Below are 139,194 nucleotides of genomic sequence, written 5' to 3' on the forward strand. Positions count from 1 at the left end.
ACATCAAGATCGTGTGCGAGTTCCACGACGCGCTACCTGCCGATACTCTGTGCAGCGTCATCCTGATTGCAGAGAAGTCTTTCGCGTACGACGTGAAGAACGAGAGGGTGACGGAACAGTTTTAAAAAATAATTCCTAAAAAAATAATTGCCACATACTAAAAAAAATCAACAAGGTTATATAAAATACAATGTAAGTTAGTTCGGTGCGCAAATTAAAAAAAAAATAATAACTCATGAAACTCTATACAAAAGGCGGGCATTGGCTTTGATAGCCATGACCATTTTAGAAGTGGTTTGTTGGGCACCACGCACCCCCACTCTCTGGCAGGATATATTTTATTCTCTTTTTTTTTTTGATGGGGCCTTAACAAAAATAATTTTGATTATCACACACACACACACACACACACACACACACACCGCAGAAGATCACACATGAGTTTTTTTAAAAAAAAAAAAAAAAAAAAAACATCGTAGCAGATTACGCTGAGAGCACACAAGGTCGTAGTAGATTACACTGAGGGACCTTACAGTAGGAGGAGACAGCAGACTTATAGGAAAAAATGTCGTAAGTCATTTCAAAAGTGTGTAGGTCAAAGGACGAGTTAGCATAATAGAGCAGGAGGTAAAAAATAGCTTAAAAAGTGATGCCAGAGCTTTTTTTTTTTCTGTCCACTTTTCTTTAGGGGGTTGCTAACACTGAACCTCACTTAAGGGCGCAGAACTCTCTAAAGTCCACTACACACATCGTTCCCGAGAGAGGTTTACAAAGGTCACGATATATAAACACGCTGTGAAACAAACATCATCAGCGCAATAAATGAGAGAAAGTGAGTTTTTTTTTTTTGAGATTTTGGTGATCCCCAAATGAGTAAAGTGAGTTTTTGATGTTTTGGTGCTGTTTTCTTCGCTGCGAAACATCGTCAGCGCAATAAATGAGGCGCGGAACGTGGAGAGAAAGTGAGTTTTTAAGGTTTTTGTGAGAGCCACTTGGTGACGTTGAACCCGGCCATATACACTACTAGTAGAGGCTCTCGTGTAGTTGAGCACGTAATAAAAAAGGATAGGTTAAGTTATATCACGTAAGATCGTGGCATTCGTACCAAGTGCGAGGTGGGAAAAAATTAGATGCGGTGAAAATTGCACTGAAAAGTCGTCAAACGCTATAAAATCAACAAAAAAATCGTCAAAATATGCTACCACTGAGGTTAAATCCATAAAAAAAAAGGGCTCGTACCAAGTGCTACTTTGAAACAATACATTTACACTACTAAGGATGCTCGAGAGAAGAGAAAATTTGACTTTTATCTCCAACATTCCTGTCTCGACGATGATGGACTGCTTTACCGTTTCGTTGACGAAAACACTGGACTTTATCCACCGTTTAGCTCCAGATTGAAGCTGTGGGTACCAGAGAAATTGAAGAATGAAGTACTTAAATCTTCGCATGATGATTTATTATCTGCGCACTTAGAACATGGAAATACATTGTTTAAGGTCCTAGAGAATTATACTTGGGACGGAGTAGTCAAAGATGTCAGTAACTATTGCAAAAGTTGTATCACTTGTCTTCAGTATAATCCTGAGAACAGCAGAAAGATGGGATTTATGAACTCGAGGAAATCTACTGCGCCTGGATACAAAGTGTTTTTGGACATTTTTGGACCACTGCCTACAAGTACGAAGGGTAGATACAAGTACTGTTTAGTCATTCAAGATGAGTTCTCAAGGCACATTAGTTTGACACCACTTAGAACTACAACGGCGAGGACGATCTCGCAAGCATTTTTGAAGTACTGTTTTCAATCAGGTTTCCCGAAATACGTTGTCAGCGACAACCAGAGTGTATTTCGAAGCAAACTGTATTCACAAACGTTGCGTTCTGTGAATTGCAAGCCGGTCTCTATTAAGATAATCAAGCAAGCACTTGGGAAGTTTTGCAAGGAACACTCGTCGTGGGCTGAAAATTTGGACGCGATAAGTTTTGCCATTAATAATGCAACGAATTCGATGACTGGATTGAAGCCGTCATTCTTGTTCTTTGGACATGATTTGTACACACCGCATGACACTCGGAAAATGGAGCTTCAAAGGGAAGATGGAACCGGGGAGCACGTCACGGCGGAGAGACAGATGGATTACGTCATACAGTTAAAGGAAAGAATGGGCGCGGCTTTTGAATTCGCAAAAGAGAAAGAGGAAAAGACGAGGCAAAAAGCGTCAAAGTCCTACAATAAGGGCATAAGAAGGGTTAATGCAGGCACGTATCCAGAGGGGGGGCTTAGGGGGCTCGAGCCCCCCTGAAAGTTTTAGGTTTACACTAGATAAAATGAGGTTTTTGGTTTCTTGTGGTGTGAAATAAAATAATGTGACAATAATTTAAGGAAATAAATAATTATCGAGGCAAGACGGAAAATGTTCCGTAACCCTGTTATTGATAATAGCACGTATCCAAGATGGGGCACAGGGGCTCGACCCTCTCCCCAGGAAATTATTCAGTTTACGTTAGATAAAATTAGGTTTTTCTTGAATAATGTGAAAATAATGTAGCCTAAGGAGAGAAATAATTATCGAGGCAAGACGGAGCATGTTTATACCCCTGTTATTGTTAATAGCATGTATCCAAGGTGGGGATGAAGTGGCTCGAGCCCCCTCTCAGGAAATTTTTCAATTTACACTAGATAAAATTAGATTTTTGGCGTCTTCAAAAATGTAAAGTTAATAAATTTATAAATCTGAGAGAAATAATTATCGAGACAAGACGGAGAGCATTCTATAACCTTATTATTGTCAATAGCACGTATCCAAGGTGGAAATCGGGAGGCTCGAGACCCGTTCAGGAATTTTTTCTGTTTACACTAGATAAAATTAGGATTTTGGCTTCTTGAATAATGTGATGACAATTTGGGAGAAATAATTATCGAGACAAGGCGAAGAATGTTCTATAACACTGTTATTGTTAATAGCACGTATCCAAGGTGGGGTTGAGGTTGCTCGAGCCCCCCCCCCCCCCAGGAAATGTTCTATTTTACACTAGATAAAATTAGGTTTTTGGCTTTTTGAATAATGTGACTATGATTTAAGGAGATAGAAAATTATCGAGCGGAGAATGTTCTATAACCCTGTTGTTGATAATATTGCACGTAAACTTTTCTTACGCTTTCGGTGTTGTCGCAGCGCACTTGAGCACTATGTAGAGACTTGTCAGCATTTGGAAGCTGCACAACAAAGGTAGCGCCACACGTAGGGCGATTCGTTGTAATTTCTAATCTCTGGAAGGCGGGAGAGGGAACGTTCTTGAATGAGAGAAGGAGTCAACTACTGGCAATATTAACGAATCGTTTTATCTGCGGAACGTTCTAGAATATAATGAGGATATAAATATGCGGATTCAATTTTGCGGTTGATCTGTACAAAGAATCGGTTAATGATATTTCAGAGGTAAGACAATTCATACAGTCGATTGGTGATCAGATCAGTCAGCGTCCTCTGGTTGCTTTATAAGATATAGTGATTCGAAAATGAAGACATTGACGACAGCAGAACTTCCGGGGCCTCAGAGTAGTGCTAGCTCGGTTCGAGGGCCGAAGAGATCAAAGCCCCCCTCTCTCTCTAAAGTAAATATTTCAGCAGTACCGGATACTGGAGTGGTTTATTAAAACAGAAATAAGCTGCATAGATCAACTGAAAATCAAAGTTTTGAGTGATGATTTAGTTTTGCCAGAACTGGGTTCGAAACACATTCAAACACTTAACTACCATAAAGAGACAGCCGAAAATTTTATGAATGTCGAGAAGAGAAAGGAAGATGTTGCATATGTAGACATTTTAGGCGGAAATTGCAGGCTCTACCAGAACGGGCTCTACCAACTGAGCCACCTAGCCATCCTAGACTTCAACCGATTTTTCGTTAAAATGTCTACATAGTACATATCCTGTGTATATCAAATCGTAAGGTGTTGCCTGTATAGTGAACAAGCACAGAAAATATAGGAGAGAGAGAAGAAAACTGAGAAGCATTCCCACCGGTTGAGGTGATTTTTTTTCTGTGGTCAACAAGAGCTACTACTTCGAGGTGACAATGACAGTGGCCTAATAAGGGAGATTTCACACCGTGTCGCCTGAGGATTTCACAAGTCGAAATTAGGTTTGTGCGGCCTTTTGTGTCGCTACAGTGTGAAACTTTGCTGTTGATTGGCCCATTCCAATTGACATGTATTGCGTGTCCCTTCAGTCTGAAACCTTCCTAAGTCTTGAAAATCCAAGTCACAAGATAGAAAATTAGGGCCTTGTTAAGGTTAGCCGTGAAGGCAGGCAGACGACAGCACCCTAAAGGATCATATCCAAAACTGCAGGAAGAACGCATGTTACTTCAATCTCCAATACGGAATGATAAAACCTATACTATTTTTGGTGGTCAGTGCTGATTTTGCCATCTTTTTCCTGTCTTTGACGTTCCTCTTTTTTTTTTTTTTTAAAAAAAAGGAATACTGGGTCAAATGGGGTTATGACCTCACCAACCCTCCCTTGGACACGTCACTGGAGATAAATGAGTAAGCATTTTATCATACTGGGAAACGAAACATTAGATGTGTTGGGAACGGAAGGGTTTTCACTGCATTAATTGTTTCGTGATCAACCTGTATTCGAGTAGACTTCCTTTTTTCGTGCCGATATATATGCTGTGACAGGCATTTTTGAACACTTGTGAGTGCTAAGGCCAGAATCTGAACAATTTGGTGGGTTTCGGCTTTTATAAGAGCTGCAAACATGGGAGGACAAGACACATTAGTGGTGTTCAGGCTCGAATCAGAGAGAAATATCCGAGAGCTGTTTGCGTCCAGTTCGCAGCCCACAATTTGAATCTCGCGTTGTCGAGTGAATTGTCCATCCCGTGCATGTGTAACAGCTTCGTAAAACACTCAAAGACACCATAGATGTTTTTTGCCTGATGAGAAGAAATGGACAAACACACATTCCGAGATGGTTCCGGCACACAATGTTAATGCATGGAAACAGAGGAGTCGAGTGGTAAAAAATGTTTCGATTTCACGTTCTGATTAAAATGACAGCCTTACAGTGGCGACGATTTAAGGGATAGTTGCTCCCCATTTTTTATTTTCTTGCCTCAATATTATGGCCTCTTAACGTTAAGCCTTGTCTGCTAAGAGAAAGTAAACTTTCCTTGCACCGCCCTCTGCTCCCCCCCCTTTTTGGAACCCAATTGCCACCACTGGTCTTGAACATACAATTGTGAGGTTCTTACTATACCCCTTAAAAAAATGGTGTTGAGCCCCCCCCGAAAGGAATTCCTGAATACGTGCCTGGGTTAATGTTCGTGTCGGAGATCGAGTACTGGTTCAAGAGCATAGGATTTCATCTGCTTTTAATAAGCAAACTGCATGCTTTTTCCCGAAATTCAAAGGGATCTACAGAATTCTGAATTTCACTACTCCAAATAATGTTGTTTTGGAAAAGGAAGGTGAGGGGAAGAGAGTTCTGGCTAACGTTGACCAGCTGAAGGTCGTTCCGAGAAGAAATTTGAGAAGTGTGAGGGAAAGCACTCGTCCCTAAATTCTACCCTGAGAATCCATCTCAAGGGGAGGGGGTAGAAGGTCTGTGAAAAATGATGGAAAGGAAGCTGAGTGACCGACTTCTAGTTTGTACAGTAGTAATTAAGTTCCTGATTTATTGTCGCTACACATTAGAGTCCTGGTAAATTTATTTCATGTGAATATAAGATTTAAATTACGGACTGTTGGATTTTATGTTATGTCAACCTTTTGCCGATAAAGGGTGGTGACAATTGTGAACATGAAGACATGAGATTTTCATCGCTAAGAGAATGCTGAGGATGGCAGTTCGATGCCCGAAGAAGGAAGGGAAAGTTTCCTTAAAGTTGAAAATGGGAGAGCCATTTTAAAGTCGGGTCGTGTGATCGAACGATAGAACCTTGGAAAGCATTTGAAGCTGAAATTCGGCAGGAGTCGAATCGACTGCAGAAGTCCGTCCCAGACGCAAGGACTAGGGGACTAAGGAGCCGGGAGTTCTTCGGATGGACCGAGGAGAGACTGAGTCGACCCTAGAGCGGGAGCTGGACATGTTCGTTGGAAGGTGGAGGAGCTGAATCTGTCTGCACCTGGGAGCAGTCCTGATGACCAGATGACCGAGATGTCCAGGAGATTCCAGGATTCCCGGAGGAAGAATCCGTGTGGAAATAGGATATTTAGTGCAGTGAAATCGAGACTCTTCTTTTCAGAGAGACGGTTGTGGTGTGAAGTGATAATAACTTTTTCAGTGAACTTTTCTTTTTCAGATAAAGTGCTTAACTTTTCTCAGTAACTTTAAGACAATTCACACATACTGAAATTAAATTTCAGATTGAATTGTAACGCTGGGGAGGGGGAATCTGTTACCCTGCCCCCGTGTCAGGGCAACAGTGTTTTCTTTTCTTATTGAAATATTTATTAATATGTTAATTAATTGGGTAATCAAGTGTATAAACATATATATGTGTGATTAGTGTAAATCAATTTATTATGCATTTTTAGGTTCATATTATTCCATGTATAAATACCATGTAGCTCTCTGTTCTTGCTTCGTGTTTCGAACGTTCAGAAGAAAGGCGGGCAGTTTAGCTCTTAAAGATTAAAAATTTTGAAAGAAGGGCGGTTGGCAACAGACGCCAACCAAACGTATATAAACTCCCAGATGAGAGTAGGGGAGGTCGGCTGTTGGAACTGAGACTTGGAAGGGAGAGGCTGTTTTTGCTTCGGTTAGCTAGGACCGGAGGACAGGTCTCCCGAAACGGATGCTGTAAGAGATTGGATTGCCGGGCAAGCTAGTGCCTTGGTGTCCAGTTTACAGGTAAAAAAGGTAGTTTGTACTGGATGTTATTTTGAAGTAATTACGGTGCGCCGGGCAGCCTAGTGCCTTGTCACCGTGGAGGTTGAGAAATGTACACGTCGGGCGGCCTAGCGCCTGTTAAGACGTTTCTTGGAGTAACGCGAGTCTACCTTGTGACAAGCGTACTTCAGATGTAATTCATGAAATGTAAAGCATCCAGGTACAAACAATAGAGATTCCAACATCAAAATTAGAGTTTTGGCCCGATAAATAATTAGAGAAATGAACGTTCGGAAACGACATGTATATACTTTAAATTTTACGTTAATTAAACTATAGAAATTATCCAAAATTTCCGTTTTTAATTTCACAGATGCTGGACAAGGTAATTTATCCCCCTGATCATAAAGGTTTCGCAAAGGTTATCCGTTGTCTCTTGTAGTTAATTATATAATTATGTTGACTTGTAGCAACCCACGTGCATTGTCGTACAAAGAAAGATACCCCTAGACAAATCAGAGCCGAGTACGAAGTGCACCGAACCTCGAGTGCGGAGGTAAAGTGTTGGGGGCAGGATAGTAACAGAATTTATGTTGATGTATATGATTGTATGATCCACTCAGTGCCGGATCTACAACTCGCAAAACCCAGCAGTGCGGGGGGAGGGGGAGACAAGTAAGCTTTCATGGGGGGCCCTCAGCCATTGACATAGTAGAGGGTTCGTATATGCACATATAAAAAATAAACGTAGTTACTCAGAATACAATACAGGTAAAGGTACAGTTAAAGTTCCCTGTGCATGTAGCACCGTGCCATGAAGGCACATTTAGGATATGTGGGGACAGGGCCCCACATATTTTCGATGCCGGACATCTTGGAGGTGATGTGATCAGCACTACGCTCCGGCCGCATTTACACCCCCCTCCTGCCAAAGGGTACCATTTCATTTGATGCTTGGTGGACCATGGATCAGCTCTTTGCGGGGACAAAGCCGAAAAAATTCCGGCCTTAGATCAAATTAGACTACAATTTCACGAGAAATGCAGTGGTGAAGGTTTCTTCAACCTATCCTTAATCAGGAAAGAGTTTTGACTACATGACTGTAACAAATGTATCATTCTACAGGTGTGAGAAAATAGTGTCATCATATATAACACATCACCAACGGTGCCGAAACCGGGAGGGAGGGGCAGAGGGGCCCGGGCCCATCCAATTCTCGTTTGACCCTCCCTACAAGGGGCCCAATGCATATCTTCCAAGATATTACATAACTTTTGCACACAGAAACTTCGCACACAACAGGTGAGAATTTACGCAGGATTCTGCTCTGAAATGGGCAGAATCAATTATGTGGGACTATCACTCAGTTTGAGTGTGTTTCTTGTGCTTGTGCATTTACTATTTCCGTTTTTCCTTTTTCAAACTGACAATGAATTAAGGAAAACGCATGGCATATTATGAATGAATATGTGCGAGAATAGAGGAAGAAGCATGGGAATACTGTAGTCTTCGTACTCTTTTTTAATTTAATTTGAATTTAAAATTAAAATACCATAATTACAGTTTGTTGTTACTAAAATATTAAAATATTCTGACTTTTGTTAAAACCTGAGGCTGTAAAGCGGCACTCAGCACACATAATGACAAAAAAAGGACAACACAAACAAAATTATACTGGCCATAGTGCCAGTCGCCAGAGCCTCGCTTGTCTGCCAAATGTAGTCCAGGGTGTACTACGTGGAAGTGAGGTTGACTTTTGGGCGCCTACGGGGAAGGTACCCCTTACACCCCTCTTCATGCTCTTGAATGAGCCAGTCAATTGTAAAATAGGCTCCTTTGTTTCCCTTCGGAAATGTCAAAAATTGCTCTCCCAGATGAAAATTTTATCTTGGGTCTTCCTATGTAAATATGTGTGAAGATATTAAACTCCTATAAAGCATGTAAGGAAAATTCTCAATCAAAAGTTACATGTAAAGTGCTATGTTGTATAATTACATAATCACAGTAGTGCAGTTAATTTTTTGTCCAGCTAATAAAGTTCGATGTACCCTGATATATGTTTTGTTGTCAAAGACAGTTATTGCAATTACTATTTTTCAAAGGTTAATTCAAGCGTATTAGGTTCCTCCTTAAGGAAAAAAAATGCGCCTCTTCCCGCAAACATAAAGAAATCAGTATTTATGCTTTACTTAGCTTTACCCCCCCCCATATCTTAAGAAATCGGCGCCTATGCACATCACCCCCCTTCCCATTTTAAAAAAAATTGAGTTGAATTCAATATGGCGGCCACTAATATGGTGGACGTCCGCTTCGAACACACGAATGAGGTTCCCCCTAAGCCTAACCTGTTTCTATCATGACCAATTGTACCAAGCCTAACTTGTTTACCTTTTATAGGAAGGGGGGTGTTAACGGACTTTTGAATCACCCTGTAGGCCCTCGTATGTGAGTTTGTCAACATGAGATCAAGAATTACACACACAGACATTATATATGTGTAATACACACACACACACACATACACACACACATATATATGTATATATATATATGTAGTGTGTGTGTGTGTGTGTGAAGGTAGGTAGAGGGGGGGACCTTTGGTAATATTTTGCGGAGGGGGGGGGGGGCAAGATTTGTAGATCCGGCACTGGATGCACTGTATAACTAGGTATTCAATTCTGTAATTTTGTATGACCAATCTAGACATAGTGATGTACCTGATTTCAAATTGTGCTCATCACGTAAAATAAATATATTATTATTATTATATCTTTGGGCAGAGATTTTTAATCGTTCCACCTGATGACTGCTATCCAGTTCAAATGCTTATATATTTTCTTATATATCATGCAGTTTTGTTATTAAGTTTTATATACTTTGTTCAACAAAATCATTTAAAGTTATATTCTATCCCCGGTATCTGTGAAGCAAAGTTGCGTATAGTGGCAGAGAAGGGGAGGAAATCGAGTGGGCAGAGCGAAGCAGTACACGCTGCTGCGGAGGCTGGTAACTGCAGTCGTTCCCCCTCCACGCAATCCCGTTCCTTTCATGTGTTCATTGGTGGTGCCGTTCCACGTCACTACTTGCGCAGATACCCGGGACAGAGTATAGAGGGAAATTTTACACACAAAGCTTACGTAGTGTGACCTCTCACGTAAAAATTTTCAACTCGTAAACCATATTTCTATTAGGTGATGGAACATAAACACATGATGCTTTCACCTGGTTCCTGCATTCTGCTCAGATGCGATTTTTGCTTTTGTTTTCTGTTGGAATAATCTTGCTTTTTTTTTATCTTGAAATGAAGGATGGTTATTTCCAAGGGTGGGGTGGGGTGGAAGGACCGGTTCCTTTCGGACGCCTATGTGCACGTGGAAACTGTTCGTAACCTAACCTACTGTACCAGTTCTCGAAAGCAATGTGACAGTTCATCAAACACAGGAACACGATAAAAAGTATGCTGCACGAAGGCGGAAACAAGGTTTCTTCTCCTACCGCGCACTTCACAATATGCCTCCCAGCGAGTAAACGGGAATCCTGAAGGGTGACGTCACCCGCCGCAAGTTCACCTGTGGAACGCGAAAGTTTTGCGGGGAAGTAATATTAGCGAGCTTGCTGGTTAACCTGTGCCTGGCTCGCAACAATAATATTTACTGAAATTTACATCAACAATAAGATACTGCGACAGTTTCTGCAACAGTACCTGCGTACAAAAGATAATTCGCAGTCGATATCAATGTCTTATTCGTATTTGGAACAAGTGGTGTTTTCTCTTCAACAGGTGGATCTCACCTTTGCAGCCAGTTCCGTGGAAGAAGCACGCAAGGCAGACGTTACATTGTAGCACTTGAGCACTTTTTGTACCACGTTCCGATACGATACGTGGGCGCATTCGACTGTAGCGGTGTTTCAAGTCTGTGGTTTTCAGTTATTGCAGTGTGCGAAGGTGTGTAGTATGCTGAAGCGGGTGTTGAAGCTAATCGGATTTCTTAGCCAGCAAAGCTAGGCATGTTACATGTGAAATGATCGGACGAATGTGACATTGTTGTGATATGCACCGGTGAGCGGTGAATCATGATTGCGAGGCTGCTGTACCTGATCTTTCCGTTGTGCTTCCTTCCAGATTTTGTCGCGTCTGGACTGACTGTGAACGCGTACAAAACGTGCGGCGAGAATAGGTGTGCTGTGGACGAGTATTGTAGGAACTCGAGTCAAACCTGCCAGAAGTGTAGTGACATTTGCAATTCTAGCAACCACAATTATCAATACAGCACGTGTGAATATCAGTGTCAAGGTAAGGATCATTATTCCTTGTTTAATTACTTCCTGATTTGATAGTACGCTTCGTGACCTATGTGTAGCGAGGAAGAAATTGCCGTTGTTATGGGCGTCGTGGATGGGGGGGATCATACAAATCAGTCGTCCTCTTCTGGAAATTTACACCGTTAACTTGAAAACTTATTAAAAGCAAAAACTTATATTCGTAGTCAGCAGCGTAACTTGGAGGGGCCATTGCTCCACTGTACCCCCTCGAGAATTATGTTGAATGTTGTTTTAATCGGCAGATTTGTTTTACATAATATAAAATTGGTTCCAGCGTGCGGAAAACACAAATAACGGATATTTGACCCCAAAGTAGGTCCGCGTAAGTAAATATCTGCCATCTCTGAATACTTCGCCGCTTTTTATCAGTAAAAACCAGTTGTAAGCACACTCAAATAGCGAAAGAACACGTCGAAAATTGCTATCAGCCCCAAACCTAAACACTCCTAGAACTAGGCTTACCATGTTTTTTGGGGTCCAACCCAGGATATATTTGCGATCAACTCGTTACTGCTGAATTTCAGTTTTCTTTACAAAAATAAATTTAAATTACTTAAAAGCTTTAACATTTTATTGGACCATTAAACTATAAATTGTACATGAAAAAATATTAACATTATTTTCTAAAATCAATCAATTAATTTTCAAATGTTTAATTGAATAATACATTGTCTTATGTCTAGGAAGCCTCTCTGTTCTGTTAGTTGACTCAGTTGAACTTTTCACTAGACATGACTTTTTGCAGAAATGGCTTGTTTGTTTTAATAACATCATAAAATTCACAACATGAAAGTTCTGAATTAATTTTAACATTCAGCAGATGTTTAACAGTGGATACTAGAAGCCTACCGCTTTCTGCAGACCAAATATTCCCCATAATTGAAAATACTCTCTCAACTGGAGCAGATGTTCCAGGCAAAGACATAGCAAACTCAAGCATTTTAGAAATATTGATACATGAAATATCAGTCTTTTCAAACACCTTAACAATTCGTCGTGAATATTCAATACCGGTAGCTATTTTCATGTTCAGATTCTCAAATCCCCGGACATTTTGCAATCCCGGACAGCACTAAAAAAACAGGACTGTCCAGGCTAATCCCGGACGTATGGTAAGTATACCTAAAACCCAACAACGTGAAATTATATTTGCTCTTGTGGAATATTGTGTTGGGTACTACTGTATATTAATTTGCGCGAAGCCTTGGGACTGTTCTGCTTCACACTAAGGTAACAGACGTACTTTAACACATCTCTAGCTAAACACAACGGAAAACGTTCATAATCAATATAATTATAAATTATCATAAACTATGCAAAATATTTAACTTTCTCGACTTGGGATCTAACTTTGGGAGGAAGGTTGGGCGGAACATGTATTTCAGGTCCCTGGAGGTTATACAAAAATAATATTAATTGATTTGGTGATTTTAGTCCACAGTAAAGCGAATGAAGCTCCCCACAAGTTCATAGTCGATAACGGACAAACTTCATGCAATTTTTTTTTTTGCAAGTTTAAAAGATTTTTCTTTAACGATGTGCGTAAACAAAATAGAATAGCCTCTCATTTCAATATACTGATGGTATGATATGCCAAAAACATTTGGAAAAACTGTTGTCCCATGTGATATACTGCCTGATCGTCCCTAGAAAGATTCTGGTAACATCCAATGGCTTACTCTTTCCTGGAAAACAACAACTAGTTTTGTTTCACAAAATGATTATAGGAATTAAAGTGTAATTTTATGATTGAATAACGACAAATTTCTTCCGATTACGTCTACCATAGTTTCTTCATATTACTCTTCCCCTATCTTGCAGTTGTTATCATGGACGTCCGCAGGATTTTTTTCTAGGGAGGGGCAAGGAAGGTATTTTTTTCCAGGGGGGGGGCAAACAAGGCACATTTTCCTCAATAATAGTATTGTTCCCTCAAAAAACATTACTTAAATTTGAATTTATCATATTCATACAATAATTAATAAATATTGTTGTGGCTGAAATGAAATTATATGTCAAAAATATATAAATTTTGGTTGACTTTCATTTTCCAGGGGGGGCCACGGCCCCCCTTTCCGCACGCCCATGGTTGTTATTGTCCCTGTCCTATCAGTTAATTACGGCTAAATAAACTTCACATTACACAACAGCAAATCACAAGCATTTTGCTTAGTTAATTTTGGTTCTTGTCAACTCTTCGTGGAAGGAGGGTCGGGCTCCCTTCACCCTGGCGTTCATGCTGTCAAGCTGCACATTTTCTTTGAAGCAAGACGTTTAATTTGTGTTTATATATACATAGAACTAAGTACAAATATGTGCAATGGGATAGTTGAAGCGTTAAAAGAATCTGCCACAACACAATTAAAACGAGAACAAGCAATATTGTCTTCTAGGCTTCTAGTGTATCTTGAATTCTACAAGCCGATTTCCCAGATCAAAATGCGGAACGAGCATTCCTTCATTTCCTTGGAAACCGGTGCAAATGCCTTTTTAAGGAGCCTTTTCGCAGTAAACCGTACGCCGACGACCTTGGTTGCATGTACTTTTATTCCTCTTCTGGGAAATCCTCTTCCCCTCTTTTCCTCCCCTACAACTGGATCTGGTAGAAGGCGCATGGAAACACTTCGTAATGTGCGAGAAGCATTTTGTTTGATTTTTGTTATATAGCGTCTCTTTTCTTCCACTTTTGGCTAATCGTGACGATGAGGATAACTGGTGATATGATGTAATTGACGAAGGGACACTCACAAAGGACACTCAGACCTATCGGACCTGGGACTCCTGGCGGCGTAGCGCACTGTGATAACCACTCCGCCATGGGCATCCGGAAGGGGGCAAAAGGAGCCACGGCCCCTGGAAAATTTGTTACCATAAACTTATTTATTATACATATACAGGGTGTACCAAAAGTCCCATTATCCCCCCACTTTGAATTGTAGACAAAACTGCAAAATGTTATTTTAACAGCATGCGTATGATGAGAGGATGGTATACCATTAGATCAGACCAATGGCCACCATTTACTCCAGAGTATCTGTGTGCAAACCGCCATTTTCATGGCACAGTATTATTCGCCTCCAGGTGCGATGTGAAATCTTCCGTAACACGGCTGGCGTGAGGGAAGCAAACGCACTGCGAACAGCTTCTTGAAGTTCCCCAGTTGTCTGATAACGATTATGGGCGACTTTCTGTTTGATGTGTCCCCATAGCGCATTATCACAAGACGTCAGATTTGGACTTTGGGTTGGCTGGTAAACTTGACGATCCTCGTCCAATCCATTTGTTTCTGAACAAATCATTGAGGTATTCTCTTAAAATGGCCACCTGAAATGAAGATCTGACATCTTATGTTACGGAGGATTTCACATCGCACCTGGAGTCGAATAATACTGTGCCATGAAAATGGCGGTGTGCACACAGATCCTCTGGAGTAAATGGTAGTCATTGGCCTGATTTAATGGTATACAATCCTCTCATCATACGCATGCTGTTAAAATAACATTTTGCACGTTTGTCTACAATTCAAAAGGGGGGGGGGTAATGGGACTTTTGGTACACCCTGTATATATATATATATATATATATATATATATATATATATATATATATATATCATTTCAGTGTCAGTATTTTAATTATTGCAAGGGTCTTGCAGGAACACCATAACTTGAATCTGTAGCAGTGTTTTATTGAGGGGACAACACTATTATGCTTGGATATGTGCTTCGTTCCCCCTGGAATAAAACACCTTCCTTGCCTCTCCCTGGAAAGAGTCCTGCGGACGTCCATGCACTCTGTCATTAATTCTTGTCAATAATGAATCCAACTCAATTCGAAACACAGTGCAGGCATGGTTCGGATCTCACTATAAACTGTAGGTCCAGTCCCGATTAACCTATCTGTGCATAAAGTGGACTTCACACAACAAAGGAACAGGCATATCCAGGTAGGGTTTCGAACCTGGAATCTTCGGTGTGAAGACTGTGGGTCGACCGAGCTCGATCACAAGGGCGGCTATAAGGCAAAAAGTAGTGACTGGCTGGCTTCCTATCCAGGTGCGGGAGGATACATTTTTTTCTAGTTGCCACCTGCTATGCACATTGATGATGACGTCAAAGAGGAGATCGCTTTTTATTCTCATGTTCATTGAATATTTACTGTAAAGTCTAGTTGTCAAAAGAAGGGGAAGCCCCGGCCTAAATCCACGATTTATTTCCGATTCAGGACATGCTAACTCGGGAACTCTGAAAATTCCAATGAAAACAGTTCGATTTCAGGAACTGGTCTATACCAGTTGGATATTTCAGTGAAATGTCTTCCCCAACTGAGGACGTTTTACTAGTTGCCCTGGAGGAGGATGAATTGGCGTTTGAAAGAGTTGACATCAGGGTGCGAAATCACTGCAGATTGGATATATATAATGTCAATAAATATATGTCAATTATTAAAACATTACATTATATCATAAAATATATAATATATGGACTGTCCTTCATTCAAAATTCGATTGCAAATTGAAGATTTTAATATACCACCAATGCTATGAACAGTGATTTGCGTGACTAGGGAGAGGGGCTAAGATAAAGAGACATGAAGAAGATAATGCTTCCCACATAAAATTCACATCTAAATGCTATTACGTGTTTTATTAATATATTTATACTTTGCGGTAGCTGACGAAAGGCAGTGAGAAATGGAGAAGTAAGTCGGACTAATTTCTGTGTTCTGAGGATTGCTGGGTTCAGTCCAGTGTCCTTACAGATGAGGCTCTTTGTTGTTCGTTCTTTGTGTGTGTTTACTAATATATTATTCCCGTAAAGTATATTCTACTTCAAAAATATTTATCTTTGTTGTTAGAACAAAAACTCTCCCCCCGGAATAGCTTGGTGGGGGAAATTTTAGGATAAAATCATTGGGGGGAGAATTCTCCCTGCCCCCCCGGGATTTCGCACCCTGGTTGACATTACGCACACCTGTGTAACTGCTAACCTAACCTACAAGCAAAAGATCTACAATATACTTAAACTGTATTTTAGGAAAGAAGGAACTCCCCGTAAAGCATAGTACTATTTCTGCAAATGGATATACTATATGTAGTATTTCAGGATAACGTGCAGTAACGATAAGAACCTCTAAAAAACCGGTCCTTACCTCTCCCCCTTCCCTCCCGACGCCACGGTTCCTGAATTAGGAACATTCCACTTGAAAATATCGGTTCCTGAATTGGGAACATTCCACTTGAAAATATCGGTTCCTGAATTGGGAACATTCCACTTGAAAATATCGGTTCCTGAATTGGGAACATTCCACTTGAAAATATCGGTTCCTGAATTGGGAACATTCCACTTGAAAATATCGGTTCCTGAATTGGGAACTTTCGACACAGTTCCTGAGTTGGGACATCACCGAACCCACCTGTGCTGAAACCCATACAAAAAGGCACAAAACACACTTTTCACTTTTGAAACATGGTCTCTCTTTTGAAACACTTATACGCACTAATGACCAAATTATATGGAACGTACATGTAATGACTGTATCAACCTGAAACGTACTTCTGTAGTGGAAGCATACGAATCTGATGACCAGGGGTGCCCATCCCCCCAAAATCATGTCATGCGTCCCCCCCAAATCATATCATTGGCGCCCTCAAATCATATCGTAATCCCCACAAAGTATTTAATTACGACAGCGTGTCTACCGAAAGTACCTTTTTCCTCAGCTTTACTGAACACTATACTTGATCTGCCCATCCTCCATAAACAGGGGTGCCCATCACTCAAGACCGTCCCTAAAATCGTTCATCATAATCCCCAAAATAGTTTGGATGAATACGTAATAATTGATGTGTAATGAAATACCATGTTAAACTGTCCATATTTTTTAATTGTTCGATCTTAGAAAAATACTTAAAGCTAGCACATTGATTGGTTAAATGTAGTAAATTAAATTATGTAAATATGCATATAAATAGTGTTTGTGAGTGGGTTTATAAAACTCACAATTTGAGTGTTTAATACAAATTGTTACACAACTTAAGATAAAGATAGAAACTTCAACCTTGGCAAACCAAATAGCATGTATTGTATTCAAGTATTGTTTCGGGAGACATTGCAGAACCCTAACTAGACATTCTTAAGCTCAGGGCAATAACATAATACGGTTTCTCTCTCAAAGAACTCACCACCCACATTTTCTTGGGGTAAAAATATTTTATTAATTCATAACAATAATTACGTGCAAATGTAACTTGTTACAATTTTCCTGTGACAAGAAGTTAGAAATGCGGATTTGATATATATTTTTCTTCCAAATGATGCATCTACTCTAAATAAAGCAGCACACTAACACTAAGCATTATATGTTAAGCAGTGATGTTATTAATGAATATCGAGAACATCGCTTATGTCTTATAATGCAGCTGTAGTATAAAACTTCACATTCAATTCAGTAATGCGCCAAACACGCATCCACGCAGTAGATCATTGCGAGCGAAGCCAGCAAGAAAATTTTTACATCCATTTCTTTGCAGGCTTTCAAGAATATTAATTTTATAGGATGTCAATACTTTTCCAGCTTCTCCTTTGGCACGTTCGGGGTCGAAAACCATATCGCTAAATACAGTGTCCAAAATTTAATGTTCGTATTCTCTCTCCAATATAGAAATCCCTTGGCAATCTAAGATTTAACACTTTATCAAGAGCTTCCTATCTCCCACCTTTCAATTTAATACTCAATTCTCCCACCAAAATTTACATGCCAATTTTAGACTTACTGTTGATATTGAAGAGTGCATATTGCCTCCTCCAAAAAAATAATTCTGTACCCACCAGAATTTTCGCAACAGTATAAGAACAATAGTAATACACAAGAATTGGATAACACCCTCAATTTAATGCTCAATCCCCCTCTAACTAAAATGTCCGCCATAATCTAAGACCTAGAGTTGGATACTGTCCCCCCCTAACGTTTAATTCAGAATCCTCCCCCCCCAGAACCCACGTGTCAGTAAAGGCCTGATATGTAAGAGTTGGATATTTCTCTCCCCCCCCGATAATACCCTTAAACACTTTCTTTATAATGGATTAAATATGGTGCATATAAGGTGTAAAAGTTTTACATATATTTTGGAAAAATATATAAATGATGAATTTTATATTATTTGAAGGGGAAAACCCCCTAAAAATCTCGATGACGCAACCTGCGCCTTAACCCCCCCCCCCCTGTGGCCACCCCTGCTGAACAAAGTAGGCATTTACGCCAATATCCGGACTCAACTGATAACCAGCAAGGAATCCTGTCAACACACACACGCACCTTATCTCATAAGAGGGTTTTGTAACACAAAATAATGACTGGTATCATTTGCAGTAATTTATCCACAACCTTTCACACACGCCCATAAAAATTGTTCACAAAGGCATTTTGGATGCAGCCTGGAATTGAATCCTGTTGGATAATCTTCTCGAAGTGGGGGAAGGTTACAAGGGTATACATATTCCTAAGAATACATTATTTAATCTCCCTTGTAAATATGATAAATTGGAGTTGCATTCCTCTGGTTCTCACACGACGAAACATCGGAATAGTTAATTAAATTTAGAATTAATTTAACGATGCGTATTAGCAGCGAAAAATAATAACATGTGCTAAAAATATGGGACATTTCGCAGAACGTCTGGTAGCTTTACCGCGCCCCCATCTAAACAATTGTTAATGTTTACAAGTAGTGTTCAACAGGATCTAGACACAAAGATAAGAGTAATTGTTCTTCAGACAGCGTTTACCTTGGGTTCTTGAATGAACATTGTGCATTGTTTGCTGGCAGTCCGCCAGACGCCACGCGACGCGAGGCTTGCAACAGTTCCTTCGGGCAGGCGATCAACATTCCATTCCTTGACCTCCAGCTTCTGCTCCTGTTGCAAGCTGCCACCACGAACGTGACTCCATTCCTGGTTCACATTTCCAAACCTCACATTGTTGTGCTTATCTTTTGGATCATCAGCAATGTCATGTGGAGACATCTTTCAGCACTATCCGAAAGTGAAACATTCTAGCCTCGTCTAAGTTAGCTACAGTTTTTGACTGCACTCTCGAAAGTGCAACACCGAGCCGCCTATACTTCGTCGACTTGGTGTCACGTAGTGTACCGCACCGTTTGAAATGAAATGAAATTGTGTGAAATATATAATTTTTAGGTGGACATTTATTTTCCAGGGGAGGGGCGTGGCCCACCCTTCCGGACGTCCATGCACGTGGTGCGTGCTAACTAATCAAATGAACGTTTAATAGGCATTTGTTTGAATCTTCTGAACTTGAGCACCGCTTATCAGCTACCTGGTTGAACGTCAATTCCTTGCACCAGCCTGACACCGGAATACACCTGTACTACAGCTAGTGTCAAGAAGTGCAGTGAACTACACGATGCTACTAACTAGAGACCCCGGTCTTTTTTTCATTTGTTGCAGGACCTCGATAAAGATATAGGATCCAAATCCAAATTCTAAATAATCCAATACATAGTTTATGACGGCATAATTCCGACATTTGGAAAATTTCCCCATGTTTTTGCTGACCACTTATTTTATTTCATGGAAAACCTTGAAAATGTCAACCAAATTTGAAATAATTCAGAGTACACTGGTTTTTAGAGTTTTGACGCTGTAAATTTTGATATTTAACGGTGAAGAAAAGCTCTTTCTTCTCTGGGGCAATTAGAACGACTTTCTAAATCTGGAAGACATTTCACTGAAATATCCAACTGGTATAATACAGTTCCTGAAATTTCACAGTTTTCATTGGAACTTTCATAGTTCCTGAAATGGGAAACCCTAAATGTAATTTCTCTACATTTTTTTTTCAAAAGAATTCCACTTTTAGTTAATGCTTTGTTAGTTTCGAATTGTGTCAAGATGATCATGCAATACAGCGAGGTACGTGTTTAAATGCTGCTGCTGCATATCTTGACACGAACCTCTGGCGTACGCTAGCAGCATCATGACGAAACATCACTCCACTCGCTAATTGCAGGAGCTGGGGTGATAATCTGACGCTTCATCGTCATGAAATCACTTCTCACACGTATATGATCGTTGGGAAAGCTATGACACATGAGTTAACGTGAGCTTTGATGGCGTAGGTTAACGAAACTGCCATTTCTCAGGAGGATGAAAATACGACAGCGGATGTGGTCCATTTTCACATGTTCCCTAATTACTTTCTCAATTATTTTCTTCAAGAAAGACATGCTGCTGTCCTCGATATACAGGGTGTTTCCGGGCTGATGATACAATCTTTCAGGGATGATAGAGAAGGGCACATGTATCAATTTGAGATAAGGAACCCTGGTCTGGAAACGACTTAGTCGAAAGTTATAAGCGAAAATCGGTGTATGAAGATGTAATACTTTTATTACCTGCACAAGTTTCAGAAGCTGCTACATCCACAACAGTTGTTCAAAGTGGCGTCCCCACTTGATTTCTTCTTGTGGGGTCATGTGAAAAGTCTTGTGTACGAGACACCTGTCGAGACTGAAGGGGATCTCCTGGCAAGATTTCTCGCTGCCTGTGACATTGTTCGAACGACCCCAGAGTTGTTCCAACGGGTACGCCAGAACTTTGTGCGACGATGTCATGCTGCAGCGAAGCTGGGGGACGCCACTTTGAAGAACTGTTGTGAATGTAGCAGCATGTGAAACTTGGGCAGGTAATAAAAGTATTAAATCTTCACACACCGATTTTCACTGATAACTTTCGATTAAGTCGTTTCCGGACCAGAGTTCCTTATCTCAAATTGATACATGTGCACTTCTCCATCAGCCCGGAAACACCCTGTATAGTTAAAATGAAGTTTGTCTTCTGCTGCTCAGGAAAATAACTATTTGGTCCGAAGAACCAAAGAAATGGCGCCAGCAACTAGGATACGAAAATTCATTTGTTACTTAATAAATAACGCGTTGATACAACGATTTAGTCAATGTTGACTGTTATTTTAAACTTTTTAAAACCAACTGTCTTCTGTAGTATACATCACGTATGTATGAGTGTGATTGTATTATGACCATCACTAAACGGCGTATCTAATATTTTTTTCTTCCTAATTCTTTCCAGATTACATCCACGATCTGAGGTATCAGAAGAAGGAAATGGCCGATTTACAAAGTAAGTATCTAACCTCACAGGCAAACGAGAGCGATATGTTCTTAAAGCATAGCGCTGAAAGCCACTCTAGGGCTCGGAAGTTCTTCTCTTCTTCTTCTTTATTTTATGGCTCACACCGCGTTTGCAGTTTCTAGCCAAAGTTGCCGAGTTCAGGTTCTATTGTTAATATGTTAATATCTATGTTCCAAACTGTTTTTCAATATCATTCACTTGCTTCGAAACACTAATGTTTGTTAATCGGCTCGGAAGTTAAGGAGTTGAAAATTCTTAAAAAATGACCTATTTTCAAATGACCGACAAATTAAAGAAAATCCTATGAAGTCACTTTTCGATATTGTTGAATTCTTGAATTTTTCATAAATGACAAAAAAAAGTCAAGGTACTTGTGAAAATTCTTGATTAATTGGATACAAATACATCTGGATGTGTGGTGCTTTAAATTAGAAAAGCCCTGCAGTATTAGTGTTTTTTTAATTTTATTTATTTAGACTTGAAGGTTACATGCAATACATCTTAAGGTTTTATGTCCCACCTCTCTTCGAAAGTTGAAGAAAAAGGATTTCCACTGAACAATTTTCAGTGAAGTAAATTCAACTAAAATGCACCAAACGCAAAATTGCAAATCACTGAAAAAATACCAATAAGCGAACAAAGAACACACTAATAATTTTCTATCATTAACATATAATAACAGTACTACTGTATTTCTACTATTTAATCAATGTTATGTGAATAACCTGATCCCTCTGCAAATACTTCTGGTCTAAAAAAGAACATCAAGTAATGAATTTGCTTTTACATCGCTTTTCTGCCACTTTTAGCTAATTGCGAATTTGAGAATGAAGGGTGAAAGATGCAACAAGGAACGGGCAATCATAACATACATGAACAAAATAGGAACACAAATTTCATGGAGTATTTTACAGGCTGTGAGTCCAGTCGCCAGAGAGTCGTTTGCGTGCTGGAATGCAGTTTCCAGATTATAATTATATAATTTCATTATAAAGAAAAGTTGACGGTAACAGTTCGATCTCGGCCGAACGCATTTCCTCATTTTTACAGAAGAAACTACTTACGGAAATGAGTTTCTGTGGCATTTTGAAAGTTCGTGGAGGTATTTTCTTTCATCGTGGAATCTATTTCACGTGGAAAATATATCTCCGATGCACAATTGCCGTTGTTTTTATTTGCTGCCTCTACGTGAACCGGATGTAACTGTTAACCTAACCTAACCTATGTTAACGTAACCTAACCAAACCTAACCTAACGGAAAAAAATACAAAATCAGTAACACGAAAGGTTTTTTTCGGTTAAGAAGGTTGGAAACACTGCATACCCACTGATGATCCACAACGCTACCCAAGCCGTGCCCGCCATATTGTGTGTTACGCAAACGAAAAAAAGGAAGAACAATAATTACTCTTATTGTGAAAAATTGAGATTATTTTCGTGACAAAAGCAAAATCCCACCTTAAACAATCTTTCGCAATGCAGAATAGATAAGTACGAATGTTAAAAATGACGAAATAAACGAGGAGAGGTGTTCGGCCGAGATCGAACAAGTACTAATAAATGACTTTTGGCACATTTTCAAAAGTCTTTCTTTTTAGATGTTAAAGTATTCATAAAATAACGGAACGAATGAAGCTAGTTTGTTTCTGAGCTTACGTGAACGGTAAACAAATGGAAAATGAAAAATTGCCAAACCAACGAGAAAGTGCTCTCAACTTAATTGATTAAATATTAAAACCACGTTTGCCTTTTTAAAATGGCAGTGTGCTATATTCTATATAAATTATCATTGTGCCCTTCAATACAAAACGTCCTCACACCGCTGATTCTGCAGACATTTTTGAAGGCTAGCTTTGATCACTTCATCCAGGTGGTGTTCCGAGCACGCAAGCCACAGATAAAAAAGGAACATCGTGCAATTTGTAAATGAGGCACAACTAGCGCGCTCTAGTATCGAGGATGAAAGATAAACATACCGTTCGTGAGTCACAGTCGTAAACCAGGTCACCGAGTTAGTCCTTGGTGCTTGCATGATAATTATATTTTACGTTTCCCTTGTCGTGTGCGGAAACTAGACATGTTTCACGACAGATTACTTATGTAAGAGCGACTATAATCATATCTTGAAAGAGTAGGATGTAGACATTAGAGTTGTGACGGAACCAGATTGTGATAATTAATGTAGTTCCAATAATGCTGTTTTGTACGGCAGCAACTTAGAACTGTGTTGGACGTTACATTATCCACAGGAAGTTTGTTCATGCTCAAAGATCAGAAATGTTCAACGAGCATTAGAAAAGTGACTTGTTAGCAGTGATCGAATTGGGCCTGTATGGCATACCGGTAGTAAATTAAGATGCCGAAAAGCATACCGACAGTAAATTTTTTAACGTTGCACTTATTTATTGGAGCTGATCTCACAAGTAGCTATGCAATGGCCAACACTATTCGCTCATTCATCTCTCTCTTTCTTGCACGTTTAAGTTGTATCGTACAGCACTCTGCACTTTTCCCCCACCATGACGTCCCTATCCAAGCGCTCCTTCTCGATCATATGTCATGAGAAACGCAACAGTAGCGCCGAGAATGTGCTAAAATGCATATGCATACATGAGATTCACAGGATTCACTCACAATTTTTTAAAAAATCAAACATTTAATTTAATACACTTGTAATAGGCCTAATAAGGAGTTTTTTAAATTTTTGGCTAATCATATTTGTCAAGTACACATCTCATCGCTTTGCATAAATACCTAAATATTAATGAACTGAACACGAATGCACTTTTTTTTAAATGGAGAAACTAACAAAAACAGCCAACACTCGGAAACCACAGACAAAAAACTCCCCTTTTCAAACTCACAGATTATCTTCACATGGCCAAACTTTGCTCTGATTGACTGTTCCACAGAATCCAGTCGAGGAAAGCCAATTAGAACATGTCCTATTCCTCCAAACCAGTCAAGCAGCAGCCAGGCAGCCATCACATCCGGGCAGGTAGCCAGTTCAGCGCCAACTAACTGGTATTCAGTCCCGTCTGATTCAGCCTTTAGTGAGTGGTTATTATTTATTAGTTATTACAATTCATGCGTGGCACAAATAAAAAGAAGCGCAATTTGTGGAGATAAGAAGAGAGAGAATGAGAATCGATGAATTATTTAAGAATTTACGAACCGCCACGCCACGAAATTTCACGCCCTGCTCTTTTGAAGAGCTACAATTCGTTTTGGCATATTAAAAATTGTCATTGTGCAAAAGTGATGTTAAAGAAAATTATAACTCGTCGTGGTTATTTTCCTTTACTGTCACGACGCGATGTGAGATAATTCCAACCTGCCATAGGATTATTTAGGCTAGGCCTTAAAATAATTAGGTCGGGTGAGGGTAGGTTGGGTTTGGTGACACTAGGTGTAGTGCAGGTGCATTCTAGTGTCAGACCAGTGCAAGGAAACTTGTGTAGAACCCCCCGCGTAAATTCTGCCTTCTACTTACGTTACCTTTATGATTTTATGAAGAAAAGTTCATAAACATTGTCCCGAAGTACAGAAACTAGGGAGTGAACAATGTAGTTTATTTTGTTTTTTATAAAAATGTTCACAGTTGAAAAATCGAAATATATCGGGAAGCTAGCGTTAACGCGACAAATTTGTTATTTTTTAAATTGTATAATTGTTGATCACATCTTAAGATTTATATGAACTAAGAAATTAAAACAATTTAGTCCACCCTTGGTAGCTCATTGCAAAGATGAGAGATGCTCCATGACTCGGGGTATATGGCGATCTCATGGCTTGATTGATTTGGTGATTTTAAGTCCACTTCATGCACACATAGGCTAATCGGGACTGGACCTAACAGTTTAAAGTGGGATCCGAACCAATATGTGCCTCCACCGAGAATCGAACCCGGGACCCCTCGATTACAAGGCGACGACGCTACCACTGCGGCATCATGGGAGTGCGCGATCTCAAGACATCAGACAATGGTTTAATCTCTGCGAGAGATGGACGATTTAACAAAGAACAAAGATCATAAGACAAAGCTAATAGCATTGAAATTGTAGAATTCACCTGTAATCTTATTCGTGAATCTACTCAAACATCTTTGTCACATTCTCTACCTGTCCTGACAATTTTTGTTCTATTAGGTTTGATTGATTTGATTGTTATTTCGCATTTCTGCCACTCTTGGCTAATCGCGAAGATGAGGATGAGTGATGATACGATTATCATTGTTTCTTTCCGGTTTAGAATGCCTTATGTTGTATTAGGTTTGAATTGATTGATTGATTGAATTGTTGTTTTAAGTCCACTTTATGCACAGAAAGGCTAATCGGGACTGGACCTGCAGTTTAAAGTCTAATCCGAACCACTATGTGCCTCCACCGGGTATCGAACCCGGTACCCCTTAATTACAAGGTGACGACGCTACCGCTGCGCCATCGGGGAGGCCCTTTGTTCTATTAGGAATGTAATACGAAGCAACTAGTTCTGCTACCCGTGTCTCAGAAATACTCCAGAGTTACCATTGGAGTCTCGAATTTCAACAACGTCAAGGCAAGATAATAATAAGCATTACGTTTCAACATGATACCCTGAATTCCACACACGTTCTGACGTATATGTTTACTTTTCGCTTGTGCGACATGTTCAACGCAATTCCCCGCCAGCCTTTGACGCAATAAAAAAAAAGAAACAAACTTACGTCAGCTGAGTCAGTGTGTGCCATGTCCTTCAGAATGGCCTATCAGCAATTTCAGAACCAGTTCTTCAAAACATTGTATTCTTCATCGCCAGAATCGTATACTACGACCCCGCCCCCTCACTTCTCTCTTAAGGACCTTGGAGTGTTTAAGAAACACGGAACATGATTATTTATCTTTGCACGTACAACGTAAAGTCACTTAACGTGCATTGTTGCATCCTTTATTATAACATAATACACCATACTGAGATCGACTTCTTGATTAGTTGACTTTTCTATGGTATGGAGCAGAGGCATGTTACCACAGGTAACACCAAAATATCAAGAATTAAAAAGTTGTTTCAATAAAATGACAACATTGTTAAATACGTTAATGAACACCGTTGCCGTCGAGTAGATATTGCCTAGGACATTTTTTCTGCAGCCGACAGAAGCGAAGAGGGAGGCCGTTCCGCTACCCTGAAGAGGCAACAAGGGAGAAGAGGGCGCCAATGCAAGGAAAGAGCGGGGAAGCACTTTGGGGCATAGTGTGCTATGGGGTTATTCATATGCCTGTTAAGGGGCCCTGTTGCCGTTCGTACCTACCGGTTTAGCCAGTGTTGTCACAGCGGATTGGCAGAAAAGAGCTAAATCCCGCCTAAAATAAGAATACCATTTCTGTGAAGCAACTAGAGGTAGACTGCAGAGCCAAGGCTGGATTGAACTACAACTCACAACAGTTAGGTAATAGACGAAAATATAGTTCCTTGGCGTGATTCGTGATTTGGACAAACCTTGCTCCAAATACTAAGTTGGCAACAGTAGTACGTACAGCTGGGCTTCCCTTCCACAAAGGAGCGGAGTTCTGTCGTCTGCTCAGCGCTCACCACACAAACGTCAAACTGACCCGAGAAAAGTGTGGTTCTTCTTCTTCCCCTTCGCACCTCATTGCAAAGAAACGGAGACAGATGAATAATTGACAAGGATCGACCACTATTCATTGGATTTCGTGGTAACTGTCTCATGAGTGGTAGTTCATTCTAGGAGTGTTTGTGACTAAATCACTGTGCTGATTGCAAAACAAGACCGAAAAGAACAAATATCTAGCTCGAAGACATGTTTTCTTTACCGGGGCGGGGTTATAAGATCTAGCAGGCATAATTGTCGTACTAATAGCCGGTAACACTTTTGAAAAGTCACGCCACGCCACTGGTGTGGAGATAATATGCTCATTATTTCAATGTGAATTAGTTTCAAGAACAACATTAAGTAACAAGACATGTAGTAATCAAGGTGTATTGATTTAAATCAGGTTAATTTAAATAAATAATTTATAGAATAATGTACACGACGATTTTGTAGATATCAGAATCACTTTTGGTGAAAGTATTTACATTAATCTCGTAATCATTTAATGGTGTTTATTATGCTCTAAGAAATTAAAAGAAAGGAAATAAAATACATGTACTCATGCGGTGAAGCTCATATGAAAGAAAATGTAAGCACATATTTATCTTGATTTAAAATTCAATATTTTTTATGGGCAAAAATAGCAAAAAATTTGTGTAGAAAAATGTTCAAAATACTAATCATGTTAATCCATATATCGGGTGGGCTGAAAAGTTCGTAGGCTGACTCATAGATGGCGTTACTAGAATTAAATCCATGTGATTTTTACTTAGTACTAACCTTCAAAAGATACGTGTATCAATTTCACAGCTGCCGGATAATTAGTTCGTGAAATATAGCATTGTGAGTGAAGCAGCTTTTGTTATTGTGAAAAAATGGATAAAAAATAATTTCGTGTGTTAATAAAGCATTGCTTTTTGGCGAAAAAAAAATACTGTTGAAGCCAAGGCTTGGCTTGATAAACATTATTCGGACTCTGCACCAGGAAAATCAACCGTTGAGAAGTGGTTTGCTAAATTTAAACGAGGCGAAATGAGCATCGAAGACGATGCACGCAGTGGACGCCCCAAAGAGGCTGTTACCGACGAAAACATAAAAAAAGTACACAAAATAATTTTAAATGATCGTAAAGTGAAGTTGATCGAGATAGCTGAGACTTTAAAAATATCAAAGGATCGTGTTGGACATATTGTGCATGAATATTTGAACATGCGAAAGCTGTGTGCAAAATGGGTGCCGCGCGTGCTCACAATCGATCAAAAGCAACAACGTTTTGATGATTCGGAGCAATGTTTAGCGATATTCAACCGTAATAAACACGAATTTTTCCGTCAATATATTACAATGGATGAAACATGGCTCCATAACTACACTCCAGAGTCCAATCGGCAGTCAGCCGAGTGGACTGCACGTGATGAACCGAATCCAAACCGTGGAAAGACGCAACAGTCGGCTGGCAAGGTTATGGCATCAGTATTCTGGGATGCGCATGGTATTATATTCATCGATTACCTCAAAAAGGGCCAGACCATCAACAGCGATTATTACATAGCGTTGTTGGAGCGTTTAAAGGATGAAATCACGAAAAAACGGCCCCATTTGAAGAAGAAAAAAGTGCTGTTTCATCAAGACAATGCACCGTGTCACAAATCAATGAAAACGATGGCAAAATTATATGAATTAGACTACGAATTGCTTCCCCATCCACCATATTCTCCAGATCTGGCCCCCAGTGACTTTTTCCTGTTTGCAGACCTTAAAAGAATGCTCGCTGGAAAGAAATTTAGCACTGATGAAGAGGTAATCGCCGAAACTGAGGCCTATTTTGAGGCTAAAGAGAAATCGTACTATAAAAATGGCATCGAAAAATTGTATGACCGCTATAATCGTTGTATCGCCCTCGAAGGCAACTATATTGAATAATAAAATCGAATTTTGTCAAAAAAATATTTTTTACTATGTTAGCCTACGAACTTTTCAGCCCAACTGTTATAGTGTCATTATCATTAAACTGTAAATAAACATGGCAACTGAAATTTTTCACACTACCAATAAAAAATCTTCAAAATTCTGCTTCAAAGAAATTTAAGTAATATTTAAATTATAATTTTAGAGTACCGGGTGGCCAGAATTAAAGTTACCCAACTCAGAGCCCTCTGTAGCCTGTTTGAGGCATCGTAGAACTCTGAAATTTGGTGAATCCACTATGCACACCATGGGTAAGAGGATGGCGATAAAAAATAGATAGTTCAATTTTCCGCCACCAGGTTGAAATGTGACGCTATACTTCCATGATTGGTTGTAATAATGACGTAAACTGCTCCAATTGGTTATGGATTTGCCTTTATCTTGCAATCTTGCAATAAACGAGAGATTATTTTCTCGCAACTTCCAGCCACTAACAAATGTCTTTGTAATTAATAACTCAGCTAAATCAATTAACTTAATTATTTGTACAACCCACCATGAAAGTACAGCGCCACATTTCAACCTGGTGGCAGAAAATTGAACTATTTTTTTATCGCCATCCTCTTTCCCATGGTCAGCGTAGTGGATTCACCAAATTTCAGAGTTGTACGATGTCTCAAACAGGCTACAGAGGGCTCTGAGTTGGGTAACTTTAATTCTGGCCACCCGGTACATCAAGAATGTTTTATTTTCACTCGAAGAAAAGTTGCTAAAATTATTATAGTTTCATTAACACACTCAACAAACATTTCCATAGTAGGTACAGTATCAGAAACAGAAAAATGTATATACATATATTTTCTTTTATTTCTTTAATCAAACTGTTCAAATATTTTGCAGGGGACTTTACTAGAATAAAACTTTCTGTAAAAACATATATCTATATATATGGTGCCAAAAACCACACAAGCAATTTTAAGCGTGTATTTCTAAAAAAAGAATTAAAAAATCGATTTAAAATTAAAAAAAATCAGATTTAAATTTAAAAATCAACAAGAATTTTTTTTTTGAAAAAAATCGTGATTTTTGTCTACCCTGGTAGTAATATATAATTGCGAATCATGGGCACTCAAAAGAAGTTATTATTCATAAACTAACAATGCGTGAAACAGTGGCGTACCCAGGATTTTCGAAAAGGGGGGGGGGAGTACGCATACTTTTTTTTTTTAGAAGTCTGCCATCATTTTGCAATTTTCCCCACCTTTTACTTTTTTTTATAGGAATAATGGGCCAAAGGGAGGGTTATGACCTCCTCCCTTAGTCAAGCTACTGATTTGAAACGAAAATGCAGATGAAAATATGTGGCCATTCCAAGCGGAATAGTCTAACGATTGATTGATTGATTTTTATGGTCTTAGCACTTATTTTTGCCCGTCACGCAATACGGAGATAAGCGCCTAAACTGAACCAAAATTAGAAAATAAATGTGTTAAAAACATACTCAGTTTCTAAAACTAATTCATTCATCAAGAACTGAAACTCTACTGTCTCTAAGGAACGAAGGCCGTGTCCGAAAGGTGGAAGACCGTACTTGAAGCGAGCATCCTCCGAGTATGGTCTTGGAGTGCGGTCTTCAAGTCGTGGACTGGAAGTGTTGTCTTTCGAATTGCACTTCGACTGCAGCGCCAAATACGATCAGTAGATACAACTGAGGACACGTTGTTTTCCCCACGTTTTAAACACTTGTTTTTCACAATAGATATCACATAGCATTTTCAAATGTTCTTACACATACATTTCTACACATTAGAAGCACTTTAACAAACAACTGACCCATAACGTATATTTAACCCGTCTTGCTGGCTTTCTATCTCCACGATTTTAAACAAGTGAACAACGAGTGTGGATATCACGTGACCTAGTCAACAACCAGCTGTGCTGCGAGCTGCGTACTTCTGTTCTTGGCGCTTTCGAACCGTACTAGGTGACGTCACTTCCGTTAAGACCATACTTCAAGCATCTATTTTGTACCTATCGGACAGAGCCAAAATCTTCTCATCTATTAAAAGCTGAGGCTGTATAGGGCCACTCAGCACACACAGGAAAGCAGGCCCCTACATCAGGGGCCCGTCAAGTATCTGAGCGACGCTCGCTGAGCAAGATTTTCGCTCGTTGAGCAGACAGATCATTTACTTGACGCTGTGTGCTCATTGATCAAAATATGTGTGGTGAATGTGACTGCGTCGAGTGGACAAGATTTTCGGTGTTTGAAATGCTGTTAATTATGGAATGGAAATATAATAGTTGATGTGAACAAAACTGTCGAAATTTTCATTTCCACACACTTGCACAACTTTCCAAAACTACGGTGTATATTTACATTTAATATTTATTATTTGGAATAAACAACACTATCATTTTAATTCAATTACAAAACTGGAATATTACATCACCTTCTGTTACTTGAACTTCCTCCCTAATTACGCTGTATCGCAAGCCGTTCATCATAAATATTTCTTCATTGGTCGCCTCTGGGGACGGGGAGGGGGGTGCGGGATCCCGAAAAGTCGGGAGCGGGATCGGGAAAAAAAATCCCGTCCGGATCCCGACTTCGGGAAATGACTCCCGACTTGTCTGGATGCCGAGCAGTCGGGAAATACCGAATGGTCATTTTAAAAAGTCGTTAATTCTCGACTTTTTCTGCATCTTAAATATATGGAACTTATCGGAAACGGTTAGTTTTTGTACCAGAAATGCAAAAACAATCACTTAAGGTGAAAATGACCTGTAGAATTCGAAATTTCCAGAACATTGCCCTTCCCGAATGTCGGGATTTAAAAAAAAAATCATGTCCCGATCCCGTCCTGACCCAAAAATATCTGTCCCGCACACCCGCCATCCTCACGCAGTTTTCCTCTTCTTCCCTTTGCCTCACGAGATCGTAACACAGAAACGCTATATTCTGTGGCTCAAACCTGTGGCGAGCAAGGTTCAAGTTCGCTCAGCGATCAAGTGAGCAGCGCTCGTGGAGCAACGCCTATTTGGCCGTCTAGTAGCCGAGCGATCACGTTGCTCGCTGATCGTTCAGATACTTGACGCGCCCCTGGCTGTGGGTCCAGGTGCCAGACCAGAGACTCGTTGGCCTGCAAGAGACAGTACCGAGGTGTACTACGTGAAAGTGAGGTTAACTCTTCTCAATTTTGTTTTAGTTAAAGCTACGGGCAAAAATAGCCTATGTGTTCACATGCCCATGATATCAAAATCAACAACCCAACATTAATAGTATTTTGCTAAGAATTTTTCTCATGTCGCCTGTAGTTTGTAATTATTATAATTGAAGTTCTTAAGGTTTATGTTAGTCTTAAAAATAGTGCAATTTATATGGCAGTCCAAAGTCAATAATAATACATTGGTGTCAAAATTGTGACATTCAGAGTAAATTTGACATGTCTGTTTTACAAGCAATTACCAGCTGAAAAATGGTAATGTGAAGTGCATCATGTTTCAAGTGTATACTAGTCATGGCTAAATCCCGATAAAATTTTATCCGGATATCGGATAATGTTCTATGTGGATTTCAAATATCCGGATTATCCGAATTGTCAGAATTGTGCGAATATCCAATATCAGCATTATCCGGACAGTTTTATTGTTTGTCCGTTTTACGGGATATCAACATATTCATTTATTAGTCTTTTTGGTAGGGATGTGCCGAAGCCGATTACAGATGTATGAAAATCGGCCGAAATTGACACATCGGCATCGGTATCGTAATCGGCAAAAATCCGATATTTAAACCGGTACAGATTATACTAGAGTTTTTACCTTCTAATGAGTTTTATATTCTAGTTTTGTAAGATTTATTGAAAATTTGGTTATGAGTCGTCATTATTGTAGAGTTTTTGTAATAAAATTATTGCAAACTAATTCAGAGGATCAACCTAACTATAAATCGGAAATAAAACAGTACATTGCTGAACCAGGATCTGCTGTTGTATTGGAAATTCAAAAATGAATATGAACCTGAAGCAAGTCCTGAGAAAATACTTGAGCATACCTGCTGCATCAGTATTCAGTGATTGAGTGTTCAGTGTTGCTGAAGAGATTTGAGATAAGAGAAGAAGTAGTTTACTTCCTGAAGTGCTTCCAAAACTCATTTTTCTGAAGTTGAATCTGGCAGAACAGGAATTCATTTTGCATTTCAAAGAACTGCTTGTGTACTAATGTTTAATCTCAGGAGAATCCATGTTCTTCTTAAAGGTTCACATAACATTTTGTAGATGCAAATGTACATTCGCATCTCTTGAGAATATATATGTATATACATATGATATGCAATAGAAATGTACATAGCAAATTTACTTTTGTCATGCTGAAAATAACATCCCATTTCTGTTTAATAATCTTATGTATCGGAATCGGTGAAATATCGGCATCGGTATCGGTTCCAAAAATTATCGGTGAGTACATCGGCATCGGTAAATTTTCAGCTTCGTCACATCCCTACTTTTTGGTATTTCACTGTACGGATTTTTTACAAATCCTTCATCAAATCTTTTTTATCCGTATATTCGGATTAGTCGTTGCATCCGAAACTTGAAATCCGGATATTCGTTATCCGGATTTTGTGGCCATCCCCAATTCTCCCGATATTGCAACCGAAACTTGAAATCAGGGTTGTTAAAGGTTCAGGAATTTTAAATAAATTCAATTCCGGTCCAGGAGAGAAAATCAGCAAGCGTAAATAGGTTCTGGACCGTAAATAACCTTTTCATGTTTAAAGTATTTCAATTCGGTCCAGGAACCTTTATTCCCGATCAATTTAAATACGGTCCAGGAACATTTTTTCAGGATGAATTTAAATACGGTCCGGGAACCTTTTTTTTGAACCAATTTAAATTCGGCCCAGTAACCTTTATTCCAGGATCAATTTAAATACAGTCCAGGAACCTTTTTTTCCGAATCTGTTTAAATAGGGTCCAAGTTCCGTATTGAAATGAAACAATACGCAACTTGGATCGAATACGGACCAGACGATAAACACTTGTGAGCATGAGACACTAATCCAGGTGCTGGCTGCCTCGAGAATCTAAAGTACAACGTAGAAATGGGCGAAACGCAAACGCTGCAGTCACGTTACCAATCTCCATGTAGCCCCATTCTCTCGCGCGCCTTCCTTCACTTGGTTGTAGCAGCATTGCCCGTCATCTGTTGTGATATCTGCTGGGAACACACCAGCCCCACGTTACCTCATCGACGGCTCCTATTGGCTGCGGTTCCTGGATCGGATGCCGGAGCAACACGTGACGGTTTGAACTCAATGTGACGCCATATAGTCCATTGCGTTATGTACAGTAACTCTTCGACAAGGGAGTTTTTGAATGTGGCCCACGAGAGAACAACAGCGTTTTGATTTATTCCCTGCGCTACGTTTTCTACAACCGCAGTGTGACATTCCAATGTAAAACGTACTCGCGGACATTTTTAGAAGGCAACTTTAATCGGTCAAGCCTAGTCTGTAATTGTAAATAAATTCCATCCCGGACTGGGAGAGAAAATCAGCAAACGTAAATGAGTTCTAGACAGTGTATAACGTTTCCATATTTAATGCATTTCAATTCCGTCCAGGAACCTTTTTTCCCGCATCAATTTAAATACGGTCCAGGAACCTTTTTTCAATATAACAATACGCAACCTGGACCTAATTTAAATTGTGCGAGAAAAAAGGTTCCGGTCCTGCAGCGGAACCCAATTGAACCCATTAGAATTTATGGGTTTCTGGCCCTTGAACAACCCTGCTTGAAATCCGCATATTCCTTATTCGGATTTTGTGGCCAACACTAAATGTATACTCTGCAAACAATACAGCATCATTAGAAGTTATAGCACTGCAAAATAACAAAGGGAAGTGCAAGCCAAGATATGTGTCTGTGTGTAGATTGCGCAATAGCTTTTGCGTTCGGTGTACGTGCTTTACCTCCTTCCAAGTGTTTTTTTAAGTGAAGGAAATACGATACGCCGCATGGTACTTTTTAAAAATTTGCATGCTCATATTCTGCATGCATTTGATAACGAAAACTCTTTTCTGCAATGGTCGTACGTAAATCACGTTTTGATGGCTTTTCACGGCCACCGGAAGTGACGCAACGTAAGCCTGGACGAGCTCTCTTTTTTGTTTCAACATCTTCCGAGAGCACGCCCACGCGCTGGATGGATCTCCAGTCTGGCAAGCACGAAGCACCGTCCACAAGAGATTGCAGTGGCGCATACGCAAGGGTGACGCGGGTGCTGAAACTTAAAAAGAAACATGTTTATTACCCCAAGTGTAACAGTATCTATACTAATAACATTTGCTAACCTATGGAGCGACAAAAGAAAATAGTGCACAAACTCTCGACGGGTGTAAGGGATGAGCTTTCGAGAAGGCATCTAACTCACACTCACTTCCTCGTATCACATATTCTGTTTATTAACTTCCTACTTTTAATTCAAATGGAAGCGTCGCACCTTAATTGTTCGAGACAACCATTCACAATATTCAACTCTTCGAGGATGTGTCCGATAAAAATCATGTGCAATGGCAAGTGAACTTCTCACCCTAGACGTCAGTATGATCTCGACGTGTTAGAGGCATTATAATGCTTTTTCCTGAGACCTCGAAAAGTAGGAAATGGGTGCAAGTATTAATTCATAACGTTTTACTGGTTATAGATATACATCGAGAAATCCTTTACCACTGCACTTATCGTGAAATTCTAGCCTGATTTGATATATCATCCACTTTCCATTTAAAATGTTTGAGTTGAATTCAATATGGCGGACCTCGGCTTGACACACAAAACTATGGTACTCTCCTGAGCCTAACCTGTTTCTATCAGGACCAATTGTTTTCAGTATAACTCCTTTACATTTTATAGTGGGTGTTAAGGGACTTTAGACTCACCCTGTATAATTTATAATAATTATAAAATATACAGGGTGAGGCTAAAGTCCCTTAACACCCACAATAAAATGTAAAGGAGGTTAACCTTTCACTTATTCAGCGAGTATTGATTGATTAATAGATTGCAAAAGCAATCACGGGACAACCACCATTGAACATTAGTTGAATCAAATGATTCAGTCTTAGCCACCTAGTCAACATGAGAGCTTTAGTAGTACAATACGTGTACATCATTGTTCACTTACCGAAAAGGATAATCATATTCTGCGAAATAATAAAATACAGTTATAATATAACATTCAATCGAACATCATTTTAATGTGACAATAATCGTAGAAACATAAAATGTCAGTCAGCGTAAGTAGTTTCAGCCCATAATAATTTATTTCATTTTCACATATCTCGGTAAGATATACAAAACTGCATTTTAACATGGAGATGATATCTATGATAACTTATTTTTCAATTTCACTTCGTCTTTTACTTCACGATCCATATTTGAGGATCCATTACCATAGACAAATAACGGAAATACGTCTACTAATAGGGTTCGAGTGTATTTCGCTCGTTCGGTCGGTTTTTCGCTCGAGCGTAAGACCTATCAAATTTGCATGCCATCTAGCGTTGTCCATGCGAACTATTTGCTGCTCGAGAGAAAAACGCTCATTGCAGCACTCTAATGCACATGTGTGTGTGTGTGTGGGGGGGGGGGGGGGGCAGGGGATGAATGAGATAAATATAGGGAAAGCGATAGGGACTAGAGAAAACATGAGAAGACAGAAGAATAGTCAAAGAAAACCTGCTAAAGAGGGAAATAAAATGAGATAAGGATAGATAGGAAACAGAAGAAGAAAAGGATAGAATAAATAAATAGATTGTAAGGAAGAAAAGAACCAAAGAGATATAGAGAGAAGGAATAAGGAGAGAAGGAATAAGGAGAGAATAAAGATAGAAAGAGAAAAATAAAAAATGGCATAAAAAGATAGCAAGAAAAGAATGGAACCTAATTTCTAAATTAAAATGCAGAAAAAGGAAGTGGGGATAGAAGAGAACCAAATCGATATGGAGAAAGAAGGAATAGATAGAGAGAGTGTAAAGAGAAAGGAAGAAAGAAAGAATGAGAACAGCAGAGAATGATAGGAAAGAAGAGAACCAAAGATATATAAAGAAAGAAGGCATAGAGAGAGAGAGAGAGAGAGAGAGAGAGAATAAAAATGAAAAGAGAGAAAGTAAAAATGGCAGAAAGGATAACAGAAACAGAGGAACAATGAGAAAGAGGGAAAATGATTTCGCAGTGGCCTCCAAAGGAGACTTCATCTGAAAATAGTTTGTCCGTTCTAAAAAGTACTCTGAAAATAGTTTGTCCGTTCTAAAAAGTACTCTGAAAATAGTTTGTCCGTTCTAAAAAGTACTCTGAAAATAGTATGTCCGTTCTAAAAAGTACTCTGAAAATAGTTTGTCCCTTCTAAAAGTACTCTGAAAATAGTTTGTTAGTTCTAAAAAGTACTCTGAAAATAGTTTGTCCCTTCTAAAAAGTACTCTGAAAATAGTTTGTCCCTTCTAAACAGTACTCTGAAAATAGTTTGTCCGTTCTAAAAAGTACTCTGAAAATAGTTTGTCCGTTCTAAAAATACTTTGAAAATAGTTTGTCCGTTCTAAAAAGTACTCTGAAAATAGTTTGTCCGTTCTAAAAAGTACTCTGAAAATAGTTTGTCCGTTCTAAAAATTACTCTGAAAATAGTTTGTCCGTTCTAAAAAGTACTCTGAAAATAGTTGTCAGTTCTAAAAGTATTCTGAAAATAGTTTGTCCGTTCTAAAAAAGTACTCTGAAAATAGTTTGTTCCGTTCTAAAAAGTACTCTGAAAATAGTTTGTCCGTTCTAAAAAGTACTCTGAAAATAGTTTGTCCGTTCTAAAAAGTACTCTGGCGACGCCATTGCAACAAGTCATCGTAGTACCTGATTCTTGTAGCTTTTTCGATAGCTTACAATGCCGAGTAGGAGGGAGGGCGTCATGATTTGTCCCCCAGCCAGTCATCCCGAAGGACATCGACGATTCCCGGTGGGTGATCGATGTCAGCGAAGAAGCTCAGGTGCGGGACACGCAGTTGGCGAGGCGGAACTGCGAGTGACCTTCTGCCGAACTAATTTGCCAACCACACTCGCACTCGCCGCTGTTGAAAGAGCCGCGCCCTTTTGTCTGTAGCCTTCATCCTCGCACGCAGCTTTTAAAAGACAACACCTGCATTCATTCATCGTGGCATTTGCAATTCAAACTACGTATATGTATGCCTTACAATTAGGAAACTGCGCTGCTTTCACGTTTTACCGGCCCCGATGGCGTAGTGGTAACGTCCAGGGCAGGGGGCGAAATCCTGCGGGAGATTTCCGCCCCCCCCAACAATCTTGGCCTCAAAAATCCCCCCCACCAAAAATTTTCGGTGGGGAGAGTATTTGTCACAACGAACAAAACATCAGGAATTACTTTTAATTTCAACTCGTACTTTACTAAGAATAATATCGAAAACCACACAAATTAGTGTGGTTGTGAGTGTTCAATGCTTCCCTCTCTCAAGAGATCTAATCAATATCTATATCAATATGCTAATTAAAAACTTACATATAATAAAAGCACTTCAACTATTTCATAATTTATTAACATCTTTTACCAGTTAGTAAAGGAATTAGTTTGCCAGTTTATAATATCTGATATATATAAAAGTAACAAATTGATTTATTTATTTGTAATTAGGAATAATAACAATATATTTTTAATTTAGTTTTTTTACTTTTAATAATATTATAAATATGTATATCGTATAATTTGCACATATGTTTGTGTGGAGAGGGGGTTGTAGATTAAGATCTTTCTCCCCCCACCAGTCTTCAATGATTTCGCACCCTGGTCCCGGATTCGATTCCCGGTGGAGGCACAATGGTTCGAATCCCACTTTAAACTATAGGTCCAATCCCGATTAGCCTATCTGTGCATAAAGTGGACTCAAAACACCATTTCAAACAAACGTAACCGGATTCTTTCATGCCAGTGGTTCGATTCCAGGAACTAAGAAATTTCGATGGTGTTCCAGCACTGCGGAGCTCCATTTTTTTTTTTTTTTTTCAACTTCACCTTCTTTCGACTACGTTTTTACTGCCCATTCTCAATTCGAATCATCATCAGTACATCACCTCTTAAACATCCTTTCTGTAGTAAAGAAATAAAAAAAGGAAAGAAATAAATATATTTGAACCATCCCTGAAACGAGAGAAAAACATTTTTGGATGACTGAAATAGGATCCAAAGTCCTATTTCTGTAATCCTAGTGTGGTTAGACCAAATATGATTCTGCAAATATGATTTTTCAAATTATGATAATCTAAAAAATATATAATGTCTGAAAGAAGATGCATTTCATTCATATAGTTTTTTCGCACTGTGTGTTCCATACCACCAGAATTTTTTATTTTTTTATTCATTAAATATGTAATTGAAACTGAAGTTATTAATTAATTTGGATTGGATCACATTTATACGTCCTTTTTTCCCGTTTTTAGGTCCTTTTTATATTTTTAGGTCTTTTTATAGGTCATTTTTTGCCAATTTATAGGTCTTCATCTTCCGAGCCCTAGTAATAATATACACACTAACCAAGAACTAGAAATGGCAAACAGTTAACACTTTGATTTTAAAACCTTCGAACCTGAATCATACATGGTAAGAGTAGGCTAATTACCTGTCTAACGTTAAGTCTGATGATGAAGTTGAGATGATGTTATAGAACGAAGTGTAAGCCTGTACTCAATGCTTGCTTGGCAGGCTAAGTCAGTAACACTTGACTTTGTTCGCAGACCAAAACCAAAGAGCGCTGTTCACTATCCCAAGCCAATCCATAGAATGGTCCTTTTACCTTTCTCCTCTATTCCGGAGACTTCCTCCACGCCGATTCGTCAAGTTTTGACTTCCTATATCTTAGCAAAATTACAACCTGTTTACCTGTGAGCAGAACTCCAGGAAGTCTCTAGATCTTCATGTCTACTATACTCTGTCCATGGTGTCTGTGGAGCAAGAGAACGAAGTATGACTCGACCAAAGAAAGTTAGCACATGGAGATGAAAACGCGGCTGCAGCCACCAGTCATTTCCAGCAGCACGCACTGACTTGCTCCCCTTCTCTACCGTTGTGCATAGCCTTGCACCACAGATAGGCTACTCATGACTGGACCTACAATTTAAAGTGGGATTCGCACCACCAGGGGACCCCTACGACGTTACCAGTACGCCAGCTGGAGGCGAATCGAGTGACTATTTATTTACGGCATTTTTAAAATACGAACAAAGTATTGTTCGAATTGTTCTTCTGTCCTAAAATATTTCATCAGAGTTCTTCCAGCTACGATTAAATTTTCCAGAGTAGCTATGATCAACACCTATAGTCAGGGGTGCCCACAGGCTAATGTTTTTTTTTGGGGGGGGACACAATTTTATACCAATTCTATATATCTTAACACAAAAATGGGAGGGATCGTGTCTTTATTGACTTGTTATTGATTTTTAGTTATGGTTATTATGTACAGTTTTTCTACCTACCTGTGGGTGATCGCGGCAATGGGGTTGAAATGAAACACCACCTCTTATGCCTTTAGAATCGGTTTAAAAAGGGGGGACATGGTGTTCACATTAATACAAGGTTAGTCAAGCAGACAAACTGTTAAGAGTAAGGTTCATTACACTAACAATGGCAGTGGGCCTGAGCAATTTTGTACCTTTTGTATTAGCAAACATGAAAGTGAGCCTAAAGTATCCAAAAGTATATTGATCCGTAAATTTTGCCTGACCAAAATAATTTGAGTAAATAATTAGGCATAAAGGGGGGAGGGGGAATGTTCGACCTTTTGGGGGAGTGCGTCATAGGCCTTGGGGGAATGGGCACCCCTGCCTATAGTCGAGGTAGGCCTTTTGTTCACTTCCGACTTCGCTAACAGCCTTCTCGATAACTGGTTCCACGTAATGCGTCGTTGATCTCCTTGGGGCAGTTCTTTCACCTGGTCCTGGTGCTTTGTTGTTGCAGTGGGTGGGCACGGAGTCTCCCTCTGACCTTCTAGCAGGCGGACTATCTTCATCATCTTTGGTCTTTCGCCAACACCACGTGGGATTCTGGGTAAGAATGCTGCCATTCGCGAGATATGGAACGTGCCGCTACGACTGAACCTGATCCGGGGTTTTACGGCGAGGCACGCGTGTGTCCCTCGGCGTTATCACCTACCAGGAGGGTGCGAAATCATTGAAAACTGGTGGGGTGGAGAAACTTCTGAATCTACAAACCCTCTCCCCAGGCCCGTACCCAAGGGGAAATTTTTTAATTTGAACGTATAAAAACCTACAAAAATTACGTTGACAGTTATTCAAATTTTGCATGAATTTCGATTTTGTCCTTGCGCAAATGAATAGGTTATTTCTGGACAATGGCAGGCTCTAGAAGTCTGCAATATTGGGCTATTTTAGTCCTATAACCATTGATGCAAGGCTATTCTTTTAATCCATGTCCCGACTTTTTCATCTCGGCTCTGACACTGCTATAAGGGAAGAAAGACTCTTGCGCTACTACAGACATTGTACTGGTTATGTAGGACTTTCTGTAGAATACTGTGTACATTATTAAAATTCTCTGAACTTTTTATGAGTCAAAAACAGTTGTTTGACACTCGACAAATAGGAACCCTTTGGTTACTTAATGGTTTCTTCTATTACAGTGTCACTAATGTTCCACATAATTAGATTAGAGGGGAATTTTCTATACTCTTTGCATTATGGAAGATAGGTTCCTCAGTGACTACAATGCAATACCAACCAAGGGGCATTTAGCTCTCCACCCGCACCGCAAGGTCTGTGATCCCTTTTCGCCACCACTGAGCAGAAGGATAAAAAAACCTTTGTTTTCTTTCTCCAACATCAGGGGTTTTCTGCAACTGATGTCCATTCTGCCACTCAATGGCTTAGAGTTAATTAATATTATGTAAATAGGAAAATCCACTTCAGAGCAGAATCGTTGCTAGAATTTTGGGACAAAAATTTGCCTGAAGTACTTTTAACATATATTATTATTTGTCCAAAACACCCAAGAAATTAAGTACCTTATTATTTACGAAATTCTGCCAATCGGAATTTGTTTTACTGCAACGTTTCTTCTTATCTACTTGTAATTTTCTTGAACATAAATACAGTGTGCTGTGACCGTACAACAGACAACTTTCTCAGTGTGCAGAGGACATCAAGGTCAAAAAATTCGATCCTACGAGCCGTTGAAAATGGCATTTTCTATCACACATGTATGCAACCCCATTTAATAGCTTCTTGGTTGCCACTGGCATTTATTTTTACTGTCGAATAAGATTCTAAAAGCGAAAATACACCATAGAAACAATATTATGCCAGCAGATACACTGCCAGGGTGAAGTCACTTAGCCGTTCCCTTCAGATAATTTTTTTTACAGGGTTCGCACTGACTCCAACGTCCTGGACAACTGGAGGAGTCAGGAAAACAAGGCTAGGACTGAGGTCATTGGAAACAAATGATTTTTTTAAAAGCTTTCAAAACCTGGAAAAGTCAGGGGAATTAAATGATTTTTGCTTGGCAGAATTTGTAACCGAAAACACGTTTCGTTTTATCTTCCCAACAATCTTCCTTTTTGGGCAATATTGCTTATAAAAAGGTTCTTTCATTTATTTTTAAAAATGTTCAACAAACGTAATTCATTTGATTAACTTACAAAGTTAAAGTGTAACTCTTATTTATTAGCATGTTAAACGTCTGTTACGTGAGTGTGTAGTGCCCACAGTGAAATATGGTTGGTGGCGGCATCATGTTCTGTGGTTATTTCAGCTGGCATGGCGTGAGTCCACTGGTACCGGTGTATGGCCACATGACGTCTGAATCCTACCGAGATATTCTCGACAACTTCATGCTCCCAATGTCGTGGCATTTCTATGGAAACGAAGGATGTGTGTTCCAGGACGATAATGCGACTTGTCATGTTTCCAGGCTACCATGGAGTGGTATGCAGAAAATAATGTCACCCAACTGGATTGGCCTGCTCAGAGCCCTGACCTCAACCCTATCGAACATCTATGGGACGAACTGGAGCACTGATTGAGGTCACGATCGCCTCGCCTTCTACACTTTCAGGGGTTGGTGACTGTACTGCAGGAGGAGGAATGGCGGAATATCCCACTCGGTGTACTACCCGACCTTGTGGCCAGTTTACCACGACAAGTAGCTGCTGTTATCGCTGCCAAAAGCGGACCGACCTCCTATTGATTGCAAGAAAACTGATGGTATCCGCTGACATGTGGTGTCCAATGACTTTCTTCCACATAGTGTGTGTGTGTGTGTGTGTGTGTTATATATATATATATATATATATATATATATATATATATATATAAGATAAAATTTATGAAAATTAGCCTATGGGTCTGGCCCCCCTCAAAAAAATCCTGGGTACGGGCCTGCCTCTCCCCCACAAACATATGTGTAAATTTTACAATATACATATTTGTAATGTTATTAACAGTAAATATAAATTACTCAATTAGAAATATATTATTATTATTTACAAAAAAAGAAACTAATTTGTTACTTTTGTTCATGTCAGATATTGTAAAGCAGCTAACTGATTCCTTTACTGACTGGTTTAAGATGTTAATAAATTATTAAATAGTTGAAGTAGTCTGTCTTATTATGTGTAAGTTTTTGTTTAGTTTGTGCTTTATGTTGATGTAAATCAATTATATTTCATAGTTATTACTTTCTTGCATTCTTGTTTTACTTTTATTGTGCATATTGATGTAGATTTGTTAATGATCTCTTGAGAAAGAAAGCATTCAATACTCACAACCACACTAATTTGTGTGTGTTTCCGATATTATTCTTAGTAAAGTATATTTGAAATTGAAAGTAATTGCTTATCTCTTTTTGTTATAACAAAAACTCTCCCCCCGGAAATTTTTGGTTGGGGGATTTTTGAGGCCAGGATGTTGGTGGAGGGGAATCCCCCCCCCAGGATTTCGCACCCTGCCAGGTATACATGTTTGTCCCATCGTCCGTTTCAGCATTTATCCCAGTGGCGGATCTACAAGCCGAAAAACCCCGCAGTGCGGGGCTGCCCGGAGACAAGTAAGCCTTTAGGGTGCCCTTAGTAGTGTTCCCCACGAGACGAGACGAGACGAGACGAGACTTTGGTCTGTCCCGTCCCGTCTCGTGAAAATGCTGTCTCGTCTCGTGTCTCGTCTCGAAAATATTCGTTTGTCCCGTCTCGTGTCCCGTCTCGAAGGGTTCTGTCTCGTCTCGTCTCGTCCCGTCTCGTTTTGTCCCGTCTCGTCTCGTAAAAGTGATCCGGGATATCATGCCAACAAAAGTCAAAAGTAGCAGAAACACGAAATATTTTTCCGGAAAGTGGGATAAAGCTCCAAATATTTTACCCATTGCGTGGTGAGAATAAATAAGGTTCGTTAATCATGAGGACATTAATATTAAAAATGCAGTTTGTTGGTTACTGATTGCTAGGTATCTTATGAAATCTACCTTGTGGTTTTTCTCGCTTCATACAACTGTCTATCCATCGTACATTTATACCAAGTTTGTTAGAACCTGTCCCGTTTCCCGCGCTAGCGATCGCTCGACAGTTTTGGTGTCAATGAGAAACAAGAAAAAAGTCGTCTGCTGGGCAGCGAGGAGCGAATGGAAGCCAGAAGAGAGGAGCTTACGTAGACGTTGTTGCCACGCTGCGTATTTTAATTTGCTGCCTGGCTTTGGCTTTCCCCAGCACGGAGTTCAGGCGGTCTTCAGCAGCAACACCGCTTGGTTTATGCTAGAAAAGTCAGCGATCAGCTACCGCGGGAAGCCGGACAGGTTGTAACAAACACGGTATAAGTGAGTGCTCTTTTTCATTACTGCTATACCTTTTGGAAGTCTTGGAAGTCCGTGCCTCCTGAAGTTATAAATATTCCAACTTCAATGATTCTTTTAGACATGCTATAGTTGAAAAAAATATGTTTAGATGCACCCAAAGTGCATCAATATCAGATTATGCATATAACGTGTTATTGGAATCAACATATTTGTGTAAATTGGGTGCCTCCCCGATGGCGTAGTAATAACGTCGATGTCTTGTAATGAAGGGTCCTCGCGTCGATACTCAATGGAGGCACAAAGTGGATCGGATCGCACTTTAAACTGTAGGTCGGTTCGCGATTTAGCCTATTTGCGAATCAAGTAGACTTAAAAAAACAAAAAGAAACAATATCAACCTTAAGAATATTAGAATAAACTAATTCACCCGCAGGTAAGTCAAATTTCACATATCCTTCTTCATCCTCGTTCATAGACTTCCTGCAATACTCTTGTGTTGCATCCCACCAGGTGCGAAAAATGTGAAGTTATTATTTCCCCGTACTGCGTTATTTCTTTTCATAACAGTAAGGCTAAATTCTCGTTTTATCTGAACTTCTAAAAAATGTGCAAAATACGTCTCTATCTTTAAACAACCACCCTTTCCCATGTATGTGTAAAATAATCCCACTCTGTCTCAGAAAACCTCTTCCTACGATCAAATGAAGGAAACAACTCTTAAGTCTCAACAATTATAAATTTTTGCTTAAATTTCCTATAATTTATACAAACAGTAGCACATATCACGTCCTTTGGTGCAACACTGTCAACAGCTAATGTTACTTTCCTCGTCCTAATAAATTTACTTCCAACCAGTGACGGCGCCAGGGAAATTTGACTGGGTGGGGGTGGGGAGGCTGGCAACAAAATATTGTAAGGGGGCAGTCACATTAAAACGCCCGGAAACACTACACATATATATACTTATATAATAATAATTATAATTATTATTATTATTATATTCATGTATGGTGTTTTGTGTGTGTCTTTTATTTAGAGTGGACGTTTACTGCCTAAATTTACTTCTTGATTACGAGTTTATCTCCACATGATTCGTTTTAATAAAGACATTAATTCTTTTTTATTGGTAAGTTGCGTTGTCTCTAGTGGCCTATTTCAGTATTGAAAGACATTCATAATTTTATAATTCATCGTCTTTCTTGAGATGAAACTACTGATATAAATATTTAAGTTATAAGATAATAATATAAATGATGAAAATAATGCTTCTAAGAGTTTAATTTTCTTTCAAAATAAACGTGACGTTGGAAGAAATGAATCTTCTTAAGTATTAGAAACAATGTGAGGCACTTAGTGAAGTGCAATTCTCCTGTAGGAGAATTCTGCTCTATGTGCTTTGGAGAACACATTGCGCACCTTTGGTACGTCCAGGACTTGACATTTCTTCTCAATGGCAAGAACAGCCAAATGAGGCAGTTTGCATCCAGCATCCTGTTTCGAGCAAGCCTTTTCAAAGATTTTAAGGACAACCATCTTCGTAACGCAAAATTTGTGCTTCACCTTTCAGGGAAACGTTATCACAGGATAAAAAATCAGACAAAGGTTACAGTTATCTCATAATTCAAGAAATATTCTGACCCTGGCAATACTTACTCTTATTCTACCACTCCAACGTATGTCTGTGCTACCCAATTACAGGCACCTATGGAGTTCGTGGGAAGAAGTTCTTCGATTTTGATATGTACGAGAAAGAGCAAACCTGCATCTAATGATTGAAGAGTGGCAAATCCTAATAAGCGTTCTTTTACCTGCCCGCGATATGTTTTGAATCGAATTTTAAGTGTAATTTGCATTTTAAGGTTCACGTTCAATACATTTCCAAATAATCCTCTCATTAACTTCAAGAGTATCGAAGAAATTCCCTTTCTTAAGGTTTGCCTCAGACTCATCATCTCGAAATTCAAGTCCCTGAATAGTAAGAAACCGCGATGAATCCACAACAACTGACACGTAGTGTCGGTTTTTCTTCGATCACCTTTGGTCCCGGGTTCGATACCCAGTGGAGGCACTTTAAACTGTAGGTCCAGTCCCGATTAGCCTTACTGTGCATAAAGTGGACTTCAAACGCCAAATCAACCAACCAACCAAATCTTGAGTCAACTTTGAATGTCTTTTACTAATTGGCGTTGTCACTATCGACCACGATTAGAATAATTTGCCCGTACTTCAGATGATGTCTTGTGGTCCTGAAAATATTCGTGATGTTTTAAAATCAAGCACATTCAACACTTTTTCCCAGTTCTTAAGACTGGTTAAAACTTAGGTTAATCTCGGCTATTACAGGACATAAATGAATGAGAAATCACCTATGCCCAGGTCGGCGCTCGAATCTTGGACGAAACAAATTAATATTTGTTAATCAAGTTGGTATTATAAGCAGGAAAGTGATATCATGCAGAATACGCCACTTTGAAAAGGTGAAAATCGTCATACTCTTATAAATGAACTCTCTTATTATTCGATATTTAATTAACTTCAGATGGGGGGCCCGGGTGGGGGGGGCGAAGTGTCTGACATGGGGCGTCCCCCTGCCCCCTCTGGCGTCGTCACTGCTTCCAACCCTCTAATAACTTCACTGCTGATAACCTCACCTTCGAAATGGAAGCTTGTGTGTCGGCGAATAATACAAAGAACTTGTGTTCACTGTCCCTCTTTCATTCAAAGTGTGCCGTTTTCCTTTTCAGCTTTTCCTGCAAAACTTCCTGTCAGCAAGCAAACCAAATTACAGAATTTTTATTGCCCCTCCCTTGCATCAACTTTCATTCCTACTTTAGTCCTGGATTTATGGCACGTACCCGCTACTGCAGGTCAACACCTCGCCCTATGTTTGGTGTTTGCCCCCTGAAGCAACGGTGTCCATTGTTCAAAGCGAAACCTTTGTCAGTGGGGAACGGCGAAAAATAGTCTCGGAATACACCCTGGTCGTAAACAAGCTCCCGCCACCCTGACATTGCTGTCAGCTTCCCTCTGAAGTTCGATAAAACTACTTTGTGAAATGTGTTTTATAACGAGTGAAAATGTAGACAGTGGATACTACATGTGTTTTGCTCATAAACGTGAAGGTTAAATTTACAGAATAAAAAGAACAGCTACAACATTCCTTCATATGATTTACAGAAAGGGTAATCGGGACTGGACCCACAGTTTAAAGTGGGGTTCAAATCACAATATGCCTTCACCGGGTATCGAACCCGGGACCCCTTGATTACAAGGCGACGATGCTACCACTGCACCATCGGGGAGTCCCCTCATAGAACAAAGTTTCCTTCTACGACGATTATACAGAACTTAGTGCACTTCCTTCATTTGAAATCTATTCTATATCAGCCTCAGTATTTCGTTTTTACAATCCAAGGAATAGTATTCTCCTTAAATAAGAAATAAAGAAATAAAAAAACATTGGAAATAATCTTCAAACTGACGTAAAAAAATCGAATCCAACCACCTGTAGAATGCCTGAGGGAAACAACAAGAATTTTCTCAACAAAGACATATCCGAAATTTCCATAACATTCTAATAATTTCGCAACCCGTGCAAATAATCATGTGGTAAAATCTTGTCATGGTTACCTGTAAACACTAAAATCACCAAATTACTTCTTTCCATATTTCCCGTATTTTCTCCTCCTTTTTAGCTCTCAGCTGTTCGGAGTGGAATAATGCAAGATTATTTGTCCCTAATTATCTCCTTCTCTTAGTCTTGCTTATAACTTGGACTCCTTAATAACTTTCCCGACAACTCCTTATCAATTTGTACTGCCATGTTTCCTACAATGCTTTTCCTACTTCCTAATAACAATCACTTCTGTACACCCTTTGATGTAAAAATTAAATAATAAAAATAAACCATATCCGTCGGATCGTTTATCTTTCCAACCTAGGTATAGAGCTGAGACTATTTTTACAAGATAAACCTCGGACGCAGACATTCCACGATCTTTTGGCCCCTCCTTCCACCTTCTCTACCTGCCCTTTTACTTGATGTTATTCAGAATTGTATTAGTATCTGGAGTACTATCGTAACATAAAGTTATTAACCTGGAATATTTTTTTAAAAAAAATGGGGAGTAACGCTGTGTTTCGAAAGAGTATAGGAAATAAGTTTAGGTATTCATTCATGCCTCTCTCTAGAATAGTCTTCTTATTTTGACGTAATACACGCTTATCAACGTTTCTAATTGAAATACTTTATTCCAAGCAAACAAGTATTTGCAACTGATTAAAAATTTTGCTTTTATTTTTTCGAGACATTCGAGACGAGACGAGACTTTTCAAAAGCCGTCCCGTCCCGTCTCGTGTCTCGTCTCGAAAACGAGACGAGAAAGGCATTCCGTCTCGTCCCGTCTCGAATTTCAAAAGGCTTGTCCCGTCTCGTGTCTCGTCTCGTTTTCGAGACGAGACACGAGACGAGACGGGACATGTCCCGTCCCGTGAGCAACACTAGCCCTTAGCCATTGGCATAGTAGACGGTTCGTATATGCATATGTAAAAAATAAATTTAGTTACTTAGGGGTACAGAAACGAATACAATATATACAGATAAATGTAAAGTTAAAGTTCCCTGTGCATATAGCACCGTGCCATGAAGGCACATTTAGGGGATGTGGAAGTAAGGCCCCACATATGTTCGTTGTAGGCCATCTTGGAGGTGACGTGATCAGCACCACACTGCAACCTATCTCTGATCAGGAAAAAGTTATGACTGCATGATTGTAACAAATGTGTCATTTTCCAGGTGTGAGAAAACTGTGTCATATGTACGTATATCACATCACTCCCTTCCCATTTAAAAATTTTGAGTTGAATTCAATATGTCGGCCACCAATATGGCGGACGTCCGCTTGGAACACACCAACGTGGTTCCCCCTAAGCCTAACCTGTTTATATCGTAACCAATTGTTCCCAGCCTAACTTCTTTACTTTTAATAGGGGGACTTATATATGACTTTTTTCAACATGAGATCAAGAATTACACACACACATATAATATATGAATCGGTGAGACCAAAGAGGGAAAGATTTCGGGAAATTAAAAAAAAAAAAAAAAAAACTCAAAGCAACCAAAACTGAAAGCCGGATGAAGAAACTTACAATTACAAACTTATTCATCATAACCATAGTAACAATATTCCATAAGTGGTTTGTTTTAAAAACCTTTATTTTAGCTCGGATATGTATTCAAAGTATTCAGCCCATTTTGTTCAAAAAGTGGAATCTTTCCCTTCTTGGTCTCACCGGTTCATATATATAGGGGTATTTGGTAATATTTTTCGGGGGGGGGGGGGCAAGATTTGTATATCCGGCCCTGCATTCCTCCTCATCGTCGAGCTGAACCTAAGAGATGAAAGAGCGACGGAAAACAACCGCACATGGGGATGGTAGAGTCGAATTACTTTCGGAACATCTCCAGCGGACTACGCGAGTCTGTCTAGCGAGCCTAGTGGGCGTGTAGAGCCTAAGCAGGGGGCTTATCGATAGGTTCTGGGCTGAGATGACGTCAGCGGCTCGCTTCGTTGATTGGCTGCTTCGAGAGTTGTGACTCGTTCCGAAGCTTCACACATAACAGTCAAATCTGTTACGGAAATAATCTCCCTCTAACGACATGGCGCTGTAAGAAGCGAGACGATTGACTGATTTCCTTTATTTTACTTCGCTTTTCTGACACTTTTGGCCAATAGCGAAGGAGGATGACTGATGAAATTTATGAAGGAACACTCATAAAGGAGACCCAGAGCAGGATTCGAACCCAGGAAGCCTGGTGTCGTAGCGTGCTGTGTCAACCATTATGTCACGGAGGTCGGAGATTTATCTATAAAAATCGTATACTCGCTTGGTATGTCTGAAGAAGTAGCACAGTAAAATAATCGGGTTTAGGTAAAAGTCTCGTACGAGAACGAGAGTCTTGGACCAAGTTTGGGTGTCGCCTCGATTTTACAAAGGTTCGCCTCGATCTCGGTCTCGTGAAGTCTCGAATGGTCTGGTGTCGTTTTCGTCCCGATTATTTTACCGACCTCCTTGGGGAAGTGGTTATCACCAGGGTTGTTAAAGGTCCAGGAATCCATAAATTCCATAGGCGCCGACTCCATGGGGCTTGTGGGGGCTCGAGCCCCCCCAATGTTAACGATGTGGGGCAGAGCCCCAAATAATTTTGCTTTAGAGCATCTAATGTATTATTTTGCTTCTCTTGTAAAGTTTACTCAGAATTGTGCCACATGAACTTAACTTTAAATACACATTTGAAATGTTCTAGACCATCAATTTGGGGGGCTGAGACCGCTAAACGATCAACTTTGGGGGGGGGGGGGGGGCTATGACCAGAGACAGCAAAACACATGACTTATTACTATATACTAAATATGTAATTATGGGTATTGTTAACATTTTTACTAAAAGAGTTTCAAAAGACTATGTGCATGAACTAGGGTAGTGGATGAGACTTTTGGGCTACAAATGGCTCTAACATGACATTCAGAACGAGATCATTGATATATTAGGGAGATCTGTTTTGCACTCCGTGGTAGCAGATATTAAAAGTCGTGAATATTTTACTATTATGGTTGACGAAACTTGTGAAATATCCATTCGTGGACAATATTAATATTCTGCATTAGAACTGTGAATAAAAATTTTGATATTTTTGAGGAATTCATGGGCTTTTACGTGATTCCGAACACTGAGATCAAAATTTAAAAAAGGGAGAGAGTGAGTCATTCATTAATTTATTTCAGTGATCAGAGCCCCCCCCCCCCAATAATTTTGACAAGTTGGCGCCCCTGATAAATTCTAATGCGTTCTATTGGGTTCTGCAACAGGACCGGAAACTTTCTTCCCGCATAATTTAAATTCGTTTAAGTTGCGTATTGTTTCATTTCAATGCGGAACTTGGACCATATTGAAACTGATTCGAAAAAAAAGGTTCCTCCTGGACTGTAGGCTATTTAAATTGATCCAGAAAAAAAGGTTCCAGGACCGAATTGAAATACTTTACAGATAAAAAGGTTCTTTACGGTCCAGAACCCATTTACGCTTGCTGATTTTCTCTCCTGGACCGGAATTGAATTGATTTAAAATTTCTGGACCGTCAACAACCCTGGTGATAACCACCCCTCCAAAGAGGTCGGTAAAATAGTCGAGACGAAAACGACACGAGACCGAGACAGGGGCGTCGACTTGTCAAAATTATTGGGGGGGGGGGGGGCTCTGATCACTGAAATAAATTAATAAATGACTCACTCCCTCCCTTTTTTAAAAATAAAAATTACGTTTTCGTATAGCAGTTTTTAAGCAGCAATTATATTCCTCATGCAAATGAAATGTAACATGAAAAACGTGTGTCTGCTCATTTGTTTTTTAGATAACAATTAACATTTTTATTTAAAAGTAGGCTATGTATTTACATTAAGAGGCTAACCTAACAGTTTTATGCCGGCCTTGGTAGCCGAGCGTGTTGGGTGGTCGGCTCAACTCGCTTTGATCCGGAGGTATCGGGTTCGAGTCCCGGCGAGGGCATGGGTGTGTTTTAATGTCCGCAACAGACTTGTAAAGATAGGACATGTGACGGGTGCAAAGAACCTTAGTGTTGATGTACCCATAAAACTAGCGAATATTTACAATATTTAACAGTTTTATTTAATTATTTACATAAATGCTAACACAAATCGCAGGCAAATAGTTTTACTTTTTTGTTCTTGCTACAATATTTTACTTTTTAAATTTAATTTTGCGATAATAAATAAACACATAGCACGCCGTGCTTTAGCATAGCCGTTCCCGCTTTCGTAATACAGACTTTTCATAAGCTTTCCTTGCGTACTTTACTGCAAGCCAGTGTTGAATAAACTCAAAGACTTTAGAATTATTTTCCCCTTATTCTTTGGACTAGAGGAAGAAATTTCGAGGATAACTAAATATCAATATTGCCTGAAAGTCGTGTTTACGACCTCAAATTGTTCAGAATTTACTAAACAACATACTGGTATAATTGTCATATCACCTCGTTATTTTGAAACTCTTTTTAGTAAAAATGTTAACAATACTCATAATTATATACTTAGTATATAGTAATAAGTCATGTGTTTTGCTGTCTCCGTTCATAGCCCCCCCCCCCCCCAAAGTTGATGGTTTAGAACATTTCAAATGTGTATTTAAAGTTAAGTCCATGTTGCACAATTCAGAGTAAACTTTACAAGAGAAGCAAAATAATACATTAGATCCTCTTAAGCAAAATTATTTGAGGGGCTCTGCCCCCACATCATTCACATTGGGGTGACTCAAGCCCCCCCCCCCCCCCAAGCCCCAGTGAGCACCTATGGACCGAGAACGAGGCGAACCTTTGTAAAATCGTCTCGTACGAGACTTTTACACGATAATGAAACATTTACCTAAACCCGATTATTTTACTGTGCTACTTCTTCAGACATACCAAGGGAGTATACGATTTTTATAGATAAATCTCCGACCGCCGTTGCTAGTGGTAGTCACAACGCACTACGACACCAGGGTTCCCTGGTTCGAATCCAGGCCTGGATGTTCTTTAAGAGTGTCCCTTCAACAATTTCATCATATCATCAGTGATCCTCATCTTCGCGATTAGCTAAAAGTGGCAGAAAAGTGAAGTAAAATTAACCAAATCAATGAACAAATTCATGAGGGACAATATTTTGGGCCTGTAGTGGTTGGATGCATAAGTTGATTGATTGATTGAGTTGGTGTTAAGTCCGCTTTATGCAAGAATGTATACAAGATAAAGTTCCGTCTTTCGGAGGACTCGTAGCGTCGAAACGAGACGTCAAACAGAAAAACGTTATCAAGTAAAGTTGCTTTTATTCAGTGACTTTTTAAACAGTACACGGACCGTTTCGCCGAATTATGCGTGCACGCTCCATTCAGAACGAAGGGTTCAATTCTTTGTGCGACAGTCGTTTGTTTTCCAGTCGCCGAACAAAACAATAGCACTTCCTGAGTCACTGTCCCCTCTCCATCATCATTTCGATCCCAACATAAAAGAAAGTGAGCGTATGCGAGATGACTAACGCGTGCGGGCATATGTGTGTGTGTGTGCGCATGTAGACGAGAGAGTTACGCTGCCAACAAGTAACAAAAGAATGCTTCACACTATAAATACAGTAGGACAAGGATAACTGCGAGAGGATATTTCTTCCGTCGGTATTCCCCATTGTGGAATGAAAAAGGGGGTGGGATAAGTGACATTCTTTAGCCACAACAATAGGTTTTCATAAAACATTTACGTACTTGCATGCATTTGTATTTTTTTTTTTAAATTGGGTCGCGTCCCTTCCGCTTTGGCCAATGGTGACGATGAAGTTGAATGGACATGAAACTGTGGGACAATCACCAAGAATTGTTGATACGGGAAGCGGCGAAAATTTTGTGAATATTGTAACTTTACAGCTCTGTAGATTGATTGATTTGCTTTATTTTACTTTTGGCTAATTTGCGAAGATGAGGATGAGTGATGACATGATGAAAATCATGAATAAGACACCCAGGCCAGGATTCGAACCCGGGACCCCTGGCGTCGTACCGCGATGTGCTACCAACTCCGCAACGGGACAGCTTTGTAGAGATTGCTAAATTGATCTATGTCCTAAACAATAACTCTCTAGCCTTCTTAAATCCGAAGGTTTATGGCTGCAGCAACACAAGCCTTCCTTTTGTCCCTATCCTGAGCAACATCTTTTCCATCACTACCGATTTCCTTTAGGTCCATCTCAACGTTATCCCTCCATCTTCGTCTTGGCCTTCCTACGGGTCTCTTACCATCGGCTTTCCAAACAAGAATCCTGTAAACTCTTCTTTCCTCTCCCATTCGTGCCCATATAAGTCTTCTTGATTTAATTATTCTAATAATATCTGGACAAGAATACAAATTCTGTAGTTCTAAATTATGTAACCTTCTCCACTCACCTATGTCCTTATCCCTCGTAGGCTCTAGCGACTCTCAGCCAGTGATGCTCGTGTTGCGTTTTGCCAATTTGTGATTCTGATTGTCCTTTCATCCATTCCATCTTGTCACAATTCATCCTCATCTTCGCGAATAACCAAATGTAGCATAAAAGCGAAGTAAATAAATAAAATCAATCAAAATAACCTAACAATCAGTGAGAAAAGAAAAAAACCTTCCATGACAACTGACAAGTAAAGGGTAACTTACGGTGAAACAAGTTGCCCGGTAAAGCATATATTTTTGGAAAGTACTCATCTTAAACTAAGGTAGAGTCGAATTACTTTCGGAACATCTCCAGAGGACTGCGCGAGTCTGTCTAGCGAGCCTAGTGGGCGTGTAGAACCTGAGTAAGGGGCTTAGCGATAGGTTCTGGATTGAGATGACGTCAGCGGCTCGCTTGGTTAATTGGCTGCTTCGAGAGTTGTGACTCGTTCCGAAGCTTCAAATGCATAACTGCCAAAGATGTTACGGAAATAATCTCCCTCTACAGGTGAAGTATTAGGGGCATTAGCCATAGAACTCTGACTTGTTTATCTGAAAGTTTGGCTTGATGTGGCAGAACAGGTCAGGGGAAATAGTGGCTTTCTGTTGTGTTTGTTTGTTTAACGTGTACGTTTTAGTCTTTTATGTCGATTCACTCGCCTACTTTATTTCTTGTTATTAGAAGAAGCGATTATAATCCTGTACGTCTCTTATTTCCCCTTTATAAATAATAAAGAAGTGAGACGTGGATTATATTATCGGCGCAGTGGAAGTTAATTATCTTTCAGTAGGTAATTAAACTATGGTTTAAATTATGGTTAAGTCAACCATAATATTTATTAACAAATCAGATTATACTTTCCACATTTATATATGTATCACAAGGTTCTTTCACAACCCATTTAAACACCGAAGAACAACATTTTAGTTTATTCAACAATAATAACCAACCATGTATAATCTCCCCATTAAATTGTAACAGTCCGTCCAATTAAGTCGTCAAAAATCAGTACGTAACGGCTATATGAGTCAACTGCAACCCCGCCCAAAACCCCCACAGCCTTAATGACCCGGAGCAATCTACCCTTAAAAATTAAATATCCTCTTTAGCATTTTCAAAAGGTAGACATAACTATATAAACGTTAGGCAAATTACACCAGGCCATGCAGGCCCAAAAAGGGTGATACACGGATATACAGTATACTCGGCCTGTGTCCAGTTAGTCCCATGTCTCCCCCAGTCGGCAAGGATTTGCCACACAAAACTCCTCGCTTACCCAGAGCAGAAGCCTAGCCAATGGCGTACCCTACCTTAGTCACATGTATATATTGCGTCTTCAATACGTCACCAATGAGTTATTGTACACTATGGGCTTACACGATGTTCCAGCAAATCGTATTAGCCCCGCACTGTTTTCTGAACTTCACATTGATTGTATCACTCTTTGAATCCAATTACAATGTTTTCTGCTTCCAAATAACAAATTACTTTCAAATTTCATAACAAAATGTGTTATTATTTGGTTGTGTTCAGTAGTTGGACATTCATTTCCTCTAAGAATCTCATCACTCTCTATGTTTGGACTAAACCACTAGTAAAACTAACTTTGAGACGCCTTATCTCCTTAACCTCTGACCCATTGCCCCTAATACTTCAACTGCACCTTAGTTACTTTCCATAAATATATGCATTACCCGGCAACTTGTTTCACCGTAAGTGACCCTTTACTTGTGGATAGCTTTTAGCGGTTGTTAAGTACCTACAACTCTTCTACTATTTCAGAAGGTTAGAGAAAAGCTTTTTCTTTTTTTTTAAAAAAAACTTTGTTTCTAAGGCCAATAAATAATGAATAAATGCACAATACTGTTTTTTCTGCTCCTGCGAAAATTATACAATCTTCTGCCTGATGCTAAGTACTATATTTTCTATGAAAGATTTTGAATGTTAATTTATTTTTATAAGTTAATGACAGTTATGTGTTTCTTAAAATTATTAGCGTCTATTAACTTGCTTTTTCTCGAGTTTAAATACGAGTATATATTGCTATGTCCACATTGTTAACGATCAGATTTTGAGCTTTGTTACTTTGAATCATCCTGTAAGTTTGTACAGAGGTGAAGAGCGCACAGTGGCTTGCACCTTTCATTTGTTTTCTTACACACACGTCGCGTCTTCCGAGAAAGCATGTGTTCGTGACTGGGTTGCAAACGATCTCTTGACAATGGTTGAATGTCCAGATGGAAATACCCACTAATCTTCCGGTATATACGGCCAGTGTTGTCATAGTATAAGTAGAGTCCAAATTTGTAGGCACTCCGACCGTAGATCACCAATCCCGGGAATCGGAATTCACATGTCTATGTAGAAATAAAAAATAATAACCATGCTCGACAGCCCTGGAAGGGCCTTGGCCAATCTCCCGACTGCCAGTCTCCCTCTCACAATCCTACCTAGAGGTGTGGAGATCTTCAACCGGTAATGGGGTGACGTGGGGTCAGCACGTCGAACCCTCAGCAGTTATAGATTTCCCAGACCGGGTTACGCTACTCGCTCGTAGCTCCCCAATTTCCTCACGATGGTGGGTTGCCACCGGTCCTATACACAGGCCGAAAACCCAGAGACTGAACCCAGTCGGGCTCGAACCCATGCCGTCCCGCAGTTGGAGTCAAAGCACAGTTCAGAAATAAAAAAAATTGAAAATGCAATATTTATAAAATAGATAAAAAGGTTGTTAGTTTCAACCGATGAAAAGTGGAGTCTCTGGATATTATTTCTATGAATATTATGCATTAATTTTCGCAGACGCTGTTAATATTAAATTATTTCATTTCAACTGAATCCTTAGTTTTATGTACGCCTTCCATGCGTTTTCTGCAGAAATAAGTAAATTTATTTTTAAATAACAAAGAGTAAACAAAAATGTTTTGCATTTCATTGTAATATTAACAACAACGTCTTTGTCCACAATTCCGAAAAAAATGGCCTACGCACAACTCCAGGAGGAGCACAAGTAGTGGAACATCTTTTTCGCAAAACTTGGAATCTTGGACAGTGTTGGATGTAGGCAAACAAATTATGATTCTTACAGATTTTTTTTCTCCAAGTCAAAGCGTACAGATCTTCTCAACAGATGTGTGACTCACCGTTTAATGATAGACGACGACACGCGTGCGTGGGAACCTGGGAAGACTCTGGAACCACAGTTCTCCTTTTCCGCCATACTTCACGGCATGTCCAGGAATTTCTTTAGCAAGTGTGGTTTGTTTTTTAGCAGTTGGCAGCGTTTTTATCCAACAAAATGTGGAGGGGTCGTTGTTGCATATTCAATTTCAGATCTACTCTAAACAACACGTGTCTTCTTTAATTTTAATAAAACATTCTTCATAAATTAACTTGACTTCATTGTAAAATTTATAACACACAACATATTTACAGTGTGTCATTAAAATGGCGCCCACGGACCACAGCAACGTATAAACGACATCAAAACAAACTTTCTCTGTAACAGTTTTGTCGTTAAGGCCCTATAAACGTTAAAAAACGACAGTTTGCAGCCTGTATGCTTACAACCGAACACAACATTTGATCGCATCTGTGACGTATCTTCTTGTCATGAAATGTGATGCAAGGAACACACATATTATGCGAAAATTGACATATTACAAAACACATTAGGTGCTGTAAAACGTGGCAAGGAACACGTGCAGTAAACCAACGGGAAGTAAAACAATGATACCAGTAGCGTGCCCAAGGGGGGGTTGGTGGGAGTTCTACTCCCCCCCCCCTTTGGCCCAGTATTCCTAAAAAAGAGAACATCAAATGCAGAAAAAAATGGCAAAATGGGGCTGACTACTAAAAAATGTATATCGAACCCCCTCCTTTCGAAAATCCTGGGCACGCCACTGAATGATACGCAGTGGCGTGCCCAGGATTTTCGAAAGGGAGGGGTTATGTACACTTTTTTTGGTACTCAGCCCTCATTTCACCATCTTTTCCTACCTTTGACGTTCTTTTTTTAAGGAATACTGGGCCAAAGGAAGGGGGGGTCATAACCCCCACCAAACCCCCCTTGGGCACGCCACTGAAGATTCTAGAAACGGTGTAAGAACAATGTTTTCAAAAGGAAACGGTGGAAACAGAGGTAGAAGGGAAAGAAACCAGCCTCGGCCTCAAGCGTATCCAAGGTTGGCCTTTCCACTTGTCCTTCTGATGCAGGTTGTCTGTGACACACCAAACAGCTGACAAGATAAAAAAAAAGAAACGAACTCAAAATTCAAAGTAGCATACAACTGAAGACTTCTTACTTGCTCGACTTTTACCTAAAGTCTCCGTGCACAAATAGAAATGACGAATTGCTGTAAAGCGTGGATGTTTTACATTTAGCAGACTGACGAGGCTGGGGCGCCTGAACCTGCAAGCGCATAATGCTCTGTAGGACATGTTGTGGGGCCCGTATGTGTTAGTCATTTTATCTATGTCACCATATCACAATTCATCCCTGTCGTTGTGATCCCTTTTGGCTAAAAAGTGACGTAAGGTGACGTAAAATATAACACTCAATCTAGCTTCCTTGCATTAAGCTATTGCACGAAAATACTTTTACCTTAACATCCAGGGAAGACACATAGTTGGGAACACAGTTACCAAACTTAACTTTTCCCCGCGTTACAAATTTTCAAGTTAATAATTTAAGTGTCATCAGTTAGCTGTTAACAACGGAAATTAAATCTGTTACAGTAGCTACTACAGTTAGAATTCGGAAGAGTATTCGTTACTTCAAAACACTGCAAATTACCACATTCGTTTGAGTTTTCGTCTACTTTATGCCCAGATAAGCTAATCGGGACTGGCCCTACAGTTTAAAGTGAGATCTGAACCACTATGGGCCTCCACAGGGTATATACCCTGTTCCAGCTAACTGTAGAGCAGGGCCGAGCATAGCGGCAGAGGAGGTGGAGGGAAATCGAGTGGTGAAAGCTCAGCGTTGCCAATCGTACGGTCCTGACCGTACATGTACGGAAATTTCATGGTATGTACGGACGTACGGTACAGAGCTTAGTCTGTACGCTAAATGTACGACTTGTCAAAATTTGCTCTTGCAGCTTTATCCCTAATATTTCCCTAAGAAATTCTTAAACCAAGCGTACGGACCTGGACACAAAAGAACGGCCAGTTTGCCATGTGCGTACCAGTGGCGTATACTGAGTTAAGAACCTGGACCATCGCACCATATCATAGTGTTCGAATGGACACAAATTTGCTGGTGGGGGTGTTTTTGTTTTTTTAACTCATTTGGGGTGGCGGGTTGAAGTGATGTGACTCTGTGATTAAAAATATATACCTCATAAATAAAACATGTCAGTAAGGAAAGTGATTTCAAGAATTTCATTCTTATTTGCATAAATGAGAGGCCCATATTGTGAAATATTATGTAGGCCTATATGCGAGAATAAAAATAAAATTTCAACCTACCCATTTCCACGATTTTAAGTTCGGGTACTACTTGTTGGCGCAGTAATAACGTCCTTGCCTTGAAACTAAGGGGTCCCGGGTTCGATGCATGGTGGTTTAGATACCACTTTAACTGTAGGTCCGATCCCCATTAGCTTATCTGTTCATAAAGTGGACATACAAAAAAAATTACAACGATTTGGAGCTTATCGTCATTCGTAAGCCGAAAAGACAGCTTGTTAATTATGTCCCTCATTTCAGTTCACTAGACAACACACAGCACATATCATTCACAAAAATACAATCCACTCACTACTGTATTCACACGCTGCCTCTAAATAAATTCCACGCACCAAGACCACTCGACGCGATCTAGACTAGAACTAATTCTTGTCATTTCGGTAAAACATTCCCGCTCAGCTAACAATTTTCTACTCCCCACTGTATCTAGTTGTTTGAAGGTCAACGACCTCTTTTTCAACTCCTCTGCAAGCGTTCAATGATGTTCTTGTCCCTGCCACATGACACTTTTTCCTTTGGTCGCGATAATTTGGCTTCAAAATTCCCCATTCCTGGGAAGATTATATGCTGGGAAAAATTGGTTTGCAACATTGACCCAGACTGTTGAGGAAGTTCAGAGGGTTTTTTCCCCTCCATATGCGTCCCTGTTCTCTCTCCTGTAACAGTATGACTCCACAATTCCCCGATCCTGGGGAAATTACATGGTGGGAAAAATTGGTTTGCAACATTGATCGGAGCCCTGTCAAGCTTACCAGTCACCCCCGTGGAGTTGCCCGCAAGCTGGCCAGTCGTCTCGCGAATTCAAAGAAAGCGGACAATGTTTCCAACTTCTAAGAAATCAGGTTCATCTTCTTATTGAAATGAACAATTTTATGCACATTTTCTGATAGATATTTTTTCTGTATTTTATTCCCTGAGTCTGGGCTTCGCAGATAGCCTACATAGCCCCGAATATACGCCTCTGGTGCGTACGGTATTATCGTTTCAAAAGTTTGCAACGCTGACAGATCGAAGCAGGAAAAAATGGTAACTTCAGTCGTCCATTACGCAATCCCGTTTCTCTCACTGTTCATTGGTGGAGCCGTCTCGCGTCACTACTTGCGCAGAGACTTGTTCTCGTTCGCCTGGTCTACAGTTAGCTGGTACAGATTTTAGAACAAGGGACTCCTTGATTACAAGGCGACGGCATTACAACTATACTGCTTTTACGGATTCTCTGGAGTAGCGACGCGCAGAGGGGAAAGCTTGGCGGGGAAGGGTGCGGGATGAAAGCAACGAAGTGCTGCGCGGTGTAACGGCCGTAAAGCAAAACGCTTTCTGCTGCAAATTTCTTCTTTTATTCTTAACAATGGCCAGTGTATTGTTTTACACAAATAACAAATAATATTGCACGTTTATTTGTCTTTTGATGCTACGAAGAACAGAAAAAAATTAAAACAAATTTAAACATACATTTTCAAAAAACATGCAAATAACCACAAACTATGAAACATAATGTATCAAAATGTGTTTTAAACAAGTCTGAAAAACATGTTTCAAACACTTTGTTTTAAACATTTGTAAAAAAAACGAAGCCATGTGTTTTAAACTTTTCAAACAAGTTGTCCTCGAACACATTCAACACTACGAGGCGCTCTCCTGAATGCAGAGTTCCCCTAGACTTGCGAGCTGACATGTTTACTACGGAACTACTGGACCGCGAATGAGCCCCCTCCCGTGGATGCCCCTCCCCTCCGCGCGTTCATTGGACGAGGCGCACACCCTTCAACATGCGCACAGAACGCGTTCGCGTTTTCTTACTCCAGAGAATCCGGGAAAGGAATTATACGCCATCGAGTGTCCCAACAAAATAGAGCAACATGTGAGTTGAAAAGAATAAGCATGGCACATCGAAATTTCATTTAATGTTACTTTAGTACTTCGATTTGTATTTTCCCTATTGCATCTATAGAAGTGACAAGCAATGTTTCTCTTCTCTTCCAGATCTAAGCCAGCAGGTCCAGAGGATGTACGTCCTGGTGGCTGTGATGGTAGCCATCAACGCAGTCTTGCTTGTGATCATCGTTGCAGGAGGTCTCTCCTTCTGGCTCAAATCCCGAAAGAATCTTGCATCGAAGGTCAACACCAAACTGAATTCCTTCAAGGTAAGTTTACGCTTGATTGTATCAGCGTGGGGTTCATTGATGGATTGATTTGAATGATTTTACTTCGCTTTTCTGCCACTTTTGGCTAATTGTGAAGATGAGGACAGTGGCGCAACCACAGGGGAGTATTGCCCGCCCAACCTTGGCCTGTAATCCATTCTAGGGGGGCAAGGGGGGCAAACATTGACGGCCAAGGGCACCTGCAGGGGCACAGAGGGGCAATCGCCCTCCCCGAATTGAAATTTTATGCAAATAAAAATACATTTCGTAAAATTTTCTTGCTCGCAATATACCAGCTTTTTTTACAGAGCCGTAGCTAGGGCCTGGAAGCCGACCGACCTATATGAAGAAAGTTGTAAAAGAGAGAATGCCATGGCGCTCCAGTGAAATTATTTGCGCCATATTAAATCAACATTGTTTTCAGTTTGCAAAAAATTGGATCTAAAAATTTTCTTGCTTCATTCTTTTCTGTAATGCATTGTGAATTATCAGAGAGGGGAATAAGACTTCTCTTAATTGATTTTGTCTTAATACCATGAACAATTAGGACTCTCCGATGGCGCAGTGGTAGCGTCGTCGCCTTGAAATCAAGAGGTCCCGGGTTCGATTCCCGGTGGAGGCACATAGTGGTTCGGATTCCACTTTAAACTGTAGGTCCAGTCCCGATTAGCCTTACTGTGCATAAAGTGGACTTAAAACAGCAACTCAATTGTTTGGAGGATAAGGAGCGTGCACGTTTGAGAGACAATTTTTATATTTTTTGCTTTGGTCTATTATGATTTGGATGAATTTATTATGTAATGTATTTAAATAATATGTGATGTATTAAATAATATTATTAATATTCAATTATTAATGTGAAACTGAACGTCCTGAAAATTAAATTCAAGTCGTTTGTGCCAACAGAAATGCTTTACCACCCTTTTTACATGATTTACGATGATAAATACTTTGATACTACTACTACTATATTATTATTTATTACAAGGGTTGGATAAAAAGTAATGGCAACACTGCTGTCCCGTGAAAGGGGTGAGTCACAGCGCCACAAGCGTTTCGTGGCTGATAAAGGAATGTCAGACGAGGAAGTATAGTGAGTGGGAGTGATTGTATGTTATTAAGTCAAAAACAGCAGTGCTCTGAAGCAGAGGACGAGAGTGCAAGCGCCCTAACAATATGTTTAGGCAAGAAGAACAACGTCTCTCAGGCAGACGGTCAACGCAGCCTACTTCTGCACCTTCTTGCAACACCACCTTCGTCTCGCATTAAGAAGGAAGCGACGGCACGGTGTCCCATCAACCTGCTTGACATTGCAAGGTGTCACACTGCGAACACTGTGACGGCGCTCCTGCATAACTGGTAGTGGGAGGTACTGGAACATCCGCCGTATTCACCGGTATGAGACCGTGTGATTACGACCTTTTTGCCAAAATGAAGGAACCACTGGGCGGGAAGCACTACGACACGCGCGAAGCTATCATACGTGCTATAGGGCGGTCACTGCGGGACATCGACAGAGATGGACGCGCTGACGGTGTACGACGCCTTCCATACGTGTGACAGAAGGTCGTAGAGATGAGGGGCGATTACTTTGAAGGAATGTAACACGTGCTCCTCTGCCAATACAGTCAAGTACCAATTATACCAGTGTTGCCATTACTTTTTATCCAACCCTTGTATTATTGTTGGTGAGTTTATCCTGGTACTTCCCCCCCCCCCCCCCAGACAAAAATTCGTGGTTGCGCCTCTGGATGAGGATGAGTTATGAAAAATGATGAAATTGATGAATGGATTCGAACCCGTGATCCCCTGGCGTCGTAGCTCGCTGTGCTAATCACTCCGCCGTGAAGTCGGCAAATGTAATCATTAAAGAACTACGGAAAACAAAAATGACTAAATGTCTTGATTAAAAACTGTAATTACAGAACATTTTATAGTGTAACCGCCACCCCACCCCCCAGAACGCAGTTATGTAACATCCACATTTATGATTCCCGCTCCCTCCCTCACACACATACATTCCTGGTAACGCTAGGGTAGGGTGCGAAATCCCGGGGGGACGTGGGGAATTCCCCCACCAACGATCTTGTCCTGAAATTTTCCCCCACCAAGTTTTTGTTTTAACAACGAACAACGAACATAAACAATTAGTTTGGGTTTCGAATATACTTGACTGGAATAATATCGATAACATACAAAATGAACGGACAACAAAGAGCCTCATTCATATCTTAGGACACTGAATCCAGCAATCCCCATAACACAGAAATTAGACCGACTCATTTCTTCTCCATTTCTCATCGCCTTTCGTTAGCAACCACGAAGTATATAAATATATTATAGTAAAACACGTAATAGCACTTATATGTGAATTTTATATAGGAAACTATTATCTTCTTAATGTCTCTTAATTTTTGTCCCTCCTCTCTTACGCAAATCATTGTTCATAGCATCAGTAGTACGTCAAAATCTTCAATTTGCAATTACATTTTGGTTGATAATAATTGACACATATTTAATGACATTATATATACTATATATATAGTGTCTGTCTGCTCCTTCTCCCCCACCAATCTGCAGTGATGTCACACCCTGCGCTAGGGGTCTTGTCTACCCAAATGCATGAGCAATTTTCAGTTGCTCATAGTGAAGCTAGATACAAACAAGCAGAAGGAATAGAAAAAAGAGAGGAGGATATTGGGAGTAAAGAAGTAAACAGATGGAAGAGAAGAAAAAGATGAACAGAGCAAGAGAAATAGGCAAATAGATGAGAGGTGATAAAGAAGGCTATTCTGCATTTGAGGATTTCGAAAGCCAGGAAACAAGAGTTCATGTGATGAGACACGATGCTCTGGTCAGGCATCCCCCACCGAGAAGCTGTTTATCAGGGCTTGGAGCTCTACACGTTCTTTGCGCGAAGGGTTTTTCCGTAAAAGAGGGAGATTAATTGCATAAAACCGTTAAAATTATACTATTATTTGTATTCAGAAAGTTAAAAGCCTTCACGTGACGTTATATCGTCGAAAACCTCGGACAGGCCCATCTGTATAATTTGCACCTTGGATGTTTTAAAAGTCCTGCAGGATTCTAAACATCTTTAACTTTTAAAGTAATAGATTTATTACAACGATATATTGTTTGTTACTCAGAGGAAACTATAAAAATAATGTCTGATGTGGTTTGGTTCTTCGCCGGATCTCCAGGTGGGTACCATTCACGTCCAAACCAGTGGCGGCTCGTGGTCTTGGTCTACGGGTGTGCACCTTGGCCTTGCGTCCAGAAGAAGTGTTGTTATTCCCACTAAATTATTCCTGCCCGTTTCTGCTAATCGCATTTGCAATCCAAGTTATGACGCACCTTTTCCTTGCTGAGGGAAAAAATCTCTCAATTTGCAATGATGCATAGGTTGTTCTCGACTCCGTTACACGGCAAGGAGTGGAAAGATTGCAACACTACACGACGAAGAGGGAACAGCGAATGCCCGTAGCTACTATGTCACAAATCTTTGTGCGAAGCGAGTCCGAAAACCCTTGATCCAAGCCTTAAGAGTCTTTCTACTTCCTCTACCCACCGTCGAACGCAGCGCCACTTCGGTGTGCAGCAGTGTGCACTTCCCAATTGTGTTCGTGCCCATTCGACGCGAGTTACTCAGATAGAAAAGCTAACGGAAGGAAGTAAATGGAAGGTGATGTGGTCCGGGAACAATTGCTATTTTGAAGAAATGGCTCTCAATGAATAAATATAATAAAAATCAATTACATTGCATATTTATTTGGGTATGCACGTGCGAGTGTGCGAATAGGCAGCAGCCGCTACTGGTCCAAACACTCTTGCAGTCTTCGTTTCAATCCGAGAATTGCTTTTTGACGGTGCTCGTCCGGAATGTTGTGAATCACACCACGTATCTTGAACTTCATTTATGAAACTCTTGAAGAAGTTACATTTAACGTTTAAGGAAATCAACATTAAAAAAACAAGAAAACAACATAAGTTACATAAAAGACCAATTGATAAAAAGTGGGAGGAATAAGTTAGCTTTTCCCTGCATCGACGCCATCTTGGTATCACGTGATCGCTTCATCACCTGCACAAATGTCATTCAGCAGTGTGGGCAGAATAAAATTTTAAATTTTCCTTTGTGTATAAAAAATATTTCGTTGTAAGAAACCTATTACTTTAAAGTTATAGCTTCTTAGAATCCTGCGGGACTTAAAACACGCTGTATTGTCACAGTTCATTTCGCAATTATTATTGGTTGTTCCAATCGACATTAATGTAACTATGTTTTTTCCCATTCCAGAACCAATACAAGACTGAAAAGGATGCCAAGGGGGTGAAAACGGATTCCCTAAAGCTGGAAATTCCACCTCCCCTGGACAACCACGTAACACCAAACACCCCGAAGCCTTCCAGCCAGAAAGACGACGAAATGCCGACTCCCCCTACAACCTCAACCCCCATAAGCAAGAGACACCCATGCGAGGATTCCACCCTAGACTATGCCTACGACAACCCAGCACTCAGCACATCACAAGATAGGGACACTACTGTTAGCTACGTCAAGAGAGAGACTACCTTCTGATAGGCTAAGCGAACTTCCAATGAGAGCTGTTCTAAGCTGCAGTATTGTTGTTCCTGCTCAACTTACTTGTTACTGTTACAAGAGCGATTTTATATTAAGAGAATAGTGTAATGTTTATACGTTTTTCTAGTGGTGTTTTTGAAGTATTGAAATTCCCTGTTGTGATACTGAATATATTTGTTATCGCTTTTTTGTCACAGAAACATTGTGGAATCACTAAAAGAAGTGTGATCTGTCAAGTGACTTGCCTGAGTAACATTGATGTACAATTGCAATTATTGTAAATAGTTTGTTTTGTTTCTATGTAAGTTGCCTCTTTCTTAAAAGAGACGGTCCAAGTAATATTTGCCACTTCAGTATGTTACAATGGTAATGCCCGTATTGTATTAGCAATTGCTTTAAGCAGGCAAAGCAAAATTGCATATGATTTCCATTAAGTACAATAGCATTAGTAAGATCGTAAACTACTACAGATAGTAGTGGTTAACTAGTATAAGTGCATGGAACCAGTACGTTATGTATCGAATACCAAGTCACCTATCTTGAAGATAACCTGCAAGAGAGGATGTCAGAAATGAACAATGCAGTGGAAATACCAGTAATGAAGAAGCGACATCTAAAGTGATGTCACATTTGCGACTTCAAGATCTGTATTGGTTGTGTTTTACAGCAGCGGGCTATGGTATTACCGATGTACGGTGAGACTTCGAATGTGTATGTAATGTTTTGTCTTCAATTGAGATAGTTTACCTGATTGTTTTGCAGCAAAATCCAAAAGTCTAGTCTGTAAATTTATCTGCAGGATATGCAGGCAGTCACTCAAATGGTTGTGTTAGACGTATATTATTATCTAGGTATTCAGTGTCTTGTTTATAAAAGTCTCGCATCAGAAAATTACAATTTGAATATTTGAGATCGGAAGCACCATTCTTGGAAATGTAAACTTTTACATTTTTGTTATGAAGCCAAGGAAAAATGGTACTATATTTTGCTCTTTTAACGTCAACAAAACGAATAATTTTATAGGAACAGAATTATTAGTAAAAAAATCAATTGTGGACTTATTTCACCGCCGCGATTTCTATCAACTGGATCTCAAGATATAATGGTGCCACCAACATTTGATTCCAACCCTGCCACTTTTGTTTATAATGTTGCTAAACTCGAGATAGCATGGTTGAATGTTAATACGTAGCAGTACAAATAGCAAAGATGGAAAGGTGTTAACACTAGATGGCTCCACCCACATGGAAACTCGCTTCAGTTGTTCTCAGGACATACTACACATTCCCACATATTATTGGAATTACAAGAATTGTACTGATTCTTCTTAGTGTACGAGAATTAAAGAATTACATTCCACTGTCCATATAGATATTGACTCCCTATTTAGTCTTGGTAAGTGTGACTACTTGCAATATAAAAAAATATTAAATTATTAACTTATTTGTTAAAAAGAAAGAGCAATTCAATGCTTATGACATGAAATATCCTTAAATTCTAAACTGTCATACTTTCAAAGATGAAATTAGACCATTTGACCCTCAATGCAACCTCTGACATGCACGAAACTGGCAATTTGGTCAGCAAGAAATTGTCTTCTAGAATTATTAATTTGTTGTCACCCAATATATAGAAGAAATATTAAAGTAATTTACTTCTTAGCCATTAGAAGTATAACTGGGCCATCCCCCCTCCCCCCCCCCAAGTTGAAAGTGCAAAACATGGAGAACTGGTCGAGAATCACTCGATGGTAGGACGCACATGAATCACTTCTACGTCAAGTCTGTTTCTTGAGTAGAGGCCCTCACCCTGAACCATTTACCTCCCTTATTTCTTGTTCTTTTTTGAGCACAGTGTTGCCAAAAACATACCACTTGATCAGCCTGACTATTCAAACTAAATTGAATACACACAATCAAATGACGAATGTTATATTGTACTGGAATATGCATTACTTAATTCTTAAAAAAAAAAAAAAAAAAAAAAAAAAGCATCACTCTGAAATTTCATATTGCTCCCATACTGACGAATGTTTAATTTTTTAATCAAACACTCCTGTCCTCTCCTCTTGTAGGTGGTGCAAAGTTCTATCAATTATGAAAGTGAAGGTCGTGATGAGTATACAGAGTTTTAAACAAATTATCTTCGTAATATTAATTACTTTTCAAGTCATGTGCATACAATATTTAGGACATAAGCATTCTGTTAATATTGTATGCAAAATCTCAAGGCATGACGATTTTTTAAAGAACATTACAATTCCCCTGACAGGCTAATCCGTTACATAACATTCCGACAGGCAGTTGCTAGAAAAACAATAGACTGACAACATTGAGTAGCAGTACGTTGAGGGAGAAAAGGTTAGAGGAGTCTATTAAAGATAATATATATGCCCCATTGTGTTAGTATCAGATCCCCAGCAAGACTGATTTTAGTGCAAGACTGTGAAAACAACACTACAAGTGATGACATCTTCCTTGTACTTGGAATACTTGTTGACACAAAAGAGGCAAACATTGTGGAGATGTGCAATAATTACCAGTCATAAAGGCAAACTGGGCTGACACGGAAGTAGCAATCGAATCAACCGTTGCTCAAGATCTTAGTACAATGCCGTCCATTGCCTGGCAGCTAACACAGAAAAATTATCGTGTGCTTCATGTTATAGTTATATTATTGCAAAGATGTTTGCAGACATCACACTACATTTGTACATTATTTTTGGATATCTAATAAAACTGATATAATTACTTTGTATTGATTGATTTCTGCAAAGGGGCGAGTTAAGTTTTGATATGTATGGACCTCGCTTTGCAGGATCTTAATAATATGATTCTTTAATCTGACATGTTCACGTAATTCTTGTTGATGGTCGACGGTTATAATATACAATGGTATACCATTGCTTATTAGGTACTGTCTTATCGAATAAGAATTATAATAAAATAAACATCGTAGGTATCTTAGTACACTCCTAGCTTTAAAATGTAGTACGAACGGGGTGTAGTGGATTTAGAGTTAAGCAAGCAGCACAGGGCAATTAATTATAATTGAAGACAAGAAGGATTGCTACCTTAGAAATAAATTATCTGAGGTAAAGAAAGCTCAATCAAAGAATGAGGGTTTAGATTATAACTTTTGAAATTTACTATGATTCAAACAATTTAGAATTAAAATCAAGGAAACGGTTAATGTTAAATGAATACTTAACCTAACAGTTTCGATTAAAAAAGCTGAAGCGTTGTTGAGAGTTTTGCTTCTTTGTAAGTTAGTTATGTATCACACAAGGCCACATGCCCCCCTGAAATATCTGGAAAATCTTATGTAATTCGAATGGTGAAGGTGTAGCCTAATTTTATTACAAATAATATTATTGTCTGCGATTTACAGGCTGACAGTTACAGCAATTTCTTGAGAGAACGTTTTCACAAGAGACATTAGAATAATGTTGATTACCGGGACTATGGATGTGCGGAACGGGATTGGGAAGAAAATAGCTCCTCACAGTCTGGAATGACACAAATTCTTCATTTCCCGACCACGTCGTGATATTTTCGGGACGAAAGATGTTCAAAATTTCTCGATGCGGTGAAAATCTCGAATTGTGCTCAAAAGGCCTATTTCCCCTTCAAGTCATTGTTTTTGCACTCTTGGAATAAAAACTTTTAAATTCATGAAATTTCAGACTTTTATAGTGCAGAAAATATCAAGAATTTACCTCTTGAAATTTCTCGGCTGTTCGGGATTAGAAAACTCGGGAAATCATTTCCCGAAGTGGGGATCTGACCTTGATTGCCCTTCGGCACGTAAAAACATAGATTAGAGGTACCATGAAGGGCATTAGATTAAATTATATCTATGCATTGTAAAAAGTACAAGTACAAAGCAACTGTTCATCAAGGAAGTGGTTCATGAAAAGGAAGCAAGGCGGATCCAATCTTATCTAAATAGCAGACTGGATTTTGAACTTGTATACAGCGTCAAAGAATTCTCAATTAATTTTGAATTTTATGATATGTGAAGTACATACAATAACAATAATAACACTACTACTAATAATAAAGTTTCAATGAAGGAAGGTAAGATACGAAATCTGCCCCCTTAGAAAAATCCTGAGGATGCCCTTATCACACCCACATAATAAATGAAGAAATGAAATGATAGCAATTACTTGAGGTCATTTCGGATAGTAATTCAACGAAATTTATACACTTTTCTCATTCTACAATATCCTTTCACTTATTTGCCGTGATAAATATGTGGTTTCTTTTCTTCTAAACATTCAGAATATTGATTTGATTGATTTCGTTTCTTTTACTTTGCTTTTCTGCCACTTTTGGCTAATCGCAAAGATGAGAATGAGTGATGATATGATGAAATTGAACACCCAGGCCGTGATTCGAAACCGGGACCACTAGCGCGATGTGTTAACCATTCAGCCACGGGCTTATATCTATACACAATTTGCATAACTATAGTTAATATTAATTCATGTAAGACAAGAAGCTGTCTTTTATAGTTAGTCACAGAAAGCAATACTTTTTTGTCATAAAATATATATACAATTTCACCATTCAAATTACATTAATTCTTTCTAGAAATCTCGAAAGGTGGGGGTGGGGGTGGGGGGGGGGGGGTGGGCACATGCTGCAGTCTCAGGAGGGAGAGCCGGCCAGAATCAGAGAGACAGATTCCAGTGCAGGGCCGCTATACTGATCGCGGGCCCAAATGGCAGTTCACTTACTATTTGCTACACAGCTATATCTATCCACCAATCGACTTCTAGGGTGTCTATGAGTATCATCAACCTCAGTTGCTAAGTAAAAGCTGTAGATGTAACATCGCTCTCACGTTACAACGTTGCCATGCGCACGTCTGTCTCTCTACGTTGTCTTTATTAGCTTATTTGCACAGTGTTTGGGTGTTTTGTGTACTAATTCAGTGACGTACGCAAGGGGGGGTTACAGGGTTTAAACCCCCCCTTGAACTTTTGAAATATTATGGAAAATGCTGTAGAAAAAAATTAAAAATGGCTAATTTATCACAGTCAAAGATCTGCAACAGTAATAAAAATAAAATAGTAATAATAATAATATTAACAATACTAATAATAATAATTTGAATTATTATTCCCATGCAGCATGGAGAAAAGCACATCATTTCAAACACACGCATCTTTAATAGTGAATGCCTTGAAAAAAAACACAAATTCTTGAAAATTAAATATGAGGACAACTATGATTTAAAAGAAAAAAGTTATTGGTTCGTTGTAAGCTGCTAATCTAGACAAATGCTAGGCCTACAAGAACACACGTTCACCAGTCCACTTTCCCATTGTTTGCGCGGTACATTTGAATTTCTGAATTCGAACTACAATAAGCTTAACTATTATGAAATGTTTTGTTGGTAAGAACAACGAGACAACCAGGTGTGAATTATAGTGCCCGTGCATAGTAGATTTTGAGAGCGTGTTTCTCATAAATCTTTACAGTGTAGTTTGGGATACGTCGATATGTCTAAACAATCTAAGCGGCCGCAAAGTTAAATAATGTTGAAGAAGTGTTTTGTTAATCACCTAGAAGTGATAAATGTGTTGGAATGTCTATAAACTTACTTTTGAACAAAAACATACACTCAGTGGAGTGGAATTTAGCAACATGTATTCTCCTGCCTCATCATCATCCTGGGTGAGTTCCCATAGGTAAAGGTAATGTAAATTCCCCCGTGCATATAGCACCGTGTCATGAAAGCACGTGTAGTGGTGTGGTGGGGCTCCACACATTCTCAATCTCGGCCATTTTGCGGGTGATGTGATCAGCACCATGCTCTGGCAGCATTTATCCCCCTAGGGTTGGTCTCAGGTACCCATTGATATGATGCTGGGTGCGGGGACAAGGCTGGACAAATTCCAACCAATTCCTTGGATCTCCCGCGAGGTTGTCAGACTAGACTAGCGCGGCTCCATGCTGTGGCTCCTTGGCTGAGTTTCATATTTTGATTATTTCAATTTATTTAATATATTTGATTGTTTTTATGGACTATCATAAATAAATAACCATTGACTAGACAATTATTTCGTAACAAAGAAACAAACAAACTCCAAGAATTTGTTAACAATCGAATGACTAGAAAATAATTTTGTCCTATTGCTTTCATAAATATGTTTATGTAGATCTCTAATACTTAATAATAGTAGTGATATTAGTAGTAACAGCAGCTGCATTAGTAGTATTATTAGTAGTAATTAAGCTAATTAATTAATTAATTATCAGTATTATTAATTATTCATAATTAATTAATTAATTAAAGTATAATAAAACAATGGTAATGTGAATTTGGAAAAAGTTTTAGATATAACCCCCTCCCCCCTTGATGAAATCCTGCGTACGCTACTGTACTAATTTTCCGTGCTTTGTGTACTATTGTGCAACTTTTATCCAGTAACGGAGCTGATGAACTCTCCCCCCGTTTCACAGTACGTTTGGCAACATGTTGTGTATCCGACGCTCATTTGTTTCGTCCCGCCAGAAACTTTCGGTGTCTTGTGACTCGAAAATGCCCGATGTCAGTCGAAGAGAAGTCAACTGATCGCTGATTCGTTGTTTCCCAGCCGCCAACTTGAAATGCGAGCGGTATAGGAGTAGTGCAGACCAAGCCAGGGTTCACTCTCCCAGACAACCGGAACGTCACCCAGCCACTCCGACCGAACCAGGGGGGGATCTGGACAGCAACTTCGAGGGATTTGCCTAGCTAAGTAACTCGTGGCTTTCTTTAGGGTGCTTGCCCGTGCAACAATCAATACTCGTTTAAGAAAAAAAAAGTTCCAGATATCTCTTAGCAACAAATCCATGGACGGAATAAATTAAGGCTGTTCTGCAAAGAACAGATTTGGAACCAGCAGTCCCTAGATCGGCACCGGGAGACAAATCAAATGGCTCAAGTGCTCGATTTGCTTATTGGCGGGATTGTGGAAAAACTTTTAGACGAAATCGCAGGTAAATTCCAAATGGATAGCAACATTCCTTTAATAATATAAAATATAAGTTTTAAAATAACAAGCGGTTAATTCAGACTAGACTCTAGTTCAAAGTGAACCAACTAAATGCACAGTCAAGTCCAAGGAGACGTGAACTAAATTGTCCCCTCACCACTTTGCTTCGAGTTCCTACCCTGTTTATAGGCTACGTGGCCGCTCTGGGAGCTAATTACTATATCAACTTGAATCACTGCAACGAACCTGACTGATTTCAGCAGTAGTGACTGGGATTTCCTTTGTAGAAGTGAATAAGGTGCTTTATCACAACGTATCCCTGTCATTTCCAAGCAACTTCGAAAATCAGTGGCGTGCCCAAGGGAGGGGGGTTGGTAGGGGTTATAACATCCCCCCTTTGGCATGACAAAATGAGGGCCAACTACCAAGAAAAAATATACATAACCCCTCCCTTTCGAAAAACCTGGGCACGCCACTATCGAGAATGTACAGTAAAACGGACACCTCTAAATTACGGACATTTCTAAATTCCCCGACAGAAATGCATGGGGTTTAATGGCAATATTACTTCTCAATAACGACTGACTTTAAAGGAAAAAGTTGAAGTCATCAACATTATGTTCGTAAAGTACGTACTGTAATATGCTTATCAGTGTCCAATGGTAGCTTCTATTTCAAGACGAGTTGTTTGAAAGTCCCTGTTTCTTGCAAGGTATTTCGGTTGTTCGAGGAATTCCTCTCCGTTTCACGGGTGAAATTGGGGGAAACCGTGCGTCAAAAGCGAGTTTCTCAACTCGTCCTGGCAGAGTAAGGCTGCTATTTAGCTTGTAAGGGCTGACGGTTGCCAACACACAAGATCTATTGCAAACTAAATTAACCTACGACATAAGCCACAGACACACACACACCAAGCCTTCTAGATAGAGTATGAGCAACTCACCTCTTGCAATTTCTTTTATATTTCATGACGGAAAAAAATAACCTTCAGCTGGCAACATTGTTTGAGCTGTTTTCGACGAGCAGTGTTACAAACTTACCTCTTTGCAAATATTTGTCTTCTTTAGCACAAAACACCCTAGCAGAGTATGCTAACTTACCTCATGTAAAAATATTACCTCGTACGGTTTTTCATGGGTTAAGCTGTGACATACAACTAGCGATTGACTCTACCACCTGACGAAAATAAGACACACAGACAGAGAAAGTGATACAGCTTATACACATTTAATTTATATTTAAATTATATATTATATTTAAATTATATTAAAAATGTGTGGAATATTTAATTCTTCTTTCTTCGCTTACGGTATTTTGCGTGCCCCAGTAACCTTCGTTCAATTCAATTCCCTCTATCCTTTACGGAAGCTATGACGTGTATTTCCTACACATGTACTGGGTTTAAAAGGTAACTTGCAATAACTATTTCACTCACTTCCTACCGATCTTACGTGAACTAAATAAACTAAAACTAACCTGACAAACCTTACTCCCACTCCTCTGACAACAAAACTATTTCTCTGTTTGTTTAAAGATGCGGATCGCCTAACATATAATAAAATAACCACAGGTTTTTGATTCTTGGTGCCAGCACATAGTGGTTTTAGACTGTAAATTCAGCCAGATGATTCTATTTGCGCATAAAGTGAACTTAGAAAAAGAAAAATGATGCCTGCATTTGGAATATTTAATTCTTCTTTCTTCGCTTACGGTATTTTGCGTGCCCCAGTAACCTTGCGTACAATTCCCTCTATCCTTTACGGAAGCTATGACGTATTTCCTGTTTCGCGAACATCCGAGAACCTTTCCAACTGTTTTTAATGTTGCATAAAATATTATATTGCAAGAGTGAGTTGGTTGTGTATATAAAAACTAGTCTTGGAAATGGACATGAATATAATGTGAAAATTATTACATAACTTAAACATTGATAAAAAAGGACATTTATTGCACTGCGCTTTCTAGCAAAGATATTATTGTTTGTAAATGTGGAATGCAAAAAGCTCAGTTCCCGGCTCCTCAGGGATTCGAATTCAGTTAGGTTAAACAGCATAAAAATTTCATCACGGACAGCAAGCATTGTCATACGGACTGACGATTTTTTTTTAAAAAACAGACCTAGTAATGAGTTATAACCTGTGCTGTCTTGCAAGTCTCTCGAGTTCGATATCTGGTAAGGAATATGATGCCACTATAAACTATAAACAAAATATGCAGTCCCTAGCATGAGATGGACGAGGCTTATGAACCTCGACCTATACAGTTGTCCAATCTGGCAATGAATGGATGTTCTTTTTTTTAAGCATAGCGGTGTATTTCCGCTATTTCAATGTCAGCGAGCGTAATATGCAACGTGCATGCAAAGAAGGGAGGGAGACCATAACGGATAATTCACATTTCGATTTCAATACTTTTGCTATAGTCACGATTCACCTGCTACCTAGAAGGACACTGGACGATGGCTAAAAGCGAGGGAAGAAGAGAAAGTTACCTTTTACCCCTTTGCCTGCGTGTAATGAAATAGTTTTACATGCATATGGCTGTATCGTGATGCGAGGCTGAAAGCAATTTCCTCTGTGTGTATAATAAGATGCCTTTACACGCTTGCTTGAATCATCATCACAACTATGAGTTTTCAGTATTGCTGAATATATTTACATATCACCCAACGGTTATGAATTGCGTACATGTTAGCTTGTTAACCACTCTAACGGTCCAGTGGCGAAGTTGGAAGCAAAGAGGGGACAGTGAGAGCGGTCACATCAGAGAGAGCTCTCTTACAGAGAATGAAATGGAGCATTAGGAAAGGGAAGATGTTATACGTATGTCACTACCCCGAATGAACGTGGAGTATCGAGCATCTTCGCGTTCAGCCAACAAGGAAAAAAAAACACTTTACACATGGGGGGCGCAACAGCCGCAGTACGGTATTGTCCATGGATGTTAAAACTTTAAGGTTTTTCTGTATAGACGGACATATCAGTGTTGCAGTCTCCAGATGGGACCGGAGCTTTCTTTTTTTAGACAAGGGGGTTCAAATCAGCATGGACTAAAACTTTTGTTCACATCAAAATAAAACAAAGGATTTTACTCCACTGCTTACTTGTTCAATATTTTTATTATTGTAAAGAACGGGGCGCCGTGTCTCATTGTATAGTCTTCCAACAACACACCTCGGGGCGTAAATTTCTGCCTCTGAATGTATGCAAAATATACTTAACTTCTGTTGTGAAGCAAATGGAGAGTTTGTTTTGCTGCTGTGATTAAATACTAAACCAAATCTCATTACATAACTTTGAATTATATTTGTTAAATAGATCTATATTATATCATCGCTATAGGTGGTCCATGTTATGCGCAGGAGAATTTTAAAAATGTCTTGTTTCTCGAACCTGTGGCCTGTAGATTTGCTTTGTTGGCAACATAAACAGAAAATGGCACTATGTTATTCTATACTTATACAGGTGTACGGTAATCATAACAATTTTCTAGTAAAAAAACAACAAAAACAACTATGTCGAAATGGTGGGGGACTTGTCTGTGTTGGGTCTTATTAACAACTTCACAGCTGTACCCGCACAACTCACCGACTACAAGGCAACAATGTTAGGAAGTGTGTGCATGGCCCCAAGAATACAATTTAAAATCACTAATGTGACATGAACTCCCTTCACTTGTGTGTATTTGAATATGCGAAAATGAGGCACTTTGAATAATCGAGAACAATCACAAAAACAGCTTGCAACGGTATGGAGGGGTCACGAGTTCAAACTTCAGACGATTTTTGTTATGCTGCAAAAGCCCAGATCTATCTGTTCACTCTTTTTTCCATCCTAACCAATTTTGCTTTTAAGTCCATTCAACCCCTCATGGTATACTGACTTTTTTACGAGCTCCCACTGCCCATCCCCCTGATGGTGGAGGAAACGAATCTATTTATCCTTGCCAAGTTGGACACGAAATACTAATTTATACATGTGGTTGCTTGGCTCACTTTCTTGATGCTGACAGAGGATGACAAGATACCCAAGGATGCCATAGCTCGTGTACCCTGGAACTGAGATTGAGGCATTTTCTTAAGCACGAGGATGCACATATTTTGATGAGTGTAAAGAATTAAGTAAGTCACAAGGGACTGAGGCATGGTTCGAATATCTCGGTCTAGGTATGGATGCAGACAGGCACTAAGTTTTGTGTGTGGACACAAATGATAATGGAAAAATGCCCTTCACCCCGATAGCATAGTTGTAATGTTGTTCTTGCCTTGTTCCCATCGATAACATAGTGGTTACGATAACATAGTGGTTACACCAACAAAAAAAAACACTGCCCCCTATTAAGAAGTACTTCTCGAAATTATTCAACCACTCTCTCTCTTCTCCTCCTATCTTCGTAACCAAAAAAGGTTTTGTCAAACGTTTAGACGACTACGAAAACGTTGAAACGTATGACGTAATGATGAAACATTGTTGCATTGTAATCAAATGAATTCGTTGAATATGCAGAACGGTTCTCTATAACCTAATTGAACATTGAAAAATAAAATTCAACAATTAATGTTGTTAATAGAGTTAAACATTTACCACTCTGAAATGGCGACGGAGAACACATAGGCTATCATAACATCATTTTCAGCAGGATAATAATAACAATATGCTTATCAACGTATATATTATGGATTAGGCCGAAGGGATTCTTATTTCACTATTTTATTTACTACACTCGTTTTCTAACCTGTCCACATTGGAAACCGAAAACACAAGTACGAGAACGCCATTACTTTCTTATTGAAATAAGTAAATGTATTCACAGTTTCTGTTTCTTATCCATTTTTCTTCCGTACTTTACTCTCTAGGCTTCAGGCTTTGAAGATAGCCTAGATCAGGAACGTATCTAGAAATATGTTTCGGGGGGGGGGGGGGGGTTCCGAACCAAGTGTCTCAGGAATAATAATAATAATAATGTTTAAATTAAAATAATTATATTAAATCAAATTAATACTAATTAAAATACATAAATTAAGACAATATTATTATTACATGAATAGGTAAAAAGACTGTATAAGAATAGAGATAAAACAGCCCATATTCATTGTGTAGCTTACCTATAGTTAACATGGGAATAATTTTAATACAATTAAGCCTTGTTTCCATATTAAAACACTAAGTTGCTGACCAAGGCAGTTCGTCTGAGGAAGACCCTGATACAGGGTTGAAACGTTACATGTTAAGTGTTTTTTTATCTTAATAAACTGCCTTGGTCAGCAACTTAGTGTTTTTAGTTGGGAATAATTTACATAAAAACAAGTGCCCTGGCAATGAAATTAATGTCAAATAGATGAATAATTGAATATTTATCGAATAACAAAAATGATGTTACATGTAGTTGGAGAAAAGTTAGTTTCTGATTAATATTATATGCTTATTATTTTGTCTAGTAGTGTACATAAATCTTCTTTGTAATGTCATTCAAAGCCGTAGGCTATGATCCCAATATAATCCTTGCCTTCTAAAAGGTTCAGAGGAAATTAATAACCATCGATTATGCAAGAAATGCTAATATTTTCATTACTTAATTTTAGTACTTGGTAAGTCTTTCGGTGGGTCCGGACCCCTGGCCCCCCTCCCTAAATATGTCCTTCATGTCCTTCAAAGCAGTATGATCCCAATATAATCCTTGTCTTCCAATAAGTTCTGAGGAAATATTTCAACAAATGCTAAACGAGTATATTTTCATTATTAAATTTTCGTACTTAATAAGTCTTTCGGGTGAGGAGGGGGGTCCGGTCCCCCTAAATACGTCCTTCGTGTCCTTCAAAGCCGTATGACCCCAATATAATCCTTGTCTTCCAATACGTTCAGAGGAAATTACACAACAAAGGCTAATCGAATATATTTTTAATAATTTAATTTTAGTACTTGATAAGTCTTTCGGGGGGGTCCGGAACACCTGGACCCCCCTCTAAATACGTCCTTTCCTAGAATGTACGCTCCTGGCATCCATCTTGTCTCTCTCATTTGCTGATGCCGCATACTTAATATGATTCTAATGTCTTCTTGCAGATGCAAGAAAAGCAGCTCTGAATTCAATCCCTCTCCTTGAAGTGTTAACAGTAGTTGATGTACTTATTCTGCTGATGATTATCGCTATCGGAGTAATATTGTGGACAGCCTTGCATGGGACGTTTGCAGAGATGAAGAAGAAGATCAAGAACAAGATGAAGAAGAAGAAGAAGAAGCAGAAAGAAAAGGTAAACTGAGGTGTTAAGTTAATTCGTACATTAACCATAGAACTCGTCAGGGGAAGGGGTTGGAGACTTGATTCATGATTGATTTGATTTATTTTACTTCACTTTTCTGCCACTTTTGGCTAACCGCGAAGATGAGGATGAGTGATGATGTGATGAAATTGATGAAGGGACAATTATTAAGATCGGGATTCGAACCCCTAGCGTTGTAGCAATTGTTCTTAATTATTACTTCATATTTTCAAGAAGTGGAATCCGCTCTACCCCCTTTGAGGAGTATTAGTGTTTTGTATATTATACGTTTCTCTCTACAGGGTGAGTCGTAAGTCTCCATACAAATGGTGAAAACGGCGACTAATGTTTATTTTTCCTTTTCAGGCAGGTGAACCAATGAAAAAGAGATGCCACTAACGAAGGAAGGGCGGATTGACATAATTCTGTTGGCTGGGAGTGGTACGACCCGTCATTTAGCACGTACATTCAATGCAACATTCGTGGCACCTGCGTTACCCTCCTTTCATCTGTTGCTGTCTTTGGTCTCCCAGGCCTGCTTTCGTCGGCGACGGAACCTGTCCTTCTGAATATCTTGATAAGTTTGGCCACGGTGTCATGGGTTATCTGCGTTCTGTGGGTTGCGTTGATTGTACGTGCTACATGACAGGTGATACCACTCCCAGCCAACAAAATGATGTCAATCCGTTCTTCCTTCGTTAGTGGCATCTCTTTTCATTGGTTCACCTGCCTGAAAAGGAAAAATAAACATTAGTCATCGTTTTCACCATTTGTATGGAGACTTATGACTCACCCTGTATATAAGCTTTCGTAATATATTGATTTGATTTGAGGCTGAAGTTCCTTATGTTTCTTTTTATTACGATTTCATCATGCTACGTATGCAATTTTAACACTATTCGATTTCGATTTACTTCTGTTAACACATACTGCGGAGTTCTAGCGATTACTTTGTTCAATATATGCTTTCGTAGTTACGTTAGGCACGCCAGGTTTGGTTCTCTTAACATTAAAACAAAGTCTCTAAATGCATTCTACTGAGCTTCCGATTTACTTCATTCCCACTAGTCTACGATACTTACAGTCGCTTGTCAATGGAAAATACATTGTCCATGGGAAGCGCGCATGCTTGCGCAAGGTAATTTTTAAGTTGTTTCTTTCAACATAAATAACTTTGTCGAAATCCAAACAGTGCTCATTACTTTAAGAAAGGTTAAAATTGCGTGTGACAATGTTTGCCAAAAATCTACGATAATAAGTCTTCCTGCTGGGAGAATTTGAAAAAAAAAAATCATAACACAATCGGAACCGTTACCTGATTTTTGTTATTTAGCGTCACTCTTCTTCCATTCTTTGACTAATCGCGACAATGAAGATAAGTGATTCACAAAGAACACCCATGCCGAGGCAGGGATTCTATTTTCAAAAATTTACCTTAATCTATTATTTTCAGATGCACCTCCCTCAAATTTTGACTGTGGATGTAAGCTTCTCTTACAAAATCTGTAGTTTTTTTTTGTTCCCTTACACATACATACACACAGACGAACAGACAGACAGACATACACAGACGAAGTGGATTTTGTTTTCTGGGGAAAAGGTTTCCATACTATTGATACACACACTGCTGACAGAAGCGATACTGATGCAAGGTTTTATGTTAAGAGGTACTGAAAATAATGCTTCATATTCTTCACACATGATCATATGATTTTTTATTCACATACGAACACACACGCGTAGGTATTAGCAATATAGTTTAATTAATCCGCTGATACTGACATTCAAATGTCTTCAAAGTTGTTCATAATTCTCGCTATGATGTTACCAACCTACAAGTAGTCTGTAATGTACTGTACATTCACAATTATAGTGCAATACAGTAAAACCTCGTTAAGCCGGACTTCGCTTAAACCGGACAGGCAAAAGGCAAAAAAAGAAGAAAAAAAGCAGAATGCAAGGTTTTAAATGTGGCTGTACGCGTATGTACGCACTGCATTGTCGTATTGCTTTACATTTTACTGTACTGTGTAGTGTATTTAGGCCTATGCCCTTTAAATACACCATAATAAACGTGTTTTGTTGCTATGAACGGAGTTTTAATGCACTTTCTACTGTTCTTTTAGGTTATTTTTTCAGTTAGTCCGGATTAACGAGGTTTTACTGTAATTATAAAATTCAAGTATGTTATGTTCTTCAATTTATGAATATGAGCGAGAATAAGAATAAAAATTACTTTACTTTACTTGCTTATATTATGCCAGTCGACGATTTTTTTCAGACATCTCGCCTTCACCATATAATATGATAGATTCAGGAAATTGATAAATTTCCAAGTTCCGCATAAAAGATTTGCTAATTTTTCCCATGATACCTTTGTAAATGAACGGCTTTGAGGTAAAACATTGGAATTGACATTTTGGTCATTATTGAGTTACAAAGTAAAAAGAGCCATCCCTCAATTTTCGCATGTCGTGTAATTTGCATTGGACTCATCAAACGCTTCTGAAATTCGTAAACACAACACGAAAACAATTTATCTACAGTATAGTTTCTAATAACTACAGAACGGATTATAAGTTGCAGCATCTTTCCAAAAATATAGCTGTTTTCATACTGATCGTTTGAGATATGTTTTCTTGAACATGCAATCGAGTAAAATGAACACACTTTCTTGCACCTTTTCGTGAGATTGGCACATTTATACCCATTTTACTACCTCTTTGATGCTTCAGCACTTTTTTCCTTCCTTTTCTTTCATGTTTTGTTCATTCTTCTTGAACAGCTACATAAAATCCTATAGTCTCATTTTGTAGAGCAGAACGATAGCTATAATATGGTGTAATATAAGCATTGCAGCATCAATAGTTCCCAAGATAATGTAGCAAAACCAGGGAAAGAAAACACAAAGTTCAACAAAACCTATTCGGCAGAGCCACAGTTCTCTACGCGGTCCGCGCGCATTATATACAGAAGGTGCAGAAAAAGAGAGCATTGAATCAAGACATTTTATCAGCACCTTTTTGAAAACATTTTCAGAACCGTTTCCCCCCCTTTCCCGACCATAATCTTGCACCTTAAAACCCTTTCTACTAAATAAACTCAATAACGATCAAAATGTCACTTACCATGTTTTACTCCCTAGCCCTTCAAATTTTCATTTTGACTAATATATAATGTTTAATCTTTTTACAGGGTGGTAATAAAGTTCTCACAGTGTGACTTACGTCTGCCATCTCTATTATCTCTGTGACCCCAGTAATGAGGAAACTTAGGGCGAACCCCTGGATCTTACGAAGTAGGCAGAGCTACGAATCTGACAAACAATCCTTGGAAATGTGAGCAGAAGAGGGTTAACCAACAAGCAAACGAGGTGCTGGTCGACCGACCACTTTTAAAGCAAACCGTACTGAATCGAAGCTGACTGGATTTGCCACAGAATACCCCAGGCCTTTCGACAGATGCTACGAAATCATTCGCTTACAGCGCCTCTTGCGGAGATTTTTGGAAGCAACAGATGACCACTAATATGCAGCAGAGTCGTATATAATCTGTGACGAGCCTTGCCTACCAAAAAAAACACCGGTTTAAGCTGCTTTATCGCGAAACACCAACAATTCAAGTAGCACGCATGTGTTCTGTTGGTAAAAGATTCTTTTAATGTAATCTGTACTTCCATTAAACGCACAATCTTCCCTTGTACACTCATCACACTTCCAAAATACACATTATTCGAGCTAAAGTAGTGAAATGTGCCGTCTGTGGTTTGTGTATGAAACTGAGAACAAATAAATAACAGAACCCTAAGAACACATGTTAATATCTAGAGCAGGTATGTGAAATTTGCGACCAAATTTAAACCTATGTATATTATTGACCACGTGTAGAAAAACTTGAAACGTCCACTTCGTACTTTAACAACCCACCCTTCAGTATTTTTTAGGGACCAGTACGAGCATCTGCTACTAGAAATTCTAGTCGTTCCAATGTCAATAACAAGAAACGTAAAGTATTAGGGTGGATCAAATGAAAACGGAACAGGAGCCACAGAATGAAATCAACAAGGTTTATTTCAAACGTAATCTCCAAAGTTACACAAGGACATGTCCCAATGTTTCACCAAGCGGTGAATACCCTGCTCGTAGAACTCCTTTGGCTGAGATCGGAACCAGTTACGAACATTGTTCATGACGTCATTGTCCGAGTGGAAGCCCCGACCCCTTCAATGCCTTTTTCAACGAACTAAAGATATGGAAGTCGCATGGCGATAGATCAGGGATATACGGTGGGTGTTCCAACACTGTCCACCCAAACGTATGTGGCCGCGCGTTGTCATGCAGCAAAACCAGTCCAGAGGACAACAGGCCTGGCCGTTTGACCTTGATTGCTGCGCGCAAACGGTGGAGGGTACTGCAGTAACAACCAGCGTTGATCGTTTGACCATGGCCCATTATGCAGTAGGGGTTTCCTTCCTTACCTCCTATCTCTACACAGGGTTGTCGCCACACACACATAATATAATCCAATACATCCACTGTTCCGTTTTCATTTGATCGACCCTCATAAATTATTTCATTAAATAAGTGTTACATTCACTAAAAGTAAACTGTCATGCTATTCTATACAGCAAACTCTATTTTACTTTGTCCGTATGCAACCTCGCAGCACATACGATTTTCAGCTTACATTTACTTCCACTGTCGGTCAAAGTACTAAAAACTTAAGTATGCGACGATCAGCCTCAGTAACCGATCAAGATGCAAGTCTCCGATGAGATGGTGGTAATGTTGTCGCCTTGTAATCAAGAGATCCTGGGTTCGATATCCGTGGCGGCGATTAGGAACAACTGTTGCTCCCGTACTATGCCAAACCTTATCTACCAAGGAAAAGTAAACTCTCCTTGCCCCCCCTCCCAGTTTTGGAACCCAATCGCCACCACTGGATACTACTCTAAACTGTGTGCCCAATCCCGATAAATTGGAGTTAAAACTCAGTCTCTGAAGAGATGGATATACCAGAGTCCAGAGCCAGCCCTAAAGAGTGGCAACTTGGACACCCGCCCGAGGCCCTGTGCTTTTGGGGGCCCGTGCCAGCGATAAACAAAATTGACTGTGTACGGTATATTAGGAGTTGCCGGTGCTTCCAATTAAGCACTTAATCTGATTTTTTATAACTTTTTGATTCTTTTGGTATACTTTAAAATCGTGTGCAAATATTTCAATCAAAAATAGTTAATTTACACTCTTCGTTTAATTACAGAATGAAATCATGATGTGAAAATATTATTTTACATGAAACAATGTAAAATCAATGAAAAGTAAACAAACAGAATCAAATTATTGGATATGATTCAAAATTGCCACTTTGATAAGTAAAATAATAGTTTGATATTAAACACACCCATTCTCGCTTACCGAATTGCATGTAAAATTTTCAAAATTTGCTTTTCTTAGCTATACTGCGAATTGACCGAACCGGTATACCTGTCCGTTCAAAACTACAATATTGAATCCGACTCAAAAGGACTCGATTCATAGACTTGAACGCATTCAGTCAAAGTTCCTTAGGTACCTCAAATTCAGAGCCTGTGGAGAATATTCAGCATTCGGTTCATACTTAAAAACTTCTTTCAGAGAAAAACTTCAGTGAACTGGCACTCCGACGACAAGTTAATGACTTTTTTCACTTTTCCTAGGAAGTATTTAACTACAAAATACAAGATTTAAACATATTCCGTAAAGTTTAATGTTCTCATTTTTAAGACACGCCCCAAACATAACGGTGTGGAGAAAGTGCAACCCTTTCAACACGATTGTAAGTGCAAATAACACCACTGACATTTTAGCAATGAATTTATACAAACTTAAAACCACTACTGAAACATGGCAGTCAATCCATTATAATTATATTATGTTATTAGAGCACTACAATTGGGCTCTATAAATAAATATATTGGGTTTGAGACTTGGCTGAAATTGCTCATAGGGCCTCTCCGATGGCGTAGTGGTAACGTCGTCGCCTTGTAAACATAATCAATGGGTCCCGGGCTTGATACCCGGTGGAGGTCAGTGACGACGCCAGAGGGAAGCAGGGGGGCGCGCGCCTCCCAGTCAAACACTTCCCTCCCCACGTCCGCCCCCAACTGAAGTTAATTAAATATCGAATAATAAGAGAGTTCATTTATAAGAGTATGGCGATTTTCAACTTTTCCAAGTGGTGTATTCTGCATGATATCACTTTTCCTGCTTATAATACCAACTTGACTAACAAACATAAATTTCTTTAGTATATATATGTGTGTGTGTGACTTTCGTTCAAGATTCGAGCGCCAACCTGTGCATAGGAGATTTCTCATTCATTTATGTCCTGTAATCTTCGCGATTAACCTAAGTTCTAACCAGTTTTAAGAACGGGAAAATAGCGTTGAATGTGGATGGTTTTAAAACATCACGAACATTCTGAGAACCACAAAACATCATCTGTAGCATAGCACAGGCAAATTATTCTAATCGTGGGTCAAAGGTGATTCAAGATTTGGTTGGTTGGTTGAAAAGTCCATAAAGTCCTTAATGCACAGTAAGGCTAATCGGGACTGGACCTACTGCACCTGGGACCAAAGATAATCCAAGAAAACCGACATTACATGTCAGTTGTTGTGGATGCATGGCAGTTTCTTACTATTCAGGGATTTGATTTTCGAGATGATGAGTCTGAGGCAAACCTTAACAAAGGGAATTTCTTCGATACTCTTGAAGTTAATTTCAAAAGGAGGGAATATTATTCGGAAATGTATTGATTGAACTTGAACCTTAAAATGCAAATTACACTCAAAATTATATTCAAATCAAATTAATCTGCGTAATGTCCACACTTATTCTCATCAAAATAAGCCAGGAAGTGGAAGAGACGAAAGTATTCGCACTGATGTAGATGAAACAAAAGACATTGCGAGAAAGGAACAGGACAGATATTTGTATCCCGGGCAGGTAAAAAAACGCTTTTTAGGATTTGCAACTGTTCACAGGGTCAGAATATTTCTTGAATTATGAGATAACTGTAACGTTTTCAGATTTTTATTCCTGTAATAACATTTCCCCTGAAAGGTGAAACGCAGATTTTGCCCAAAACTCTTCAGCGTTACGAAGATGGAACAAAAGTACTTCACTTCGAAATCCTAGGAAAGTATAATTTGGCATTTCACAAGGTTCACACTCTAGTTGTATTCTCGGCAACAATTCCAGTTTCCAATGCAGCGTGTGAAAGGACCTTTTCGTCTTTGAAATATTTTAAAAGCCTTGGTCGAAACAGGATGTTGGATGCCAGCTGCCTCATTTGGCTGTCCTTGCTATTGAGAAGAAATATCAAGTCCTGGACATACCGAAGGCGGGCAATGTGTTCTTCAAAGCACATACAACAGAATTCTCCTACAGGAGAATTGCACTTCATTAAGTGACTTTCGTAGTTTCTAATACTTAAGAAGATTAATTTCTTCCAACGTCATGTTTATTTATTTTGTAAGAAAATTAAACTCTTCCAAACATTTTTTTCGTCATTCATATTATTATCTATAACTTCAATATTTATCAGTAGTTTCATCTCAAGAAAGGTGATGAATTATAATATTATAAATGTCTTCCAATAGTGAAATGGGCCACTAGAAACAACGCAACTTGCGGCAGTTCCCACAAATAAAAAACAAAAGAATTAATACCTTTATTAAAGCGAATCGTGGAGATAAACTCGTAATCAAGAAGTAAATTTAGGCAGTAAACGTCCACTCTAAAAAAAGGACAAACACAAAACACCACACATGAATATAATAATAATAATAATAATAATAATAATAATAATAATAATAATAATAATAATATAAGTATTATTATTATATATTTATAATGTATATGTAGTGTTTTTGGGCGTTTTAATGTGACTGCCCCCAACAAAATCTTGTTGCCCCTCCTCCGCCCCCAGTCACTTTTCCCTGGCGCCGTCGCTGCTGAACGCACATAGTGGTTCGGATCCCACTTTAAACTGTAGGTCCAGTCCCGATTAGCCTCTCTATGGATCAAATGGACTTGAAAACAATAACTATCCCTCACCCCCCAAAAAATTTGCTCATAATTTTAGAATTCAAGTTACTTCTCACAGTTCAACTGAAATGCAGGATAATTCTATTTCACTTCTACAAACCCAACTGTTAAGCCTTCGCTGGTCGACATATTCTACACACAGATTACATTGTGTACGCACATGTGTACAATATCTACAGGTAGATTAATACAAAGATCATCAACTAGGACAAGCGCATACGTATGAATGATGATACATGATTTGAGAGGTAAGGGCTTGAATTTGCGAGTTCATCCTGATGGAGTTTCAGCATGGAATGATACTGCTTCTTTGACAAGAGAGAAATGATTGTTGACTCAACAATGCTCTGCCAAGAATGACAATGCAACTGCCTGGTAAAAAGTAAAGCCCATAGGCTGATTTCCTTAGGCACGGCTAGAAGATGGGTTCGTTTCATTTAGGAGAGACCATTATCAATCAGTTCGTGACCATGATGCGAGACAGTCTTGAAAAGCACACGAAAGGTTCACTTATAGCATTTTCTGTATCGTATATTGTAATAGTGTTTACAGGTTGAGACTTTGCAGATTGCTATTTTCTCAATCACTGGTGTATTTAGCGGGAGGGGCATGTGCCCATCCCAAAATTAATGACTAAGTATAGATGGGACTATATTATTTATAACAAACAAGAAATGTTCGGTCAATCGTTTCCACAGAGTACATGAGTACAAAAAAGTCTAGTCAAATATATTCATCGGAACTATATTTACTGGCCACTTACATAAGTCGACACCGGATACCGAATCCTGGACTTATTGCTTACTAGATAATAACATTAATTGGTTAATTAATGACTCAAAGAGAGAGTATTCTAAGCCAAATATGTTCGATGTTTGTGACAGATTCTTCGGAGGTATGAATTCTCAAGCTTATCTCTTTCTTTCTGTAATTGTTGTTAATACAAATAACATAAAACTACTTCCAATTCATAAGAAAAACAACAAATGCTAATGCTATTGTCTTATGATCAAAGAACTCTGAGTTCGTTTCCTGGTGGCTGCAATAAAAATGGGACTCCTGGATCCCGAAACACTCGTTTCCCTGCAATGCGCTATGTATGTTGTCTGACTGTACGGCGTTGAGTAGATTTTAATAGCAAATTATCAATGGCAATTTCTACCACCGCCGTAAAGTTAGGCAACACACGCAACGCTAAGCAGGGAAGCGAGTACGTCAGGGACTAGGTGTTTCGTTTTTATTGCGGGTGACTGTACATTGTGCTGTGGTAAGGATTCCTCCTGGAAGGTCCACTTCCCAGCGAGGAAAGTCTTCAAGTGGAGGTGATAATCGCTAGGGGCTAGATCCGGACTGTACGGAGAGTGGTCCATCCGCTCTCAGCCATATGAGTAAATGAGCGACTGCGTTGTCATGTAGCAACATGCTTACGCTTACTCTTGTGTTCCTCTGTGAGCATTTTGGGCACCCACGGAGCACACAGCTTTCTGAACTTAAAATTCTCCACTAAAATCGTGTACAGTACAGAACGTGAAGCTTGTGGAAACAAATCGGACAGCGTTGACACTGTCAAACGGCGGTTGGCTCGTATCGCGCTCTCGACATCATGCACCACTGAGTCCGTTATGATTGAGGGGCGTCCTGATCGTGGTTCGTCATAAACATTCGTGCGACCGACCTTAAACAGACGTGCCCACTTACACACCTTGCCTTCAACAGTGACATTCTCACCATACACCTCGCGTAACTGGCGATAAATGTCTGCCGCTTTCACATTTTTCGCGGTCAAATACCTGATCACTGATCGTATCTCACACTCGGCGGGATATTCAATCACCTGCATCACTTCCATTGTCCACCACCACCACACCAAGCGTTTCACAACCTGCAAATGGCGTCTGTTTACGTGCAAGGCATGTCGTTAACTAACGCACATGCGCAAAACGTCAAGCACGCAGTGTTGCAACGTGAGCGCAAAACGGTCCCTAATTAAAAAATCAACCTTGTATTATATGTTTACAGCATATTCTATGTTCCTCCCATGGAAAACATTCTAGATCCGCCTATGTTCTCAAATCAAGATGTTTCTATCAGGCAGAGTACAAGATAACAGTGCATTACAGGAAATTTCTCAATATCGAACTTTCTGCTACAGTTCATATCATTGTTCACGGTCATGAAAATAGGCGGCTGGGCAGAATTGCGCTGGTGCCATATATGGGAAAAGCAAAGCGAGAGCGGGACAAAAGTCGCTGTTTCCCGCGCACTGTGTGGCAACGTCAATCGGGCTGCGTTGCCTAGTTCGAGCGTCAGACCGACCTCTCTCCGGGACACTTTTGTGTCATCCCCAACCTTTCGAGCAAATATCGTCAGTTTGTATCATATGGATTACAAAGACGAACTCTACAACGAGATCTTTCATTCTCTTAACCCTCTGACGTGGTGGCAACGACCCTCTTGTGCTCCAACGTGGCAACAGGTGAACTTCTGCAGCACGCCTTATTTCATGTCTGTGCGTTTAAATGCCTTATAAAACCGTTGAATTATCAAGTTCTAGCCTCCTCCACACTCCTGGCCCTCCAGGGTAGCCACACTTCTAAGCTGCTCGCGTTGTACGTATGCAGTTGAAATTGTTGCTCTTTGGCAACACTGTAGGTGGGTGGCGTGACATTGACTGGGCTGTTTTCGTGGCGAGAGCTCTAACTACAGCACATTCGGTTTAGCCTGAGCTCTGGCATGCGGAAAGCGGGAAAGGTTTGTCGTCTGCAGAAGACGTCACGTGACTCATAGGAGCAGTGTTGCAATACGCAGAAGTTACAATTCTACTAGACAAAAAACTGGCAAAGCTATATGCTGTTGTCTCATTAAAAAAAAATACTTACGAATCTAAAGTAGCACGCTGTCCTTCACGATCGTGAAATTCGTCGATTGCTCTACTAATAACACACTCGTCAAATTCGTCCACATCACTATTAAATGTCTTTCTTCTGCGTGGTTTGTTAGGTGTTACTAATCCCTTCCCACTTACTTTGCAGCGATCATTTTCGTTTCAAAGTACTTACTGACATATCAGTAGCTGCGGAAACACGCTTTTGCACTTATTTCACGTTCAACGCAAGACCTGTCATGCTTCTTTCTTCATAAACTTATGCACGTTAAGGTAATTTCTCTACTCTGACTATGAATCACTTTGCTTTCTCCAATGTTCATTCCAGTTTTCACGTCAGCTTGCGTTGAATAAAACACCCTAAGCAGAGGCCCGCAGCCAGACAGGGGCCAGGGGGGCTCAGCCCCCCTGGAACTACCATCAGCCCCCCCTTTACATTAGGTAAACTATTTTGCATAATTTGTTCGCAGTGCAGAGTGAAAATGTAGACAACTCGCAACTTTAAGGATAAATCCACAGAATATGAAGAGTATCTATTACATTCGCTCATTTTGTTTATGAGCAGAAGTAGCTGCAAGTATTTAGAATATTCTCTAGACTTCAGAAAGTTCTTTCATATGGGAGCTTCTTTATCTGTACCTTCACTGTCCCTGTTGCAACCTTCCGTTTAGACAGAAATCTGTGACTTTGATGTCATCATGCAAGTAAGTTCCCTCCGCATCTACGTCAAAGGTCAACAACAACTCCCAAGTTTTGGGAAGGAAGGGGAGTTCAATTGCTTCGGCCGGGGGTGGAATATACTGTAGGCACTGTGATTAAATATTGTGCGTTTCTTGTGTGTGATATACATATCTGGATCATCTAAAATAGTATGGGATGTGTAAGGGATAATTTCAGTATCAGTCAATTAACACTTCAAGAGATGTTTTAAAAGATGTAGAATAATGTACTATTTGTGTAGTATATGATATTTATAAATGACTGAGCGCCCCCCCCCCCACACACACACATAATTTACCTTCATTTAATATATTTTTTAAAATGGACTTGGTTTACAAAGCCCCCCTGATAACCCGTGAGCCCCCCCCCTCCCCCGGAGATCAATTCTAGCTACAGGCCTGCCTAAGCAACACAGGTCAACTATCACCTTACTCGTGGTAACACCCTCTTTCCCTCTACCCTTCCGAGAGGAAGAGGAGGAGAAGTAGGTTGCCTCTTTCGCCGAGGGCTTTAACCTTTACTCGGCCAATGGGTCATATGTGACCCATAGAAAATATAGGCGTAGTTGGCCGATGGGCCACTGGTGTTTCAGCTAAAACATCAGGGCATGCAACCGTGCAGGCATCAAAACCCCAAAGGTAATAAGAGGGGTTGGGTGGGCCGCGGCCTCCAACTTTCAATGAAAAAATCATAAAAATGGGAGTTTGCCTCCTCTTCCCCCGCTATTTTGAGATGGGGACGCAAACTTTAGCCTTATTTTCAAAGAATGGTCCTCTATCAACCGAATGAAACTTATGTCATGTTCCTGGGTGCATTACATTATAGAATCTGTGAAAAAACTCCCCTTTTTGATGATTTTTTCATTGAAAGTTGGGGTCCGCGGCCCACTAACCCCGCTTATTACCTTTGGGGTGTTTATTCCTGCACGGTTGCATGCCCTGATGTTTTAGCTGCAAATCAAAAGTTACCCGAAGTAGATTGGTCAAATAGTCTACGAGTTATAACATTCTTTGTCAAATAAGTGTACGAATTTAAAATTCGCGCCAAAAGGCCTCGGAGAAACCGAAAAAATGTTATAACTCGTAGACTATTTGACCAATCTACTTCGGGTAACTTTTGTTTTGCAGCTAGAACATCAGGGCATGCAACCTTGCAGGAATAAAACGCCAAGGCCAATAAGAGGGGTTGGGTGGGGCGCGGCCCCCAACTTTCAATGAAAAAATCATACAAATGGAGAGTTTACCCCTCTTTCCCCGGTATTTTGGGAAGGTGAGGTAAATTTTAACCTTATTTTCAAAGAATGGTCATTTTTGAACCGAATGAAAGTCATTTCATGTTTCTGGATGCATTACATTATCGAATATGTGAAAAAACTCCCCATTTTTATGATTCTTTTCATTGAAAGTGGGGGCCGTGGCCCACTTAACCCCTCTTATTGGCTTTGGCGTTTTGATTCCTGCACGGTTGCATGCCCTGATGTTCTAGCTGCAAAACAAAAGTAACCCAAAGTAGATTTCTCAAATAGTCTCCGAGATATAACGTTTTTCTGAAATAAGTGTAAAATTTAAAAATCGCGCGCAAAGGAGGCGGCCAGAGAGAGGTTACTTTCGAAAATCCGCTCGACGGTGTAAAGGTTAATCACCGACAAAAATAATCCTCTGTCATTCTTTTTCTTAATCTATCACCTTCTCAAACTGTCGCATTTTAAAAATATATACATATATAAATGCAGTAAGTACCGAACGCACCTACCAATAAGCTCTGAAGTCAGATTATGGATATAGGTAATTGTTAAGGCAGTTAGCAACTCTGCTCTCAGTGGAACTCTCGCATCGTCGCGCTGACGGCAGGCTTCTGCGCAGCTTAAGGCCAGAGCTCAAGCTAAAGCCTGCATCACACGGAACTGGATATCCGGTAGGTATGCCCTAATTGGCGCTGGACTGACTACCAATTTGCTAGTTTTCGCCTCACACGATACTTATCAGCGTACTTGTCGATATACTTTTGTTCCCATACGAGGGAAGTTGTAATGGCGGGCGCGTGAGATGTAAACAATGTATCACTTCACATTTTTAAAAGCGGATAACTATTCAACCGAGAGGAATAACGTTTCGTATAAAACGTTATTAGGTACAAGACAATGGCGCTGCATAAATACATAATTTACAACCTTTACTGTACACGTATGGAAGAATATTTTAGTTGTTTCAAATGTAAACAGCGTGCACTCAGCATAGATGGTGTAACTCAACGCGCCTTTCATGCTGTATACGTTATAAATTTCTGGAGTAACACTCGGAAACCAAAGACAAATGCGCTCCTTTGCACATTCACAGATTATCTTCACATGGCGAAACTTTGCTCTGATTGGCTGTTCCACAGAACCCAGTCGAGGAAAGCAAGTAACAATTAGAACATGTCCTATTCCTCCAGACCAGTCAAGCAGTCAGTCAGGCGGCCATGATTGCTACCTAGAAAGTTAGTTCAGCGCCAACTAGGGCATTCCTACTAGAAATCCAGTTCCGTGTGATAGGGGAGTCATTCCATGCCAAATCAACACAGAAATGTGCAATTTCTAACCTGACCATCTCCGATTTTCATGAAATTTGGGGAGTTAAAAATATGCATGGAACTTAGTAACTATGAAAATTTTTAGTTTCGTGCGTCTTGTAATTGTTAAATTATTCAAGGTCAAAGTTAGCAGAAATTGCCCTTTCTGAGCCCGCTTAGCTATACTAAATGTGCTGTACCTCCGCCCCTATTTCGCCTAGGAAGCTCAAATAAAGCTTATTGTACACGGAATTAAACAAGCTTTCCAGTGATATATAACAAGCACACCTTTCGATAAAAATATAATTTTGTCACATGACCTTGACCTTTGACCTTGAATATCTCAAAACATGTCATCACCAAAAATCGTGAAAAAAATATATTTGGTCCCTCATTCCATACTATAAAACATATCAAAAACTCATTCTGGGACTGCAATGGGATCAGAAGATACAAAATAATATGTGTAACTATGTGACTGATAAAAGCCTCATTACATGAACTATGACGAGTCAAAAGTCCTTTAACACCCACTACAAAATGTAAAGGAGTTATCCTGGTCATGAAAGAAATAGGTTAGGCACAGGGAGATCTCTAGCTGCGTGTGTCAAGCGCAGGTCCAGCATATTTTTGACCGCCATATTGAATTCAACGCAAAAATTTCAAAGGAAAGGTGGTGATGTGATATATCAAATCAGGCTAGAGCTTCACGAGAAATGAAGCAGCGAAGGTTTATCCAAAGTATCTTTAACCAGCAAAAAGTTATTACTGCATGCTTGTAACAATTTTCTCCTTTTCGAGGTGTTAAAGACAACGTTTTAAGAATGCTCCTAATGTGTTAGGAACTCGTCGAGATCACGCTGACATCTTGGGAGAGAAAGAAGTATACGCACCATTGCATATGATTTTAATCAGCAACATTCACCAAATACTTGATAAGTGGAGAAAATATTGGGAAAAGTATCTCAAACAATTACGTGACACTTCCTTTGGAATGAAAAATTCTTCATTGACGAGGCTAATTTTTATGTTCACGGTAAAGTTAATAAAAATTGTATGCAATACCTGTGATTTGATAATCTACAGTAGACAGATCCCAGCCGAATGGTTGTTGCTGGTAAGCTAATGATGTGGTATAGTGTATGGAGAACGGGAATGGTTGGTCCATATTCAACAACGGAACCTTAAATGGTGAGGGCTTCTTGGATGTGTTAAGTGAACAGGTTTTTCATCCTTGCTTACGGGATATGGCACTTTTCCAAAGTTTTGAAACAGGACAGTGTGTGACCACACTATGTGAACATTTTGGCAATTTCTTCATGGTAAATTTTTAGGTACATTGATGGGCAGACGGGGATGTATTAAAAGGCCTGCACATTCCCCAGATCTAACATCTTAGGAGGACTTTTACCTTCAGAAACATTTGGAGAGAATGGTGCATGCACTAACAGTCTCTGATATTGACCATCTGAGAGAAGGCATAGTTGCTGCTTGCGATGATGTTGCACCTGCTACATTGCCAAATGTTGTATGTGAGTGTGAGAGACGTCAACGAGTGCTCACAGGAATATTGACAACAATATAATGTGCATATATCGTAAGTGAAAGATATGCGTATAACATTTTGCTGCCTAAAAATAAGTTGGAAAAACCTTCGCTGCTTCATTTCTCGTGAAATTCTAGCCTGATTTGATATATCACATCACCACCTTTCCTTTGAAATTTTTGCGTTGAATTCAATATGGCGGTCAAAAATATGCTGGACCTGCGCTTGACACACGCAGCTAGAGATCTCCCTGTGCCTAACCTATTTCTTTCATGACCAGGATAACTCCTTTACCTTTTGTAGGGGTGTTAAAGGACTTTTGACTCGTCATAGTTCATGTAATGAGGCTTTTATCAGTCACATAGTTACACATATTATTTTGTATCTTCTGATCCCATTGCAGTCCCAGAATGAGTTTTTGATATGTTTTATAGCATGGAATGAGGGACCAAATATATTTTTTTCACGATTTTTGGTGATGACATGTTTTGAGATATTCAAGGTCAAAGGTCAAGGTCACGTGACAAAATTATATTTTTATCGAAAGGTGTGCTTGTTATATATCACTGGAAAGCTTGTTTAAATCCGTGTACAATAAGCTTTATTTGAGCTTCCTAGGCGAAATAGGGGCGGAGTTACAGCGCATTTAGTATAGCTAAGCGGGCTCAAAAAGGGCAATTTCTGCTAACTTTGACCTTGAATAATTTAACAATTACAAGACGCACGAAACTAAAAATTTTCATAGTTACTAAGTTCCATGCATATTTTTAACTCCCCAAATTTCATGAAAATCGGAGATGGTCAGGTCGGAAGCTGTGTTGATTTCGCATGGAATGACTCAGGGGCTTTAACCAAATGGCCTGTACTTGTTTTTCTTGCATGCGTCAGAAACTATACCGCGCTACTCAGCAGGGTCCACCCTGGCAGTGGTTCAGATTCCACTACAAACTGGAGGCCCATCTGGGCTTAAAAACTTTGCCATTCAAATCTGAACGCTTTAAACGAATAGACGAATCTCTGTTGCCATTTCCAGAGGACAGGGATGTCACGGTGAAGATGTACGACCGTTCTGTCGCCTTGACCGTCATCAACGTTGTGATAATTCTCACCCTTCTCGGCGGAGTGTGGTTCTTCTGGTACTCCGTGAATTTAAAAGTGCTGGGGAAGAAGCAGGAGAGGAAACTGAAGAAAGATCAGAAAAAGGTAAGAATTTCTTTCCCGGCTACTCTGCCGATAATTCTGGACTGGGAAATCTTAATTGGATTGCAAGGTGAGGGCTAGCATGCTCAGGGATGGAGCTGAGGGGGTGCCGAAAGAAATTAGGGGGTCCGATGTTGAAACATGAAACATGCATGTAACCTTTAGCCACTACGTCAAATACAAATTAACTTTTAGCAGGCATCTATGATAATATTATGTCAATGAAACTGAAGAGCACTAGGGACTTGCTCCATTTTTGCTTGATTTTAGCACAAGAACGACATGTTTGGAAATCTGAAAGGAACAGCTTGTTCAAGGAAGGCCAATGACATATCGGGTGGTCCAAAAGTCCCGGAACGGTCACATATCGTGAGAAATACACATCGAATCGGAAAACGAAAAAATATGTGTTGAAGAAGTGAAAGAAAGCTATTCAATGATATCACACTTGATTCCCCACCCCCGCCCCCTGGGGATGGGCCCGGGGGCAACTGTGAAATTTTAAATAGAAACCCCAATTTTGTATTGTAGAATCCTAGAGAGGACTTTATTCCGACCCAACGAGCTATCAACCATCCTCCTAGCTCAATTAGGAACGGAGATATGGCGATTTTAAATTTTCGCAAGAAAAGAAAGATAGAAAAAAAAAAGTGAAAAATTTCATAAACCCCCCCCCCAAAAAAAATTCAAAGAGACGCTCTGCCCTAATTGAGCTAGAGTGAAAGCGATTGCAGATTCGGAATCTCCACGTCAAGACCTTTCAATAGAGTATATGGAAGGGGGTATGGCTCAATTAGGGGCAGAGCGTCCCTTTCAATTTTTTGGGGGGTTTTATGAAATTTTCACTTTTTTTTCTTTTTTTTTTAAATCGCCATATCTCCGTTCCTAATTGAGCTAGAAGGATGGTTGAGAGCTCGTTGGACTCGGAATGAAGTCCTCTTTCCGATTCTACAATACAAAATGAGGGTTTCCATTTAAAATTTTACAGCCCCCCCCCAAAAGGGCGGGGAATCAAGTGTGATATCATTGAATAGCTTTCTTTCCGTTATTAAACACGTATTTTTTCGTTTTCCGATTCGATGTGTATTTCTCACGATATGTGACCGTTCCGGGACTTTTGGACCACCCGTTATATGAAGGCCATAAGGATTTTTTCAGGGGGGCAAAGAAGGCATCTTTTTCACCCGCTAAAGAAAACGCTACTTCACTTTAAAGTTATCATGTTCCTGCAACATTCTTATAAAAATTAACATAAATTAGTGACTGAAATGTAATTATATGAGTGAAATATATAACTTTAGGTTGACATTCAAATTCCCCCTTTCTGAACGTCTATTATGACATGCATTACGTCTTACATTCCAATAAAGTGGCCATAGAGTGTAAACATTGAGATACACGTTACAATCTTATTGAACTATGTAGTGAAATACAAAATAAAATCATCCTCGGCATTAAAAACACTCTTATTGAACCTCTGCAATACAGCCAATGGAGACACAAAATTCAGATGTGGCTATCTTTCATAGTAGGATCAATGCTTGCCTGTTGTTTATAATAACAGTGGTCTCACTTAACCTCAATATGACGACATGGCATAAACTTTGATAGTGTCTTCGGTCGAACATAGGTTTTGTACAAGGAGTGCGCAAGCACCCCTTCGCACCTCCCTGGCGCCGCCCCTGATGATGGACCGAATAATATTCTACAGTGCCTTTCACGGTCGAGACTTCCGCTGAGCGGCGGATATTACACCGGGCAGCAAGAGCTCGTCTGCCGGCAAACTGGATGCAACATCTGCGTAAATGGAACCGCTATGGAACTATGTAAAGAAATAAGCTCGTACAATTACACTGACAGTTAAAATTAAAAGGTGTTGGAAATGATGTCCTCCTGCATCCCACATTTACGGCACATTTTAGGAAATTACTTCAAATCTCTCGTGATGTTTTCTTTCAATTCTTCTAATGTATGGCTTCTGGTTTAAAAGTTTGGTAGCTCGCCATTCAGACGTCGTGGAAATGTTTGTTTCTTGTGCAAGGCGCTGGAGGAATTTTTGAAAAGTGTGTACCAATAGTGCTCCAACGTTGTCTCTATCTTCCCAGTAAGCACACGCAGTTTTACCCTTCGCTTCTTATCAAGAACAGATCCGGTTTCCCTAAATTCGCTAATAAGTTCTCAAACATTGTATCTGTGTGGAACAGAAACATCTGGAAATGCTGCTGCCTAGCGCCTTCTGACTTCCCTACAAGAATTCGTAATGACGTAAGAGTCGTACATAAAAATCCCTTGTAAAAGATACTGTACTTTTGTATCAAGACACGTGCACCCTGCTGAACAGTGTGTTTGAGCTGTTTTCCGCAAAGGTTTGGGAAAAACATGGAAAATGGGAGAAGAATTGAAAGGAAAAGCAACAACTTGATAGAAATGCTGGAGAAGCGAGGAGTACTGTACATTCTCGTTCATAATGAATAAGATGCAATTATGACATGGCAAATAAAATAGACACACTTGGGTTTGGTGGAATATTACGCCAGTGGAACATAAATGTACGGTCACCGACATAAAAATGGGTCACCTAGAAATTGTCATTGAAAATTTGCTATTAAAATTCACTTGACGCTGTAGAGTTAGGCACACACATAACGCCTTGCAAGGAACCAAGTATTTCACGATGTATGTGTTCCATTTTCTTACCAGCACTGCTCATGTAGGCGATAATGGGGTTAGTAGTGCAATAATTGTGCTGAAAAAAACCAACAAAAAACAATAATATGTTATGTGAGGAAGAGTGTGTTTATGGCAGTGGCATCGATTAAAAATAACTGCCTTCTTCCAATCTGCAAAATCCCGGGGTGCGGCCAAGTCGAGAGCGCTCGAGTAAATGCGGCTTTTACCGTTTACGTCCTTGTCACGTGATTACAACCGATTTAAGAAGTAAAGATTCAGTCTCAAATTACGGGGCCGGAAAATTTTCAGTTTTGAGTGATATCTTCCCATGTCTAGCAAGGACTTCCTCTGTAATATTAAATATTTTGAAGAAAAGTTAGAATGTGATAAAATTTTTGACAAAGTGCGCACATTACTCATTTTCATATGCTCTGCGGCTATTCATATACAGTAGAGCGTCGATTATCCGAAGTAATTGGGGGACATGGGTGTTCGGAAAACTGGTTTGTTCGGATAATCGAACTGTACATGTTTATTTGCCAAAAAGAAGTACTGTACAGTAAATTTATTCATAAAAACAGGCATCTCTTTAAGTATTACAAAGTAACGTACAAAGGCAACTTTAGTAGGAATATATAGTATGTGGTACAGTTTATTAAACAAAAATATGTACATATTACATACGCATTTTGCATGAACAATATATACACCGACAGAAGTGTGCTGATTGTTGAAACACAGCGACTGGCGGCTTGGCCGGTCAGCAGCGCCTTATGAAGGCCCCATTAGAAGCAATGTTCCGCCAGCGGTGGCTCAGTGCGGCGACTACTGTGGGAAACTTGGTTTGGGAGTGAGGGGGATGATGGACGGTAGGGTGGGAGAGTAACAGGTGCGAGCGAGTACACAGTTCGGTTAAGCGGTCGTTCGGTTGACCGACGTTCGGATAATCGACGCTCTACTGTATTCTATATGTGCGATGAAACATCTGATGCCCCCCCCCCCAACATTTCTAAAAAATATCACCAAATTCTGGAGAAGATGGCAATGTACAGGACTGAGTACTAAAATATACAGTATAACTCCCTCCCCCCCTTTACGAGAATCCTGGGCATACCACTGCATACAGGGTGTCTCAAAAGTAATAGCGCAAACTGACACAGGTGAAAGTACACGATAATAGAAACAAAAAAGTCTCAGTGAACATGGGTCTGCAAACGAGCCGTTTTCGAGATAATCGCGAATGTGTGATTACAAGCCGCCACTGACTGCATTGTTTGTAAACGTAGTCCTAGTTGGTAAAATGCTAATATAATGTGTGCGAATGTTCTGTTTGATTGCAACGCCACCTCTCGGAAATGTTCGGTTTTGTAAACAAAGAGGAAACCTCGGACCGTGCAAGAAGTAAAGCACTCGGTGTTTACAAAATGCAATCATTGACGGCTTGTAACCACACATTGGCACACATTATTAGCATTTTACCAACTAGGACGACGTTTACAAACAATGAAGTCATGGCGGCTTGTAATCACATATTCCCGATTATCTCGAAAACGGCTCGTTTGCAGACCCATGTTTACTCAGACTTTTTGGTTTCTATTATCGTGTACTTTCACCTGTATCAGTTTCCGCTATTACTTATGAGACACCCTGTATAAGCTGTCGAAACTGGCGACACTAGGTAAAACCCGAAGTTGCTTTTCACCACAAGTTGACTCACTCTTCTTTCTCTTCACAAAAACAGGCTCAGAAGAAAGCTAAGGCTGCAACCAAGGAACACGAGAAATCTAAGAAAAATCTCCCCAAATCTCCGACACCCAAGAAACCTGCTGGAACAAAACTTAAAGCGTGAGGAGTGGAATTGTTTTTTGCAGCCTTGTGTAGAAAATTGAAAACGAAAAAGAAATAAAGTCTTGAGAAAAAAGCAATATATCATATATATTTACGAACATACAGATGATTTGATTTGGAGGTGCGTAAGTAACAACGTCATTTTTTTCATAACATAAAGATTAGGCACACACAGGAGCAGTGCGAATCCAGGCCGGCTCGGTAGCTCAGTGGTCCTGGTTCCGACATGAATGTTTGTGTTTGTCCAAATGAGAATACTGAGGATATAGTGAAAATTGAAATATGCGAAAAGTTGAGAAAACAGGGGATACTGTCACTTAGGGGTAGGACTTCCTTTATTAAAAAAGAAGTGGTAGAACAATGGCACGGTATGCCACAGACCCGGGTTCGAGTCCTGGTGGAGCTTGCATTTTTCGTTGAAATTCCAACGTTATTTTTATTATCTTATGACGAGTAACTGCAATTTAGACAGGGATGTAGAAAGGGGAGGCACGAGAGGGTCAGAGCCCCCTTCTTGGACTTCATTTTGTTCAAGGAATTAGTTGGATTTTCCTATTCATAATTGCATTCAAATTGTTCTTCAGCTGTTGAACCCGGGGCATCAATCCGGTGCCCTTGAATAGGACCAAAACCTTATTTCAGATTTAAGCGACGCTATTTCTTTGCACGAGTTTATTTTTAAGTCCACCTTATGCACTGAAAGTTCAATCGGGACTGGACCTACAGTTTAAAGTCGGTTCCAAACCACAGTGCAGTGTGCCTCCACCGGTATCGAACCCGAAAACCCTTGATTACAAAGCGACGACGTTACCACTATGTTATCGGGAGGCCCCGGTAATGAAAATACATTACTGTTATTATATAATAATAGTATGCATAAAATAATTATCATTGACCACCTTTATTAGCTGGAACTTAGAATTGTTATTGCATTTCTTTATTCGTCTTAACATTAATTTCATGACAATTCGACGGTTTTTTAAATAAATTTTAATGGACTTAATTGTAAGTTGCCTCTACTTTTCACCATCTTTTTACCTGTTAATGATTACATTAGTAGACCCATTGTTATTATATGTGAAGCACGGGAAAACGTGCGGGGCTCTTTCCAAAATAATATATTCCAAGATCCGTGGCTAGTGGGGAGGGAGGCTAGCCATAGGCGTAACTTAACGGGGAGCAAGGGGGGACTTTCTCCCAAAATTTGCAAGTTTATGAAAATTTACAAGTTCTTGGTACTTTTGTTAACTTTCTCGGACATGGAAAGCAAAGCAATGAGTATTTTTTTCTGATTTCGCATATGTGACAGTTATTTAGAAATATTGTCCTAGACGCTATATTTCCTTACATCCTAATTATTATGCAATTAAATATATATTGATAGATCAAACTCTTTAAAATCAACATACTCTTTATTATTATTTAATTTTGGAAGTATTTGTCTCAAACTTAAAGCAATGTTATTTTCATTAGAAGAAATTAATCAACCCTCATTAATAATAATAACAATTGGACGACAATGATACTGAAGTTATGAATATTCCGATTTTACAAAAGCAGAATTTACGGGATAGAAAACTTTTTGAGGTAAATTTCTCGTATCGGACAAACGGCTGAAATTTGCTAGTTCATTCCCCGAACTTCCACAAGTATAAAGAAACTGCATTCTCTTGTAAATTTGAAGAAATCCGTTTGTCCGCTACGAGAAATTTACCCTTTTTGATTCTCTTCCCTCTAAAGTAAAGCCTCAAGCTCGATTCTGCCCCAATTCATCACTGCTTTTAAGCTTCAACTGCTCAAAGATGGATTTTCATCGTTGGTGTTGCCTAGCAACAACAAATCTCCCAACGCCATTTTGTTTGCAGCATTTCAAGCTAGAATTCTCGAATCGAATCGGTGTCAATTCGTACCCCTCTCGAGATGGACGTGGACCGAGATTACGCGGACGACCTGTCCGATCTGAGCGACCCCTTCGCAGACACCAGCAAGATGATTTTAGATGCCCTCAAGGAGTACGCCGACGAGCTTGCCAACAAGTCTGCCGAGGAACTCAATGATTTTCAGGAAGGTACGTGATTCTTTGCAGAAAAAGGCATGGGGTTGGACCCGCTTTAAGCCCCTATCACATGGAACTGGCTTTCTAGTTGGAATGCCCTAGTTGGCGCTGAACTGACTTTCTAGATAGAAATCATGGCCGCCTGACTGACTGCTTGACTGGTTTTGAGGAATATGACATGTTCTAATTGCTACTAACTTTCTTCGACTAGATTCTGTGGAACAGCCAATCAGAGCAAAGTTTGGCCATGTGAAGATAATCTGTGAGTTTGCAAAGTAGCGTTTTTTGTCTGTGGTTTCCGAGTGCATACAGCACGAAAGGCATGTTTACAATTGAAAAAGCTAAAATATTCTTCCATACGGGTATAGTAAACATTGTAAAGTATGTAATTTATCAGCGCCATTCTCCTCTACCTAAAACCATTTAATGCGATGCGATATTCCTCTCGGTTGAATAGTTATCGTCTTTTAAAAGTGTGAAGTGATGCGTTGTTTACATCTCGCGCGGCCGCCATTATGGGAACAAAAGACTATCGACACGTACGGTGTAACAAGTATTGTGTGAGGCGAAAACTAGCAAATGGGTAGCCAGTCCAGCGTCAACTACAGCATTCGTACTGGATATCCAGTTCCGTGTGATTCAAGCTTTAGACGAAAGCATTTTCCTTAATATGTATGCCATGACCAAAAAGCTACCGTGTAAAGTGAGAAATCTTATTGCATTTCAGATGCCATGGCATATTTCATGGCATTTCTCAAGGAGAGCATCGATCCTATTTCCGCAGCATAACCAATCAGAAGCGACCTCTAGGTCACGAGTGCAGATGTAATGGCGGCTGAGAGAGATGTAAACAACGTATCACTTCACATTTTTAAAAGCCGATAACTATTCAACCGAGAGGAATAACGTTTCCTACAAAAATGTGTTGAAAATGTTGTATTCCTGCATCAACACATTTACTGCATCTTATTAGGAAATTTTCACTAACGCGTATCAGTTCCTCTTCCGAAATTGCTTCAATTTCTCTCCTGATGTTATCTCTCAATTCTTCTAATGCATGATTTAGATGCTTGGTAGCTCGCCACGCATACGTCATGGAAATGTCTGTTTCTTGTGCAAGGCGCCGGAGGGATTTTTGAGGAGTACGGTATGTTCCAATCGTGCTCCGACGTCATCTAGTTTCTCCTCAGTAAGCACAAACCGTTCCACCCCTCGCTTCCTATAAAGAACAGACCCTGTTTCCCTAAATTTGTTCACAAGTTTTGGAAAACCGTATCTTTCCAGTGAGCCTGAAAGTCCCCCAAAGCCAAGGACATGTTTATGAGAGCGTATTCTCAATATTACCGCGTTTACCGCCGCTAAACCAACTATTCTTGTATATTTCTACACATTTCGCTTTAATATATGGGAAATTGCTCATTATGTATTATGCAAACTGCTAAAAGAAGCTTTTAAACTAGAATATAAGTAAATTATGTAAAGACTGGTGTATGTACGCCGCTGATCGTTCTCCATCGCACCCTTCTGACGCCCGGGTTTCCTCCCCGATTGTAAGCGGGGAGGGCGAGGGAGCCGAAGACAAAATGCGCGGGGCTATTTAAAAACAAGTGGCCTGCCAGTGAATTTTTTTTCCAGTCAACTTGTGAATCCGGGTTCATTTCTTGCTCTCTGATTGGCTGTTGGAAAGTTACGGTGCTCTGATTGTGAGAATATCTTATTTCCTACTTTCAGCGCAAATTTGCTGCTTTCTAATCTAACCTAACCTAACCTAACCTAACGTACAGCGGAAATAAGATATTCTCACAATCAGAGCACCGTAACTTTCCAACAGCCAATCAGAGAGCAAGAAATGAACCCGGATTCACAAGTTGACTGGAAAGAGAAAAAGCGCGGCCTGCCACCACTAGAAATAGCGTTGGCGGGAGAAAACGGCTTGTTCCTTTCTGTTTCTGTGTCGCGCTTAGCAGAGGCAGTGTTGCTACATGAAAGAAAATATCGCTTGGTAAAGAGAAACCGAGGTACAATTTTCGGTGAAACGGGAAATTTTATGAAAAAGTATCGAAATTGCCGGAAAATTGGCAATAATATTTGTTTACTTAAGCGAGGAAATTTAACATTTTCAAATCTAAAAGGCCTAGAACTCAGTGTTTTTAAGTTGTTTTTTAATATCCAGGGGAAGGTCTCCGGACCCCTTATAAGCTAGGGGATATTCAACAACCCTCAGGTACATTACTTGCTTCTCCCAGAGTCTGCCCTCCCCCAAAACAAAAGCTCAAACTCCGCCCACGCTTCAACCGCTCCTGTTGGCAGGACCAATGAATGAACTATCATCAGTGAATATGTAGTATATCGCAGTTGCAAATGTTCATGTTTCCCATGTTTTCACTTCCAGGGATGTGGGAAGCTCAGAAATCCACGGAGTACGCTCTCATGATAATGAGCGTCACCAACTACTTGCTCATCTTCACCGTGATCGGGGCTGCGGTCTACTTCCATCGCAAGCTGCACGCTTACCTCGCGTCTAAAGTGAGTGCTTGTAATTCACTATAAATCTTTTCTGCTCTTACGGCCGGCGGCCCTCATGCTGGCAAGGAAAGTGGGAAGTGTATTACGCCGCACACCAACCAGCAACAGCGGATGCTGCCCCCACCTTGTTCTACAGGCTGCTGCTTTTCTTATCGCGCTAGAGTTGACGAGCTGTATCTTTGCGGGTGCACCCTGCCCAAGACCGGCTGCGCAGTAGCAAGGGGGAGGAGCTACCGGCTGCGCGTCATTATCCTTGCGTTCTATCCTTGCTGTCGACCACCCAAATGGCGAGTAGGTGGCAACTACACAAACGTATCTTTCTCACACTCTGCACAGAGTAGCCAAGGCCACCCGCAAAGATACAGCTCGTCAACTCTAGAATGGTCTCTTCCCCGCTCCCCACTTCCCTTGCCAGCATATAGAGCGCCCACCGTAAGAGTAGAAAAGGTCTATAACAATGAAAGTGAACTTTATTAATATCTAACGTAAAGTTCAAAATCGTTAGAAAAAGAGGGAGTTTTTATGTAATGTGGGGATGTAGGAGACAGAGGCACACCAGCGGCGGCGCCAGGGTCAAATATCAAGGGGTGCTGAGGGGGTGCGGAATGAAATTTACGGAGTGCGGTGTTGAAAATAATGGAAAAATGAAACATGCACGTACGCTTTAGTCACGTTATCAAATACCAATGGACTATCATTAGGCTTCTATGAAAATTACTAGTGACTTTTTCATTTTTCTTGCTTGCTTTGACCCAGAGGCGCAACCACGAATTTGTGTCTGGTTGGGGGGCAAGTACCAGGATAAACGTACCAATAATAATAATAATAATAATAGCAACAACAACAATAATAATACCATTGTTATTATTATTATTGGTAGTAATAGTACAGAGTGGGCGAAAAGTCCCAGGACACCTTTCTGCTAGGTGCTGCTTTACCAAATCGAGCCACGAAATCCTGCATGATGTTCTTCATGGTTTTACCGGTCTGTGGGCGCTCATGGACTCACCACATGGCAGCCACAAGTCTCTCCTCCACACAGAACACGCTAGTGTCCACCCAAGCAGTGTTGCCACAATATGAGAGCACAATTTTCCTTTCCAAGGGACAAAATTTCCCTTTTTGGACCACTTTTTCCCTTCACCTAAGCAAATTATATAATAATAATAATTAGTAATAGTAGCAGCAGCAGCATTATTAGTGGTGGTGGAAGCAGTAGTAGTACGTAGTTAAGTATTCCGTTGAATTAGTTATTCGTTTGAAAAAAAAAATATTTTTAAAAATTTTCATATTTCAGTTTCATCACTTCCTGATCAGATGTCCCAGGTTTGAATCCTGGTCAGGAATCCATTTAACCGTTAATTCTCATCGTTACTATTTCTCCAAAGATGCATAAAAGCAACGTACAATAAACTTAAATGAGCAGAAAAAAGTAGGAATAGCAAAATAAATAAATAACATAAAAATGTGCATATGAAATTGGAAATTAACATAAACTGTAATAATGTATTCAGATGACCTTAAAATTTCCTTGCAACTGTGGTATTTTTCATCGAAATTCCCTTCTCCCTTTTGGCTAAAATTTCGGTCCGAATTTCCCTGCAAAAGGGGAAATTTCCCTTCATGTGGCAACACTGCACCCAAGGTGTCCACCATTCTGACGTCTTCACAATGGCTTTCAGGTGCTGTTTTCCGCAGCGTCCACCAGATGTCTCCCGTTACTCACTTCCGACGTCTCCCGATCTACGACGAAGGTATCACGAGTACAATTTCCATGCACACATTTGTTTGCAGACAAAAGTCAGAAGAAAACAGGCGTCCTGTGACTTTTCGCCCACACTGTAGTAGTATCAAAGACAAGACGTTATTATCCTCGTAAATTAGGCAGAAGGGAGCTTGAAGTCGGTGCTAAAGCATTTGTGTTGGAACAAACGATTTGAAATATTTTTTTCAATGTTCAATTTCACATTAACTACAGTCCCGCCGCTCTTACATCCGGCGCGGGAACCGCCTTTATGACAGTGACCCTCTGTTGCAGCGTTTCCCTACGAAGGAACTCGCGGTCAAACAACCAATTATGAAAGATGCTAAGCTAGTGCTCAGACAAGATCCAACAACGTTAAAAATTCCCCTCCCCGAAGCAGCCATTAGGGAAACAGGATTTTGTCAACATAACCGTTCTGCACTGTGATTGCACGCCGGTTCCTACAACGACCGGATCTTAATAATAGAAAACAAGCACACAAATTGTATTTTCGAAAGGTAGAAAATGCATGATAAATGCATCCAGAGATAATTATTTTCGAACATATAACATGTATAGAACATTCCCTGACATTCGCTACGAGATTCGGCGGCAAGCGGCCCGGCATCAGCGCTTGTCTTTCCCGGTGAACGGGTCAGCGACAGTCGCTAGAGTCGGCTATTAAAATTACAGTTTTCATATTGTGTACTAACCTTGACTACAGAAGGTGTTGAAAATGATGTCCCTCTGCTGCAATACATTCCTGGCACCTCCGAAGGAAATTGGCATTTACATGTGCAAGTTCGTCTACTGCAATTCACCCGATTTCTCGTACAATACTCTCTTTTAACTCACGGATGGTGTGCGGATTGTCTTTGTATACTTTATTTTTTAGATATCCCCATTTTTCATTCCACTTTTATTCAGAACTGACCCTGTTACTCTAAACTTTTTTACGAGGTTTAATATAGTCAGTGGCGTCTCGTCCCTTGGGGCTTCCGGGGCTTAGCCCCTAAAGAAAAACGGACGTATTCACGTAATTATCAATCACCATAACGCATAACTATCACACAGTCTTTTAAAAGGCGATTTTTACCCACGTAAATTCATCGTCTGTTGCAATGGATACGACAGCGCTCCTAGCGGCATTGATGTCAATTGTCGTTTTCCGGGGCACGTCGCAAAGGAAGGCGTGGCCTACACCCACCTACGCTACAGTGAAGGTTACATGCTAGCAGAGAGAGGAGGGGAGAGTGCATTGGATTTGTGTGCTGATTCGGGGCTAATTCCGTTGCGTCGCGTTCGATCTCACGTGTTGTTCTGTAGTGTTTTGGTGGCTTTCAATCTCTATGTTTGAGTGAGTTTGGCAGCGTTGATGTTCGAACACAAATTGATGAAGGACATAGGCTGTCAATTACAAGACACAATGAATTTGTCCGGAAAAATGGGCATATATTAAATAGAATTATCGATTGCTTAAAATTCTGTGGTCGACATGAACTTGCTCTACGAGGACATAATGAAAGAGAACAATCTTTAAACAGAGGCATCTTCCCAGATTTATTATCCCTTCATAGAAGAGGGAAAACTAAAGAGGGAACTTCGTGTTCTTTATTGTAATGAAGAGTTGAAAAATACAAACTCTATCAGTAGATTGCATTCATTTTGTATTTAAAATTATTTAGAGGGTACCTTTTCAGAAACAGTAAAAATGACAAACATAGTTTTAATAACTCCAGTGGCAACAGCTGAATCTGAACGATGTTTCAGCACATTGAAGCGTATTAAAACCTGCTTAAGAAATTCAATGGGACAAGACAGACCAAATGCCTTGGCACTTGCTTACAATAGAGATAGAATACATTTCAAACATAGAGGGCTTCAACGAAAAAGTAATAACAAAATTTGGTGAGCAGAAGAACAGGAGTCAACGTTCGCAGAAAGGTACGTTTCACAACAATACCTGTTTGTTTTGTAATCATGTGAATTGTCATTATATTTTAAAGAATTTAAAAAAATAAGTCCAGTTTTGTAGTTTATAAGAATATAAATACCTATTTTTTGTAATTCATGTGAATTGTCATTATATTTTAAATTCTTTAAAAAATAAGCCCCGGCCAAATTTGAGGCTACGGGACGCCACTGAATATAGTGATCCGATGTGGAACGGGAACACCAGGAAATTTCGTTGCAAAACGTCGTCGCACTTCACCACAATTCCTCTTCCCGAAGTAACATACGACAAGATAAATCCTTTGTTGTAATGTGAACTTTTGTGGTGCCATATTAAGCCACAATATTCAACACACGGACAGGAGACAACACAACTTCAGAGGGAGGATTATACTGGCGTCAGTCTGCAGCGTCAACAGAAAGGGAAAGAGAGCGAAGGCAGGGAGAGCGAAAGAAAAACAGACTGTAGCGTGCGACTGTCGCGGACCCGTTCACTGGCAAAGACAAGCGCTGACGCCGGGCCGGTTTCCGCCGAGTCTCGTAGCGAATGTCAGGGAATGCTCTGTATAACTTTCATGTACAACATATGTTCCCTCCTCTTAATAAACCAACAGCAAAAATGATGGTTCATGCATTTAAGATAGAATCAATTAAGAAAAATCTTACTGTGGTAATTTACAAGGCATTACAGAAAATAACACATTGCGAGCGAAGCAAGTAAGAACATTTTTAGATCCTTTTGCAAACTGAAAATAATATTGATTTAACAGGGCGCAAATAATTTGACCGGGCGCCATGGCATTTTCTCTTTTACAACTTTTTTCATTTAGATCGTTCGGCGCCAAGGGCCGACTCCCGCCGCCCCTCAGCTACGACTCTAAAATTAATGAGACTGACAAAAGGCAGAACTGCGAGCGAAGCGAGCAAGAAAATTTTACGAAATGTATTTTTATTTGCATAAAATTTGAAATCGACGGGTGCAATTAACCCTCTGTGCCCCGCCCTCTGCAGATGTCCTTGGCCGTCAATGTTTGTCCCTACCTTGAATTGATGGTGTCGGGAAAAATGCGCCCGGGAAAATTGCACTCTCGCAATAAAAGTGGGAAAAATGCGCCCAGCACACACAACCTTCACCAATATTATAATATGTTGATTAAAACAACCTTTTCGCAGCTTCCCCTCACACTTAACACAGGCTTGGGACTGTCAGGAAAGATAATTTTGTTTTTAAAGTACAGTAAAAATATTCATTTTTCTGGCGTGTTTAGAAGCTGGACATGATGTCCGTTGTCATAATTTTTTTTTAAATTTTACTTTTGTAATTTTTATTTAATATGTTGTAATTTTTATTTTATTTCATTAAAGATTTTATTTACATTTGTATTTCCATTTCCTCCGTTGACGATCTTTTACTCCATTTTTTGGATGTACGCCAGACTTCTCAGGCACTTGGTAAGGTCCTTGGGTGTGCTTGTTTTGTAAGTATGTAAAATTTTGCTAATCTGTTCATCCAGTTTTATGTACGTTCGTTTCCTATTCGTTCCTTCCAAACCGATGCTAGCCCTGTCATATTTGTATCCGCTGTATTCCGCTTCCTGCTTCAGCGTCTTCAGAAGGGTGTAGAAGTTGGGATGAAGTCGAACTTTCTCATGCAGCTTATTGTTCCACCCTTCGGCAGCATTGTTCGTGCGGTGCTTTGCATCTCCACAGTGCCACACATCAACTGGTAGATTTGGATTTTGCAGCCATTGTTGCACAAAGTAGTCAAGAAACGCTGTCAGTTTCTCTCCTGCTGACTGGTCATGTGTGCTGGGCGCATTTTTCCCACTTTCTAATGTGGTTACTCTTGGGAGGGCGCATTTTTCCCACTTTTATTGCGAGAGCGCATTTTTCCCGGGCGCATTTTCCCCTGATTCGAATTGATTTCCGTCCATGGTTGGGGGGTGGGGCAATGTTCCCTGCCCCCTGTTGTTGCGCCACTGGTTTGACCACAACAACATGTACAGGGAAGTAAATGTGGCTTCCCTTTCATGTTAGTATTAATGGGTTGCTGTAGAATACAATAATAGTGAGTGACCTTTCTTCAGTACCAACGCTCAGTATGTGGTTCTCATAAGTTATAGTGTACCATCTCATAAGTGTTTTCGTTTCAATTAACAAAACACATTTGGTTAAACTTTCTGGTAACTAATCTTTAACAAATTCCTTGGTAATCATAAGCAAAGAGCATTAACTAACTAACTAACTCTCTAGCCTTCTTAAACCCGAAGGTTCATGGCTGCAGCAACACAGGCCTTCCATTTGTCCCTATCTTGAGCAAGATCTATATATACTCTTTTCCATCCCTACCGATTTCCTTTAGGTCCATCTACGCGTTGTCCCTCCATCTTCGTCTTGGCCTTCCTACAGGTCTCTTAACATCAGGTGTCCCAACAAGAATCCTGTAAACTATTCTTTCCTCTCCCATTCGTGCCTGCCCACCTAAGTCTTCTTGATTTAATTATTCTAATAATATCTGGACACGAATACAAATTATGTAGTTCTAAATTATGTAACCTTCTCCACTCACCTGTCTCCTCATCCCTTTTAGGTCCAAATATTTTCCTCAGGATCTTATTTTCAAATACTCTCAATTTATGTTCCTCTTTCAATGTAAGGGACCAAGTTTCACACCCATATAATACCACAGGCAAAATTACTGTTTTGTATATTTTAACTTTTAGTTTCTTAGATATTAAACGAGAAGACAAAAGTTTATGAAGAGAGAAGTAACATGCATTTCCTGAATTAAGCCTACTTTTTATTTCTGCATTTAGTAGCCTGTTGATGAATAATCATGTCACTTGTTTATCGCCATAAACTATTTTGGTTGGTTACTCCAAACTATTTCTCTGTGAAGGGCTAACAGTATTTTCGGCTGAAAATAGGTTATGAAAAAGGGGTGCGGCCTCTGGTTTAAACAGAACCACTAGGATTCGAATCGAGGATCCTTTGATTGAAAGGTGACAAGGTTAGTCAGCACGATATCAAGAGATAAATGTTAAAGACAAGCGGACAGACTGACACAGAGAGAGAAACAGTAAAGAAAAGGAAGAGAAATGAAAACGAATGAGAGAGGAAGAAAAGAATATTGAGAGAGAGAGAGACAGATTTTAAGGACAGAAAAAGAAACAAGAGAAAGAGAATAAAGACAGACAGAAACCAGGAGAGAAACAATAGGAAAAGAAATAATCAACAAAATAGGAAGTGTGTGTGTGTGTGTGTGTGAGAGAGAGAGAGAGAGAGAGAGAGAGAGAGAGAGAGAGAGAGAGAGAGAGAAAGCAAGAAATAAATTGTAATAAGTAGATATTGAAAAGAAGGCGAAATAGAAAGAAAAAAAACAGAAAGAAGGACAAGGTATAAAAAGAATGTAAGGAAGAAAGTAATGAGTAATCAATTTTTCTATATCCAAGAGGGCCTATGAACTAAACACGCCGCGTTTGTTACAACCTGTCCCAGTTCCCGCGCTAGCTGATCGCTGGCTCTTCTCCGTGCTGGGGAAAGTCAAAGCCAGGCAGCCAATTAAAATACGCAACGTGGCAACATCGTCTACGTAAGCGCCTCTCTTCTGGCTTCCATTCGCTCCTCGCTGCCCAGCAGACGAATTTTTCCTCGTTTCTCATTGGCACCGAAACTGTCGAGCGATCGCTAGCGCGGGAAACGGGACAGGTTCTAACAAACGCGGTATAGAATCAGCAACTTAACAATAAACGTACAAGAACTGTTAAATTGTTACTTTAAATCTGATATTAAAACTTTCAAACATGCAGGTAGGGCTTTATTGTTATTTGTTCTTTATATTAAGTGTATTTATACAATTTGCAAAAAGTATACTTCTAACCAGTAGCGGCGATCGGGTGCCAAAACTGAGGGGGGGAGGACAGTTTACTTTCTCTTGGTAGACAAGAAGAGACCATAGAGAGGGGCCAAAAGTGAGGAGGCAACTGCCCCCCTACTCGCCGCCACTGCTTCTGTCAGGAATAACCTGAATAGGATACAAAATAATGAAATGAAAAGTTTTGTAATCTTTGATTAAGGTAATATATAAATAATAAGAGGAACGTTCCGAAAGTAAGTATCGTCATTTTTTTTCACAGAGAAGCTTTATTACGAACAGAAGAATACAATGTCATAACAAAATACAATCTTTTGGCTATTTTTCCGCATAGTCGCCACCAACATTGATATATTTGTCGTACCGTGAAATCAATTTCAAGAAACCCTCTTCGTTGCTTCCGAAGTGACGTCCCGATAGTGCTGACTTCAACCCAGGAAGAATGTGGAAGTCTGATGGGGCAAGATCAGGGCTGCAGGCCGGGTGATTCAATCTCTCTCATCCGAGACGACGAATGTATTCTGCAGTGACCCTTGCTGTGTGGGGTCTTGCATTGTCCTTCAAGAACAAAACCTCTCGACTCAAGAGCCCTAGTCTCTTGCGTCGAATGGCGGACTTCAGTTTGCTTAGTGTGTGGCAATATAGTGCCGCATTGGCGGTCCTTGTAGTGAGGTAATCAAAGCAAATTACACCCTACGCGTCCCAGAGCGAATGAGCTCGGGTACGTCGGTGTGCTGCTTATCTCTATTCTTCGGCACTCTGCGCATGCGCCATCGCTCCTCTGCTCTCGCTCCTCGCGTCGTGAATTCAGGAAAGATTGTCTTTTGTTATGGCAATGTGTTTTCTCACTTTGTAATACAGGTTCCCTGTGAAAAAAATGACGAAACTTACTTTCGGAATGTCCCTCGTAATAATTAAGTAATTTTCAGAGTTGAAATGTTGGCATGTGGTGTCAGTTATTGTTTATGCGAAAAGTTGTGTACCAAATAATGATACGAAGTCCATTGTTAAACCAATTGTTCAAGTGAGTATAATCGTCTAGCAACCAGAACCGAAGGATATTTATCGAACATTAGCGTTAATCCTAGATTAAGAGCAATGGAAACGCACAGAGGAAGACTTCTCTGGAAAGCAGGGAAGGAAAAAAAAGAAAATATATTGGACGAGATAGAGCGAATTTCTGGCGTAAATATAAGCAAATTTTACTATAATGTTCTCAACGACACAAGGCATTATGCTCCAGGTATGTTCATGTCGAGTGGGAATGACTTGAGAGTAGAAACCATAGGTCGATTTAAGTATCACTGCTCCATTATGTTGTTATGGAATTGGAAAGTAAATAGTGAGTTGCCATGGCCCCGTTTTTCTTTATTTTCTCTTCTCCCCTCTGTTTTTCATCTTCCTAGTCTGTTTCTCTTTTCTCTCTTCTTCCTGTGTTTCGTTCTCTTTCGCTCTCTTCTTCCTTTGTTTCTTTATCTTTCTCTCTTCTTCCTTTGTTTCTTTATCTTTCTCTCTTCTCCCTTTGTTTCCTTAACTTTCTATGTTTTCCTTTGTTTACTTATCTTTCTATCTTCTTCCTTTGTTTCTTTATCTTTCTTCCCTTGTTTCTTTATCTGTCTATCTTCTTCGTATGTCTCTTTATCTTTCCCTCTTCTTCCTTTGTTTCCTTATCTTTTTCTCTTCTTCATTTGTTTCTTTATCTTTCTCTCTCTTCTTCCTTTGTTTCTTTATCTTTCTCTTTTCTTCCTTTGTTTCTTTATCTTTCTCTCTTCTCCCTATGTTTCCTTAACTTTCTATGTTTTTCCTTTGTTTACTTATCTTTCTTTCTTCTTCCCTTGTTTCTTTATCTGTCTATCTTCTTCGTATGTCTCTTTATCTTTTCCTCTTCTTCCTTTGTTTCCTTATCATTTTCTCTTCTTCATTTGTTTCTTTATCTTTCTCTCTTCTTCATTTGTTTCTTTATCTTTCTCTCGTCTTCCTTTGTTTCTTTATCTTTCTTCCCTTGTTTCTTTATCTGTCTATCTTCTTCGTATCTCTCTTTATCTTTCCCTCTTCTTCCTTTGTTTCCTTATCTTTTTCTCTTCTTCATTTGTTTCTTTATCTTGCTCTCTTCTTCATTTGTTTCTTTATCTTTCTCTCGTCTTCCTTTGTTTCTTTATCTTTCTCTCTTTCGCCTTTCATTCTCATCTCTCTTTTACTCTGTTTATCTTTTTCTTTCGCCATCTTTCCTCTATTCTATCATTTCCGTTACTTCTTCCTTTCTTTATTCCTTCCTCTGTTTCTCTTTATCTTTCTTCTGCCATTCCTCTATTGGTATTTCTGTCTTCCTCAGTTTCTCCATCTTTCTCTTTCTTTCTTTCTTCCCTTCTATCTTCTCATATCTCTTCCTATCTACTACTTTAACATTGGGTTATTTTATACTACTGTTCATATTTTCATATCTTTCTTGTCATTGTCAAACATCTTGTATTTTATTATTATGTTCATTTTATTTGTTCATTCTCTTCTTTTACGTGGGTAAAAGTGCTCTACTTTGATATTTTCTGTATACAGCACTACATATAGTTCTAAATAAATAAAAAATCATCTGTCTTCCACTCTCCCACCCGCCCTCATTGTACGTGAATATGAGACGCACGCACACACACAGAGAGAGAGAGAGAGAGAGAGAGAGCGTGCGGAAGAGAAATACAGAAGAAAGAAAGAGATACAGAGACAAAGAAATTAGATAAAATGAATGAAGAAAAGAGAATGAGAGGAAGAATGAATATATATATATATATATATATATATATATATATGGAGAGAGAGAGAGAGAGAGAGAGAGAGAGAGAGAGAGAAAGAGATTAGCCTAGTAGAGAAAGGCAAAAAAGTAACAGTACATAAAGAAGAAGGGAAAGAGGTTAAGGAGAGAGAGAGAGAGAGAGAGAGAAATGGAGAAAAAAGATTAGATAAAGGCAGATAAAAATAGAGGTTAAGATACAGAGAAGACACGCTGTAAGAGCGAGATCAGAGAAAGGTATATACTACCTATGTACGTGTACACACACACACACACACAAGAGATGGAGAGAGAGAGGGGGAGAAATGGAGAAAATAGATTAGATACAGGCAGACAGAACGAGTGGAAAGATTACTAGAGAAATAGGAAAAGAGAGAGAGAGAGAGAGAGGAAGACATACTGAAAGAATGATACCAGACCTCATCTCATCAATTTGCAGTCCTAAAAAGGCTACCAGCGCAAATTCTGGTGACGCCACTAAGACGATATAGGCACTTCCGGTTACTTGACAGGAGAAGAATAAAGAGCATGATAATAGTGCGTCCATTTCGATCTGCAGCCGAGAGATCGGGAGAAGCGTGGCGGGCGGCGCTGACGGAGATGCCGACATTTGCGGCCTGAAATGCCCGCTTATTTTTATGGACATATGCAGACATTTATATAAATATTGCAAAACGAGCACTAACCTGTGTTATAAGAGTATGGTTTTAATTTTAGTAGCTTAGTGACTGTATGTGCCGATGATTTTGACACGCCCACCTCTTGTGAAACAAGGCGTAGAGGTTTGTTTGGAGAACGTTCTAACGCTGCACCAATATCATCGAGTTTTGCTTCGGTTAGAATCCGTCGTTTTTGCTTAGGTGTTTTAAAATTTAACGATACAGTTTCTCGTAATTTAAGGACAAGATGTCTAACCGTATCTCTGTGTGGAGTTGAAACGCATGGGAATTTTTGTACAAATTACCTACACACGTCTCGACACGAGTTTGTTTTCACGTACGTGTCATACATAAAAAATCTTTGTTCTAACGTGAATCTTGCGGCTGGCATTCCAATCGTCTCACTGACACGTCACACATACACACTACAATAACACAAACAAGTAACTGCAAGTAACCAAGAATAACACTCTTGCGCACAGTACGGAATTAACACGCTCTTGGTTTACATTGCTCGCCACTATATTTACAACTCTGTCTTCATCTAGTCGCGAAGGAACAAAAAACTCGAGCTCGGATATTTCGGATTGCAAGGAAGCTCACGAAAACCATTCACTTTTATCGGTTTCGTCTGCAGTGTAATCCTGATACAGTGTTGCACATTCGAAACCTCCAAACGATTCCCATGGCCACAAAACTCTTTCAAGGATATAAACTTAAACAGGACGTTACTGGTCAAAACTATGATTAAAATGCTTTATTATCTGTGGCTCTTAACATCGTTTCTATAGCGTATTTATTTGTGTATATAAGAGCAGAACTTGGATGAATTACAGAAGAACTTTTGCGTGTTATAACACAGGTTAGTGCTCGTTTTGCAATATTTATATAAATGTCTGCATATGCAAATGTCGGCATCTCCGTCAGCGCCGCCCGCCACGCTTCTCCCGATCTCTCGGCTGCAGATCGAAATGGACGCACGGTAGAAAGTGCTTTATGTAAATAAATGGTGCAACGCATTAGTTTCTCATCTTTTTATACCATAATCTCCTCATCTATAGATTTCCCAGAACGTTGATAAAATAAAAGTAACATGCTTCTATTCCTTGGTTGGCAACACGTCAACAATAACCATCTAATCTTAATCTTTTCGCAGGTATCATAGCTAGCGCGAAGAAGCTTCAGTTGTTTTCCTATATTTTGTTAATCACGAACATAATAATCCTGATGTCTATTGCAGCTGTAGGCTACGGGTTCTACAGAAAGATCCAGAGACATTATGCAGCGAAGGTTAGTATTAGATTCACAACGTAGACATTTCTTGAAGATATCGTATAGGTCGAAAGCTGACAAAGCGAGACGAAAATTGGTGCAGTTTTGTCTGGGTTTTCAAATGTCTGTCTTATTTAGGTATAGCTCAGTAATACGGATACCCTCTCCAGTGGCGTGCCCAGGATTTTGTAGGGGTGGGGGGAGTTACGCATACTTTTTTAAATAATCAGCCTTATTTATCGTCTTTTCTTGCCTTTGACGTTCTCTTTGTTTAGTACCGAGTCAAAGAGGGAGGTTATGATCCCCACCAACCTCCCTTGGGCACGCCACTGCCCCATCCCTATATAGAGGAAAATATCAAACCTGAATCCTTATATTGATACGCAGTCTACCACAACCAGGGGCGGCGCGAGGGGGTGCTCTCCTTAATTTTCTTCCGCACCCGTTTCAGCACCCCCAACGTTCAACTGAAACATATTGAGCGCCGAATGTTAGGAACTGATGCAACAGGCAAGCACTGAAAGAGATTTTACGTACTAGGGACGTTCAATATATAAGTTTCCCTGTGCTATAAAATATTGTATAAAGCAATGCCATTAAAAAGAAGCACATGGTTGACAAGCGCCATCCTTCGTCTACAAGGAACAACAATCGATTCGTTATCAGACGTGAAGGCGCATGCGCTCAAGGGCGAAAAGTAAATGCTTGTTCAGAAAATGCGGGCTCGCATCATAAGGAGTTCAGAAGCATGGATGCTAAGGGCGTTCTGCTTATGGACTTTTTGGAACGAGGAAGAACTATTAATGCTGACCGTTATTGTCAAACATTGGATAAACTGAATAACTCAATTCGACATAAGCGACCAGGTCTCCTGTCAGCTGGTATCATTCTTCTTGACGATAACGCTCGCCCCCCACTCAGCAGTGCAAACACAACACAAAATTGAAGAATTTAGGTGGGAACGGCTGCCTTACCCTCCATACAGCCCCGATTTAGCACAGAGTGATTTCCATCTTTTTCTGGTGTTAAAGTCTGAATTGCAAGGTTACCTTGGTTTGGTTTGAGTTGGTGTTTTAAGTCCACTTTATGCACAGTAAGGCTAATCCGGACTGGACCTACAGTTTAAAGTGGGATCCGAACCACTTGTGCCTCCACCGGGTATCGAACTCGGGACCCCTCGATTACAAGGCAATGACGCTACCACTGCGCCATGGGGGAGGCCCGCAAGGTTACCGTTTCGAAACAGATGAAGAAGTGAAGCGGAATGTGAGAATAGTGCTCAATAGCCAGAGCCCTTATTTTCTTGCAAAGGGTATGGACAAATTGGTGCAACGGTGGTTCAAATGCCTGAATCTCTATGGGGATTATGTGGAGAAGTGAGGAAGGATCCTCCTACACATGTATGTATAGTTTTCTAATGCATCTTAAAAATATTTTTTTTACAGCATACGGAAACTTATATATTGAACGACTCACGTACTTTCCTGTACTGGCGGCAGCCTCTATAAAGATCAGCATTCGTTTTTTTTTTAAATTTCGTCACTATTGTTGTTTTGAATATTTCTTCAAGTGGTCTGTTTGGTTTTCGATAATTGACTATAGCTTAATGTGAGTTTTTTTTCCTTTCTGCAGTGTTGATAAACGGTTTATTTTCCGCCTGCTTGTTCTTCCTCGCACTGACGCAAAAATTTCAGCTGCTTTCAAAGGTATCTTCTATATACATTGGGTATCACCAGGTCGTGCTCGGGAAATTGTATTTTATGCGAGTTGTTACGTGAAGGGTGGTTTTCTTGTTAATACGTTCTATGTATTTGTTCCACGTAACATGTCTAGTAAACGTACAATTTCAGGCTTTTTCAAAAACTGTTAGGAAGAGGCAGGCCCAATGTTCACGAAGAAATTTTACAGTTCGTTGTTGGGGATAGTGCGGCAGAAGGGATTTTAACGAAGACAAAGTTGCTGTGCACATCGCGGTTTGTCCTGGAGTGGCAGACGGAAGGTACATATTAATGTACTATGTATATTGTACCTCCATTGGTTACATTGAAAAGGTTCAAAAATGGTTTTTAAAGGCAAGGATAGTTTCATTTTGTATTTCACTACACAGTTCAATAAGACTGCAACGTATATCCGAATGTTTACATTGTATGACCACTTTCATGGATTACAAGACTTAATACATATCATCATTGACGTCCAGGGGGTGGCCAAGGGGGGCACAGCCTCCCTGGAAAATGGATGTCAATCTAAAGTTATATACTTCACACATATAATTTCATTTCAGTCAGTAATTTAGGTTAATCAGTGGCGTCCATTAGGGGTGCAGTTGCCCCACCACACATTTTGCTATTTTTGCCTCCGCACTATGCTAAACCTTATATACCAAGGGAAAGTAAACTGTCCTTGCCCCCCCCCCCCCAGTTTTTGGCACCTTGCTCCCCCAGTTTTGAAAGGTTGCATGCGTGTTCCATGTTTTCTTTATTTTCAGCATCGCATCCCCTAAATTTCTTTCCGCAACCCCTCAGCACCCCTTGATGATTAATCCTGGCGCCGCCGTTGTCCACAACCAGAGTTAAGCTTTCGCCGCCATGTCGAAAAATGGCGGCCAATTATATGTTTTTGGGTCATACTTCATCAACCGCCGGAGATACGGGAAAAAGTTCCAAACAAAAAATGTTCTAATCGATAAAATGAACTTTTTTTCGTTCTTAACGTATTTATAAATTCCAACCGTTTTCACGTTATGAGACATTGTACGTCACAAGTATTGCGAAAAATCATTATATTTCGTGGTATCTGCTGCTATTGCATATCGCCATTTATATTTAATAACAGGTCTGGGACATTTGAGTAATGGTCACATATTTAAATTCAAAATGGAGGTATACAGTATAATCAGTGGCGGTAACCAACTTCTCCGAGGGGGCGAACTACTTTTCTTAGTTCCAGCCCCAGTTCTAGTTTTCTTCTCATATTGAGTTTTAAAATAATAAGATTCTACAAATTTATATAATTAAAGTAACAGATACTATTCAATTTTATACACTACTTTTACATTTGGGTGGATGCAGTTGTCGTCCTCTATGCCATCCCTAAAATCGCGTAAATGACACCATATGCCTATTTCAATCTAGCAATTTTCTCCATGCTACTCCAAAGACAATTTCCACAATTGTTCGCAATCTTATAGAATTGCCTGCTTCGCCTATCTCCTTTCATTTGCAGGAAATAGGCGAAAGGTGAGAAGCTGTGGAAATTGGCTATTTATTCATCAATAGATGTTAGGGTGACTTTTTTCTTATTGAATTACTATTAAGCATTATCACATGTTCATCTTTCGTTTCAGGATAGAATGGAAGAAGAAAAAGCCCACAGAGACCAAGAGGTAACAGTAAATAATAATAATTATTCAAATTAATACATGTAAAAAAAAACTTGGGTGTAACGATTCGCCCACCATCGGAGTGGGGCATTAGAATCTAAATTGCAGCTATATCTTACACAAAAATTGTAAATGGTTTCTTCCTTATTTGCTTGCACCAGTTTTCAGTATACCTATGAAAGTACTGACAGGATACTTGTTTCATTTTAAAATTATATTAACACTGACTGAAAATGCATTTAATTTTTTTTAGATTTACTCCACGGTTTTAATTAAATGAATTTTTATTGTTTGGAACAGATTATCAAAATTATGCAGTATAATTTTCCACGCGGGAGGTGAGTGGTTTCAAGTGGGAATTTTTCCGACATTGTTCCTGCATACAGGCTCTGGAGCCTGCCCAGCCTTTACACAATGGGTACCTGGTGGGGGAAAGGGAAAAAATTCCTGCCTTGTCATTGATGTTCTTTGTTATTGACCTGTCATCAATTTCATCACACAGGGTGGCTACTCTAGGACCTTGATAAAATACGATTATAATTCCCGGTTTTCAAAGGGAATATTCCAAAATTTTAAGGCTACAAGCACATGTTTTCTCTATTTCAACTTACATATTACCGCCTCTCACCATCCACACACATACACACACAAATATATTAACAATATAAAGGGTGTGTGTGATTCCAATGTATCCAAAAATTCTTAATTCAATTAAATTAAATGGTATATATAGTTTAAAATATATATTTAATACAATTTAAGATTATATTGTATTTCCAACTTCACATTTTCAGACTGGAAATACATCTACAAGCACAAGCCACAAATGTTACGGTTTATATTCTCATCTACAAAAAAATGACGACAGGGGTCCTGGGTTCGAATCCTGACCTGGGCATGGATGTTTGTGAGAAGTGTCCATTCATCAATCTCATCATATCATCGCTCATCCCGATCTTCGTAAATTAGCCAAAACTGGCACAAAAAGCGAAGTAAAATAAAGCAAATCAATCAATCAATCTACAAAAAGTTGTTATTGTGTAACAATTTCAGACTAAAATTTACCTAATCATCTTTAAAATATCTTATCTTCCGTCTGTCGATATTGTTCTGCAAAGGACACTAACAAAGTAAATGGATTGAGAGAATTCTGTTTTATTTTCCACGCAGCTTTTTTTATCCTCCCTCGACAAAAATAAAAACTAATCTGTGAAAAACTTGCCTCAGGGCATTTATAAATATTACACATTATTGGATTAATAAAAGTTGCACTTTTTCACGTCTACGGAGAAAAATTCAAGCAGAATTCACGCATAATTCCCGGAATTCAAGCAATTCCCGGTGAGGAGCCACCCTGTAACATCACCACCCATCCTCATCTTCGCGATTAGCCATGGTGGCAGAAAAACGAAATAAAATAAACGAAATCAACATCGAAGCGACACGGGATACATGTCGCGTAGAAACGAGCCAATCAACAGCATCGTTTCACACCGTAGCAGCAGAACAGGTCGCATTCAATTGGTGATATCATCAATCGGCACGTGTCGCTTCGGTGTGAATTCTCCCTAAAGGGACCGTGTCGCTTGCCACTTGCTGCTTTGGTGTGAATTCTCCCCCATATATCGTGCAGCGTGTCGCTTCGACCTGATGGTCACGCATGAAGTAAATGTGTTTTTACAGTTAGAAGTGCCCATGTCGCTTGTCACTTCGGTGTGAAACTCCCTAACAGCTGATTGTGTGGCAATTTCTCTTATTTCAAAGGATGCCGATGCCCTTGATGCGGACGACAGTGCATTCGATATTCCAGAAAGCCTAGCATCGGATGAAGATGAAAACTAGAATCTGCCTGAGGCGAACAAGAAATGTTTCGACAGTAGTGTTCTAAATGTAATTCTGTGCCATGTAAAATGATTGGAAGTCAAGTGTAGATAAAAAAAAAATACAGCAAATTACGTCTTTAAAGGCAAGGCAATTATTAGATATAGAACGTGCCCTAGCAGGGCATGAATTAACTTGGATAGGTAGCGGGGATTTTCTATTTACTTGACCCAGGTATGCCCGGCGTCGCCAGGAATTTTGGTAGGGGACATGGGAGTATCCAGCCTGGGAGGGGGCACTTCTCTCCGGAAAACGAGTCATGAAAACTTTATTAATTCTTTGAATGTTAGTGACAACGGTTCTACATTATCCATTGTTTAGTGCAGTGGTTCTCAAACTGTGGCACGCCGGCCCCCGTGGCGGAGTAGTTAGCACATCGCGCAACTAGTGTTGCTCACGGGACGGGACATGTCCCGTCTCGTCTCGTTTTCGAGACGAGACACGAGACGGGACAAGCCTTTTGAAATTCGAGACGGGACGAGACGGAATGCCTTTCTCGTCTCGTTTTCGAGACGAGACACGAGACGGGACGGGACGGCTTTTGAAAAGTCTCGTCTCGTCTCGAATGTCTCGAAAAAATAAAAGCAAAATATTTAATCAGTTGCAAATACTTGTTTGCTTGGAAAAAGGTATTTCAATTAGAAACGTTGATAAGCGCGTGTTAAGTCAAAAGAAGACTATTCTAGAGAGAGGAATGAATGAATGAATACCTAAACTTATTTTCTATACTCTTTCGAAACACAGGGTTACTCCCCATTTTTATTTTTCAATTCATTCCAGGTTAATAATTTTATGTTACGATAGTACTCCAGATACTAATACAATTCTGAATAACATCAAGTAAAAGGGCAGGTAGAGAAGGTGGAAGGAGGGGCCAAAAGATCGTGGAGTATCTGAGTCCGAGATTTATCTTGTAAACATAGTCTCAGCTCTATAGATTGGAAAGATAAACGGACCGACGGATAGGGTTTATTATTATTATTTAATTTTTACATCAAAGGGTGTACAGAAGTGATTGTTATTAGGAAGTAGGAAAAACATTGTGGGAAACATGGCAGTACAAATTGATAAGGAGTTGTTGGGAAAGTTATTAAGGAGTCTAAGATATTAGCAAGACTAAGAGAAAGAGATAATTAGGGACAAATAATCTTGCATTATCCCACTCCGAACAGCTGAGAGCTAAAGAGGAGGAGGAAATACGGGAAATATGGAAAGAAGTAATTTGGTGATTTTAGTGTTTACAGGGAACCATGACAAGATTTTACCACGTGATTATTTGCACGGGTTGCGAAATTTTTAGAATGTTATGGAAATTTCGGAAATGTCTTTGTTGAGAAAATTCTTGTTGTTTCCCTCAGGCATTCTACAGGTGGTTGGATTCGATTTTTTTACGTCCGTTTGAAGATTATTTCAAATGCTTTTTTTTATTTATTTATTTCTTATTTAAGGAGAATACTATTCCTTGGATTGTAATAACGAAATACTGAGCCTGATATAGAATAGATTTCAAATGAAGGAAGTGCACTAAGTTCTGTATAATCGTCGTTGAAGGAAACGTTGTTCTATGGGGACTCCCCGATGGTACAGTGGTAGCGTCGTCACCTTGTAATCAAGGGGTGCCGGGTTCGATACCCGGTGAAGGAACATAGTGATTTGAATCCCACTTTAAAGTCCCGATTAGCCTTTCTGTAAATCAGATGAAGGAATGTTGTAGCTGTTCTTTTTATTCTGTGAATTTAGCCTTCAAGTTTATGAGCAAAATACATGTAGTATCTACTGTCTACATTTTCAATCGTTACTAAACAAATTTCACAAAGTAGTTTTATCAAACTTCAGAGGAAAGCTGACACCAATGTCAGGGTGGCGGGAGCCTATTTACGGCCAGGGTGTATTTCGAGACTACCAGCAGCGAAGTTATTAGAGGGTTGGAAGCAGTGACGACGCCAGAGGAGGCAGGGGGACGCCCCATGTCAGACACTTCGTCACCCTTCCCCTCGGGCTCTCCAACTGAAGTTAATTAAATATCGAATAATAAGAGAGTTCATTTATAAGAGTATGACGATTTTCACCTTTTCAAAGTGGTGTATTCTGCATGATATCACTTTCCTGCTTATAATACCAACTTGATTAACAAATATTAATTTGTTTAGTACATATATAGCTATGTGCATGTGACTTTCTTTCAAGATTCGAGCGCCGACCTGGGCATAGGTAATTTCTCATTCATTTATGTCCTGTAATAGCCGAGATTAACCTAAATTTTAACCAGTCTTAAGAAATGGGAAAAAGTGTTCAATGTGGATGGTTTTAAAACATCACGAATATTTTCAGGACCACAAGACATCATCTGTAGTACGGGCAAATTATTCTAATCGTGGTCGTTAGTGACAACGCTAATTATTAAAAGACATTCAAAGTTGATTCAAGATTTGGTTGGTTGGTTGATTTGATGTTTTAATTCCACTTTATGCACAGAAAAGCCAATCGGGATTGGACTAATAGTTTAAAGTGCCTCCACTGGGTATCGAACCCAGGACCAAAGGTGATCGAAGAAAACCCGACACTACATGTCAGTTGTTGTGGATTCATCGCGGTTTCTTACTATTCACGGGCTTGAATTTCGGGATGATGAGCCTGAGGCAAACCTTAACAAAGGGAATTTCTTCGATACTCTTGAAGCTAATGAGGGGATATTATTTGGAAATGTATTGAACGTGAACCTTAAAATGCAAATTACACTTAAAATACGATTCAAAACATATCGCGGGCAGGTAAAAGAATGCTTATTAGGATTTGCCACTCTTCAATCATTGGATGCAGGTTCGCTCTTTCTCGTACATATCAAAATCGAAGAACTTCTTCCCACGAACCCCATAGGTGCCTGTAATTGTGTAGCACAGACGTACGTTGGAGTGGTAGAGTAAGAGTAAGTATTGCCAGGGTCAGAATATTTCTTGAATTATGAGATAACTGTAACCTTTGTCTGATTTTTTTATCCTGTGATAACATTTCCCTGAAAGGTGAAACACAAATTTTGCCCAAAACTCTTCAGCATTACGAAGATGCTTGTCCTTAAAATCTTTGAAAAAGCTTGCTCGAAACAGGATGCTGGATGCAAACTGCCTCATTTGGCTGTTCTTGCCATTGAGAAGAAATGTCAAGTCCTGGACGTACCAAAGGTGGGCAATGTGTTCTCCAAAGCACATAGAGCAGAATTCTCCTACAGGAGAAGTGCCTCACATTGTTTCTAATACTTAAGAAGATTCATTTCTTCCACGTTTATTTTGCAAGAAAATTAAACTCTTCGAAGTATTTTTTCGTCATTTATATTATTATCTTATAACTAAAATATTTATATCAGTAGTTTCATCTCAAGAAAGACGATGAATTATAAAATTATGAATGTCTTCCAATACTGAAATAGGCCACTAGAGACAACGCAACTTATCAATAAAAAAGAATTAATGTCTTTATTAAAACGAATCATGTGGAGATAAACTCGTAATCAAGAAGTAAATTTAGGCAGTAAACGTCCACTCTAAATAAAAGACAAACACAAAACACCATACATGAATATAATAATAATAATAATAATAATAATAATAATAATAATAATAATAATTATTATTATTATAAGTATTATTATATATGTATATATATGTGTAGTGTTTTCGGGCGTTTTAATGTGACTGCCCCCTTACAATATTTTGTTGCCAGCCTTCCGCCCCCCCCAGTCACATTTCCCTGGCGCCGTCACTGGTTGGAAGTAAATTTATTAGGACGAGGAAAGTAACATTAGCTGTTGACAGTGTTGCACCAAAGGACGTGATGTGTGCTACTGTTTGTATAAATTATAGGAAATTTAAGCAAAAAATTATAAATGTTGAGACTTGAGAGTTGTTTCCTTCATTTGATCGTAGGAAGAGGTTTTCTGAGACAGAGTGGGATTATTTTACAGATACATGAGAAAGGGTGGTTGTTTAAAGATAGAGACGTATTTTACACATTTTTTAAAAGTTCAGATAAAACGAGAATTTAGCCTTACTCTTATGAAAAGAAATAACGCAGTACAGGGAAAGAATAACTCTTCACATTTCTCACACCTGGTGGGATGCAACCCACATGCACAAGAGTATTCCAGGAAGTCTATGAACGAGGATGAAGAGGGATATGTGAAATTTGACTTAGCTGCGGGTGAATTAGTGGGTTCTAATATTCTTAAGGTTGATATTGGGTTTTAAGTCCACTTGATTCACAAATAGGCTAAATCGCGAACCGACCTACAGTTTAAAGTGCGATCCGATCCACTTTGTGCCTCCATTGGGTATCAAACGCGGGGGCCCTTGATTACAAGACCTCAACGTTATTACTACGTAATCGGGGAGGCACCCAATTTACACAAATATGTTGATTCCAATAACACGTTATATGTATAATCTGATAATGATGCACTTTTGGTGCATCTAAACATATTTTTTTCAACTATAGCATGTCTAAAAGAATCATTGAAGTTGGGATTTTTATAACTTCAGGAGGCACGGCTCTGTAAATGTGCGATATAAAATATATGCAGGATTGCCTTCCATACGTGGTGGTTTTGTCACGTTTCTTCACTTCGTACAGTCTTGGACAATGCTGGGTTGTAACGACCCTATTGAAGAAGCACTGAAGCAAGCCCTCGGTGTCTGACCACCAAGCGCCTTGTGAGTGGACAACCCAAACAGCATTGCAGTTCTGCGGCTTGTATACCAGTCACGGGTATACATCACTGTAAATTGAGTAGTGATGCCTAAGAGAAATACGAGATGAAGATTGTTGGAAGTAATGTCTCGTGTTCTCGACATGGAATAATTCTCGGTCCAAGTTACGTTCCATTATTTAATGTTGTTTGGTAACGAACCTGACGGACTGGGTTTATATTTTCACCCCTTGCAATACACTAAGTTCTATATTTTACAGTTATATTAATGTTTTGAACGAAAATAATACCTAGAACAACATCCAACACACGTTCACACCACTCTTGTCACACACATGCACGTGAAAACGCACACACAAAGCTAAGTTTTAACTTCCAAGTGAATGTCCAAATGACAGTAAACGGAGAAGCATGATGTGCGAAGCATGTGATATTTCACAGAATGAATGCGTCTATTTTTGACATACGTGGTTTCTATTAATAGAGAATGAGACAATTATCAGAAATTAAGATGCATTTGCTTTTTCATGTGCTGAGGAAGGAAACAGACTGACTGGAAAAAAGAAAATGTAGTGCTATTGATAGTGTGTTGGTTAGCGTGCAGAACTTTCATCAGCGAGGCCTGGGTTCGATCCCCACCATGGGCAAACTTTTTTTTATTATTCGCTTGCAGTGAACAAATTTATTATATTGTTTTCTAGGCATCTTAACGAAAGGATACACATCAAATTTAATATTTTAATCTGTCCTTTCATTCTTATAATAGGTTCTCTATCACAAGGGATATAGAGATTCTCTATCTTGACGAAGGATATTTTCTCAATAGTTCCGTAGCTACGATTCTCCAGTCCCTTCCACCCACTTATTTATTTACTTTCTTCATATCTACTCACGAAATACCATGAATCTAACGAAAACACACAGATATAGTTAGAACAAGAAACACACCTCGCATCGAAGGTTCCAGGTTTGAGTTCTGGATTTATTGCGAGGGTGGATTATTCCTGTGTATCTATTTATCATCTTCGTCTAAAAAACATTTCTCACTATTCCCGTGATTAACTTAGGGAGAGACCAAAGCTACTCAAATAACAAAAGTACAGAAAACGCAAGACACACCTGGCTACGCATGTTACACCTTGGGAATTAGCAATCTGAAAATAAACTTTCGTTTTGGTGGACTACTTTCAAAACCGTTTCGTGTTGTCTCGTTTGGAGTGTTGGCTAGCGTGTCGGACTTGAGTGCGGGCAACCTGAGTTCGAGCCCAGCAGAAGGTAACTTTTTTTTTTCTGTCAAATTTCATCCAATCTTATTTATAAAATTCAGATTTCTTTAAAACCTTTTGAATTACATGCCACTTCGTATGTTAGTAATCTGAAAGCAGCAAAGATGAAAAGTAATACGATTTTTTTATTATTCCCAGAAAATGACAATGAAACAATTAATAAGGGTTTTTGCAATGTGATATTTATATCATATATTAAAATACTAAAAATGGAGAATTTCGCTTAAACCAACTTATAAATAATCATATCCTGATGTAAGATGCACGATCAGAAAGTCTGAATGTTGCATTCAAAACTGCAGAGGACTAACTAACTAACTAACTCTCTAGGCTTTTTAAACCCGAAGGTTCATGGCTGTAGCAACACAGGCTTTCCATCTGTCCCTATCCTGAGCAATATATATATATATATACTCTTTTCCATCCCTACAAATTTCCTTTAGGCCCAACTGAACGTAGTCCCTCCATCTTCGTCTTGGCCTTCCTACAGGTCTCTTACCATCAGGTGTCCCAATAAGAATCCTATAAACTCCTCATTCCTCCCCCATTCGTGCCACATGGCCTGCCCACCTAAGTCTTCTTCATTTCATTATTCTAATATTTAGTAATATCTGGACATGAATACAAATTATGTAACCTTCTCCACTCACCTGTCTCCTCATCCCTTTTAGGTCCAAATATTTTCCTAAGGATCTTATTTTCAAATACTCTCAATTTCTGTTCCTCTTTCAATGTAAGGGACCAAGTTTCACATCCATATAATACTACAGGCAAAATTACTGTTTTGTATATTTTAACTTTTAGTATCTTAGATATTAAACGAGAAGACAAAAGTTTATGAAGAGAGAAGTAACATGCATTTCCTGAATTAAGCCTACTTTTTATTTCCTCTTTAATATAATTTTCACTTGTTAATATTACTCCTAAGTATTTGAATTTGGAGACTGGTTCAAACGAGTTGTTATCAATAATTAGATTTTGATTATTATCTAACACTTGGTTTCCGCTTGTGAGCATATATTTAGTTTTCTCTTTGTTAAGTTCCAAACCTATCTCTTTAGCAGTTTTGAAAAATATTTTAGCATTGTTCTTAATTGTATTTATATCATCCCTTAATAAGTCTACATCATCTGCATATGCTAACAACTGAGTCACACAATTTAATTTAGTCCTTCGTCCTTTTACCTTCCTAACAGCATATTTTAAGGCAAAATTAAAGAGCAATGGAGATAATGCATATCCTTGTTTTAATCCATCATGAATTGTAAATTTGTCAGACATTAATACCCACACGAATTTTAATTCCTGTTTCACTGGTGCATACTTTTATCATACTAACAAGCTTCTTAGGTATTCCAAACTCGACTAATATATTATATAATTTATCTCTTTTGACCGAATCATATGCTTTTTTGAAATCAATGAATAGCTGATGGACATTTTGATTATATTCCCACTTTTTCTCAAGTGTCTATCTGATGTGAAAAAATTGATCTGTAGTTGATCTGTCACGTTTAATGTAATTACATAAACTGCACTTACTACACAAAACTGCAGAGAACAATGCATTATTTTTTAACAGTTTATAATGCATGACTTATGAATAGTGAAATTATTTTCTTACTATAGTAGGAATTTAGTTATTAATATAAATAAACAAGAGAGAAGAATTAGTGATTAAATAAAATTGTAAACTAAAATAAAATATCTAAGTTTCTCAGGAAAAAGCACACAAGTCACAAACTGCGAATATCTGTTGATTCCATCTAAGAAGGAGAGGCTACGGTTTGGGACGGGACTTTGTATAGTGGTAGGGTACCCTGTAGTTTTTTTTTTATTAATGAATTAAAGGAATACACCTACTCGTCAGTATCCCCAGTTCTTCACATTTTTCTCAGTTGTCATACATGTCAATTTTCTCTATGTTCTCTTTATTCTCATTGGGACAAACACAAACATCCATGCCCGAAAAGAGTATTGATAATAGATATCGCACGTTAGCCAGTAATTTCCGAGGAAAAGTTTGATACCCGGTTTATACGCGAGTGGTTGGGATCCCACTTTAAACTAGAGGTCCAATCCGTTATAAGCTTTCTTACTGTGCATAAAGTGGACTTAACAGAAGAAAAAATCCGAGGAAAAGCGCTTGAAGGTTTCAATGCTTTCCAAGTGCCTTGATGAGGAGATGCTGTAGTAGCGAATAAGTATCACGTCCCGAAGGTTATGGGTTCGATTCCCGTTCTACTGCCCAATTTTATTTTAATAACTCGAGCAACAAATGTTTGCATTTTATTTAATAATTTATTGAAATAAAGGTGAAATATATTTTTACTTAATTTTTGGTGGAAATCTCTATTTTACCGTTTTCAATTTTATTTATGGAAATATTTTTTAAGATAGTTTTCCAATTTCGCTGCGGGACGGCGTAGGTTCGAATCCGGCTCTGGTCGGAATTTATTCGGCCTACGTATAGGGCCGGTGGCAACCCACCATCGTGAGGAAATTGGGAAGCTCCGAGTGAGTGAGCGTAACCCGGTCGAGAAGACCTACAGTAAACGGCTGGGGGTTCGTCGGGCTGATCACCCGTCACCCCTTTACTGGTCTAAGAACTCCACGCTCCAACAAGGTGACGGCGGAACAGTGTGGGAGGGAGACCAGCAGTCGGTAGGTAAGCCAAGGCCCTTCAAGGTGCTGTAGAGCTGTGGGTTATATAAGTTTTCCAATTTTCTCATCATTTTACAAACATTTACATATTAAATTGTCCACGTTTTTTATTCAAAAAATGTTAACCTGGTGAAAAGTATACATTTCTTTCGAGAAAATGAACCAGGAATAAATATAATTCTATTCGCAAGTAATTATCGTAAAAGTTTGGAAAACAAAATTCAATTCGAAATTCAACAATTCGCACAGCAAATAAAATAAGAATGTGTGTAATAAATAAAATGAAATAATTAGTTGCTTGAGTTAAGAAAATAATTGGAGGCAATCAAATGGAATCGAACCAAGTACCTTCTGCGTGTCAAACTAACACGCTACCACCACACCACCGGGCCTGCTGACAGACGGACAATATATTCGTCTCATGAGTACCGCTTGCTAAGTTTCCAAACATTGAAGCGCTTTTTTCTCGGGAGTGACTGACTAATGTAATTGTTGTTGTGTGTCAAGGAGATATGTTTACTGCAACATTTGAGCACACAATCAAAACATACAGAAAAAAATGTTTTTTATGCACATCATTACTTTTCTCCGAGTTCAAAAAATATCCAGAATCCAAACTCACTGCCAGTTACTCAGTTATGCAAAATGTGCCTGGACTACACGCATGCGCTTTATCAAGGATGCGAAGGAACCTCGCAAAGTTACAGAATGTTCCCTGGGGTGCTGTCGGTTGGCCGCGGAGTCACGTGGTGTCTGGTTATCAGTAGAACATGACCTTGTGCAGCACACTGAAGCGAGCGAAAGCGAAGGTATTTCATGTGATTCGTAAGCTGGAACAGACTTTACACGCGTTACAATCGACAGAGGTTTGTCTTCTTCTTTAGAGACATGCAAACCACACTAGGCATACAGAGTATAATGTAATATGGGAGGCATCTATTTCTCAGTCTCCTCAAACTGACAATTTTATTACCCTTTTTGGAGTTAGTTGGCCGTAGAAACGTATCTTATTATTGAAGTCGTATCTCGTATGATGGCTTGGTTCAGTATGCTGATCAGGTTTTCTGACAAAAGCAGGACAGGTTACCCAAGAATAAGCACAAATATGTAAGAGAAATATTTGTTAATTTGGTAACTTGCTTGCAATTGAATTTCTATCATTAACAGCTGCAAAGAAACAAAGGCTTTCCTTTTTAAAGATTATAATAATAATAACCCATAGCTCTACAGCCCGTGAGGGCCTTGGCTTACCTACCGACTGCTGGTCTCCCTCCCACACTGTTCCTCCGTCACCAAAGATTACCATAAATAATTTTTATTTGATTAGGAAACTAAGAATGACTTCAGTATTCTCATGCAGTACACAATAGATTCTAAACACTCTCTAAAACATACTACTGCTCGTTGCAACACATTATTTCTACAATCAAGACACAAAATTAAGGGCATGCTCAAGTAAAATTACGTATATTTCTGTAATTATCAAGTGCTTTACGGGCTCAACGTCAAGTTTGGATTTGTCGGTTATCCAAATATTATTAATTTTGAAAATACTCTTTCAGTTGGTGGAATGTGCCTGAAATTGAATGACATATTAAATCGTGAACGTATTTTGTTTCTTTAATTAAAACTTTTAGTTTACAAATTAGTTCATCAAACCAACCTGTGCTCTTCTCCCTTGTTTATTTATAGTAATATCTAAAATCCCATTGAAGCTTAGAAAAACTTTTCGCTGTTCATAAGCCAGTCATGGTTCTCTGCAGTTTTCAATGCAACATTCAGGCTTTCTGATCGTCATCTTACGCTTCACATCAGTAGTATTTATAAGTTGGTTTAAGAGAAATTCTCCATTTTTAATCTTTCAATATATGATATCAATATCACATTGCAAAAACAGTTATTAATGGTTTCAATGTCATTTGCTGGGAAAGAAAATCGTATTACTTTGGATTCCAACATGCAAACGCAAGTATCAAAGTATTTACTTTAGACAGCACTCACGATTTTGAAACGTGGAAAGGTAATCATTTTACGGGGAACGTTAAGTTGGTGTGTTGACATAATGTAGCTATTGCCATATTAGCACTGACAACTATGATCTCAGTTATAACGTGGCTGCATGCTTTTCGCTAAAAAATAACTGTGTCTTTTAACTTATACACAAATACATCGTCGCTTCGGAACAAGAAATGTTCATCTTTGCTGCTTTCAGATTACTAACATACGAAGTGGCATGTAATTCAAAAGGTTTTAAAGAAATCTGAGTTTTATACATTAGGTTGGATGAAATTTGACAGAAAAAAATATTTACCTTCTGCTGGGCTCGAACTCAGGTTGCCCGCACTCAAGTCCGACACGCTAGCCAACACTCCAAACGAGACAACACGAAACGGTTTTGAAAGTAGTCCACCAAAACGAAAGTTTATTTTCAGATTGCTAATTCCCAAGGTGTAACATGCGTAGCCAGGTGTGTCTTGCGTTTTCTGTACTTTTGTTATTTGAGTAGCTTTGGTCTCTCCCTAAGTTAATCACGGGAATAGTGAGAAATGTTTTTTAGACGAAGATGATAAATAGATACACAGGAATAATCCACCCTCGCAATAAATCCAGAACTCAAACCTGGAACCTTCGATGCGAGGTGTGTTTCTTGTTCTAACTATATCTGTGTGTTTTCGTTAGATTCATGGTATTTCGTGAGTAGATATGAAGAAAGTAAATAAATAAGTGGGTGGAAGGGACTGGAGAATCGTAGCTACGGAACTATTGAGAAAATATCCTTCGTCAAGATAGAGAATCTCTATATCCCTTGTGATAGAGAACCTATTATAAGAATGAAAGGACAGATTAAAATATTAAATTTGATGTGTATCCTTTCGTTAAGATGCCTAGAAAACAATATAATAAATTTGTTCACTGCAAGCGAATAATAAAAAAAGTTTGCCCATGGTGGGGATCGAACCCAGGCCTCGCTGATGAAAGTTCTGCAAGCTAACCAACACACTATCAATAGCACTACATTTTCTTTTTTCCAGTCAGTCTGTTTCCTTCCTCAGCACATGAAAAAGCAAATGCATCTTAATTTCTGATAATTGTCTCATTCTCTATTAATAGAAACCACGTATGTCAAAAATAGACGCATTCTTTCTGTGAAATATCACATGTTTCGCACATCATGCTTCTCCGTTTACTGTCATCTGGACATTCACTTGGAAGTTAAAACTTAGCTTTGTGTGTGCGTTTTCACGTGCATGTGTGTGACAAGAGTGATGTGAACGTGTGTTGGATGTTGTTCTAGGTATTATTTTCGTTCAAAGCATTAATATAACTGTTAAATATAGAACTTAGTGTATTGCAAGGAGTGAAAATATAAACCCAGTCCGTCAGGTTTCTTACCAAACAACATTAAATAAAGGAACGTAACTTGGACCGAGTATTATTCCATGTCGAGAACACGAAACATTACTTCCGACAATCTTCATCTCGTATTTCTCATTGGCATCACTGCTCAATTTACAGAAATGTATACCCGTGACTGGTATACAAGCCGCAGAATTACAATGTTGTTTGGGTTGTCTAGTCACAAGGCGCTTGGTGGTCAGACACCGAGGGCTTGCTTCAGTGCTTCTTCAATAGGGTCGTTACAACCCAGCATTGTCCAAGACTGTACAACATACACTTTTGCAAGAACGGCTTCTTGCATCCTCCTGGTGCCTTGCTCTAGCTAAACAAAAATATATTTCTTTAGCATAATCGAGGGTTAATTTTTTATGCCGAACAAGGATTTTATTGCGATCATACGGCTTTGAATGACAGTATCAATGAAGATTTATGTACACTATTACTTATAATAATGAGAATAAAATATTAATCAGGAATTTTATTTTTCGTCAAGTGGACTTAACATCCTTTTTTGTTATTTAGCAAATATTCAATTCATCACCTTTTTTGACATTAAACTTCTTGCCAGGACAGTTGTTTTTATGCAAATTTAGGCGATCTTAACTACACGTAAGCTAGATATTAGCTAATATTCGTGCTGTTATATTACTATTCTTCCACAATCTTTGTAACATTTCATGTAATAACAGTAATAGAATTGATTAATTTACATATTCAAGTGAATAGACCTATGAATTATATTAATGTATTAATTTAAACATTTACTTAATTGTTGTCGTTAATGTTATTATTATCATTTTTTCTGAAACACTTGGCTCGGACACCCTCCCCCGACATATATTTCTAGATGCGTGCCTGCCGAAGGATAAATTAGATCAAGCGGTGGTGGTATCTGACTTAGAGGCTAAAGAGAAAACAAAGAAGTATGTGCGTCATAAGCTGAGCATAAGAAACAGCACAATATCACAAAGAAACACTTTTTGAAACTTATGTCATAGAAGATGTTTAACAATATTAAAAACAATAAATGCTTTCTATTTGTAATATTCTAAGTATTGAAATTTTAAATAGTCTTTTGTGTTCGTACTACACATTTAAAAACTTTTTTGTTGCTCCCGAGCGCCAAGCTTAGAATTTAAAGAAGAAATGTACATTTTCATAGTGCATGGATGTTCGACGTTCAGAAAGAAAGAAGGTCTAGTGGAAAACATTTCAAAACTTCCAAAAGGTATAGCAGTAATGAAAAGAGCACTCTTGTATGGAAGCCAGAAAAAACACAAGGTAGATTTCATAAGATACTTAGCAATCAGTAACCAACAAACTGCATTTTTAATATTAATGTCCTCATGATTAACGAACCTTATTTATTCTCACCACGCAATGGGTAAAATATTTGGAGCTTTATCCCACTTTCCGGAAAAATATTGTGTTTCTGCTACTTTTGACTTTTGTTGACATGATATCCCGGATCACTTTTACGAGACGAGACGAGACAAAACGAGACGGGACGAGACGAGACGGGACAAACGAATATTTTCGAGACGAGACACGAGACGAGACAGCATTTTCACGAGACGGGACGGGACAGACCAAAGTCTCGTCTCGTCTCGTCTCGTGGGCAACACTACGCGCAACGGGTTCCAGGTTCGAACCCCGGCCTGGGCATGGATGTTTGTGAGTGTCCATTCATCAATTTCATCATATCATCACTCATCTCCATTTTCGCAAATTAGCCAAAGGTGGCACCAAAAGCGAAGTAAAATAAAAGCAAATCAAAATTTAAAAAATCAAATCAAACTGTGCACACGTATCTCCAGGGGTAAATGAACAACTTGAAGGGGGTACGCGATCAGCTCGGAAGAGAAATGTCGAGAATATCCACACGACATCATTTTTGCTCTATATGTAGAGTAGACTCAACCGGAAAATAAGGCTGATTTTGTTTCATATGTTTTGAAATAAAATACTCGTTCGAAATCTGTAATAGGATCAATTTGGAGCAGAATCTCCGCTTGAAAATTTCAAGTGCACAACCAGACACCAAGAAACTGTGTCAAGCTATGCAGGCACACCCTTTTCACTAGAAACTCTGAGGAATTGCAATAAAATCTCCAAAATTGTTTATAAACTTATTTTTGTTCTTTACCTTTTTTTCAACTCCGGAAAAAAATATGAAAAATTGAAAGTTTTTTTTAATACACGCCTCCAACATATCGCAAACGACCCACCAAGCAGTAAAAAAAAATACCCAAAACCTATGGCGGGGGTGCATCAGACGTTTGGTTGTTACGGCTAAAGGGTACAATGATAAGAAAGTTTGAGAAGCACTGGTCTAGTGCATTAAACTATACTTATTCTTACATGACGTTTCGAAAAGTGCTAATTTTTATGGGCAATAAAATTAAAAATTTCTGTTTTTAGATTAATTTAAATTCTAGTTAAACGTTATAATTTGCCCTAAGACGAAAGGGGCTCGAAAAAAGTAAAAATTATCGTCGCATTTCTCATGTGAAACGTTTACGTACAAATTCAAGATAACTTGCTTGGACATTTCTATCCATGGATTGCTTTCTTGAATAAAAATCATTTTGTCTTGTGTTTTCTTCTTTCTCTTGACTTTGCACTCCCGATTTTAATATGTTAACAGTAAAACACCTCAAACAGCCACGGAGCCAGGTGTGAGGCATTTAAATACTTGCGTTGTTTTCAACTCAAGGAGGGGATGGATAATATTAGCACTTTAGCAGTTCTTCCTTCCATCCTACAGCTTCAGATTTCAGCTCCCGGAAAACAGAGAAAGACATTTTTATGGCGAGTGAAATTATTATAAATATCATTTTCGTCAGTAATTTATTATTATTACTAAAATACGATAATTTGCTGACCTATAACTGAAGATTTTGTATCGATTCGCATTGAGATTTCAAGTGTAAAGAACGGATGGGGCCTCGCTACATGTTGCTACGCCACTGCATCTGTTTCGCCCTTGCGTGTGTGCTGCTTGTGTTAATCTATCCTAAGTAGAGTTTAAAGCATACCAAATGAATGTTTACATGTGCATATAGTTTAAAGCAAGACCTGCCACAGCAATGGCATAGTGATAACGTCGTCGCTTTGTAATCAAGGGGTTCCTGCTTCGATACCTGGTGGCACGTAGTGGTACGGATCCAACTTTAAACTGTAGGTCCAGTCCCGACTAGTCTTTCTGTGCATAAGGGAGACGAACTGGTCGACTGAGGGAGTGATCTAGAAAGTCCTGCAAGCGGCTTGGAGCCAAAATTTGTCAGATATGTAGCACTCAACGAGTATAGAAGAGACAGAGTGGTGGAAGAGTTGAAATTTACCATATTTTGTTTCG

At 39.4% G+C, this 139,194-nt stretch overlaps 3 protein-coding genes and 1 long non-coding RNA gene across 5 annotated transcripts; all 4 read left to right on the forward strand.

Moving 5' to 3' along the window:
- The first annotated feature begins 10,498 nt into the window (after nt 1-10,498).
- Nucleotides 10,499-68,888, forward strand: grnd (grindelwald). Its single transcript, XM_083114432.1, has 4 exons — nt 10,499-11,142; nt 21,281-21,331; nt 62,159-62,319; nt 66,620-68,888. Exons 1-4 carry the CDS (start codon nt 10,923-10,925, stop codon nt 66,899-66,901), a joined length of 714 nt encoding a protein of 237 aa, XP_082970558.1. The 5' UTR covers nt 10,499-10,922; the 3' UTR covers nt 66,902-68,888.
- A 4,836-nt stretch (nt 68,889-73,724) lies between these two features.
- LOC145981505 (uncharacterized) lies at nt 73,725-83,416 on the forward strand. Its single transcript, XR_014440963.1, has 3 exons — nt 73,725-73,899; nt 79,955-80,142; nt 83,347-83,416. It is a non-coding gene; the product is annotated as an uncharacterized LOC145981505 (long non-coding RNA).
- A 5,247-nt stretch (nt 83,417-88,663) lies between these two features.
- LOC145981417 (uncharacterized) lies at nt 88,664-101,660 on the forward strand. Its single transcript, XM_083114653.1, has 3 exons — nt 88,664-88,745; nt 96,975-97,144; nt 101,553-101,660. The coding sequence occupies exons 1-3, from the start codon at nt 88,664-88,666 to the stop codon at nt 101,658-101,660; spliced, it is 360 nt and encodes a 119-aa protein (XP_082970779.1).
- A 1,854-nt stretch (nt 101,661-103,514) lies between these two features.
- On the forward strand, nt 103,515-123,832 carry LOC145981564 (uncharacterized). 2 transcript variants are annotated; one of them, XR_014440969.1, is made up of 4 exons: nt 103,515-103,727; nt 106,108-106,241; nt 118,410-118,543; nt 121,872-121,911. XR_014440969.1 is itself a non-coding variant. In XM_083114909.1 (3 exons), the coding sequence occupies exons 1-3, from the start codon at nt 103,580-103,582 to the stop codon at nt 123,747-123,749; spliced, it is 360 nt and encodes a 119-aa protein (XP_082971035.1). In that variant the 5' UTR covers nt 103,515-103,579; the 3' UTR covers nt 123,750-123,832. The 2 variants fall into 2 exon arrangements, 1 of the variants encoding a protein (XP_082971035.1); XM_083114909.1 differs by lacking the exons at nt 118,410-118,543; nt 121,872-121,911 and adding an exon at nt 123,672-123,832.
- The last annotated feature ends 15,362 nt before the right edge of the window (nt 123,833-139,194 follow it).

This window comes from Lepisma saccharinum, chromosome 29 (assembly GCF_977018435.1).
Source record: "Lepisma saccharinum chromosome 29, izLepSacc3.1, whole genome shotgun sequence".
NCBI classification, from domain to species: domain Eukaryota; kingdom Metazoa; phylum Arthropoda; class Insecta; order Zygentoma; family Lepismatidae; genus Lepisma; species Lepisma saccharinum.

Excerpts from the sequence above, each read along its gene's own strand:
- LOC145981564 (XM_083114909.1), top strand. The coding sequence starts at position 103,580 with ATGGACGTGGACCGAGATTACGCGGACGACCTGTCCGATCTGAGCGAC. Across the intron at positions 103,728-106,107 it reads ACTCAATGATTTTCAGGAAG|GGATGTGGGAAGCTCAGAAA; the intron begins GTACGTGATTCT and ends TTTCACTTCCAG. Across the intron at positions 106,242-123,671 it reads ACGCTTACCTCGCGTCTAAA|GATGCCGATGCCCTTGATGC; the intron begins GTGAGTGCTTGT and ends CTTATTTCAAAG.
- LOC145981417 (XM_083114653.1), top strand. The coding sequence starts at position 88,664 with ATGGGTTCGTTTCATTTAGGAGAGACCATTATCAATCAGTTCGTGACC. Across the intron at positions 88,746-96,974 it reads TCTTGAAAAGCACACGAAAG|AGGACAGGGATGTCACGGTG; the intron begins GTTCACTTATAG and ends TGCCATTTCCAG. Across the intron at positions 97,145-101,552 it reads TGAAGAAAGATCAGAAAAAG|GCTCAGAAGAAAGCTAAGGC; the intron begins GTAAGAATTTCT and ends TCACAAAAACAG.
- grnd (XM_083114432.1), top strand. The coding sequence starts at position 10,923 with ATGATTGCGAGGCTGCTGTACCTGATCTTTCCGTTGTGCTTCCTTCCA. Across the intron at positions 21,332-62,158 it reads GGAAATGGCCGATTTACAAA|ATCTAAGCCAGCAGGTCCAG; the intron begins GTAAGTATCTAA and ends CTTCTCTTCCAG. Across the intron at positions 62,320-66,619 it reads CCAAACTGAATTCCTTCAAG|AACCAATACAAGACTGAAAA; the intron begins GTAAGTTTACGC and ends TTCCCATTCCAG.